General features: G+C 38.6%; 4 protein-coding genes and 2 long non-coding RNA genes across 6 annotated transcripts; 3 read left to right on the forward strand and 3 right to left on the reverse strand.

Moving 5' to 3' along the window:
• The first annotated feature begins 9244 nt into the window (after window positions 1-9244).
• On the forward strand, window positions 9245-12335 carry LOC104213251 (B-box zinc finger protein 19-like). Its single transcript, XM_009762711.2, has 5 exons — window positions 9245-9729; window positions 10741-10837; window positions 10976-11091; window positions 11182-11418; window positions 12115-12335. The coding sequence occupies exons 1-4, from the start codon at window positions 9637-9639 to the stop codon at window positions 11404-11406; spliced, it is 531 nt and encodes a 176-aa protein (XP_009761013.1). The 5' UTR covers window positions 9245-9636; the 3' UTR covers window positions 11407-11418; window positions 12115-12335.
• A 1284-nt stretch (window positions 12336-13619) lies between these two features.
• Window positions 13620-16268, reverse strand: LOC104213252 (fructose-bisphosphate aldolase 1, chloroplastic-like). The gene is made up of 6 exons (XM_009762713.2): window positions 16032-16268; window positions 14993-15262; window positions 14805-14914; window positions 14633-14723; window positions 14141-14410; window positions 13620-14045 (listed from the first exon to the last, which is right to left on the reverse strand). The coding sequence occupies exons 1-6, from the start codon at window positions 16200-16202 to the stop codon at window positions 13767-13769; spliced, it is 1191 nt and encodes a 396-aa protein (XP_009761015.1). The 5' UTR covers window positions 16203-16268; the 3' UTR covers window positions 13620-13766.
• A 5929-nt stretch (window positions 16269-22197) lies between these two features.
• On the reverse strand, window positions 22198-23135 carry LOC138885131 (uncharacterized). Its single transcript, XM_070166033.1, has 3 exons — window positions 22826-23135; window positions 22305-22370; window positions 22198-22235 (listed from the first exon to the last, which is right to left on the reverse strand). The coding sequence occupies exons 1-3, from the start codon at window positions 23133-23135 to the stop codon at window positions 22198-22200; spliced, it is 414 nt and encodes a 137-aa protein (XP_070022134.1).
• A 710-nt stretch (window positions 23136-23845) lies between these two features.
• Window positions 23846-39322, forward strand: LOC138886349 (uncharacterized). The gene is made up of 2 exons (XR_011405032.1): window positions 23846-23961; window positions 39132-39322. It is a non-coding gene; the product is annotated as an uncharacterized lncRNA (long non-coding RNA).
• A 611-nt stretch (window positions 39323-39933) lies between these two features.
• Window positions 39934-47002, forward strand: LOC104222742 (uncharacterized). Its single transcript, XR_011405031.1, has 3 exons — window positions 39934-39987; window positions 40101-40192; window positions 46913-47002. It is a non-coding gene; the product is annotated as an uncharacterized lncRNA (long non-coding RNA).
• Window positions 47003-88365: 41363 nt separating this feature from the next.
• Window positions 88366-89171, reverse strand: LOC138885132 (uncharacterized). The gene is made up of 3 exons (XM_070166034.1): window positions 88868-89171; window positions 88650-88771; window positions 88366-88602 (listed from the first exon to the last, which is right to left on the reverse strand). The coding sequence occupies exons 1-3, from the start codon at window positions 89169-89171 to the stop codon at window positions 88366-88368; spliced, it is 663 nt and encodes a 220-aa protein (XP_070022135.1).
• Window positions 89172-111374: the final 22203 nt, after the last annotated feature.

Consider the following 111374-nt stretch of genomic DNA (forward strand, 5'->3'; position numbering starts at 1 on the left):
TTCGGGGGTGACTATCGGAGGCAAAGATGAACTCGAAAGGCCTTCAACCATTCCCGAGGGAATTCCCGAGCTTGATGTTTCACTCGTCTTTGGCGAGATGAGCAGGTAGTTTTTGTTAATATTGTCTGTCGTTCTGACCTCTATCGTTCTGATCTTTATCTTTCTAACTTGTCTTTTTCATGGCTTCATGCCAAAGTGCTTTACAACCAGACTTTCAGCCGGTTTCAGGCTGAGGTAACCCGTTATGAGCGCGAGAGGGCTCATCTTGTTGAACAGGTTACCTAGTTTCCGTTTGCTATTGTCTGAATGTTTGCCAGATACTAGTATTTTAACATCTTGGATCTGATTCATGCAATTTGAGAAGGAAGGTGCCCTGCTGAGGGAGGAGCCAGAGATTCTAAACACTTCGGACTCAAATGACATGTGAGAGAGATAACCTCTAAGAGGGATGCCTTCCTGGAAAAGATGGTCTTAGTTGGGCGTCAACTTCGAGATACGAAGGCGGATAGTGACAATTATAGAGGTCTCCACTCTGAGTTAGTTATTGCACTATCCGGGATCAAAACTGAAGCTGAGGCGCTTATATCTGTGCACAAAAAGGGTGCCGTCATAATAAACGCTCAAATCGGGAAAGTGTCTAAGGAGACCGAATTGAAATTAACTCGATCCATAGAGCACGCTCGATTAGAATCTCGGAGGCAGACCCTTGAGGGCATACATGTCGAGGATATCAATTTGTCTGCCGAGCTCGATAAGGTGAAGACCCTAGAGAAGAAAGTTGCTGTCATGTTCGCTTCTGGAGGTGTGCCGGGTAGTGGCTTAGAAGATGATTATAACGAAGGCGGGACCTCCCGAGGAGAAGAGGTCGTTGAAGGCCCTAGGACTGTAGCCGGGACCATTGGGGCGCAACCTCCAGCGGAGCCGCCAAAGATGCAGGCTTAATGATAGACTAGGACTCCATTTGGCCCCTTCCTTGTGAGGGTTTTTCAAAAGCCTTGTAAGCGTACCTCTGCGAGCCATATGTATAATAGGCTTTTTGTTTTTTATCATTTCTTTTCTCCTTTTCCCTTTGAGAATAATATGTGATACTTTTGATAATCGATCTGAGATCTTAGATCTTGGGCTATACCCTCGGGTTGTTGCTATTGTTGAGCGGCCCATAACGTTCGAAACTCGGTCCCCGAGTGTTCTCGGATTAGACCTAACTTTTATATGTTGGGTCACTATGATCTTCGATTTTAGCGTTGGCGATAGTGGCTCTTATGCATTGGGTCGGTACGACCTTCAATTTTAGTACTGGCAATAGTGGCTCTTACGCGTTAGGTCGGTACGACCTTTTGTATGGGCTGGTGACAATAGGTCTTACGCTTTTGCTCATAGGCATGTTCAGTTAATTGTTTTGGGATCAGTCTTCGAATCGGGTTTCGACTCGAGCTTATTTGACCCTCAAGTTTTTGAATTTAAAGCTGGCCCTTAGGCTCTTACGCGTTGGGTCGATACGACCTTTTATGTGGGCTAGAAACAGTGGTTCTTATGCTTTGGATTGATGCGACCTTTTATGTGGGCTGGCGACAGTGGTTCATACGCTTTGGGTCGATGCGACCTTTTATGTAGACTTTATTTTTCCCTCGATAAGGATTTTTTGAAATTGTGTTTGCCTGACTCTTCGACGGTTTTATAAAAAACCTCGATTGTGAGTCGTTATATGGCGATGATCGAGCACCTCGGGAGGTTTGGCTCGGAGTCTGAGTATCTCAAAGCTAATGTTTAGGAGCTGACATGGTCAAAGATCTTTTGCCTATGTCGAGGCTAGCCATTTTAACCGGTTCTTTCCGAAGTATATTCGAAGTAATTGAAGGCCTGTGATTTGTAGCGATGGTCGGGCGTCCCCGAGTCGCGTTAGTTTGGCTGGTACAGCCTTGTGACCGTAGTCATTTGTGTTTTAACGGAGCCTTTCAGTCCCGAGTGAAGTAATTTTGGCGTCTATATCGAGGTTATGCCTTTTAGGGGTATTACAAGTTTGATATATAGCATTAACTTTGAGATCGGGTTTATGCCTTTAGTAAGGTCTAACAAGTTCTATATGCCTTTGAGGTCTTACAGTTTTGGATACTTGGTACAAGTATGGTTCATGCCTTGCTTGAGGTCTTATAGATATTATCACTTGGTATAAGTGTGGTTCATACCTTTCTTGAGGTCTTACAGATATTGATGTTGCCTTATATAGGTCTTATGAGACTGAGGCTTCCCACATGTGGTCTTATGGCCTCGGATTTTGATAAGTCGATGGAGATGGCGATAGACGGCAGTCCCTAAGTCATCGGGGATTTCTTGGCTCGGGAGCTATTATTTGTAAACATGATATTGCCTCATTGAGGGCTTACGATTTTGAAGTTTCCGACCTGGGGGTCATGTGGCCTTTTTGATGCCAGTCCCCGAGTGTTCGGGACGTTTTTGGCTCTGGAGCCACTTTGTGATCTTGATGTTGCCTCTTTGAGGGCTTATGAGTTAGGAGCTTCGACCTGGGGATCGCATAATTTCGAGTTGTTGACGCCAGTCCTTGAGTATTCGGGACATTTTCGGCTCTGGAGCCGTTTTGCAAAAAATATCAAGTTTCTTGAAACGCATAATGCTTTTGGGAAATATTCTTTGATTACTTGGTACAAGTATACTTGCCTTTGCTGTTAAGGGCTCGGTTGCTCTGTACGGACATAGTTCGTTCGACTGTTTGGCTCGGTACATTATTTTCCTATCGAGACCTCATTTGATGTATCTTGGCTTCTCCGAGTAGGTGACCTTTCGGGGGGATGTCCCCAGTATTCAAGGTTGATTGCAAAAGAAACCTTAAATACTTGTTGAGTCTTTCTTAGGCAGCATATGGATGTTACCTCGTTAAAAACCTTGTCGGTGAAACCTTTCCAGGGACAAAATTCGGTCGAAGGAAAAGAATGCAACACATGCTTTTAAGAGCCCGAGACCCTCGAGTTTGAGGGTGTTTCAGAATCTTTCATCGGACACTTTAGCAGTAGTATCGTTTTAGCATTGATATGTTCCAGTTGCTTGGAAGTTGGTCGCCTTCCATGTTACCGAGCTTGTAAGACCCTTTGCTAATTACTCCAAGGATGTGGTACGGTCCTTCCCAATTTTGGCCCAGATTTCCTTCATTAGGGTTTCGGGTGTTAAGGGTGACTTTCCTTAGGACCAAGTCCCCGACTCTGAAATGTCGGAGGTTTGTTCTCCTGTTATAATACCTTTCGATCGTTTGCTTTTGGGCAGCCATTCAGACCAGCGAGGCTTCTCGCTTTTCATTAAATATTTTGAGGGCCTTAGTCATAGCCTTGTTGTTCAAGCTCTCAATGGTGTGTCAGAATCTAGCGCTTGGCTCCCCGACCTCCACTGGTATCAAAGCCTCGACGCCATACAATAGAGAGAAATGTGTTTCCCCTGTGCTTGATTTTGAAGTTGTTTGGTATTCCCATAGCACTTCGGGTAATATTTCTCTCCATTTTCCCTTATCGCTTTCCAACTTCTTTTTTAAGTTTTGGATGATGGTATTGTTTGTGGACTTGCCCTGGCCGTTTGCACATGGGTGGTAAGGTATCGACAGAATTCTCTTAATTTTGTGATCCTCAAGGAACTGTGTTACTTTGCTTCTGATGTATTGCCTCCCATTATCGCATGTCATCTCGGATGGAATCCCGAATCGGCACATAATGTGGTCCCAAATAAAGTCAATGGCTTCTTTTTCTCTTATCTTCTTGAAGGCCTGCGCTTCCACCCATTTTGAGAAATAGTCAGTCATAAATAAAATGAATTTAGCTTTACCTGGCGCCGTTGGTAGAGGTCCGACGATGTCCATTCCCTATTTCATAAACGGCCATGGCGATAAGACCGAATGTAGCTGTTCGCCGGGTTGGTGAATCATAGCGACAAATCTCTGGTATTTGTCGCACTTTCGAACGAATTCCTTAGTGTCTTTTTCCATGTTGTCCCAGTAGTTGCCTGGCCTGATCACCTTTCGGACTAAAGAATCGGCACCGGAGTGGTTTGCGCAAGTACCCTCGTGAATTTTTCGGAGTACATAATCTATGTCTCCTGGCCCCATACATACTGTTAGGGGGCTATCGAAAGTTCTTCTATACACAGTCTCATTTTCATCGAGCGAGAACCGGGCTGCTTTGGTTCACATGTCCCTCGATTCCTTTGGATCCACGGGAGATTTTTCGTCTTTGAGATAGTCAATATATTTATTTCTCCAATTCAATGTTAGGCTAGTAGAATTAATCTCGGTATGACCTTCCTCGACCATTGATTTGGACAGTTGAATAACAGCCACATAGAGTAGGTCATCTTCTTCAACAGATGATCCAGGTTTGTGAGGGCATCGGCCTCGCTGTTCTGCTCCCAAGGTACGTGGACGAAGGTTCTTTGAAACGGCATAATGTGACTTGGATTTTTTCCAAATACCGTTGCATCCTGTCTTCTCGGACCTCGTAGCTCCCATTTTCCTCGTTTACTACCAGGAGTGAATCGCATTTTGCTTCGACGTTCTCAGCTCCCAGGCTTTTGGCCAATTCCAGACCTGCAATCATAGCCCCATACTCGGCTTCATTGTTAGTCAATCTTGCAGTTTTTATAGATTGCCTGATTATGCCACCCGTAGGTGGCTTCAGGAATATACCGAGTCTGGATTCTCTCACGTTTGTGTCACGTCAGTGAACAGGGTCCATACCCTAGAAGACGTTCCTGATTTTAGTAAAAGTTCCTTTTCTACCTCGGGCACGAGGGAAGGCAAGAAGTCGTCCACGAAGTCTGCCAGAATCTGGGACTTGATGGCCTTTCGGGGTTGATACTCGATATCATACCCCCCGAGTTCAACAGCTCATTTGGCCAATCGGCCTTATAGTTCGGGTTTATGCAATATGCTTCGGAGAGGGTATGTTGTTAGAACTCAAATACGGTGGCATTGAAAATAGGGTTTCAATTTTTGTGATGCGCTTATTAACGCAAAAGTTAATTTTTCTAGGTGCGGATACCTGGTTTCGGTGTCCCCTAGGGTTCGACCTACATAATAAACAGGGAATTGCGTACCTTGCTTTTCTCGAACTAGCACACCGCTTACTGCTATCTCGGATACGACCAGGTATAGATATAGCATTTCATCCTCTTTTGGCGTGTGGAGCAAAGGCGGACTAGTCAGATATCGTTTTAATTCCTCTAAGGTGTGTTGGCATTTTGGAGTCCACTCGAAGTTGTTCTTTTTAAGTAAAGAGAAGAAATGATGACTTCTGTCCGACGACCTTGGTATGGATCTGTTCAAAGCCACTATCCGCCCTGTCAGCCGTTGCACGACCTTTACATTATTTATCATCGTGTTTTCTTCGATGGCCTAGATTTTGCCGGGGTTAATCTCGATCCCCCTGTTTGATACCATAAAGCCTAAGAATTTGCCCGAACCCACTCCGAAGGCACATTTCTCGGGGTTAAGCTTCATGTTGTAACTTCTGAGGATGTCGAAGGTTTCCTGCAAATGAGTCAAATGATCCTCTGCGCGCAGGGACTTAACTAGCATGTCATTAATATAAACTTCCATGTATTTGCCTATTTGATGCTCGAACATATTATTAACTAGACGTTGGTATGTAGCCCCTGTGATTTTCAGCCCGAAGGGCATTATATTGTAACAGTATGTACCATACTTCATGATGAACAAAGTCTTTTCCCTATCCTCGGGGTTCATCTGAATTTGATTATAACTCGAGTAGGCATCGAGAAAGGTGAGGGTCTCGTGGCCGGTCGTAGCATCGATCAGACGATCAATGTTAGGCAATGGGAACGAATCCTTGGGGAACGCCTTATTTAAGTCTTTATAATCTACACACATTCTTAACTTATTTCCCTTTTTGGGTACTACCACTATGTTGGCCAGCCATTTGGGGTACTTCACCTCTCTAATAGACCCTATTTTAAGGAGTTTCGTTACCTCGTCCTTGATGAATGCGTGTTTTACTTCGGACTGGGGTCTTCTTTTTTGCTTCACCGGTTTAAACCTAGGGTCGACACTCAATCGGTGGGTGGTTATTTCCGGCGGGATTCCTGTCATATCTAAGTGGGACCAAGCGAAACAGTCGATGTTATTAATAAGAAATTGAATGAGTTCTTTCCTGAGTTCGGGAGTTAATCCCGTTCCCAGGTATACCTTCCGATCTGGGAGGTGCTCGATCAAAACAACTTGCTCCATTTCTTCAATTGTCAATTTCATTGTATTCAACTCTTCGGGGGCAACGAAAGTTCGAGGAGCAAGGAAATCTTCTTCATTATCCTCGGGGGACTGTACGCTCTTAGACTCATTCGAGGTGGAGTGTATGGGAGTCGGCGCCTCCTGGTAAACCGCGAACATTTCTTTCGCCACATGAGTCTAGGTTGTTATACCATCATTTATTGGAAATTTTATCATTTGGTGCAGAGTTGACAACACTGCCCTCATGTTGTGTATCCACGGCCTGCCAAGCAATGCGTTGTACCTCATGTCACCGCCGATGATGTGGAACTTGGTGTTCTGAACTGTACTGGACATGTCAACCGGGAGGGCGATCTCTCCTTTTGTTACTTCGCCGGCCATGTTGAAGCCGTGGAGGACCCGTGAGGCGGGTATGATCTTATCGGGCAACCCAAGTTGTTCTACTACCTTTGACCTGATTATGTTGGTCGAGCTTCCTGGATCCACGAGCACACGTTTAATTCGAATGTTGCTTAAAAGAAATAAAATTACTAGCGCATCGTTGTGTGGTTCTGCCAAGGTCTCGAGATCCTCCTCGCTGAATGCAAGGGTGTCTTCGGTCATGCGGTCTCGGATTGGACCTTCTATTGCAACGAATAATTTTATCCGTTTGATCACGGGTCCTCGAGGAATGTCGGTCCCCCCGATAATCATATGAACGACACGCCGAGGAATCTCTCTTTTTGCCCAGGTTGGATTTTTCCTAGTTTCCGCTGATTTTCTCAGCGCGCTCCCTGGTTAATGTGAGGACCGGCGCTAACGCATTGGGCGTCGCATGAGGTCGTACCCTTGGGAATCGGCTTCTGTGTGCTCTCAGGGTTTTGCGATGGCACACCAATACCTGGAATAACCATACCGCCCTTTCCATCGTTTTTAGACTGTTAGTTTTAGGTACATTTACTGGTTTAGGCATTTCGACCTGAAATCAAAGATCTTAAACAAGAAAAAGTGTGAAAGATAACTTGTGTTGTGTAGTAAAACCAGCAAAAAAATAATCACTATTATTTATAGCCTCACGGTGAGCGCCAAACTGTTTACCGTGAAAAAGGTAATAACAATTAAATTTGATTTAGTAGTTCTAAAAAACGTGATCTATTTTTATGCTAGTTGTTAAGAAGTTGGTGATATGTGAAAGATTTAGAAACGGAATAAGAGCTTGAGAGCAAGGTGATAACCAAACCGAATGGTTAGTAATCGGGGCCTCGAGCTTGCCTATTCGAGGGCCTCGGGGTCGAGTTTGAAGCTTGGCTAGGAACTATCGAGGGTAATCGATGGGTGACTAACAGTAGTAATAAATCAATGACTCATCTTTATGGACAATAACAAGCAATAATGAAGAACAATAAATAGAACACAATAAATATAGGCAATAAATGGAAGCAATAATATCAGGAGAATATGTTAGAGAGTAGAGAGAATGTTCTTGTGTATTTTGTATTGAGCAACCGATGTTTACATAATGACAAGGATCACCTTTATATAAGAGGGGGAATCCCAACATAGTACAAATACATTAATCACAAAGATATGGAGATGAGACAGCTAGTTAATGCCATGATGTGGGCTTAGACTAGCCTAACAGACTTTGTCGGCTCTAGCTGCATGCCTTGGGAACTCCCCACTTTTCCATCTTAGCCGTTGGTCTGCATCGCCCCGAGATCGAGCGTCAATAGCCCTCGAGGGTAAACCCCAACCCTAGTCTCGAACCTTGTGAAATATGCTTACGAGGCACCATAATAACAGAAGATTGGAACCTCCGATTTTACCGTATACAATACTATTAAACATTTGCACATATATTTTTTTCCTTCCTACTACAATAATTATAGCATGCATGTGCTTGGTCGACATTGTTACTTTATCTATATATCCACACGTTCATTCCGATCGAGCGCCCCAATAAGTTCAAATGGATGTGGAATCCTTGTATCAATGTATCCATTTCTTCTCAAAATTTACTTTAGTTTTCGTATATAATCCTATTTATTTATTAAATAAAATAGACACTAGTAGATATTTGTCCCCTTTCCCGGAGTATCCCAATGGAATAATATCTACAATTATCTTTTATGCTTCTGCAACTTTATTCGTAAGTCTTGATTTTACATGTCTATACCAACCTTAGTAAGTGGAGGAATTAGACAATTAAAGCCACGCCTCCAACAAATTTGTTTGTCAAAACTTTCTAAACCCGTTGTGTCAATCGAGGTCTTTTGGGTGAGGGCAAGGGGATTTGAAACCCAACAACAGACAATAACGCGTCAATTCGTAACATTGTGAGTTTTTGCCTCTTTTATACTGCTTTAGACTTGTACTTATGGGTTATCAATGCATATTATTATTCGATCAAAAGATATATAGACCAATAAGGTTTGTTTAGACTTGCCTATGGCTCAACTTGCTCCACAAGGATCCAAATTTTGATAGATGGAATTAGATGCATTTAACTTATATATACTTATAATATAAACAATTTTAATAATATATCAAATTACTTAAAAAAATAATTACTGTATAAGTAATTATTCATAATTAGTGAAACTAGTTCAAAAATAGTAGACAAATTGCTATGATGTTGCAAGTTATAATTATATATATCATCAATTTGTATAAAATTAAATTAAACTAAAATCGAGATTATCAACAACTAAGTAAATACACCGACAAGGCAACTAGGGAATGCGGAGTAGTAGCACGTGACAAAAAATGAAGCATTAGGGGACCAAATCGATTTAGGCAAGTCATTGGGATGCAATAACAAAATTTACGTACGGTTGTTGAAAACAAAAAGGCAAAGGGGGCACGTGGCGTAATCATAGACCTCACAAGGTGGCTTGCATTAAAGAATATCCAAAAATGATGAAAATGGAGAAGCATCGTTGAAAAGACAAGTACTCACTATTAAATTCGATGGGCCATGTCATGTCTAAGATATGTAATTGGTGGTTGAGAATTGGAATTTTCATGGCCACCCTCTTTAATCTTGTGGCTGTGGAGCATTCCCTCAGTTGACGCCACCATATATTTTTCTTTACGGTTCCTCTAATAGATCATGGTGCTATTTCTGGTCTGATATTCAAAACCCGAGCCAATCAGAAAAATAATCCTAGTCCCACCTTTTATCATTATCGTTTACTATCTTTTCAAACTGTAGTTTCCTTTAAAGAAATATGGTTTGTTAAACTTAAAATATATTTTGTGAGTTGTTTCCTGCATTTGTACCAAGTATTCAACTTGACGTAAAGATCCAGACTTTGGAGGTTATTTGACGAAATAGAAGTATATTGAAGAAGAGTTGAAAGTGATAAGTAATGTTTAAAATTGTGTTAGTATTGGGGGAGTCGTAGAAATGAATAATGCGGACACTTTGTGATGTTTGTGAAAGTGCTGCTGCCATTCTTTTCTGCGCTGCCGATGAGGCTGCACTTTGCCGTGCCTGTGACGACAAGGTCTAATTTTACTCTCACTCTAATACTATTTGTCCCTTTGTACTTGCATGAAACTTCTATTTCTTCTTTTGGGTTGTAATTAGTTTGTTGAATGTGTTCAGTTTAGCATTTTATTTGTTGATGGGGTGGAATAATTGTTCAAGTCAACTTATATCTGGAAAAGGGAACGGAAGAACAAAGAAATGACTATTTTTTGTGTACTGGATTGCAGATATCTTGTGTCGACCATAGTTATAAAATCAACAAGATAGGATGATGCTAATTTTAGAATTGAAATTATCTCTGTGTGTGTCTGTGTGTTTTTTCTTTTGATAAGTGTAATTATGTGCGTCTTTATGTTACTTAAAGAGGCTGCAATCAGTTGCTCCATCATCAACTTCTTTAAGGTCAAAAATCATGCTGACCTGTTATGCAAACGGGCATTTCTTCAGTATTTACAACCAGGGAATCATTGCTTCTTCTCTCTGGTTTTGGTTTCTTCTGTTCATCTACTTTAAGTTAGTAATAAAATTTTCTTAGTCCTTAAGGGTTGTTTTATATATCTATATGTTGGAATTTGTCTAGTGACTGTGATCTTCCCAGTTGTTGAATAAATGCAAACATCTTATCTAAAAGTTTATGCTATATTAGAGAGACACACTTCTATTTATATCTTTAATAACATGTCTGTTCACGTGTGAGCCTAATTCTTTCTTATGGGTCAAGCTAGCATGTGCAAAAATATATTGATAATGAATTGTGGTGAGATATGAACCAAGGACTCCTGCCTACTTCCATGCCATGTTGATTATCTAATCACCGCATGTAAAAGTTTAAGATGTTACAGCCTTTTATGTTCTTATTTATATCTTCAACACTACTCATTTCTGACCCAGAGGCATGAAAGGCCAAATCTACTGGAGTTCCATCTGAGTCAACAAGTTTAACCTACTAATATTGACAACGCCGCTAAGAGACTTGATGTTCTCCATTCTTGTGAACGTTTCTAATTGTATTCACATTTGTCCATAGGTTCATATGTGTAATAAGCTTGCTAGTAGGCATGTGAGGGTTGGACTAGCTAAGCCCAACGATGTTCCTCGTTGCGACATATGTGAAAATGCACCTGGTACATAGAGTTTAATCCTCTTCATTCTTCAGTTCTTAAGTTTTTTCTTCTGATTCCTGTGATGTTATTTTGTTGTTTTATCCTACTCAATAGGGCGTGCAAAACGAACTAACTATTGCTAACTTCCTTTGCTTGAAGCATTCTTTTACTGTGAGGTTGATGGAAGTTCTCTTTGTCTGCAATGCGACATGATCGTACACGTTGGAGGTAAACGAACACACAGTAGATATCTCCTGTTGAGGCAGAAAGTTGAGGTTGGTAACTCTGTCGTATGAGTTACATCCCACTCTTGATATGTGCAGTGTGATATGCTTTGGTTCATCTTTCTATACTTTCTCATGTAGTTTCCAGGAGACAAACCTGGGCCTATGGAGGAGTTAGCCGGGAAGACATTAGATCCTGGTGAAAACAAGAGGGAATATAGTCACTCACCAAAGCCAATGGTTGAAGACAATCAACAAAATCGCAGATCCTCTCCTGTCGTAGTTTCAGATGGGAGTGCACATGATCATGCCAAGAAGGACAAAATGATCGACTTAAATGTGAAGCCAAATCGCTATCATGGTTAGGCATCTAATCAGGTTAGGCACTCTACATCTCTCATAATCAATCCCAGAATAACTTTGCCATCTTTCATCAATAATATCTACTTAATAAAGTGTGAGTTCACTTTCTCCCTTTTCATTTTAATGCTAAAATCATGTGAACTGAACTGCTTGAAAACATACAAAAGAAGATGTTTCAAGAGGGAGAATTGACTGGTCTATAGAAGATAGATAATTTGTCAAGAATTCTGAAGTATCTCAAAATAGAAAAAGAAAAAGAAAAACCAAAACAAATTATTTACCACTTTGATTTCCAATCAGGGTAATCCAATTTGATCAGCATAAGTGCTTATAGAGATATCACCTTTCATTTATGGATAGTAAATATGGTAAACCGGATGACTTTTGGTTACTGGGGAAATGTAAATCCTTTCTGAACTACTGAAGGTTGCTGAAATATCTGCTGAAGAGATGTGCTTTTTTCATTTTCATGTTTTCTTGCTAATGTCTCTCTTGTAAGTCTCCTGGAATCCCATTCACAAATCGTTTTGTATAGAAGGACCTTGTTTTAAGTTGCAGTCGTCACTGTCCAGTCTTTGCTAAACCACCTAGGATGATTCTATCCAAAAAAGAAGAAAATAACTTGATAGATTGTTCATGAAAAGGTTGATCATAGTATTTCCTATCGTAAGGTTTTGAGCATTACTTTATGTTTCTTTTTTACCTCAACAGGATTAATACATCTTGAGGGCTGTTCCAGCCAAATCACATTTATGAAGAAATGTAAGTGAGGCGTCACGCTTATAACTCATATGGCGTGCATTTTCCACTTTTGCGCATGTGATAGAAGGTTCACCAATGTCATTGATGAAGCTCATTAGCCCAGATTAGTAGTCGAACAACATTCAGGCAGCTAGTTTATGATAAACTGCATGTTCTGATTGCTTTGAGGTCCTGCTGAAAAACATTGCTAGTAGTTTTTTGCTAGACTCTTAATCAAGTTTTGTCTTAGGATTTAGTTTAGCTGTTAAGACAGCATCATAGAACTGCCTGCTGAAAGTTGTTGATGTAATTGAAGTTTAAGGTGATTTTGGCAGAAGTTGCTGTTATCTTAAAATCTAAGGTCACTTCTGAGTGTAGAGATTATTTTCATTGTTTCTTGCAGTTGTATAGAGGTTCATTAAAATTTTCTTCCCGTAAGGACCTAGCCTGCAGGAAATGCTGCAGTTTCTAATTCGTCATCTCTCCTAGTTTGGAACAACTGGGAACCAGCACTTGTTTTATTTATGTTCTAATTCGTGTCTACTAGCAAACACATTTGACCTTCAACAAAATCTTAGCTAACGGGAATTAATGGACTTAACAGAATTATTTATAAAAAAGAATAGAAATTGAATACGTCACATCCCCGTAGGATGGTTTCTTTTCTAGCAAAAGGAATGGCAACAGAAACAACCAACTCTTCCTGCTTCGCCAGTAAGGAAGAAGAGGTGACTCCTACATTCGAAAAGAAACCAAATAATTAAAAGAATTACAGAAAGCAGCTATGGAGGAAGTTTCCTGCTGAAATACAGGATTCCATAAGCAACAGTGAGCAAGAAGAAGGAAAAAGAAAAGAAGAAATAGAGTGAAACATGAGTTCAACAGTGTAATATTCTACTAATGAGGATCCTAGTTGTAGGAAGAACTATTGATTGTCGGAGTGTGTTACAACTAGGTGAATCTTCTGAAGCTAACTCTTGGAGGTGTTGGTAATGGAAGATAATAGTTGGTGTGACGGCAGTTGTAGCTATAGCCTCAGCTGCAGTTTTTAAAGGCACAAAACTGTCGAGCAGATAGATTTGTGGATGTCTACCTGCCAGTATTCAGGATGGAGTTCAACTTAAAAGATTATGACACAGCTATAAACCTATACAAAAGGAAGATGTGCTTTTTGTCCTTCAACTACCACTGAATTGTGTATCTTGTAGTCAACACTCAACAGATGGGTAGTTGCTCATCCATGAATCATGCCATCTTTTTTATAGCAGTTATCCTGCCTATGCCGTTATGTTTCATTTCTATAGCATTCAGTTTTTCTATTGGTGTGCCTGCTCAACTATGCCTATGATCGTGCTTTTGGATGTATCTTAGAATTGGATTTTTTTTTCTTCCTTTCCGCTAAATTTGATTTTGATGGCATTTGCAACATGTTTGCACCTTTAACATTGTGAAGAAGTTGAACCCATAACATAAAATTGACCAAGCTTGATGAGTGTTATAAATTGCTAATTGCACAACGCTATATGAACAAAACAGTCTCCAGGAGCTATAAGCATTTATGCAGTTCGACTTAGCTACATTACATGCTTCATATTCAAACATCTATAGACATTGGTAAGCACCTAGTAAACGTATCCCTTCACGAACATTCCTTTCTTGGCCTCCTCGGACTCACCCTCACCAGCGTATTTCCCGAGCTGAGCCAGAGAGTTGGCCTTTGCTCTAACAAGCAAAGCTTCCTGAGCTGCCTGCACATTTTCTGGTCTTCCACCCCATGTCGTAAGGCATGTGTTCTGAAGGGCTCTTGCATATGAGAACGACACGTGCCATGGGTTGGGACCTTGGTTCATGGCGTTCAAGTTAAGAGTAGCCTCAACTTCAGATTGTCCACCAGACAAAAACTGTGTATAACAAATCATGGAAATGATTACTAGTCAAGTTCTTGGAATTATGGAAGAATGTTTGATATAATAACAGAAGAGTAGATAATACTTGCCATGATTCCTGGGACGGCAGGAGGGATTCTTTGGCGGAGGAGGTTGAGGGTGTAGTCAGCAACTTGCTGTGGGGTGGCCCTTTCCTTGCACTCTGCTCCAGGGGTGACCATACTAGGCTTCAAGAGGATACCTTCAAACATGACATTGTTCTCGGCGAGGTAGAAGAACACTTCAGCCCACACCTTCTTGGCGACTTCAAAGGTCCTGTCAATGTTGTGTTCACCATCAAGTAAGATCTCTGGCTCAACGATGGGTACCAACCCATTGTCCTACAAGAATGAACCAGAAACTTTAACCATTATTCGTGTTGAAAGCTTAGAATAACATAGAGATTTCTTAAAAGTATTTACAATATTAGTGCAATTTCATCTATTATAGCACGTTACCTACTATTGTAGATAAATTTAACCTGCACAAAACTTGAACTCTAACAGAAATTCTTTCAGATTTGTGTGTTTCTGCTTCCTATATATATACACATGCCAACTTACCTGAGAAATGGCAGCATAGCGAGCAAGACCCCAGGCTGCTTCCTTAACTGCAAGTGCAGAAGGACCATTGGGAATGCTCACAACAGTACGCCTGTAAGATTCACAAGGGAGAAGTAAGATGAGCTTCAAGTTAAGCAATTGTTGTATAACTTACAAAAGAAAAGTGCTTTACCATTTGGCGAAACGGGCACCTTGTTGGTAGTAAGCAGCAGAGCGGGAGGCAAGGCCATCTAGACCTTGACACCATGATTCATCGTTTGAGCCAGCCAAGGGAACAAGACCCTGTGAATTTTCAAACTTTTAGCAATTTATGACCAAAGAAACTTAGACCTTTTAAATCACTAAGGTTAGATCTTTTACCTTGTCAACCTTAATACCAGGAACAATGTTCTGCTCAACCAGCACATCAACAATTTTCTTTCCTTCGACGGTTGATTGATAAAGTGTCTCCTCAAAGAGGATGGCACCAGAGATATAGTCCCCAAGTCCAGGAACTGAAACAAGTAGTGTCCTGTACGCCTGGCGGTTAGCCTCAGTGTTCTCCAAACCGATTGAGGCTAAACGCTTCCCGCAGGTAGCATTGGACTCATCCATCGCCAAAATTCCACGTCCAGGGGATGCAATAGTTTTCTACACTCAATTCATTAGTTCAAATCAGCCACATATAGCTTCATTCATCTCAAAAAAGTTCTAAAGAACGCTTAACACTTATACTCTTAGACTATTCTTACAGAGATTAGGATAGCCCTTCTATATACATCACTTTATCTTGGTAGTAAATTTGAGCAAAAACAAACAATACCACTGTAAGAAAAATGATCAAGAACTGGTAATAATACATTCTTTCATCTTTTTATCAAGAAAAAGAAAGAAGAAAACACTAGCAAAACACTTCTCTATGGGAATGGCAAATAGACAGAGGCAGATGGAGTGTATTGTTTATGGATTCAGCTAGACTTAATATTTCAACACGGAACATAAATATACATGTGAAAGAAACCACTAAAAGTTCCGCAATATCAAATTTTGGACCCATATTTTTAGAAGTAGAATGAGTTCAATGCTAATTAATCTTAAGGTTAAACTTATCAAGTTTAAATCATACATCTGCCTCTCAAATAAGGCCCAAGGAAACAAGCTCATCTTTCGTAGTTGCATAATACCATGCTTTAAAATTTCTTACTCCAGAGGAGTAAGAGATAGCTAATCAGTTAAAAGAACATAAGACAGCTAACCTGCATGTTGTGACTAAGTAAAATAACTATCACATGAAATGTGAAGAGAATTAAAGTGTGTTATTCGCGATACATAAAATAGTTCAATCGGACCTGCTCCTTAAACTTAAGTCAAAGCAAATGAAGCACTAGTAGATAGGAAAATGTTATAAAAGAGCATGTACCGCAGTTTTAACGAGCTCATCGGCATAGGAGCTAGCACGGACAGTAAGAGCAGAGGGAGCAGCTGGCTGACAGCGGACGACGGAGACTGATGGCTGGCGGAGGGACTGCCCTTTTACAAACTCAGTCTTGTCAAGAACTGGAGATGTCTTGAGGAGAGATGCTGATGCCATTTTTTCTTTCTTTCCTTATCTTCTCTCCTCAGCTACGAGTTTTTCTTGTGTGTTCAGTACAAGCGGAGAGCCCCATGCTCACTTCATTTATAGTTCCAGGAAGATAATATCATTTGAGGCCATTATACTTTCACCAATCAGCACGTTCCAGTTGGCTTGATAACTTGCTGACTTGGCTCTACTTATGTAGGAATTTGCAAACTGATGGTTGGTTTTCATTGGTTTACTCTTTTTTCTTATTTTCCTTATCATTTAAACTTGTTGTGTCACAAATTTAGCTCCTTTTTGGAACTTTGTAAAACCATAAATATGGTTGCACTATTGGACTTCCAATTTTTGCCAGTTAACTAATCACTGGACCCATTAGATTTGAGGCTCTGATTGTTCTAAAACACAAGAATACAAAAATTCGTAATGTGGGTTCTGTTGAGTGGCCATAATGCAATGGCGTCAAGATTTATAAGAAACTCCACTTTTAATTAAAAGATCCACCACCCTAATTCAACTTCATTATTCGAAATAATTTTTCCATTTTAGCAAAAATACATGCTATTTTTCCATACGAAGTTCCAAAGAATCTCTTTCATAAAAAATGGTTGGTTAATAGCAAGTTCCTCTAGCTTTATTTCTTGCGAAGGAGGCAAGCAACAGCCTTTCAAAGAGTTAGATTAATGAGATTGATAGTTCCTATAAAATTGACTGCATTTGAACGATCAAGGAAGACGTATACTTCCTTTCCAACATGGGTCCTCATGAAAATCTCCACACAAATTGGCATTAAATTCACATATTTCTTCTCTTTTGCTTGTAATATATGAAGAATGTTCACAAGGTGACCATTACATTCGGGTCCATCATGCCCCAAAGATCTGCCAATAGGAGCCCAAGAGTAGATGTCAAGTTCAGGGATGGCCCATAAATTCAAGAAAACAATGTCATGACTCAGGAGCCACTCAACTGATTGGAACACATCTGTCCTTCTCTTTACTTCTGTATTGAGAAAAATTGAGTTTACATATTAAAGTAATTGAAAGAGACGTGTCATGACACGTAGGCTGGTCAAAGAATAATGATTGGTAAAGAGGCATAAGTTGCAACAGATACGAGCAGAGGCACAAGTAAAGGCACAAACAGTTATTCAAAAGACTCAACACTCGCATCTATTTAAATCCAAAAATCAAGGAGAATGAATCTGACAGCACAAGAGAGTACAAATACAGTATTTAATAAGCATTTAATACTGGAAACGTTAGAGAATCTGTATTAAACTACAATGATTATGTACGTAGCATTTAATATCCTTATTTGTTTATAATGGCCTTATTATGACAAAGGCAAAACATATATTTTTAAGATAGCTATAAAAAGGAGAGAACTAATCATTTGTAAGGATAGAAAATATTATCTGAATACACTGGTTTACTTTATTTTCTTCTGCTTATCTGATTGTTAGCAAAATCATTTCCTTTTACTCATTTTTGATTATCAGTAACCTGAGTTCTTCTAAATTAAAGCTTTGACCGAAATTTTACTTTTTGGTTAAACAAATTGGTTCCGTTACCGGGAATCTGGTAATCTATTCTTTCTTAGCCTAACCTTTTTTGTTGCATCAACCATGTCAAACATTAATGACAACACCCAAGGAAACCAACAATTCCAGGGATATCCACAGAATGATCACACCCCGATCCCTTCTCCACAAAGCTCCCCTCGGCGGTCTCGAGAAGGCACTCCTGATGGATCTCATGCAAATGGAAACGCTCAATTTGAAAATGATGAAGCTGTCAATGAAGCTTTGCAAAAACTAATCGCTCAACAGGTCAATAAAGCTCTTGAGGCCTTTGTTAGCCAGTTATCTGTCGCACCAACAACACCCACTCCAAATGACAACACTTTGGAGAACCCTCGTTCCGGGCTTGCCAATTCAGACAGTGGTGGAATCCCCACCGAGTCACGAGATGGAGAACCAGGTAACTTAGTCAATTCTAATTTACAAATTTTAGTACTAACATTGCAAAAACAGCTCAAGGAGCAAAGTGACCGCATAGAGCAAATACCTGGAGTACCGCCCGTAATCAAAGGGATAGATATGGATAAATATTCACAACAACCCTGGAAGCCAAGTGCTGCTCCCCTCTCAATTCCAAAGAAATTCAAAATGCCCGATATTCCAAAATACGATGGAACAACTGATCCACGAGACCACGTGACTGCATTCACGACAGGCGTAAAAGGCAACGACTTGACCAAACAGGAAATTGAATCAGTACTGGTCAAAAAATTCGATGAAACACTCACTAAGAGAGCTTATACTTCATTCCCAATTTCTGGTATCAAAGCACAATAAATAACTTGTCAATTACTATGACGATCTCAGGTCAAAGGAAACTTTTACATCACATTCTTCAAGAGAATATCCTATTGACAGTTTATGATAATTCTAACCATTAGAAATTATCCAATGAGTCGGTTCAATGATCATATCTTTATATGCATCATCTATCTATGTAATTTAGTTAATGAGATCAACTAATCTTTATCCCATAAAGACGATCACATAAATATTGATCTAACCGGATTACTAATGTCCAAATTAATAATCCTACGATCAAGAACAAATTTAGATTAAATTATAAGAAACTTTACCCTCATTATCATGATCTCCATCACAATGTCAAATCTTAAAATTTAATCAAGGATCTTATTAAATTAATCAAGCAATTAATAACAATGATAAAAGGATATCAAATGCCATATTTATTTTATATCAAATAATGTTCATAAAAACATGTTTAAATTATCAAATATGATATTAGATCTAGGGCATATCTACTATATCCCTAACAATCTCCCACTTGCACTAGAGCCAATTGCTCTTATACTTCATTCCCAATTTTCACTTGTGCTTGTCAAACTCCTTTGTACCAAGAGCTTTAGTTAATAGGTCTGCAACATTTTCTTTTCCATCAACCTTTTGAATCTCGACATCTCCACGTTCAATGATCTCTCTTATCAAGTGATACCTTCGTAGAACGTGTTTGGATTTTTGGTGTGATCTTAATTCTTTTGCTTGAGTAATGGCTCCAGTATTGTCACACAATAATGGACCCGCACCTTCTATTGAAGGAACCACACCAAGTTCAGTTAAGAACTTTTTCATCCATACAGCTTCCTTAGCAGCTTCACTAGCTGCTATATATTCTGCTTCAGTCACTAAATCAACTATTGTAGCTTGTTTGGAACTTTTCCAACTCACTGCACCACCATTTAAGGTGAATACATAACCAGAAATAGATTTGCTATCATCTCTATCTGAAGAAAAACTTGCATCAGTATAACCTTCAAGTTTCAACTCAGAATCTCCATAGATGAGAAATTGGTCTTTAGTCTTTCTTAAGTACTTAAGAATGGTCTTCACCGCCTTCCAATGGTCCTCACCAGGATTTGCCTGATATCGGCTAGTCACTCTAAGTGCATAAGCCACATAAGGACGTGTACATGTCATGGTATACATGATAGCTCCCACTGTACTAGCGTATGGGATCCTACTCATGTGTTCTCTCTCTTCAGGTATTTTAGGACAATTCCCCCTACTGAGAGTAATTCCAGTGCCTATCGGTAGATAGCCTCTTTTGGAATTATCCATATTATACCTCTTTAAGATGGTATCAATGTACAAAGATTGGGAAAGTCCAAGCAGTTTCCTAGATCTATCTCTATAGATCTTTATTCCTAATATATAAGTTTCTTCTCCCAAGTCTTTCATGGAGAACTGTTCAGATGGCCAAATATTGGTACTTTGCAATGCCGGTATGTCATTCCCTATGAGCAATATATCATCAACATACAACACTAAGAATATAATTATGCTCCCACTAACCTTTTTGTACACAAAAGGTTCTTCTTCGCATCTAACAAAATTGAACTTTTCAATTGTCTTGTTAAAGCGAATATTCCAACTTCGAGAAGCTTGCTTTAGTCCATAAATGGATCTTTGTAGCTTTCAAATTTTATTATGATCAGACGAAGATGTGAAACCTTCAGGTTGTATCATGTACACATCCTCTTCTAGCTCACCATTAAGGAAAGCTGTTTTCACATCCATTTGCCATATTTCATAATCATAGTATGCTGCTATAGCAAGCAAAATCTGAAAAGATTTGAGCATTGCCACGGGAGAGAAAGTCTTATCGTAGTCAACTCCTTCTTTCTGACGATATCCCTTGGCAACAAGACGAGCTTTGTAGGTCTCCACCTTTTCGTCTGCTCCAATCTTTTTCTTAAAACCCCATTTACAACCTATAGGTTTTATATCCTTTGAAGGTTCAATTAAAGTCCATACTTTATTTTCCTTCATAGATTCCATTTCGGATTCCATGGCCTTTGGCCATTTCTCATAATCAGAACTTTGTATAGCCTCTTTATAAGTCTTAGGGTCATCATCATTATGATCAACCTCATTTGATACATCATCTTGTACCATTAAATTTAATCTAGTTGGTACATGACGTTCTCGTGTAGACCTTCTAAGAGGTACTTGTACAGCCTGTTCACCTTGTACTGGATTTGGTTGTTGTTCAATTTGGTTTGGAACTGGTTCATTAACCTGTTCTTGAACTTCATTTAGTTCTTGAACTTCAACCGTTGAAGATGGCAACTTCAAAACATCCAATAAAAGTTCTTCAACTTGAGTCTCATGATCTTTATATTGTGTTGATTCATTAGTTTCTTGAACTTCATCAAGTTCTATTTCTCTATTATAATTTCCTTCTAAAAGAAATTCCCTTTCCAAAAAGGTTGCTCTTCTGGCCACAAATACTTTATGGTCAGAAGGGTAATAGAAATAATATCTCATTGTTTCCTTGGGATACCTAATAAAACTACACTTATCAGATCTTGAGTCAAGTTTATCAGACTGTAGTCTCTTAATATAAGCTGGACAACCCCAAACTTTGATATATTTAAGGTTAGGCTTACATCCTTTCCATATCTCATATGATGTTGTAGAGAATGACTTAGTGGGAACTTTATTAAGTAAGTATGTTGCTGCTTCCAAAACATATCTCCATAAATTTATTGGAAGATCAGTGAACCCCATCATAGATCTCACCATATCTAATAAGGTTCGGTTTCTCCTTTCAGACACACCATTGTGTTGTGGTGTTCTTGGAGGTGTCCACTGTGAGAGAATCTCATTCTCTTTGAGATATCTGGTAAAATCTTCACTAAGATATTCTCCACCTCTATCAGACCTTAGTACTTTGATACTTTTATCGGTTTGCTTCTCAACTTCACTACGGAACCTTTTGAACATTTCAAAAGATTTAGACCTGTGTTTCATAAGATACACAAATCCATATCTTGACATATCATCAGTGAAGGCGATGAAGTAAGAATATCCACCTCTAGCTTGAATTTTCATGGGCCCACAAACATCTACATGAATTAGTCCCAATAATTCAGAAGCTCTTTCTCCACTTCTTGTAAATGGAGATTTGGTCATGTTTTCTTTGAGACAAGATTCACAAGTTGGATATGATTCAAAATTATATTTGTCAAGGTACCCTTTCTTGTACAACTTGTTAATTTTTTTCTCTCCAATATGACCAAGCCTACAATGCCAAAGGTATGTATGATTTACTTGATCATCTTTTTTCCTCTTAAGACTTGAAACATGCATAATCGAATTAGCATTCACATTAGGTAAGACATAAACATCATGTTGGAGATAGCCATTCACATATAAATTATCACTATAATAAATAGAGCAAATACCATTGCCTATATTAATGCGAAAACCATGTTTGTCTAACATAGAAGCTGAAATTATGTTCGAAACAAATTTAGGAACGTAATAACAATCATCCAACATAAGTACTTTGCCCGTAGGCATTATTAAAGAAATTGATCCTACAGCTACGGCCGCAACTTTTGCACCATTTCCAACTTGTAGATTAATTTCTCCTTTCTTCAACTTTCTACTTATCTGGAACCCCTACAACATATTGCAGTTGTTATAACCACTGCCAGTATCTAATACCCACAATGAAGAATTAGCAGAAGTTAAAGAAACCTTGAAAATATTTTGCATTAAATTCTTACCTTGTTTCTTGTCCTTTAAAGTTGCAAGATATACTCCTGGCAGTTTCTCTTCCAATGTCCTATTTTCTTACAATGGAAACATACAACATCAAATTGGTCAGTTTTGCCTTTTTTGCGTTTGGGTTTGGTCACACCACCCTTGGGCGCAGTAGGCTTTTTCTTAGGTTTACTTTTACCCTTACCCTTCTTGTTAGAAGAGTTTCCAACCAACATGACAGTTCCTTTCTTCTTCTCAGATGCAAGTCAATTCTCATAATCAATCAGTATGTCAAGTATCTCATGAAGATCACAATCCATTTTATTCATATTAAAATTAATAACAAATTGTGAAAAGGATTCTGATAGTGATTGCAAGATCAAATCTTGAGAAAGCTCTTTACCCAGTTTGCACCCCAACTTCTCAAGTTCTTCAATAAGATCAATCATATGATTGATATAGGGTCCAACTGGAGAATTTCCAGTCAATTTGGATCCAAATAAAGCCTTAGATAGCTAGTATCTAGCTGTCCTGCTTTGTGTACCAAACATCTTCTTAAGATGTTCAATGATTACAGTTGAATCCATATCCTGATGTTTCCTCTGTAGTTTAGAATTCATAAAAGCGAGAATGATGCATTTGGTAGTAAGACATTCTTCCAAGTATTTCTGATAAATCTTGGTAGCATCATCATCATCCTCATCCTCATCTGGGACTTCCTTGACAGGCTTATCTATCACATCAATAAGCTTTTCATGCATGAGAACAATTCTCAAATTTCTGTACGAATCATCAAAGTTTGGTCCTACCAACTTGTTGGTCTCAAGTATTCCATGCAGTGATATAGCAGACATATTGAGAAATCTAAAATATAGAAAAGAAAAGGCAATAATATTAGAACATATTTGCATATATCATAAAGACATGGACTTTTATTTAAATGATATTTCCACTAATTATTTTAAACTATTTACCCTCATTATAGTTTACGAAATCTTTATTTCTGTTAGTGGAGTAAAGGAATCCTTTAACAATATGTATGAGCCCCTTGGAAGTCAAGTCGTTTCTCACATATATTTTAAAGGTAGATACTCTTACCAATTGTATCCTCATACAATTTCCTTAAATAGCTCTATGTCAAATAGTCCCCTGGTAGTCAGGTCGATCCTATTGGCATAGTTGAGTTCAACCATCATGATAGCAAAGAACTTATTAAATTTTCTTATTAAATTTTATACTCCCTGGGTAGTCTAGGCGTATAGTGTAAAATTGAATAATTCTTTCAATCCATACATCTAATGCAATAAATAATTTTAACATATTCTCGAACTATAAGTCTCCTGGTAGTCAGACCGCTCCTTATAAACAAGAGATAAGTCAAATTATTTACTTTGATGGACACTACAACAAAAAGGGGCTTTAGCGGTAATAAATTAATTGCCATTAATCTATTCACGGAAGGCAAATATTAGCGGCCAATAGATAATAATCGGTAAATATTTACTTTTGGTATTCCCTCCAATTTCTAAGTTTTCCTCTAAATCCTCTTCCGCTCAAACATTAATATACCCTCTCAAACCCTCTCATACCCAGAAATCAGGATTAAAGAAAAAATGTTATTATGGCAGGCTCTCCAAATCCCATGGGCAACCAAATTGCCGGCCACCATCAAACTTGTTGGTAAGTATCTTTATTTGTCTTTAAGTCTTACTATCATGTGGATTGACTATATTAGAGCCTGTGGATGGTACAAAAACAAAGTTTGAATATCATTATATTCCAAAAGCCAAGGAATATGATGACTTCATTTTTGTTTTTTTTTGGTTACTTTATTGATGATTTTCAATAATTTTTATCTCCCATCTCAATAACTACATGACCGCACCTTTGAGCGATAGCAATTACGTTCTCTGACAAAACAATTCAATAAATTTAACAAAATCCAAATCGGCCGGCTACACCTCGTACCCCAGATAACCATTACACTCAGTTCCCAAACCGTCGCCCTGAAACTTCTAATTTGGTTGATGAAAATTTGTAATTGCTGGTTGTTGGATTTTTATTGCCGCAGATTTAATTGTTGAATGAGAATTTTTTAGTATCTTTTCTAATTCGGTATCACGACCCGGATTTCCCACCCTCAGGAGTCGTGATGGCTCCTACTAATGGGAGCTAGGCAAGCCAAATCTTAACTACCTACTACACTTTCATATTGCTTCATTTTAACAAACACAAGGCGATAACATGATAACAGCGGAATTTTAAGTAAATAAGCGGAAATCAACAAATAAATATCTTAAGTCTACGTCTATTACAACTTTCAAAACCTCAAATACCCAAAACTTGGTATCACGGACTGTCTAAGAGTTACTACATACAAGGTCTGAAGAAATACAATACACTGTTTCTGGGCAAAAGAAAAAGAAACAGGAACTAGAGATAGAGGGAGACGCCAGGGCCTACAGACGCATGCAGGTCTACCTTAGGTCTCCGAGTGGATTGAAGGAAGCCCTCCAACTACTGACCAAAAGATGCTCTTGGATCTGCACATAGTGCAGAGTGTAGTATCACCACAACCGAACACATGTGCTGGTAAGTGTCTAGCCTAACCTTGGCGAAGTAGTGACGAGGCTAGGACCAGACTACCAAATAAACCTGTGCAGTTCATATATATATGCAGCGGAAAAGAAATACAGAAATAACCAGTCAATGTGGGAGGGGGAAACATGCTGTGGGGGAGATAATAGTTCCGAATAGAAAGGCATCAAGTACGGAAAGGAACAACCCTTCGTGCTTTTACTCTCAGCCTCACCAAAGCAATTATATAATGAAAATGTTCACGGCATCACCCTTCATGCTTTTACTCTCGTCCTCACCAAAACAATCATATAATGAAAATGTGCAAGGCACCACCCTTCGTGCTTTTACTCTCTTTCCTCACCATATAATCAATAAAATCGGCACAGAATGATATGTCGTGCGGTACTGCATCACCCTTCGTGCTTTAACACTTTTTTCTCACAATAACAAATAATGCACGATATCACCCTTCGTGCTTTAACACTCTTCCTCACCCAAACAACAATCACAAGAAAAGGGGCAAGGGAATAAACAAAATAGTAATAGAGGTCCCGGCAAGGGAACAACTGTTAAACAATTAAATCCCGGCAAGGGAACAACAAATAAATCAACAATAGCCTGACAAGGGTGACAATATAATGAGCTCTCCTCTTTCCCAGTTTCACTCACAATTCACTTCACAACTCGAGCCAATGCTCTAGAGGCTCGATTATCACTTATACTTTCACAACTCATTTCACAACTCGAGCCAATGCTCTAAAAGTTCAATTGTCACTTATACTTTCACAATTTCTCTATACAACTTGAGCCAATGCTCCTCAATGCTCATAGATCACAATTCTTTCCGCAAACCTTATAGAACAATTAGAAATCTTCACCAAGGCAAGAAAAATACAACGAAATCATGAAAATCACAATATAAGACCCACGGCCATGTTTGACACCATCGTATAGATACTCGTCACCATGCCTATACGTCGTACTCGACAAGAAGTAAATAGAAAATAGGACACAACCCCTAATCCCTCAAACTAAAGTTAGACCAAACACTTACCTCGATGCAATGAACACAGCTCAAGGTTCAATTATAGCTTTACCCCTTGATTCCATCACCAATGCTTGTATCTAGCCACAATTTACTTAACGATATCAATAAATGCTAAATGAATCAATTCTAATGCATGAAAATGAGTTTTCTAAAGTTTTACCTAAAAAGTCAAAATCGCCCCCGGGCCCACCTGGTCAAAACCCGAGGTTCGAACCAAAACCCGATTACCCATTCTCCCACGAACCCAAATATATGATTTGTTTTGAAATCGGACCTCAAATTGAGGTCCAAATCCCCAATTTTTGAAAAACCTAGGTTCTACCCAAAATACCCAATTTTCCCCATAAAAATCATTGATTTGAAGTTGAAATCATGTTAAAAGATGCTAATGATTGAAGAAAACTAGTTAAAAATGACTTAAAATTGATTTGGAGAAGAAAGGTTGTTTGAAAAATCGCCTCTTATGTTTTAGGGTTTTGAAAAGTGGAAAATAACTGAAAGGTCCGTTTAAATATACTCCTCTCAGACCCTCACCGCGGACCGCACAAAAAAGGCTGCGACCGCGGAGCTCCACCGCGGACTGCAAGAAACGGAGCGCGGCTGCGAAGGTTGGACTTGCTCATCGCGGACCGCACAAATCCCACCGCGATCGCGGAGTCCCCACCGCGGCTGCGAAGCTTCCACCGCGGACCGCGAGACCTGGCTTCAGAGACCTGCAACTTTTTCCTAATTTCAAAACTTTCCGAAACACACTTACTAACTCAACAACATCATACGAACTCATCCGTGCGATCAAATCTCCAAAATAACCTCAATAACAATGAATCAAACCTCAAAATCAATAACTTTTTCTTAAACTTCATCAAGTATCAAATTTAGCAATTTAGGTCTGAATCACATCAAACGACATCCGTTTTCAACCAAACTTTATAGAAATGACTTAAACCATATATAAGACCTGTACCGGGCACTGGAACCAAAATACAAGCCCGATACTATCGTTTTCTAATTAGATTTCATTTTAAATTTCCTTAAAAAATTTCAGAAAACAATTATCTTTAAAAATTCATTTCTCGGGTTTGGGACCTCGAAATTCGATTCCGGGCATACGCCCAAGTCCCATATTTTCCTACGGACCCTCCGGGACTGTCAAATTGTGGATCCGGGTTCGTTTACCCAAAATGTTGACCGAAGTCTAATTTATTCATTTTACAGTCAAAACTTATTTTTTTCACAAAAATTCGTATTTAAGCTTTCCGGCTACTAGCTCGGACTACGCACGCAAATTAAGGTAACTCTAAATGAGGTTTTCAAGGACTCGGAGACACCGAATTCTCCACCTCTAAAACAACCGTTCATCCTCGAAATGGACAGAAGAAGGAAGTACCTGAGTCGGCAAAAAGATGGGGATAACGGCTCCGCATATCAGACTCGGGCTCCCAGGTCGATGCCTTAGGGGGCTGAACTCTCCACTAAACACGAATAGAAGGGAAACTTTTTGACCTCAACTGATGAACCTGCCAGTCTAGAATGGCTACTGGCTCCTCCTCGTACGACAAGTCCTTGTCCAACTAGACAATGCTGAAATCTAACACGTGGGATGGATCTCCGTGATATTTCTGAAGCATGGACACATGAAACACTGGATGCACGGCTGATAAGCTTAGTGGCAATGCAAGTCTATAAGCCACCTCTCCCACTCGATCAAGAATCTCAAACGGACCAATGAACCTAGGACTAAGCTTGCCCTTCTTCCCAAATCTCATCACGCCCTTCATAGGCGACACTCGGATCAATACCCACTCTCCAACCATAAAAGCCACATCTCGAACCTTGCGGTCTGCATAACTCTTTTGCCTGAACTGAGCTGTACGAAACCTATCCTGAATAATCCTGACCTTATCCAAAGCCTCCTGAACTAGATCCGTACCCAACAATCGAGCCTCTCCCGGCTCAAACCATCCAACCGGAGACCGACACCGCCTACCATATAAAGCCTCATAAGGAGCCATCTGGATACTCGACTGGTAACTGTTGTTGTAGGTAAACTCTGCTAAAGGCAAAAACTGATCCCACGAGCCTCCAAAGTCAATAACACATGCCCGGGGCATATCTTCCAAAATCTGAATAGTCCGCTCGGAATGCCCGTCCGTCTAAGGATGAAATGCTATACTCAACTCAACCTGGGTGCCCAACTCTCGCTGAACTGCTCTCCAAAATGCAAGGTAAACTGCATACCTCGGTCCGAAATGATAGATATAGGCACACCATGAAGACGAACAATCTCCCGGATATAGATCTCAGTTAACCTCTCGGATGAATAGGAGACTGCCACTGGAATGAAATGTGTTGACTTGGTCAGCCTATCAATAATGACTCACACTGCGTCGAACTTCCTCCAAATCAGCGGGAGTCCAACAACGAAATCCGTAGTGATCCGCTCCCACTTCCACTCGGGAAGCTCAATCCTCTGAAATAAACCACCAGGCCTCTGATGCTCGTACTTAACCTGTTGACAATTCAAACACCGAGCTACATATGCAACGATTTCCTTCTTTATTCTCCGCCACCAATAATGTTGCCGCAAATCATGATACATCTTCGCGGCGCCCGGATGAATAGAGTACCGGGAGCTATGGGCCTCCTCTAAAATCAACTCTCGGAGCCCATCCACGTTTGGCACACACACTCGATCCTGCAATCTCAAAACTCCATCATCATCTAAGGTAACCTGCATGGCACCTCCGCGCTGCACCGTGTCTCTAAGGACACACAAATGGGGATCATCATACTGGCGATCACGAATATGCTCCAATAAAGAAGAACGAGCAACCGTGCAGGCCAATACACGACTAGGCTCAGAAATATCCAACCTCACGAACTGATTGGCAAGGGCCTGAACATCCAAATCAAGCGATCTCTCACCGACCGGGATATAAGCAAGACTGCCCATACTGGCTGACTTCCTATTCAACGCATCGGCCACCACATTGGCCTTCCCCAAGTGATACAAGATAGTGATATCATAATCTTTCAACAACTTCAACCACTTCCTCTGTCTCAAATTCAACTCCTTTTGCTTGAACAAATACTGAAGACTCTTGTGATCCGTGAACACCTCACATGTCACGCCATGAAGATAATGCCTCAAAATCTTCAATGCGTGAATAATGGCTGCCAACTCCAAATCATGAACCGGATAGTTCTTCTTATGAATCTTCAACTGTCGTGAAGCATAGACAATGACCTTGCCATCCTTCATCAACACTGCACCAAGCCCAATACGAGGCTGGGGACCGCACCGCGTAAATATACTCCTCTCAGACCTTCACCGCGAACCGCGCAAAAAAGGCTGCGACCGCGGAGCTCCACCGCAGACCGCAAGAAATCGAGCGCGGCAGCGAAGGTTGGCCTTGCTCACCGCGGACCGCACAAATCCCATCGCGGTTGCGAAGTCCCCATCGCGGCCGCGAAGCTTCCACCGCGGACCGCGAGACCTGGCTTCAGAGACCTGCAACTTTTTCTTAAGTTTAAAACTTCCCGAAACACACTCGAGCCCTCGGGGCTCCTAACCAAACACACGTACTAACTCAACAACATCATACGAACTTATCTGTGCGATCAAATCGCCAAAATAACCTCAATAACAATGAATCAAACCTCAAAATCAAGAACTTTTTCTCAAACTTCATCAAATATCAAATTTAGCAATTTAGGTCCGAATCACGTCAAATGACGTCCGTTTTCAACCAAACTTTACAGAAATGACTTAAACCATATATAAGACCTGTAACGGACACCGGAATCAAAATACGGGCCCGATACTATCGCTTTCTACTCAGATTTCATTTCAAATTTCCTTAAAAATTTTAAGAAAATAATTTCCTTTAAAAATTCAATTCTCAGGCTCGGGACCTCGAAATTCAGTTCTGGGCATATGCCCAAGTCCCATATTTTCCTACGAACCCTCCAGGACTGTCAAATCGTAGATTCGGGTCCGTTTACCCAAAATATTGAGAGAAGTCAAATTTATTCATTTTACAGTCAAAACTTATCATTTTTCACAAAATTTCATATTTAAGTTTTCTGTCTACGCGCCCGGACTGCGCACACAAATCAAGGTGACTCTAAATGAGGTTTTCAAGATCTCGGAGACACCGAATTCAATTAAAAGTATTGTTGGTATATGATTTTCTAGCTTCAAGAATTTATGAAACTGTTTTTCCAATAATCAAATCATACCACTTACTGATTGTTGCAACATAATTGATTGTATAGCATAGGTTTCTATATTGCATTATGAATTTAGTGATTCAACTTCACTATTTCTATATTATAGATCTCTATTTGTTGAGATTTTATAGAAAAGTTGGTGCAGTAGAATAAGTTTTTTTCTTCTTTTTTCTGTAATATATATTTTAGAAAAGCATTCATCTGCCAGAGCTTTTGTTATTGTATCAGGAGGAAGAGGTTGAATATGAACACGCTATTTATTTTAGTAAATCTAAAATTGAAAAAAAAATTATGTGTGTTTTAATATAAAAAAATCATGTGAGTTTTTATAAACCTAAGGACACCCACCTATATTGACTGCGATAAAACTAGTACTACTTGCGCATCTTCTTTGGTATTCCTTCTTCTCTAATTCAAATAATAAAGTTGATGTAATTCAAGTTTTGAGAAGTGTTTCTTGGATAATTTCTGATGATATTTCTTAAACTTGTGTGCAATGGATTTATGTATTAAGAAGATGATTTATTGAGTATTTGAGGTAATTTCTTAATGTAGTTATGTTTTTGGAGAAGACTATTTTTTAGTATTTGGTTAGGTGAGTATTTTGCCCCTGAGATTACCTAATTAACTATTTAAGAAAATTGATGTGAGCTCGCGGTAGATTTAAGTTATAAAACTCCAGCATCATAATGATATAAAAACTTTTGTGTTGCGTATGTTGTTTACTTCTTGATTTAAATTGATCAGGCAAATATTTTCACTCTTGCATTATTAGGTTGTTCTTAGGATTGTTATTTCTTATTAGATTAATAAGAAAACTATTATGTTTGATGTTCACGTTCTGTTGAATTTGTTGCGGAAGTCAAATGTATATAGTGTGAATAAGTCACAACTACTATACCAAAAATTATGACAGCCACCAAATAATAAATAAGACAATAAAGCAACAATAAAGGGAACACCAGAATTTACGAGGTTCGGCTAATTTTGCCTACTCCTCGGACACAACCAATATTTTATTTCACTCCAAAAATACAAGTGAAATAATACTAAAGAGAGAAATACAAATGCCTTAAACAGATGAGAAGGCAAATGAGAGGTGTATTTAAATCCTAAACATTAGGCCTTCTTTTATAGGGGGAAAATCCCCCCAAAATTCAAGAGCCCACCGATGTGGGACAAATTTGCCAAACTTCAACAAATCTCCACCTTGGCAAAATTCCACATCTTCAATTTTCTCTCAATAACAAATTTTGATTGTGTCTTCATCTTTAATCTTCAGTTTTCAACAATGTTGATCAAATCCAAACAATGTTGAAACTTGACCGCAGTCACCACCTTTGTCAGCATATCAGCAGGATTCTCTGTAGTATGAATTTTCTTCACCGTGACTCCACCTTCTTCTATGATTTCTCGTACGAAATGATACCGAACATCAATGTGCTTCGTCCTTGCATGATACACTTGGTTCTTCGCTAATTGTTGAAGTTTGGCAAATTTGTCCCACATCGGTGGGCTCTTGAATTTTGGGGGGATTTTCCCCCTATAAAAGAAGGCCTAATGTTTAGGATTTAAATACACCTCTCATTTGCCTTCTCATCTGTTTAAGGCATTTGTATTTCTCTCTTTAGTATTATTTCACTTGTATTTTTGGAGTGAAATAAAATATTGGTTGTGTCCGAGGAGTAGGCAAAATTAGCCGAACCTCGTAAATTCTGGTGTTCCCTTTATTGTTGCTTTATTGTCTTATTTATTATTTGGTGGCTGTCATAATTTTTGGTATAGTAGTTGTGACTTATTCACACTATATACATTTGGCTTCCGCAACAATTGGTATCAGAGCCAAGGTACTGTCTAAGTATGCTCTGTGGTTGCAGCATAGTCTGATCTTCCACATCAGAAAAGATTTATCTTGGTAACTGAGTCAAGGTTCTGTCTGAGTATGCTCTGTGGTTGCAGCTTAGTCTGATCTTCTACATCAGAAAGGAAATAATCTTGATTTGTGTCGTCAGCTATTAAATAATATTTGTGTCAAATATGGGAGACAATAAACAAGAAGAATCTACATCAAGTGTCAACAATACGTCATCATTGGCATCTTCGCTTATGACAAGAATTGTGTCAAATGCGAAATTTGCGGTAGAAATTTTTGACGGGTCCGGGCATTTTGGGATGTGGCAAGGCGAGGTTCTAGATGTCCTTTTTCAACAAGGGCTAGATCTGGCCATTGAAGAAAAGAAACCAGATGTTATTGGAGAAGAAGATTGGAAGATTCTCAACCGTGTTGCTTGCGGTACCATTCGATCCTACCTTGCTAGAGAGCAGAAATATCCATACACAAAGGAAACTTCTGCAAGTAAATTATGGAAAGCACTGGAGGATAAATTTTTGAAGAAAAATAGTCAAAATAAATTGTACATGAAGAAGAGACTGTTTCACTTCACCTATGTTCCTGGTACCACGATGAATGAACATATCACCAGTTTCAATAAGTTGGTCACAGATTTGCAAAATATGGATACAACTTATGATGATGGTGACTTGGCCTTGATGTTGTTGGCGTCACTTCCTGATGAGTACGAGCACCTTGAAACTACTCTACTCCATGGAAATGACGAAGTTTCTCTTAGAGAAGTTTGTTCGGCTTTGTACAGCTATGAACAAAGAAAGCGAGAAAAACAGAAGGGCGGAGAAGGAGAAACACTATTTGTGAGGGGTCGTCCTCAAAGTCAAACGAGGACAAAGAAGGGAAGATCCAAGTCAAGATCCAGACCCAGCAAAGATGAATGTGCCTTTTGTCGAGAAAAAGGGCACTGGAAGAAAGACTGTCCGAAGTTGAAGAATAAGGCCAAACATAACAATGGAAAGGCCATTATGGATTCAAATGTAGCTGATTGTGATGATTCAGACTTCTCATTAGTTACAACAGAGTCATCAACATCATCAGACATATGGTTGATGGACTCGGCTTGTAGCTATCATATGTGTCCCAACAGGGACTGGTTCGTGGAATTTCAAGAAGGAGAATATGGAGTCATCCACACACAGCCTCTGTAATAGCCATGTACTCTGCCTCTGTTGTAGACAAAGCAACTGTTGACTGCAAAGTAGACTTCCAACTAACTGGTGCCTTTGCAAAAGTAAACACATAACCAGTAGTTGATCTTCGTTTGTCCAGATCACCCGCAAAATCTGAGTCACAATATCCAACTACAGACTGATTGTCTTCCTGCTCAAAAACTAACCCGACATCTACAGTATTATGAATATACCGTAGAATCCACTTCACAGCTTGCCAATGCTCCTTCCCTGGATTGTGCATATATCTGCTAATAACTCCAACAGCTTGTGAAATGTCAGGCCTTGTGCAAACCATTGCATACATCAAGCTACCAACAACATTTGCGTATGGTACCTTTGACATATACTCTCGTTCAGCTTCATCCATTGGCGACATAGTAGTACTTAGCTTAAAATGGGGAGCAAGTGGAGTACTAACTGGCTTAGTCTTGTCATCTATGCCAAAACGTTGTAGTACTCTCTTCAAATATTCTTTCTGAGATAAACAGAGTTTCTTTGAACGTCTATCTCTAATTATCTCCATGCCAAGAATTTTCTTTGCCTCACCCAGATCCTTCATCTCGAACTCCTTCTTCAGTTGAATCTTCAACTTATCAATTTCTTCCAAATTCTTGGAAGCTATCAACATATCATCAACATATAGGAGAAAATATACAAAGGAACCATCTTTAAGCTTGTGCAAATACACACAATGATCGTATTTGCTTCTCTTGTACCCTTGCCGCAACATAAACTCGTCAAATCGCTTGTACCATTGTCTAGAAGATTGTTTCAATCCGTACAATGATTTTTCAAGTTTGCACACCATATTTTCTTTTCCAGCAACTTTGAATCCTTCTGGCTGAGTCATGTAGATTTCCTCCTCCAAGTTTCCATGTAAAAACGCAGTTTTTACATCCATCTGAACTAGTTCCAAATCCAATTGTGCTACCAAAGCCAACATAATTCTAATGGAGGAATGTTTTACAACTGGAGAAAACACTTCATTGTAATCAATTCCCTCCTTTTGAGCATATCCTTTGGCCACCAATCTTGCTTTGTAGCGAACATCTACTTGGTTAGGAAATCCTTCCTTCTTTGCAAATACTCATTTGCACCCAATTGCTTTCTTTCCCTTCGGGAGATTGGCCAATCTCCATGTATGATTCTGATGAAGGGACTGTATTTCATCATTCATGGCAATCCTCCACTTATCTTCTTCTGAACTTTGGACAACATCTTTATAAGTGGTAGGAACATCATCAGCTACAATTGAGGTTGCACAAGCAACCGTCTCTATGAGACGAACAGGTTTCGTTATTGTTCTTTTTGGCCTGCTGGTTGCTATTGATTCAAGTTGTTGTTGAGGTTCCTGAGTTGGAATCTCCTCTACTGGCTCTCCTTCCAGAGGGTAATCTTCATTTGTTTCCTCCTCTACTTCTTGTGTAGGAAAAATAAATTTTCCCTCAAACTCCACCTGCTTAGAAGCACCTTCATTTTGTTTGGTATCTTCTGTTACCTTATTTACCATAGCAGATTCATCAAAGGTAACATCCCTGCTGAATATTACTTTCTTTGTCATAGGACACCATAAGCGATATCCTTTGACTCCAGAAGTAATTCCCATAAAAATAGCCTTCTTTGCCCTTGGATCCAATTTTGACTCCGTCACATGATAATATGCAGTTGAGCCAAACACGTGCAAAGAGTTATAATCTACAGCAGGTTTTCCATACCATTTTTCAAATGGTGTCTTGCCATCAATAGCAGCAGATGGTAGACGATTAATGAGGTGGCATGCATATGTAATTGCCTCAGCCCAAAATTCTTTGCCCAAGCCAGCATTGGACAACATACACCGTACCTTCTCCAGCAAGGTCCGGTTCATACGTTCTGCCACTCCATTCTGTTGTGGTGTATGTCTAACAGTGAAGTGTCGGACGATGCCATCATTTTCACAGACCTTATTGAAATGATCATTTTTGTATTCACCTCCATTGTCTGTGCGAATACACTTGATCCTCCTGCCTGTCTGATTCTCCACCATCGTCTTCCATTTGAGAAAAATTCCCAACACTTCATCTTTGCTCTTCATTGTATACACCCATACTCTTCGGGAAAAATCATCAACAAAGGTTACAAAATAGTGCTTCCCACCCAATGAAGGTGTTTTGGAAGGACCCCAAACATCAGAGTGTACATAATCCAAAATGCCTTTAGTATTATGGATCGCTGTACCAAATTTAACCCTTGTCTGTTTCCCTTTAACACAATGCTCACAAAACTCCAAGTTGCAAGCCTTGACTCCTTTTAACAATCCTTGATCTGATAGAGTTTTCAAGGATTTTCCTCCAGCATGTCCCAAGCGCATGTGCCATAGCTTGGTTGCTTCTGCCTCTTTGTCGTCACTGGATGTCACTGTCGTTGTCCCAATAACTGTACTGCCACAATAGCGGTACATATTATTATTCTTCCGATTAGCCTTCATTACCACTAGTGCACCGGAACATACTCTCATCACTCCATTTTCTGCAATGATTTTAAACCCTTTTGATTCCAGGGCTCCCACAGAGATGAGATTCTTCTTCAAATCCGGTACATATCGAACATCTGTTAATGTTCTGATCATTCCATCATGGTTCCTTAATCGTATTGAACCAATGCCATATGAGGTAAGAGGGTTGTTATCCGCTGTGTGGACGACTCCATATTCTCCTTCTTGAAATTCCACGAACCAGTCCCTGTTGGGACACATATGATAGCTACAAGCCGAGTCCATCAACCATATGTCTGATGATGTTGATGACTCTGTTGTAACTAATGAGAAATCTGAATCATCACAATCAGCTACATTTGAATCCATAATGGCCTTTCCATTGTTATGTTTGGCCTTATTCTTCAACTTCGGACAGTCTTTCTTCCAGTGCTCTTTTTCTCGACAAAAGGCACATTCATCTTTGCTGGGTCTGGATCTTGACTTGGATCTTCCCTTCTTTGTCCTCGTTTGACTTTGAGGACGACCCCTCACAAATAGTGCTTCTCCTTCTCCGCCCTTCTGTTTTTCTCGCTTTCTTTGTTCATAGCTGTACAAAGCCGAACAAACTTCTCTAAGAGAAACTTCGTCATTTCCATGGAGTAGAGTAGTTTCAAGGTGCTCGTACTCATCAGGAAGTGACGCCAACAACATCAAGGCCAAGTCACCATCATCATAAGTTGTATCCATATTTTGCAAATCTGTGACCAACTTATTGAAACTGGTGATATGTTCATTCATCGTGGTACCAGGAACATAGGTGAAGTGAAACAGTCTCTTCTTCATGTACAATTTATTTTGACTATTTTTCTTCAAAAATTTATCCTCCAGTGCTTTCCATAATTTACTTGCAGAAGTTTCCTTTGTGTATGGATATTTCTGCTCTCTAGCAAGGTAGGATCGAATGGTACCGCAAGCAACACGGTTGATAATTCTCCAATCTTCTTCTCCAATAACATCTGGTTTCTTTTCTTCAATGGCCAGATCTAGCCCTTGTTGAAAAAGGACATCTAGAACCTCGCCTTGCCACATCCCAAAATGTCCGGACCCGTCAAAAATTTCTACCGCAAATTTCGCATTTGACACAATTCTTGTCATAAGCGAAGATGCCAATGATGACGTATTGTTGACACTTGATGTAGATTCTTCTTGTTTATTGTCTCCCATATTTGACACAAATATTATTTAATAGCTGACGACACAAATCAAGATTATTTCCTTTCTGATGTAGAAGATCAGACTAAGCTGCAACCACAGAGCATACTCAGACAGAACCTTGACTCAGTTACCAAGATAAATCTTTTCTGATGTGGAAGATCAGACTATGCTGCAACCACAGAGCATACTTAGACAGTACCTTGGCTCTGATACCAATTGTTGCGGAAGCCAAATGTATATAGTGTGAATAAGTCACAACTACTATACCAAAAATTATGACAGCCACCAAATAATAAATAAGACAATAAAGCAACAATAAAGGGAACACCAGAATTTACGAGGTTCGGCTAATTTTGCCTACTCCTCGGACACAACCAATATTTTATTTCACTCCAAAAATACAAGTGAAATAATACTAAAGAGAGAAGATACAAATGCCTTAAACAGATGAGAAGGCAAATGAGAGGTGTGTTTAAATCCTAAACATTAGGCCTTCTTTTATAGGGGGAAAATCCCCCCAAAATTCAAGAGCCCACCGATGTGGGACAAATTTGCCAAACTTCAACAAATCTCCACCTTGGCAAAATTCCACATCTTCAATTTTCTCTCAATAACAAATTTTGATTGTGTCTTCATCTTTAATCTTCAGTTTTCAACAATGTTGATCAAATCCAAACAATGTTGAAACTTGACCGCAGTCACCACCTTTGTCAGCATATCAGCAGGATTCTCTGTAGTATGAATTTTCTTCACCGTGACTCCACCTTCTTCTATGATTTCTCGTACGAAATGATACCGAATATCAGAATTGAGTTCAAAAGTTTATTTAAACTCAATTAAAATAGTTGTCTTTTCACATATATAGTTTGGTTTCTTTTCGATTTGTTGAAATCATCCAAGTGAGTGCTTGATATGGATTAGGGACATGTATCAGGGAATTTTTTCCGGTCTTGATAGTCCCTGCCGTCTGTTTGATGTGCGAAGTTTTCATATGCTTATTCACTTTAAGCATTTTTGAACTTTAAACATCTGATGTGCTTCTTATATAGCTCTTAGCATTTTTGTGCTGAGAAACAGGGATTGCAATTGCTTGAACTTTTAGATTTAGTTAATTACAAGTTAGAAACTTCTATGAGATATATTGCTAAATCCGTCTATAAGAGATTTCTGTATATATATATGCAGTGATCCTACCTTTAAATTTAGCAATGTTCGAATAGAAAAATATTGCATTCTACTAAAATAATATTTTGATTTTAGCTTTGCCATTTGAAGGAAAGGCTTATAGCGATATACTTTCCGTAAAATCTCGCAAATTTTTTTATTGGTGTAATCGATAACTGAATCGATAAGCCCCAAAAATCGATAAATTGAAATCAAAAAAATCGAATGCACACCCAGTCTGGCAGCTTGATTGATAAGTTTGTTTCTGTTAAGTTCACCTACCGTAAGTCATTAATGCCGATGCTAATTTAATTTCTGTTTTCTTATGTCTCACGTATCATGCTCATAGATTCTGTCGTTGTTTTTGAATTAAAAACTAGAATTCTGTTTCATGTCCAAAATGCCGAACCTAAGTTAGCAGCCTGAAGTGCCTCACTTTTTGAATTAGAAGTGATAATCTTGAAGAAAACTCTTATTTAACCGAATTACATGTGTAGCAAGAGAATCTAAGTTTATTTTTATAAATCCTTGTAATGCAAAGGTATCTACTATGCTTATCTGTCCCAATGAATCTTTTAAGAGTCCATGCTTGCTTGTTTCAATATACTTCCCAAACACCAAGCTATTTTTTCCCTGTAGTTTTAGTTATTAGATTCTCGTTACTAAAATCAGTTTGCTAAAGTTATTTTGTATAAAAGAATAAGGTAGGGATACCAACTAAAAGTATATTGTTGGTAAAGTTATTTTGTATACAAGAATAAGGCAGGGATACCTTCTTAAACATACCAGCAAGACTGTCCAAAGTAGTGCAGTGATCCAGTTTGATTCCTTGTAGACAACCTAGGACTTATATGTTAACACGATGCCAAAATATGAGAGCACATCTTTTGGAGATAAGAACAAAGAAATATAGCAATATGTGATGCATTCAGACCAATGTCTTGGAATCACAAATTGGTGTCAAATTAATTGAAAACTATAGGACCTCAAAGATGCACCCTAACAAAAATAAAGAGATACGAGAGGCACTACAGGTTATGTATTATCCTAAACAATATTTTGCTTAAACTGCAGGATGACATTCTACAGGAATATTTTCACAGTAGCTAGTTCTCATAATGAAGTGCAAAAGAAAACTGCAAATCTCAACCTATGGCTATGTCTAGAAAATGCAGACTGTAAGATGCTAGTTTTACTATAGCATTGGCACAAATGTCTGAGGCTCTTAATGAAGTGCAAATGAAATTTTCAGTTTTCAGTTTTCAGCTGATTCAGTTGACTGCAGCCCTTGTTTCTAATTATATCATATGATTCAAATCTTTTCCATTCTAGGTAATTTAGAAGCAAAAAAGGTTTGTGGACCTACTTTACTAAAAAATATTTGGAAACTTCCGTCGGGAAAGATAATTGATGTGCCGTTTGATAATTGTAACCAAGCTATTGGAAAAAAGGGCCGAAAACTTGCTAGCTTTCTAAAAATTATTGCCAGAATTCAAGAACTAACACCTCTATATGTAGATATTTGAAAAAAATTTGACAATGAGGAGAAGAAGAAATTGGTGGATTTTGTGAGGGTATGAAGTTGTTGTTGTTATTATTATTATTATTATTATTATTATTATTATTATTATTATTATTATTATTATTATTATTATTATTATTTTGTGAACATGGTCAATCTTTTATACATGATATTATCTTCTAAATGTTGGCTTTTATTTTTTCCAGAAGAAGTTCTCTATCCCAAAACGTGGAGAAGCGTGGATCTTAAAGTCACTAGGAAAGAAATGGAAAGATTACAAGTGCGATTTAAAAAATGAGCGTATGCGAAAATATAAAACTAAAGATTTTGCTAAAAAATAGATCAAGTTGCATACCGAGGGATCAATGGAGCGGTCTTGTCTCTTATTGGCTTTCTGATAAAGCTAAGGTATTAATTTTGAAAATTCACCTAGTCTGCTCATTTTCATAGCGTTTTCATTTTAATTATGCTCAAATTTTATTTAAAATTTATAAAATGTCGTTTTAATATTTCAATGATAGAGACGTACCCAAGCAAATAGAAATAATAGGGCCAAGCAAACGAGGCCTCACACAGGAGAATCCAAAGTGTTGCTACCTTGATGAATGAGCAGGTAAACCTGTGAAAATTATAAACTATAATATTTTAAATATTTTTTGTCATGTATGTCTGATATATAGTAGTGAATCATTTTGAATACACCATTTTTCTTGATTGTGATTATATGTGTAATATGATTTATTTTTTCAGTTAAATAGACATGATTGATCTGCTTGATTACTCTCCTTTCAACCTTTAATATGCTTTTTCACTATTTTTTTGTTTTGTTGGAGTGTAATGTTAAACTAAACAAAAGCCAACTTTTCTAGATTTAATGGAAATTAATTTGAACCTTGTAGTGAGTGAAGTGGAGAAGAATGCATGTTGTAATGGAGAATATGACAAAATGAGTGTTGGTGGTGGTTGTGTTAATTGCACTTTGTCCACTACTTCCAATGATAAATATAGTCTGTTGCCTGTGATCTTCATCTTATTTCTTGGTTGATTCCTTTTTAAGTGAGTGAAACCATCCTTACTAGCAGATGCGCTGCTCGATTATTCCATGCCTTATTACTTAAATTGAGGCTATTCACTCTCTTGTTATTGCTTTTATATTTGAATCTGTCTAAAGATTCATTCTGCTTGTTACCTTTCGAAAAATAATATTCATTCTGATTGAAGTTTGAGTTCTTTAGCAAAGGTTTGATTTGGTGGAGTGGTAAAAATCGGAGGTTTCAAATGCCGAAGGATAGTTTTAAGATCCTGTCTTGTCACTCATCTATGAGGATTTGGAAAGAATCCCACTTAAGATGGTCAATTACTTTTGATCTCTCTAATTAAAATATTTGTTCCTCACTCCAACATTTTTCCTCTAATACTATCTGATGAAAGATAAGTATTAAGCAATGGCTAGATCTTCTGTAGAGTGGAAGATATTCAGTTACTTGTAAGTGCTTGATTTTTACACCTTTTAGATTAGAAAGACAAATTTTGTGGGGACAGTGGCAAATTTGGTCATGAGTAATGGGATACTTTTTTCACATCTTTTCACGATGCTAAAATGACAAGTTTCTCCAAACATGAGCATAAAGTCTCCATAATTTTTGTTTCTGGTTTTGAGATAGATTTTCTTAGAAGATCAGCTAGTTGAGATTATTATTGATATAGAAGATTCACGTTGTAAGCACGTAATTTTTGACCCGCGCAAATTTTAAAGTTAGTTTTAGTATTTTAATATTTTTAAAATATTTACTTGACTTTATTTTAATATAATTTTAATTTTTTACTTTTAGTCCTAAGACATAAAAAAAAACAACATAAAATAGTTTTATTTATCGTATTTATCGCTTTTCTATATTTTTATCTTTAGTTTAAGATCAATTAGTATATTTTTATTCATGGTATCTTAATTTTATCCTGACTTTAACCTATTTTCTTTACTTTTTACTTTATTGTTATAACATTCGAAAATACAAAAAAAGTAGTTTCATTTTAAAATTTTGTTTATTTACTTAACTAAGTTTAATTAATATTTTGGTAGGATTTTTGAGTTTGTCTTTGTCCAACAAGAAAATTTGTAGGCCCAAGGGTGTGAGTCCATTTCTTTTACCTTAAACCCAATTGTTCTTAGCCCATTCTTCCCAACTCATTAGCCCATTTATGTGCAAGATTTAATCCTAGCCATCTATTTCCTTCTAATCCGATGGCCATCACCCCTTCCCACCTTCATATAAAATACCCAATTATAGAAACCCTAAAAAAACGTTTTCAATTCCTAGTCTTGAACTAGACAAGAGACAGCCGCCTCCATCCCATCCTTGAAACACCATCAGCTGTCAATCACCTTCTCCACAGCTGATAGTCGCGACACACATACACGCGCACAGTAAGAAGAAGAGGAACGATTTGCTCCATAGAAATCAATCCCCAAATACTCTTACCCTCTTCATTAATTTTTCACTAAATTACATCTCCATTAGCCAAAATCACACTATGTAGACCACTTGCAATCACTGTTCTTTCCCCGGAAAACTCCACTAATGTTGCTCACAACCCTTTTTTTTCCAAAAGCACTAATTAACACCCACAAAACAAGTCATTTATTTCTTGAGTTATAGTTTATCAGACGTCTTATTCGAGGTTGTCGTCCGGATTTCGGTCGCTGGCTCTATTTGTAATTCGAAGTTGCCGATCGAAGTTTTTGGTCGCGTGTCCAATTGCTCGTTCAAAGATTTGCTGATGATTCATTGTTGGGTGTTCTTTTGTTAATCCGGAATTGAAAGATTTCGACAGTAAGGTCCATTTCTCATCCTACTTGAATTTTGAGCGTGAATGGGATTCTGTTTCAAGCATGCTATTATCTTTCCCTTAATCTTCATGTTTATGTGCTTATATCATTGCTATTGCAAATTAATATGTTGAAAACAGATATTTGGTGTAAAATGTTGAAATTGGATAAAGTGGGTCTGGGATGTTGCGTTAAAACGAAGCAAAATTAGAATTGTAATATTTATCGCTTTTATTATTTGTCTATCGCTAGGAGCATGTTTTAGGCCGACCACACTTGGGTAGGTAAGCCTTAGAATTTTGGTTAGTTTTGAGGCGATAGGTCGTTCCCTTAGTTAAATTTATCCAGGGAATGCCCCGAAGGATTTGTATATATTTTATTCTGGGGAATGCCCCGAAGTATTTGTAATTGGAGGCTGTGGCGAACATCGTAGAAGAAATAGGCGTAGGATAATTTAGAACTTTAATTTTTCTTCTTTTAATTTTCTTTCATTTAGGTGGGGACGACCTCGAGCCTCTTTTGATTGTTTATTTTCTTTTTATGTGTCATTACCTCAACTTGAATATTTTAAAAGCCAACTTGATCGAGTATGCATCGTACTAGTTACGGGACTTGGGGAGTGCCTAACACCTTCTCCCCGAGTCAAACGAACCCCCTTACCCGAATCTCTGGTGTAGACTTAGTGTTGGAGTCTCAAGTGTTTTGAAAAGAAAAAATTATTTTTAGAATAAAAAGGTGACCTGACACACCGATATCAAATGTCAGGTGGCGACTCTGAGTTATTTCCTTTTAAACACAATGTTTTGTCACTTTTTTTTTAATTTTGATCTTTACAAATTTCTTTTATTTTTAAGAGGGTTTAGTGAAGGTTCTGTTAAAAAAGGGGTGTGACATCTCTGGCGACTCTGTTGTGGATCTGCAGGATTGAGCTAGTACTTAATCTTGTTGGCTTTTTAGGATATTCGGTTGAGGTTTTTATGTGTTTTGTTTGCTTTATTTAATTTTTATTTTGTTTATGTCATTTTATTATTTGCTAGTTGCTTATTTGTTTACAGTTTTTTCTTTATGTGTTACTGCTTTATAAACTGTCATCATATGCATTACCCAGTCAATTCTTTCTGCAACAAGTCTCGGAGCACGCGTCGCGTGCACGAACTCTTTGTTGAGTCACCCTTGATTTAGGAGGGGGGGCCGTCGGACGTATGGAGTGGGTGGAAAGCTTGAGCAGCCATCATCGACCATACGCTCCCCCGAATTGCCTTGTTAGTGAACCCCAAACTTAGGTCAGCCTTTAGGTCATTTTTATTTGCATCATGTCATTTAGACCTAACAGGGCTCGGTCCCAGGTACCGTGTCCCTTTGTAGGAAGCCTATCCAAATTTTGTCAAAATGGACCCGTGGCCCAAAAAGACATTCAATCATCCCTATGTGATACATGTTCCATCTTTGAGGGTAAAAAAGTCATTTGGCGGACCGATGCTTGGGAAAGAAGGGTGAAAGACAAAGCAAGTAGGGCCCAATTATATTTTTCTTTCACTACCTTTTTTATACAAAAAATAAAAATGAAAAATCTAAAAATAGATTTTACATTTTCCCATTATTTTCCAAAAAAAGAAAAAAAAGAAGAAAATCCAAAAGATTTTACATTTTCCATCATTTTCCGAAAATTCAAAAAAAGAGAAAAGAAAATCCAAAAAGAGTTTACATTTTCCATCATTTCTCAAAAAGACAAAAAATATGGTTTTTCCAAATTAGTTGCATTTTGTTTTAAAAAGGCTTTCTCCCATGACCAATCTTTCCGAACTACGCGAACCTGATTCTCGTCTTCTGGGCGGGATACGTGGGAAACCCACATAGGATCCGGTCTTCCTATTAGGTCCTAGGTTCTTGGCTTCCGGGGTCGTAGCCAAATCTTGCATATATAGCCATATTTGGCCACTTTGGCCGTTTTTGCAAAAATAGAAGTGTTTTCTCAAAGTAGTTTGTTATCTCTTGTCTTAGGATCTTAAGTCTACAATAAAGTGTCCTCTTAATTCTAAGGTTCATTCCTGTCAAATTTGCATGTCTAGCCACTTTTGGCCACATCGGCCATTCTTGCAAAATATGGTTATTTTTTCAAGAGTGGATCAATTACCCATGTATTAGGATCTTGAGTTTATAACTCGGTGTCATATCACTTTAAGGTCCATCCATGTCGTGTTTGCGTCCCTAGCCACATTTGGCCACATCGGCCATTTTTGCAAAAAGGGTCCATTTCTGCAAAGTAATTTTTAAGACCATGATTATCGGGATATTAGAGTCATGTAAGCTTTAAATGGAGTATTTCTCATGCATTAGGGGTCAACTTTGTCAAGTTTGCGCTAATAGCCACTTTCAGCCACTTAGGCCATTTTGCAAATATAGCCAAGTTGTGTCCTGCATTTGTCGACTAGGAAATGTGGTGGGGTCACATAGTTTCCCGAGCCTCTAACCATGTTTGCTTCATTCAGGTATGGACCTGCTGATTCGATCCAAAGTGTTGATGGTAGTAAAGATTCCTAGGAAGTTGATCAAGTGGTAGAAAATGTTTTCATCGTTAGAGCAGCATGAGTTAATGCAAAAATTGGGCACCCTAACTTCCCTTCTTGATATCACACCCCGCCCAGACTTAGTGGAGGTGATGCTGACTTATTGGGATCCACAAAATTTGATTTTCAGATTTGGAGAGTGTGAGATGACTCCTACCTTGGTGGAAATGTCTGGTCTCACTCGTTTAAGCTATATAGGCAAGGACATGATACTTCCCCGGGATCACTCTAGGACAATATTCCTCAGCGACCTGGGCCTGAAAGATAATAAGCATTTAAAATGTCTCGAGCAGTCCTGGATATCCTTGGATTATTTGTTTGCTAGATTTGAACCACATGATAGTTTTGATATCTTTTGGGATGAGTTCTGCACAACCAAGGCAAAGTGGCAAAGACGTCGCCTCGAAGCTTTCAGCCTTGCTCTGTTGGGATTATTGATTTTTTCATTAGACGAGAGGCACATTAGCACCCGTCTACAGTCAGTGGTAATGGCACTATTTCATGAGAAGCAACGCAAAACCGTTACCGTTGTGTCGATGATCTTAGCAGAGTTGTACCGAGCCCTGAGTGAGGTTAGGGTAGGTGTCAGATATTTTGAGGGAAGTAACCTTTTGCTACAACTGTGGATGATGGAGCATTTGCACACCGCTTCCTTACTTTGTCCCATCAACCGTGCCTTGAGGGATCGGGTGGTATGCATCGAACGTAGGATGAAATCTCCTAAGTTTACGTACCCAGTAGGCATCACGGCTTGGATTGAGTTCCTCAATTTGAGGACAAATGGGAATGCTTTGTGGGCTTACCTTTGGATGATATCTTGGTAGGGTGCCTCATGCAGCCTTTCCTGATGTTGATAGGACTCAAGTGTGTTAGACCGTACACTCCCGTTAGGGTAATGCGGCAATTGGGCAGAAGACAAGAGGAGCCTCCAACTTTGAATCTTCGGAGGCACATCATAAATTATAGCAAAAAAGCGGCTGATGAAATCAAGTATGTGCAATACTGGAACAATACAAAGAGGATGAAGAAAACTACATTAGTAGAGGACGTCGGTAGGCCCAAGTGTACTCAGGAGTACTTGATTTGGTTACAGTCCATCCCGCTAGGGGTCAGCACCCCATTGCCAGCACAACTTAGGGGTCGGGCAGTTCAGACAAATGATTTTGAGGAGGCATCGGACCAAGATCCCTGGGATAAGCTTGAGTTGATAAAGTCTCAGTTAGCGGGATTGGCAGCAAACGTGGAGCAGCATGGCCAGTATTTGTTTAGGGTCGGCCTTCAGGATGCGGGGCCACACGCCAAGGCCTTTATTCCCAGCATCAGTGTTTCTTTACGAGGCATGTTACAGAGTTTGAGCATGACGGACAGCCCAGGATCATCCCAGCTAGGACCGTCGCATTCAGGAGCCGCTTGAGGAGTCATTCTATTTAGGTGTTTTGAGATTGTCGTATGTTGTCTTTTACTTTCGTGTCTTGTCTAGAAGTACTGAGTCTTTTAGGTAGTGTCAGAGTCTGTCGTAGTGTAGTTGAGTCTGTCATGTCTTTCATTATCGTATTTCCCTTTGTATTTTAATGAAAATCCCAAAAAGATTTTGTTTTCAGTTTATTTTCCACCACTTCTTCAGAACTACGCTTGGTCTGATTCATGAGGGACATGATACGTAGGCAACCTACATCGGGTTCGATCAAATCATTTTTGGTTCAAAATAAAAAGAGAAAGAAAAAGAAAAGAGTGAAAAGAGGTGTTGGAAAATAAAGAGAAGAAAGGATTGAAATGAGCAAATTGGGATGTTGCCATATGACCCTGCGACCCTCAAAGCCATTTTAGAACCGTTAATCGTTGCTAGGTGCATTGCATGTAAGGTGATATTATTATTTGATAAATGCTCTAACGCTAACATGGTGGTTTTGTGTTGTTGTCCTCTGTTATCTCTATAAAGTTTCAGGAAGGTGGTTAGTTTGTTGGCATCCTGGCAAGTCATCCATACAATACCCGATCAAAGCGTCAAACAGTCATGGCTAGCAGGGAAACAAACACTGGAGTTGTAGACCCACCAAGGGAGATTGTTGAGTCGGAATCGGAACTGCAAGAGGAGGTCCGGAGGTTGAGGCATCAGATGGCAGAAATTTATCAAGCCTGGATTAAGGGACACCCTCCACCCTCGTTCCCTACCAACTACATAGAAAACCCTGCTTCCATTCCACCACTCTCTCAATCCCAGATGACCAATACCATTGATCTTTCCCCATAACACGCACCTGGCTTTACCCCTTACCATAACTACCCCGGCACTTCAGCCCAAATTGTTCATGCTCCGCTAGCCAAAATAACCTCATACCCCGCTCCGACATCTGCTCCTATTTTTGTACCCCCTCAACAAGCTACCCTCCACTGATCCTCTAGTGAGCCCGCATTCCCCGCTACAGATGCCCACTACTATGCACTGGAGCCCACCTTCAAAGTCCCAGATCCTTACTCTTACACTCCCTAATTTGAGCCTCATGTTGAAACTGACAAACCACCCAAGAACGCAGAGCAAGAAGAGATGTTTAGGAAGGTACAGAGTCTGGAGCAATTATTGAGAAATATGCAAGGGTTGGGAAACCAAGTGAGTGTGGCCTATAAGGATTTGTGTTTGTTCCCCGATGTCCAATTGCCTACCGGGTTCAAGATGCCCAAGTTTGACTTGTATGACGGACACGGGGATCCTGTATCTCATATGAGAGGTTATTGCAGTAAAATGAAAGGCGCCGGGGGAAAAGATGAATTACTGATGGCATACTTCAGCCAAAGTCTGAGTGGGGAAGCTTTAGAATGGTACACTCGCCAGGACGCCAGCAGGTGGTACACCTGGGACGATATGGCTCAGGCCTTTGCCTGGCACTTTCAGTACAATATAGACATTGTTCCAGACCGCCTATCTCTAACCAAGGTGGAAAAGAAACCCAGTGAAAGCTTTAGAGAATATGGGTTCCGATGGAGGGAGCAAGCTGCACGAGTCAATCCTCCGATGGAAGAGGACGAGAGGTTAAATACTTTCTTTAAGCCCTAGAGCCCACTTACTATGGCCACTTGATCTCAGCCATTGGTAAGTCTTTCAATGATGTGGTGAATATGGGAGAAATGGTGGAAGAGGGGCTCAAGTCGAGTAAGATCATGAGCTATTCTGCTATAAAAGCAACCACCTAGGTAGTCCAGAGTGGTACCGGAAGTTTGCTAGGCAAGAAGAATAAGGAAGATGTTGCTATGTTTGTCTCCGGATCATGGCATGGCCATAGGGGTTCACCTCATCAGTACATCCATCATCGACCCCGACCCCAAGCCTACGCCCAAGCTCCATATAATCCACCTCAACATTACTTTTCCCTGCAAAACCCCCAATACTCAGCCAGGCCATACCAATACCTTGTTTACCATGCATAGTCATATGCTCAACCCCCTCCTTACCCGCAATGGCGTGCTCCATCTCCGCAGAATATCTACCCAGCTCCACAAAATACTTATCCACCCCCACAACCCTATCAAAACCCCACTTGTTCAAATTTTTAATCAAGGCCAGAGTATAGGAGAGAGAGGCAGCAGTGGAAACAAACTTTTACCCCGCTTGGAGAGTCCTATGCTAGTCTGTTTCAAAGGTTAAGGAAGTTAGACGTCTTGAGGCCGATTGAGTCAAAGATACCAAACCCCCCTCCAAAGAACCTCGATTATTCCCTAAGATGCGCATATTGTACTGATGCTCCAGGGCATGACATAGAGAAGTGTTGGCATTTGAAACGGGCAATCCAGGAGCTCATTGATACAAACCAAATTGTAGTCCATAGCCCAGATGCGCCAAACATCAACCAAAACCCTTTGCCAGCCCATGCAGAGACGCACATAATTGAAATAGTTCACAAGGATGGGGAGCCCAAAAAGTCTTCTAAGTCCGTCATGATGATTCGGGCCAGTGAAAGCAATTTGGTTAAAGCTCCAGACTCTACCAAAGCAACGCCCTTGATAGTTTAAGGGATGACAGAAAAGCCGAGCGCACTCAATTCGAAACAACCAGTGTTGGTCGTGAAAGGGCTGTCGAAAGATATCGGGGCAAGGCCGGAAAGTTCAAAAGTGGTAGTACCAGGGATTTCAAGTAAGCCTGTGATAGTTGTGAAGGGGGCTCCTACTACCCTTATCATCATTAAACCAGTAACCCAGCTTCCAATGGTGGATGCCAAGGCTGTTCCGTGGAATTATAAACAAGTGATAGTGACATACAAAGGAAAAGAAATAGAGGAAGAAGTCAATGAAACTAGAGGATTGACTCGTTCTGGGAGATGTTTCACCCCCAGAAGAATTAAGAAAAGCCAAGCCATTCAAGGATAGCCCAATGCCAGTAAAGAAATCGGTCGCTGAGGAAGAGGCTGAGGAGTTCCTGAAAAAGATGAAAGTGCAGGATTATTCCATTGTGGAGCAGTTAAGGAAAATACCAGCCCAGATTTCTCTTTTCTCTTTGTTGATACATTCAGATGAACATCGCAGGGTCTTGATGAAGATTTTGAATGAGGCACATGTTCCTGATAAGATCACAGGGAACCACTTGGAAAAATAGTTGGCAGGATCTTCGAAGCAAATAGGATCACTTTCTCGGATGATGAACTTCCTATGGAGGGTACAGAACACAACCGAGCTCTCTATCTCACAGTGAAGTGTGAAGATTCTGTTGTCTCAAGGGTTTTGGTTGATAATGGCTCTAGTGTGAATATTTGTCCCCTGTCTACTCTGCAAAAACTGAAGATTGGCATCGAAAGAATCCACTTTAATAGTGTATGTGTTCGAGGCTTTGATGGGGGAGGTAAAGATTCTGTTGGAGATATAATGCGCGAATTATCGATAGGGCCTGTTGAGTTTACTATGGAATTCCAAGTGTTAGATGTGGTTGTCACTTACAATCTGTTGTTAGGCAGGCCCTGGATACATACTGCTAAGGCAGTCCCATCTTCTGTGCACCAAATGGTGAAGTTTGAATGGGACACACAAGAAATAGTTGTGCACGGTGATGAGGACTTGTCAGCCTGTAATGATACAATTATTCCGTTCATCGAAGCTGAAGATGATAAGGGACCTTGGGTCTATCAGACTTTCGAAACAATGTCTGTTGAGAAAATTCCTGAAGGAAAATACATTCTGTGTCCTAAGCTATCCTCCGCGTCCATCATGGTTGCGAATGAAATGTTGAAGAATGGTTTTGTACCGGGCAAGGGTCTGGGCTCATCTCTGCAGGGTATTGTGCATCCAGTGCGCCCCAGTGGGAATCTTGGTACATTTGGTTTGGGATTCATGCCCACAGAGAAGGACGTGAAAAGGGTTAAAAATCTGAAACAAAAGGTATGGTCGCTCCCCAAGCCCATCCCACACATCTCTAAGTCTTTTGTCAAGCCAGGGGCCGAAAAGCCTCCAACCTCCTCAATACCAAAACATGTGGTCGATGTTGATGAAGAGCTGATCAAGAGGTTCCAAAGTCTGTTCGAAGAGGTCAATATGGTAGAACTTGGTGAAAGCTCTAGTAAAGAAGATGTGCAGCTCGTTGGCCCAAACGTGAAGCTTAGCAATTGGGAAGCTACTCCTCTCCCCACCAGGAAGGAGTTTTGGTAGTTTGCTTTGTGTTCCTTTCTGTTATCTGGGTTATTCCAAGTTTGTAATCCAGATTTTTAGTTTTTGCTTGTTTTGATGTTCAAACCCTGCTATCCTTTTATTTTCAATGAAATGCAATTTTCCGTTTTCCATTATTTTTAATAGTGTTTTATTTTATTCTTTTTTCTTTTGTACAGTTCTTTTTATGTTGGTTGCAGTGACATGACATGCATGAAGAGTTTTAAGCCGAGTCTTAAAAGCCAATCCAATTCTGAAATAACAATCCAAGAAGTAGAAAATGATGATGAAATAGAATATGATGAAGAAGCAACATTTGAGGAAATCAGTAAAGATCTAAAACAATTTGAAGAAAAACCAAAGCCTAATTTGAGTGAGACTGAAGCAATCAATTTAGGGGACCAGGATGATGTTAGAGAAACCAAGATAAGTGTGCATTTAGAACCGCGAGTTAAGGAGGAAATAATCAAAACATTGTTTGAGTACAAAGATGTCTTTGCATGGTCATATGACGATATGTCGGGCCTGAGCACTGATCTGGTAGTTCAAAAATTGCCAACTGATCCAACATCCCCTCCTGTCAAGCAAAAGTTGTGAAAGTTCAAGACTGATATGAGTGTGAAGATCAAAGAAGAAATCACAAAGCAGCTTACTGCAAAGGTCATTCGGGTCACTCGATATCCCACTTGGTTAGCCAATGTTGTGCCAGTATCAAAGAAAGATGGTAAGACTAGGGTCTGTGTTGATTACCGTGATCTTAACAAAGCAAGCACAAAGGATGATTTTCCATTGCTGAACATTCACACTTTGATCGATAATTGTGCCAAGCATGAGATTGGGTCTTTTGTGGACTGTTACGCGGGATATCACCAGATCTTGATGGATGAGGAAGATGCAGAAAAGATAGCATTCATCACGCCATGGGGAACATACTATTATCGGGTAATGCCATTTGGTTTGAAGAATGTTGGGGCAACTTATATGAGGGCGATGGCCACCATATTTCATGACATGATACATAGGGAGATCGAGGTTTATGTAGATGATGTGATTATAAAGTCAAAGAAGCAGTCTGACCATTTTAAGGATTTGAAGAAGTTTTTCCAAAGACTCCGCAGGTATAACCTCAAGCTTAATCCAGCGAAATGTGCATTTGGTGTCCCGTCGGGGAAGCTGCTGGGATTCGTGGTTAGTAGACGCGGCATTGAGTTAGATCCATCGAAGATCAAAGTCATTCAAGAGTTACCACTGCCAAAGAACAAAACAGAGGTGATGAGTTTTCTTGGAAGGTTAAATTACATCAGTAGGTTCATTGCTCAGCTCACGACAACCTGTGAGCCCATCTTTAAGCTGCTGAAGAAGAATGCTACAGTCAAGTGGACTGACGAATGTCAAGAAGCATTTGATAAAATTAAGAGGTACTGGTCGAATCCACCTGTGCTGGTCCCACCAGAGCCTAGAAGACCTTTAATTCTCTATTTGACAGTCTTGGATAATTCTTTTGGCTGTATATTGGGTCAACATGACATCACAGGAAAGAAGAAGCAAGCAGTCTCTTATCTCAGTAAGAAGTTCACTCCCTATGAGGTTAAGTACACTCTGCTTGAGAGGACATGTTGCGCCCTGACTTGGGTTGCACAAAAGTTGAAGCATTATCTGTCGTCCTACACTACTTACCTCATTTCCCGCATGGATCCTCTAAAGTATATCTTTCAGAAGCCTATGCCTACGGGAAGACTGGCGAAGTGGCAGATTTTACTTACTGAGTCTGACATCATCTATGTGACTCAGATCGCGATGAAGGCTCAAGCCTTGGCTAACCACTTGGCCGAGAATCCGGTGGATGATGAATATGAGCCACTGAAGACTTATTTTCCTGATGAAGAGGTCATGTGTGTTGATGAGGTTGACTAAGATGAAAGCCAGGTTGGAAACTCTTCTTTGATGGAGCTGCTAACATGAAGGGGGTCGGAATAGGGGCTGTACTTATCTCTGAAATAGGGCAACACTACCCTGTAACAGCCCAGCTTCGATTTTATTGCACCAACAATATGGCCGAGTACGAAGCATGCATTCTAGGTTTGAGGTTAGCTATAGACATGGGAGTCCAGGAAATACTGGTTCTGGGAGATTCAGATTTGTTGGTTCATCAAATTCAAGGAGAATGGGAGACTCGAGATTTGAAGCTCATACCGTACCGACAGTGTCTGCATGATCTTTGTCAACGGTTCAGGTCGGTTGAATTTAGACATATTCCAAGGATTCATAATGAGATTGTTGATGCCTTGGCCACTCTGGCGTCAATGTTACATCATCCGGACAAGGCATATGTCGACCCCGTGCACATCCAAATCCATGATCAACATGCTTATTGTAATGTGGTGGTAGAGGAAATCAATGGCGAACCTTGGTTCCATGATGTCAAAGAATACGTCAGGTCGGGGGTATATCCAGTACATGCTACAGGTGACCAAAAGAGGACCATTCGACATCTGGCTAGTGGATTTTTCTTGAGTGGAGGAATCTTGTACAAGAGGACTCCAGATTTAGGACTGCTGAGGTACATAGATGCTAAAGAAGCTTCAACTATCATGGTAGAAGTGCATTCTGGAGTTTGTGGGCCGCACATGAACGAGTATGTCTTGGCAAAGAAGATACTTCGAGCAGGTTATTATTGGCTCACCATGGAACGGGACTGTATCAGTTTTGTTCGCAAGTGTCATCAATGCCAGGTACATGGTGATTTGATTCATTCTCCCCCATCTGAGTTACACACAATGTCTGCACCTTGGCCCTTTATTGCTTGGGCCATGGATGTCATTGGACCAGTTGAGCCGGCAACGTCAAATGGGCATAGGTTTATTCTGGTGGCCATTGATTACTTTACCAAGTGGTTCGAAGTTGTAAATTTCAAGTCCGTGACCAAGAAGGCGGTGGTGGATTTTGTTCATTCAAATATCATTTGTCGGTTCGGAATTCCCAAGATGATCATCACAGACAATGCTGCTAATCTCATCAGTCATTTGATGAAAGAGGTATGCCAACAATTCAAGATCATGCATCGGAACTCCACTCCGTATCGCCCCAAGGCAAATGGAGCTGTTGAGGCTGCTAACAAGAACATAAAGAAGATACTTCGTAAGATGGTTCCAGGTTCTAGGCAGTGGCATGAAAGGTTGTCTTTTGCCTTACTGGGTTATCGCACAACTGTTCGCACTTCAGTAGGTGCAACTCCTTATCTGTTGGTATATGGAACTGAGGCAGTTATACCTGCAGAAGTTGAGATCCCATCCCTTCGGATCGTTGTAGAAGCTGAAATTGATGATGATGAGTGGGTCAAAACCCGGCTAGAGCAATTGAGTTTGATTGATGAGAAAAGGTTGGTTGCAGTATGTCATGGTCAATTGTATCAGAAGAGAATGGCAAGAGCATACAACAAAAAGGTGCGTCCTCGGAAATTCGAAGTGGGCCAAATGGTATTGAAATGCATCCTTCCTCATCAGGCTGAAGCTAAAGGCAAGTTCGCCCCAAACTGGCAGGGACCATTCATAGTGACAAGAATGTTGCCCAATGGTGCTTTGTATTTAACAGACATAGAAGGCAAATGTGTAGTTATGGCTATTAATTCTGATGCAGTTAAGAGGTACTATGTATGATTTCTTTGTTTACCGTCAGTTGTATTTTGTACTTGGCATGTTCAAAGTTGAAATGACGAGGGCATTTTGTTCTGCTACCCGAACACTTTTATCCTTTGTTATCCTTTTTGAGCCTTATTTATTTTCTTTCATACCCCTCTTTTGGAATCAGTAGTAGAAGTAGAGAATGAAAAAATGATGATGAATGAGTGAAAATAAGAAAAAGGAAAAAGAAAAGAAAAAAAGAAAAAAAAAGAAGAAAAAAGAAAAAAGAAAAGAAAAGCAACAAAAACAAATAACTTCCTTTTGAACTACGTTCGACCTGATTCCTTTTAAGGATACGTAGGCAGCCTTACGGTTCGGTCCCATCAAAATAGAAATTAAAATTCCCCGGCCCAAAGAAACTGGGGCATAAGTTTGGGTTTTGAAAAGATCTGATTCCAAAAGTTGTAATTTTAACCCCTTTTTCATCTTAAATTAGTTTGAGCCTTCATACCACCCTTTCTTTCTAACCCTGTCCAAAAGTCTACATTACAGTCCAAAAAAAAGACCTTCTGATCAATCTTTGAGGATGCCAGGTCAAGCGAGACAGAGGAAGGATTTACATCATGGGTAACACTTTGATCATGGGCACAAAGGAAAATTGAATAAATGAGAGAGTCTTATTGGTGAAAACCCTCACGGGCACCGTAAGGCGATGGTGAGCTGAGAGAAAATTTAAAATGAGAGAGTCTTATTGGTGAAAACCCTCACAGGCACCATAAGGCGATGGTGAGTTGAGATATGAACAAATAAAAGAGGCTTGTTGGTGAAAAACCCTTTGGGGCACTACAAGTCGAATGAGGCTCATGACTTTACAGAGAATTTGGATCGGTGAAAGCCCGGTTTTGAAGTATGAAGACAGGACATAAGCTGAAAGTATGATTGGTTGGACGGATTAGGCTGATCAATCCTAAATGCATGTCATGATCATTGAAGTCGGCTGCTTCTCTCAAATAAGTCTTCTTTTCTCATTCTTCTTCGTATAGTCATCTGTGCTCAAAATTTTCCTTTGTTCCTTTTGTCAAAAATCATTTTACTTTGCTCTTTGAGCCTATCTTTATGGGTCTCTTTTGAGTCAGCCCTTATTGAACAAGCAGGAAAGGATTTCAAAGCCTACTACCAGCTTCTAAATTGCACAAAGCGGAGTCCGGCCAGGCACATCACAATTGACTTGATTTAGAGTAAGCAGTATGGTGATAACTGAGGTTCAAGCAATCAAGTGAATCTTGAATTTTGAGAAAATACAAGGGTTCAACAACTTTCAAAATGAAAACACAATGCAACGAGTGAGTGTGAGAGATTCAGGTCATGCAGAGATTTTGTGGTCCAGTTCTAATCAAAAGTTCAAACAACTTCTTGCTAGCCCGAAGCAGCTAATCAGAATGAAGCATGGCTGTGGCGGAAGCAGACACTCAGCAAGGATGCCACAAACTAACCAGCACATTTTCAAACTAACAAGATTCTATTTGTCTGAAACAGGGGCAAGAAATTTTTTAAATCCACAGGGACCTCCCATGGAAAATCATGGTTCAGGGAGCAAGAAATTCTATTCAGAATCCTCAAAGATGAGAGCATGACTCAGGTAAGTTCGTTTAAAATTTTCAGGACCCTCCTGGATAATGGGATTTAATTTAAAATTTTCAGGACCCTCCTGAATAATGAGATTTAGTTTTTAATTTTCAGGACCCTCCTAGATAATGGGATTTAGTTTCTAAAATTTTAAGGACCCTCTTGGATAATGGGATTTAATTTATAATTTTCAGGACCCTCCTAGATAATGGGATTTAATTTAAATCTTTTATGACCCTCCTGGATAATAGGATTTAATTTAAAATTTTCAGGACCCTCCTGGATAATGGGATTTAGTTTTTAAATTTTCAGGACCCTCCTGGATAATGGGATTTAGTTTTTAAATTCTCAGGACCTTCCTGGATAATGGGATTTAGTTTTTAAATTCTCAGGACCCTCCTGGATAATGGGATTTAGTTTTTAAATTCTCAGGGCCCTCCTGGATAATGGGATTTAATTTTTTTAAAAAAAGTTCTCAGAACCCTCCTGGATAATGAGATTTCGTTTTTAAATTTCAGGACCCTCCTGGATAATGGGATTTAATTTAAATTTTCAGGACCCTCCTGGATAATGGGATTTAGTTTTTAAAATTTTCAGGACCCTCCTAGATAATGGGATTTAATTTAAATTTTCAGGACCCTCCCGGATAATGGGATTTGGTTTTTAAATTTTCAGGACCCTCCTGGATAATGGGATTTAGTTTTTAAATTTTTCAGGACCCTCTTGGATAATGGGACTTAGTTTTAAAGCTTTCAGGACCCTCCTGGATATTGGAATTTAGTTTTAAGTTTTAGAGGAGGTTTAATTCGAAGTTTTCAGGGCCCTCCTGGATAATGAGATTTAGCTTTTGAATTCTTAGAGCTCTATAGGTAACATGATCCGATTAACACTCACAAATATGCCCAGATCCCAAATTGGGGCAGAATTTTTTTTTTTGTTTTGTCTGTTTTGTTGCAATATCAGGCACCCACCTGGATAACGAGGGAATACAATTTAAGTTGTTGGTGATCTGGCGCCCACCTGGATAACGAGGGAATACAATTCAAGTTTTTGGTAATCAGGCACCCACCTGGATAACGAGGGAATACAATTCAAGTTGTTGGTAATCAGGCACCCACCTGGATAACGAGGGAAAACAGTTTCAAGTTTTGGTAATCAGGCACCCACCTGGATAACAAGGGAATTCATTTCAGACTTACTTCAATTTGCAAATTTAAGAAGCATCAGGAGCCCGCCTGAAGAACAGGGTCCACTTTTCAGTCTCATGTTGAAGATCAAATAAAGATTCAAGGAAGATTCAATACAAGAAGCAGATAGGATCTTGTATTTTTCTTTCACTTTGCTGTAATTTTTTCTTTTATTTTGATGTAATGGCAGGAACCGCAGACCAGAACCTCGACGACACTTCACTAGACTCTCCACCTCGGTACTCCATCATCCTTCTCACTTCTGAACTACACGTGGCCTGATTCCTTTATAGCCAAGGATATGTAGGCAGCTCAGATACCAGGGTTCGGTCACAATCTTTTTAGCCATCTTTATTTTCTTTTGAATAAGTGTCGGGTAATAAATCAATTACGTTGCTTATTGTTCTTTGCTCCGGAAACTCTTCGTGTTTACGAGCAAAGAGGGGCAGTTGTATGCACGTAAATTTTGACCCGCGCAAATTTTAAAGTTAGTTTTAGTATTTTAATATTTTTAAAATATTTATTTGACTTTATTTTAATATAATTTTAATCATTTTGCTTTTAGTCCTAAGACATAAAAAAAACACGAAATAGTTTTATTTATCGTATTTATCACTTTTCTATATTTTTATCTTTAGTTTAAGATCAATTAGTATATTTTTATTCATGGTATCTTAATTTTATCCTGACTTTAACCTATTTTCTTTACTTTTTACTTTATTGTTATAACATTCGATAATACAAAAAAAGTAGTTTCATTTTAGAATTTGTTTATTTACTTAACTAAGTTTAATTAATATTTTGGTAGGATATTTGAGTTTGTCTTTGTCCAACAAGAAAATTTGTAGGTCCAAGGGTGTGAGTCCATTTCTTTTACCTTAAACCCAATTGTTCTTAGCTCATTCTTCCCAGTCCATTAGCCCATTTATGTGAAAGATTTAATCCTAACCATCTATTTCCTTCTAATCCGATGGCAATCACCCCTTCCTACCTTCATATAAAATACCCAATTATAGAAACCCTAAAAAAAAGTTTTCAATTCCTAGTCTTGAACTAGACAAGAGACAGCCGCCTCCATCCCATCCTTGAAACACCATCAGCTGCTAATCACCTTCTCCACAGCTGATAGTCGCGACACACATACACGCGCACAGTAAGAAGAAGAAGAACGGTTTGCTCCATAGAAATCAATCCCCAAATACTCTTACCCTCTTCATTAATTTTTCACTAAATTACATCTCCATTAGCCAAAATCACACTATATAGACCACTTGCAATCACTGTTCTTTCCCCGGAAAACTCCATTAATGCTGCTTACAAAACTTTTTTTTTCAAAAGCACTAATTAACACCCACAAAACAAGTCATTTATCTCTTGAGTTAGAGTTTAGCAGACGTCTTATTCGAGGTTGCCGTCCGGATTTCGGTCACTGGCTCTATTTGTAATTCGAAGTTGTCGATCGAAGTTTTTGGTCGCGTGTCCAATTGCTCGTTCAAGGATTTGCTGATGATTCATTGTTGGGTGTTCTTTTGTTAATCCGGAATTGAAAGATTTCGACAGTAAGGTCCATTTCTCATCCTACTTGAATTTTGAGCGTGAATGGGATTCTGTTTCAAGCATGTTATTGTCTTTCCCTTAATCTTCATGTTTATGTGCTTATATCATTGCTATTGCAAATTAATATGTTGAAAATAGATATTTAGTGTAAAATGTTGAAATTGGATAAAGTGGGTCGTGGGATGTTGCGTTAAAACGAAGCAAAATTAGAATTGTAATATTTATTGCTTTTATTACTTGTTTCTCGCTAGGAGCATGTTTTAGGCCGACCACACTTGGGTAGGCAAGCCTTAGAATTTTGGTTAGTTTTGAGGCGATAGGTCGTTCCCTTAGTTAAATTTATCCAGGGAATGCCCCGAAGGATTTGTATATATTTTATTCTGGGGAATGCCCCGAAGTATTTGTAATTGGAGGATGTGGCGAACATCGTAGAAGAAATAGGCGTAGGATAATTTAGAACTTTAATTATTCTTCTTTTAATTTTCTTTCATTTAGGTGGGGACAACCTCGAGCCTCTTTTGATTGTTTATTTTCTTTTTGTGTGTCATTACCTCAACTTGAATATTTTAAAAGCCAACTTGATCGAGTATGCAACCGTATTAGTTACGGGACTTGGGGAGTGCCTAACACCTTCTCCCCAAGTCAAACGAAACCCCTTACCCGAATCTCTGGTGTAGACTTAGTTTTGGAGTCTCAAGTGTTTTGAAAAGAAAAAAATATTTTTAGAATAAAACGGTGACCTGACACACTGTTAAACACAATGTTTTGTCACTTTTTTTAATTAAAACCCCTTTTGAGCTTTACAAATTTCTTTTATTTTTAAGAGGGTTTAGTGAAGGTTCTGTTAAAAAAGGGGTGTGACATCTCTGGCGACTTCGCTGGGGACCTGCAGGTTCGAGCTAGTACTTGATCTTGTTGGCTTTTTAGGATATTCGGTTGAGGTTTTTATGTGTTTTGTTTGCTTTATTTAATTTTTATTTTGTTTATGTCATTTTATTATTTGCTAGTTGCTTATTTGTTTACAGTTTTTCCTTTATGTGTTACTGCTTTATAAGTTGTCATCATATGCATTACCCAGTCAATTCTTTCTGCAACAAGTCTCGGAGCACGCATCGCGTGTACGAACTCTTTGTTGAGTCACCCTTGATTTAGGAGGGGGGCCGTCGGACGTATGGAGTGGGTGGAAAGCTTGAGCAGCCACCATCGACCATACGCTCCCCCGAATTGCCTTGTTAGTGAACCCCAAACTTAGGTCAGCCTTTAGGTCATTTTTATTTGCATCATGTCATTTAGACCTAACAGGGCTCGGTCCCAGGTACCGTGTCCCTTTGTAGGAAGCCTATCCAAATTTTGTCAAAATGCGCCCGTGGCCCAAAAAGACATTCAATCATCCCTATGTGATACATGTTGCATCTTTGAGGGTAAAAAGGTCATTTGGCGGACCGATGCTTGGGAAAGAAGGGTGAAAGACGAAGCAAGTAGGGCCCAGTAATATTTTTTTTTCACTACCTTTTTAAAAAAAATGAAAATGAAAAATGCAAAAAAAGATTTTACATTTTCCCATTATTTTCCAAAAAAGAAAAAAAAAAGAAAATCCAAAAGATTTTACATTTTCCATCATTTTCCAAAAATTCAAAAAATGAGAAAAGAAAATCCAAAAAGAGTTTACATTTTCCATCATTTCTCAAAAAGACAAAAAATATGGTTTTTCCAAATTGGTTGCATTTTTTTTAAAAATGCTTTCTCCCATGACCAATCTTCCCGAACTACGCGAACCTGATTCTCGTCTTCTGGGGCGGGATACGTAGGCAACCCACATAAGGTCCGGTCTTCCTATTAGGTCCTAGGTTCTTGGCTTCCGGGGTCGTAGTCAAATCTTGCATGTATAGCCATATTTGGCCATTTTGGCCATTTTTGTAAAAATAGAAGTGTTTTCTCAATGTAGTTTCTTATCTCTTGTCTTAGGATCTTGAGTCTACAATGAAGTGTCCTCTTAATTCTAAGTTTCATTCCTGTCAAATTTGCATGTCTAGCCACTTTTGGCCACATCGGCCATTCTTGCAAAATAAGGTTATTTTTGCAAGAGTGGATCAATTACCCATGTCTTAGGATCTTGAGTTTATAACTCGGTGTCATATCACTTTAAGGTCCATCCATGTCGTGTTTGCGTCCCTAGCCACATTTTGCCACATCGGCCATTTTTGCAAAAAGGGTCCATTTCTACAAAGTAATTTTTAAGACCATGATTGTCGGGATATTAGAGTCATGTAAGCTTTAAATGGAGTATTTCTCATGCATTAGGAGTCAACTTTGTCTAGTTTGCGCTAATAGCCACTATCAGCCACTTAGGCCATTTTGCAAATATAGCCAAGTTGTGTCCGGCATTTGTCGACTAGGAAATGTGGTGGGGTCATGTAGTGTCCCGAGCCGCTAACCATGTTTGCTTCATTCAGGTATGGACCCGTTGATTCGATCCAAAGTGCTGATGGTAGTAAAGATTCCTAGGAAGTTGATCAAGTGGTGGAAAATGTTTTCATCGTTAGAGCAGCATGAGTTAATGCAGAAATTGGGCACCCTAACTTCCTTTCTTGATATCACACCCCGCCCAGGCTTAGTGGAGGCAATGCTGACTTATTGGGATCTGCAAAATTTGATTTTCAGATTTCGAGAGTGTGAGATGACTCCTACCTTGGCGGAAATGTCTGGTCTCACTCGTTTAAGCTATATAGGCAGGGACATGATACTTCCCCGGGACCACTCTAGGAAAAGATTCCTCAACAACCTAGGCCTGAAAGATAATAAGCATTTAAAATATCTCGAGCAGTCCTGGATATCCTTGGATTATTTGTTTGCTAGATTTGGACCACAGGATAGTTTTGATATCGTTTGGGATGAGTTCTGCACAACCAAGGCAAAGTGGCAAAGACGTCGCCTCGAAGCTTTCAGCCTTACTCTGTTGGGATTATTGGTTTTTCCATTAGATGAGAGGCACATTAGCATCCGTCTACAGTCAGTGGTAATGGAACTATTTCATGAGAAGCAACGCAAAACCGTTACCGTTGTGCCGATGATCTTAGCAGAGTAGTACCGAGCCCTGAGTGAGGTTAGGGGAGGTGTCAGATATTTTGAGGGAAGTAACCTTTTGCTACAGCTGTGGATGATGTAGCATTTGCACACCGCTTCCTTACTTTGTCCCATCGACCGTGCCTTGAGGGATCGGGTGGTATGCATCGAACGTAGGATGAAATCTCCTAAGTTTACGTACCCAGTAGGTGTCACGGATTGGATTGAGTTCCTCGGTTTGAGGACAAATGGGAATATTTTGTGGGCTTACCTTTGGCTACCTTTGGATGATATCTTGGTAGGGTGCCTCATGCAGCCTTTCCTGATGTTGATAGGACTCAAGTGTGTCAGACCGTACACTCCCGTTAGGGTAATGCGGCAATTGGGCAGAAGACAAGAGGAGCCTCCAACTTTTAATCTTCGGAGGCACATCATAAATTTTAGCAAAAAAGCGGTTGATGAAATCAAGTATGTGCAATACTAGAACAATGCAAAGAGGATGAAGAAAACTACATTAGTAGAGGACGTCGGCAGGCCCAAATGTACTCAGGAGTACTTGATTTGGTTACAGTCCATCCCGCTAGGGGTCAGCACCCCATTGCCAGCACAACTTAGGGGTCGGGCAATTCAGACAGATGATTTTGAGGAGGCATCGGACCAAGATCCCTGGGATAAGCTTGAGTTGATAAAGTCTCAGTTAGCGGGATTGGCAGCAAACGTGGAGCAGCATGGCCAGTATTTGTTTAGGGTCGGCCTTCAGGATGCGGGGGCACACGCCAAGGCCTTTATTCCCAGCATCGGTGTTTCTTTACGAGGAATGTTACAGAGTTTGAGCATGACGGACAACCCAGGATCATCCCAGCTAGGACCGTCGCATTCTGGAGCCGCTTGAGGAGTCATCCTATTTAGGTGTTTTGAGATTGTCGTATGTTGTCTTTTACTTTCGTGTCTTGTCTAGAAGTACTGAGTCCTTTAGGTAGTGTCAGAGTCTATCGTAGTGTAGTTGAGTCTGTCATGTCTTTCATTATCGAATTTCCCTTTGTATTTTAATAAAAATCCCAAAAAGATTTTGTTTTCAATTTATTTTCCACCACTTCTTCAAAACTACGCTTGGTCTGATTCATGAGGGACATGATACGTAGGCAACCTACATCGGGTTCGATCAAATCATTTTTAGTTCAAAATAAAAAGAGAAAGAAAAAGAAAAGAGTGACAAGAGGTGTTGGAAAACAAAGAGAAGAAAGGATTGAAATGAGCAAATTGGGATGATGCCATATGACCCTGCGACCCTCAAAACCATTTTAGAACCGTTAATCATTGCTAGGTGCATTGCATGTAAGGTGATATTATTATTTGATAAATACTCTAATGCTAACATGGTGGTTTTGTGTTGTTGTCCTCTGTTATCTCTATTAAGTTTCAGGAAGATGGTTAGTTTGTTGGCATCCTGGCAAGTCATCCATACAATACCCGATCAAAGCGTCAAATAGTCATGGCTAGCAGGGAAACAGACACTGGAGTTATAGACCCACCAAGGGAGATTGTTGAGTCGGAATCGGAACTGCAAGAGGAGGTCCGGAGGTTAAGGCATCAGATGGCAGAAATGTATCAAGCCTGGATTAAGGGACACCCTCCACCCTCGTTCACTACCAACTACACAGAAAACCCTGCTTCCATTCCACCACTCTCTCAATCCCAGATGCCCAATACCATTGATCTTTCCCCACAACACGCTCCTGGCTTTACCCCTTACCACAACTACCTCGGCACTTCAGCCCAAACTGTTCATGCTCCGCCAGCCAAAACAACCTCATACCCCGCTCCGACATCTGCTCCTATTTTTGTACCCCTCCACAAGCTACCCTCCACCGATCCTCTAGTGAGCCCGCATTCCCTGCTACAGAAGCCCACTACTATGCACCGGAGCCCACCTTCAAAGTCCCAGATCCTTACTCTTACACTCCCCAATTTGAGCCTCATGTTGAAACTGACAAACCACCCAAGAACGCAGAGCAAGAAGAGATGTTTAGGAAGGTACAGAGTCTGGAGCAATCATTGAGAAATATTCAAGGGTTGGGAAACCAAGTGATTGTGGCCTATAAGGATTTGTGTTTGTTCCCTGATGTCCAATTGCCTACCGGGTTCAAGATGCCCAAGTTTGACTTGTATGATGGACATGGGGATCCTTTAGCTCATCTGAGAGGTTATTGTAGTAAAATGAGAGGCGCCGGGGGAAAAGATTAATTACTGATGGCATACTTCAGCCAAAGTCTGAGTGGGGCAGCTTTAGAATGGTACACCCGCCAGGACGCCAGCAGTTGGTACACCTGGGACGATATGGGTCAGGCCTTTGCCCGACACCTTTAGTACAATATAGACATTGTTCCAGAACGCCTATCTCTGACCAAGGTGGAAAAGAAACCCAGTGAAAGCTTTAGAGAATATGAGTTCCGATGGAGGGAGCAAGCTGCATGAGTCAATCCTCCGATGGAAGAGGACGAGAGGTTAAATACTTTCTTCAAGACCTAGAGCCCACTTACTATGGCCACTTGATCTCAGCCATTGGTAAGTCTTTCAATGATGTGGTGAAGATGGGAGAAATGGTGGAAGAAGGGCTCAAGTCGAGTAAGATCATGAGCTATTCTGCTATAAAAGCAACCACCCAGGTAGTCCAGAGTGGTACCGGAAGTTTTCTAGGCAAGAAGAAGAAGGAAGATGTTGCTATGTTTGTCTCCGGATCATGGCATGGCCATAGGGTTTCACCTCATCAGTACATCCATCCTCGACCCCGACCCCAAGCCTACGCCCAAGCTCCATATAATCCACCTCAACATTACTTTTCCCCGCAAAACCCCCAATACTCAGCCAGGCCATCCTAATACCTTGTTTACTACGCATAGTCATATGCTCAACCCCCTCCTTACCCGCAATGGTGTGCTCCAGCTCCGCAGAATATCTACCCAGCTCCACAAAATACTTATCCACCCCCACAACCCTATCAAAACCCCACTGGTTCAAATTTTCGATCAAGGCCAGAGTATATGAGAAAGAGGCAGCAGCGGAAACAAACTTTTACCCCGCTTGGAGAGTCCTATGCTAGTCTGTTTCAAAGGTTAAGGCAGTTGGACGTCTTGAGGCCGATTGAGTCAAAGATACCAAACCCCCCTCCAAAGAACCTCGATTATTCCCTAATATGCGCCTATTGTTCTAATGCTCCAGGGCATGACATAGAGAAGTGTTGGAATTTGAAACGGGCAATCCAGGAGCTCATTGATACAAACCAAATTGTAGTTCATAGCCCAGATGCGCCAAACATCAACCAAAACCCTTTGCCAGCCCATGCAGAGATGCACATGATTGAATAGTTCACAAGGATGGGGAGCCCAAAAAGTCTTCTAAGTTCGTCATGATGATTCGGGCCAGTGAAAGCAATTTGGTTAAAGCTCCAGACTCTACCAAAGCTACGCCCTTGACAGTTGAAGGGATGACAGAAAAGTCGAGCGCACTCAATTCGAAACCACCAGTGTTGGTCGTGAAAGGGCTGTCGAAAGATATCGGGGCAAAGCCGGAAAGTTCAAAAGTGGTAGTACCAGGGATTTCAAGTAAGCCTGTCATAGTTGTGAAGGGGGCTCCTACTACCCATATCATCATTAAACCAGTAACCCAGCTTCCAATGGTGGATGCCAAGGCTGTTCCGTGGAATTATAAACAAGTAATAGTGACATACAAAGGAAAAGAAATAGAGAAAGAAGTCAGTGAAACTGGAGGATTGACTCGTTCTGGGAGATGTTTCACCCCAGAAGAATTAAGAAAAGCCAAGACATTCAAGGATATCCCAATGCCAGTAAAGAAATCGGTCACTGAGGAAGAGGCTGAGGAGTTCCTGAAAAAGATGAAAGTGCAGGATTATTCCATTGTGGAGCAGTTAAGGAAAACACCAGCCCAGATTTCTCTTTTCTCTTTGTTGACACATTCAGATGAACATCGCAGGGTCTTGATGAAGATTTTGAATGAGGCACATGTTCCTGATAAGATCATAGTGAACCACTTGGAAAAGATAGCTGGCAGGATCTTCGAAGCAAATAGGATCACTTTCTCGGACGATGAGCTTCCTATGGAGGGTACAGAACACAACCGAGCTCTCTATCTCAAAGTGAAGTGTGAAGATTCTATTGTCTCAAGGGTTTTGGTTGATAATGGCTCTAGTGCGAATATTTGTCCCTTGTCTACTCTGCAAAAACTGAAGATTGGCACTGAAAGAATCCACTTGAATAGTGTGTGTATTCGAGGCTTTGATGGGGGAGGTAAAGATTCTGTTGAAGATATAATGCTCGAATTGTCGATAGGGCCTGTTGAGTTTACTATGGAATTCCAAGTGTTAGATATGGCTGTCACTTACAATTTGTTGTTAGGCAGGCCCTGGATATATACTGCTAAGGCAGTCCCCTCTTCTCTGCACCAAATGGTGAAGTTTGAATGGAACACGCAGGAAATAGTTGTGCACGGTGATGAGGACTTGTCAGCCTGTAATGATACAATTGTTCCGTTCATCGAAGCTGAAGATGATAAGGGACCTTGGGTCTATCAGACTTTCGAAACAGTGTCTGTTGAGAAAATTACAGTAGGAATCTTGGTACATTTGGTTTGGGATTCATGCCCACAGAGAAGGACGTGAGAAGGGTTAAAAATCTGAAACAGAAGGTATGGTCGCTCCCCAAGCCCATCCCACACATCTCTAAGTATTTTGTCAAGCCTGGAGCCGAAAAGCCTCCAACCTCCTCAATCCCAAAACCTGTGGTCGATGTTGATGAAGAGCTGATCAAGAGGTTCCAAAGTCTATTCGAAGAGGTCAATATGGTAGAAGTTGGTGAAAGATCTAGTAAAGCAGATGTGCAGCTCGTTGGCCCAAAGGTGAAGCTTAGCAATTGGGAAGTTACTCCTCTCCCCACCAGGAAGGAGTTTTGGTAGTTTGCTTTGTGTTCCTTTCTGTTATTTGGGTTATTCCAGGGTTGTAATCCAGATTTTTAGTTTTTGCTTGTTTTGATGTTCAAACCCTGCTATCCTTTTATTTTCAATGAAATGCAATTTCCCGTTTTCCATTAGTTTTAATAGTGTTTTATTTTGTTCTTTTTTCTTTTGTACAGTTCTTTTTATGCTGGTTGCAGTGACATGACATGCATGAAGAGTTTTCAGTCGAGTCTTAAAAGCCAATCTAATTCTGAAATAACAATCCAAGAAGTAGAATATGATGATGAAATAGAATATGATGAAGAAGCAGCATTTGAGGAAATCAGTAAAAAGCTAAAACAATTTGAAGAAAAACCAAAGCCTAATTTGAGTGAGACTGAAGCAATCAATTTAGGGGACCAGGATGATGTTAGGGAAACGAAGATAAGTGTGCATTTAGAACCGTGAGTTAAGGAGGAAATAATCAAAACATTGTTTGGGTACAAAGATGTCTTTCCATGGTCATATGACGATATGTCGGGCCTGAGCACTGATCTGGTAGTTCATAAATTGCCAAATGATCCAACATACCCTCCTGTCAAGCAAAAGTTGCGAAAGTTCAAGACTGATATGAGTGTGAAGATCAAAGAAGAAATCACAAAGCAGCTTACTGCAAAGGTCATTCGGGTCACTCGATATCCCACTTGGTTAGCCAATGTTGTGCCAGTACCAAAGAAAGATGGTAAGACTAGTGTCTGTGTTGATTACCGTGATCTTAACAAAGCAAGCCCAAAGGATGATTTTCCATTGGCGAACATTCATATTCTGATCGATAATTGTGCCAAGCATGAGATTGAGTCTTTTGTGGACTATTACGCGGGATATCACCAGATCTTGATGGATGAGGAAGATGCAGAAAAGACAGCATTCATCACGTTATGGGGAACATACTGTTATCGGGTAATGCCATTTGGTTTGAAGAATGCTGGGGCAACTTACATGAGGGCGATGACCACCATATTTCATGACATAATACATAGGGAGATCGAGGTTTATGTAGATGATGTGATTATAAAGTCAAAGAAGCAGTCTGACCATTTTAAGGATTTGAAGAAGTTTTTCCAAAGACTCTGCAGGTATAACCTCAAGCTCAATCCAGCGAAATGTGCATTTGGTGTCCCGTCGGGGAAGCTGCTGGGATTCGTGGTTAGTAGACGCGACATTAAGTTAGATCCATCGAAGATCAAAGCCATTCAAGAGTTACCACTGCCAAAGAACAAAACAGAGGTGATGAGTTTGCTTGTTGGTTAAATTACATCAGCAGGTTCATTGCTCAGCTCACGACAACCTGTGAGCCCATCTTTAAGCTGCTGAAAAAGAATGCTACAGTCAAGTGGACTGACGAATGTCAAGAAGCATTTGATAAAATTAAGAGGTACCTGTCGAATCCACCTGTGCTGGTCCCACCAGAGCCTAGAAGACCTTTACTCTATTTGACAGTCTTGGATAATTCTTTTAGCTGTATATTGGGTTAACATGACATCACGGGAAAGAAGGAGCAAGCAATCTATTATCTCAGTAAGAAGTTGGTTCATCAAATTCAAGGAGAATGGGAGACTCGAGATTTGAAGCTCATACCGTACCGATAGTGTCTGCATGATCTTTGTCAACGGTTCAGGTCGGTTGAATTTAGACATATTCCCAGGATTCATAATGAGATTGTTGATGCCTTGGCCACTCTGGCATCAATGTTACATCATCCGGACAAGGCTTATGTCGACCCCGTGCACATCCAAATCCATGATCAACATGCTTATTGTAATGTGGTGGAAGAGGAAATCGATGGCGAACCTTGGTTCCACGATGTCAAAGAATACATCAGGTCGGGGGTATATCCAGTACATGCTACAAGTGACCAAAAGAGGACCATTCGACGTCTGGATAGTGGATTTTTTTTGAGTGGAGGAATCTTGTACAAGAGGACTCCAGATTTAGGACTGTTGAGGTGCATAGATGCTAAAGAAGCTTCAACTATCATGGCCGAAGTGCATTCTGGAGTTGTTAGGCCGCACATGAACGAGTATGTCTTGGCAAAGAAGATACTTCGAGCAGGTTATTATTGGCTCACCATGGAACGGGACTGTATCAGTTTTGTTTGCAAGTGTCATCTATGCCAGGTACATGGTGATTTGATTCATTATCCCCCATCTGAGTTACACACAATGTCTGCACCTTGGCCCTTTGTTGCTTGGGGCATGGATGTCATTGGACCAGTTGAGCCGGCAGCGTCAAACGGGCATAGGTTTATTTTGGTGGCCATTGATTACTTTACCAAGTGGGTCGAAGCTGTAACTTTCAAGTCCGTGACCAAGAAGGCGGTGGTGGATTTTGTTCATTCAAATATCATTTGTCGGTTCGGAATTCCCAAGGTGATCATCACAGACAATGTTGCTAATCTCATTAATCATTTGATGAAAGAGGTATGCCAACAATTCAAGATCATGCATCGGAACTCCACTCCATATCGCCCCAAGGCAAATGGAGTTGTTGAGCCTGCTAACAAGAACATAAAGAAGATACTTCGTAAGATGGTTCAAGGTTCTAGGCAGTGGCATGAAGGGTTGCCTTTTGCCTTAATGGGTTATCGCACTACTGTTCGCACTTCAGTAGGTGCAACTCCTTATCTGTTGGTATATGGAACTGAGGCAGTTATACCTACAGAAGTTGAGATCCCATCCCTTCGGATCATTGCAGAAGCTGAAATTGATGATAATGAGTGGGTCAAAACCCGGCTAGAGCAGTTGAGTTTGATTGATGAGAAAAGGTTGGCTGCAGTATGTCATGGTCAATTGTATCAGAAGAGAATGGCAAGAGCATACAATAAAAAGGTGCGTCCTCGAAAATTCGAAGTGGGCCAGATGGTATTGAAACGCATCCTTCCTCAGCAGGCTGAAGCTAAGGCAAGTTCGCCCCAAAATGGCAGGGGTCGTTAATAGTGACAAGAGTGTTGCCCAATGATGATTTGTATTTAACAGACATAGAAGGCAAATGTGTAGATATGGCTATTAATTCTGATGCATTTAAGAGGTACTATGTATGATTTCTTTGCTTACTGTCAGTTGTATTTTGTACTTGGCTTGTTCAAAGTTGAAATGACGAGGGCATTTTGTTCTGCTACTCGAATACTTTTATCCTTTGTTATCCTTTTTGGGCCTTATTTATTTTCTTTCATACCCCTCTTTTGGAATCAGTAGTTGAAGTAGAGAATGAAAAAATGATGATGAATGAGTGAAAATAAGAAAAACGAAAAAGAAAAGAAAAAAAGAAAAAGAAAGAAAAAAGAAAAAAAAGAAGAAAAAATAAAAAAGAAAAGAAAAGCAACAAAAGCAAATAACTTCCTTTTGAACTACGTTCGACCTGATTCCTTTTAAGGATACGTAGGCAGCCTTACGGTTCGGTCCCATCAAAATAGAAATTAAAATTTCCCAACCCAAAGAAACTGGGGCATAAGTTTGGGTTTTGAAAAGATCTGATTCCAAAAGTTGTAATTTTAACCCCTTTTTCATCTTAAATTAGTTTGAGCCTTCATGCCACCCTTTCTTTCTAACCATGTCCAAAAGCCTACATTACGGTCCAAAAAAAACCTTCTGATCAATCTTTGAGGATGCCTGGTCAAGCGAGACAGAGGAATGATTTACATCATGGGTAACACTTTGATCATGGGGACAAAGGAAAATTGAATAAATGAGAGATTCTTATTGGTGAAAACCCTCACGGGCACAGTAAGGCGATGGTGAGCTGAGAGAAAATTTAAAATGAGAGTGTCTTATTGGTGAAAACCCTCACGGGCACCATAAGGCGATGGTGAGCTGAGAAAATTTAAAATGAGAGAGTCTTATTGGTGAAAACCCTTGCAGGCACCATAAGGAGATGGTGAGTTGAGAGATGAACAAATAAAAGAGGTTTGTTGGTGAAAACCCTTTGGGGCACTACAAGTCGAATGAGGCTCATGACTTTACATAGAATTTAGATCGGTGAAAGCCCGGTTTTGAAGTATGAAGACAGGACATGAACTGAAAGTATGATTGGTTGGACGGATTAGGCTGATCAATCCTAAATGCATGTCATGATCATTGAAGCCGGCTGCTTCCCTCATATAAGTCTTCTTTTCTCATTCTTCTTCGTATAGTCATCTGTGCTCAAAATTTTCCTTTGTTCCTTTTGTCAAAAATCATTTTACTTTGCTCTTTGAGTCTATATTTATGTTTATCTTTTGAGTCAGCCCTTGTTGAACAAGCAGGAAAGGATTTCAAAGCCTACTACCAGCTTCTAAATTGCACAAAGCGGAGTCCGGCCAGGCACATCACAATTGACTTGATTTAGAGTAAGCATTATGGTGATAACTGAGGTTCAAGCAATCAAGTGAATCTTGAATTTTGAGAAAATACAAAGGTTCAACAACTTTCAAAATAAAAACACAATGCAACAAGTGAGTGTGAGAGATTCAGGTCATGCAGAGGTTTTGTGGTCCAGTTCTAATCAAAAGGTCAAACAACTTCTTGTTAGCTCGAAGCAGCTAATCAGAATGAAGCATGGCAGTGGCGGAAGCAGACACTCAGCAAGGATGCCACAAACTAACCAGCACATTTTCAAACTAACAAGATTCTATTTGTCTGAAACAGGGGCAAGAAATTTTTTGAAATCCACAGGGACCTCCCATGGAAAAGCATGGTTCAGGGAGCAAGAAATTCTATTCAGAATCCTCAAAGATGAGAGCATGACTCAGGTAAGTTCGTTTTAAAATTTTCAGGACCCTCCTGGATAATGGGATTTAATTTAAAATTTTCAAGACCCTCCTGAATAATGGGATTTAGTTTTTAATTTTCAGGACCCTCCTGGATAATGAGATTTAGTTTCAAAAATTTTCAGGACCCTCCTGGATAATGGGATTTAATTTAAAATTTTCAGGACCCTCCTGAATAATGGGATTTAATTTAAAATTTTCAGGACCCTCCTGGATAATGGGATTTAGTTTTTAATTTTCAGGACCCTCCTGGATAATGGGATTTAGTTTTTAAATTCTCAGGACCCTCCTGGATAATGGGATTTAGTTTTTAAATTCTCAGGACCCTCCTGGATAATGGGATTTAGTTTTTAAATTCTCAGGGCCCTCCTGGATAATGGGATTTAATTTTTTAAAAAAAGTTCTCAGAACCCTCCTGGATAATGGGATTTAATTTTTAAATTTTCAGGACCCTCCTGGACAATGGGATTTAATTTAAATTTTCAGGACCCTCCTGGATAATGGGATTTAATTTAAATCTTTCAGGACCTTCCTGGATAATGGGATTTAATTTAAATTTTCAGGACCCTCCTGGATAATGGGATTTAGTTTTTAAATTTTTCAGGACCCTCTTGGATAATGGGACTTAGTTTTAAAGCTTTCAAGACCCTCCTGGATAATGGGATTTAGTTTTAAGTTTTAGAGGAGGTTTAATTCGAAGTTTTCAGGACCCTCCTGGATAATGGGATTTAGTCTTTGAATTCTTAGAGCTCTATAGGTAACATGATCCGATTAACACTCACAAATATGCCTAGATCCCAAACTGGGGCAAAAAAATTTCTTTTGTTTTGTCTGTTTTGTTGTAATATCAGGCGCCCACCTTGATAAGGAGGGAATACAATTTAAGTTGTTGGTGATCAGGCGCTCACCTGGATAACGAGGGAATACAATTCAAGTTGTTGGTAATCAGGCACCCACCTGGATAACGATGGAATACAATTCAAGTTGTTGGTAATCAGGCACCCACCTGGATAATGAGGGAAAATAGTTTCAAGTTTTGGTAATCAGGCACTCACCTGGATAACAAGGGAATTCATTTCAGACTTACTTCAATTCGCAAATTTAAGAAGCATCAGGAGCCCGCCTGAAGAACAGGGTCCACTTTTCAGTCTCATGTTGAAGATCAAATAGAGATTCAAGGAAGATTCAATACAAGAAGTAGATAGGATCTTGTATTTTTCTTTCACTTTGCTGTAATTTTTTCTTTTATTTTTGATGTCATGGAAGGAACCGCGGACCAGAACCTCGATGGCACTTCACTTGACTCTCCACCTCGGTACTCCATCATCCTTCTCACTTCTGAACTACACGTGGCCTGATTCCTTTATAGCCAAGGATATGTAGGCAGCTCAGATACCAGGGCTCGGTCACAATCTTTTTAGCCATCTTTATTTTCTTTTGTATAAGCGTCGGGTCATAAATCAATTATGTTGCTTATTGTTCTTTGCTCCGGAAACTCTTCGTGTTTACGAGCAAAGAGGAGCAGCTGTAAGTACGTAATTTTTGACCCGCGCAAATTTTAAAGTTTTTAGTATTTTAATATTTTTAAAATATTTACTTGACTTTATTTTAATATAATTTTAATCTTTTTGCTTTTAGTCCTAAGACATAAAAAAAAAAAAATTAAAAAACAACATAAAATAGTTTTATTTATCGTATTTATCGCTTTTCTATATTTTTATCTTTAGTTTAAGATCAATTAGTATATTTTTATTCATGGTATTTTAATTTTATCCTGACTTTAACCTATTTTCTTTACTTTTTACTTTATTGTTATAACATTCGAAAATACAAAAAAGTAGTTTCATTTTAAAATTTTGTTTATTTACTTAACTAAGTTTAATTAATATTTTGGTAGGATTTTTGAGTTTGTCTTTGTCCAACAAGAAAATTTGTAGGCCCAAGGGTGTGAGTCCATTTCTTTTACCTTAAATCCAATTGTTCTTAGCCCATTCTTCCCAACCCATTAGCCCGTTTATGTGCAAGATTTAATCCTAGCCATCTATTTCCTTCTAATCTGATGGTCATCACCCCTTCCCACCTTCATATAAAATACCCAATTATAGAAACCCTAAAAAAAGGTTTTCAATTCCTAGTCTTGAACTAGACAAGAGACCGCCGCCTCCATCCCATCCTTGAAACACCATCAGCTGCCAATCACCTTCTCCACAACTGATAGTCGCGACATACATACACGCGCACAGTAAGAAGAAGAGGAACGATTTGCTCCATAGAAATCAATCCCCAAATACTCTTACCCTCTTCATTAATTTTTCACTAAATTACATCTCCATTAGCCAAAATCACACTATGTAGACCACTTGCAATCACTGTTCTTTCCCCGGAAAACTCCATTAATGCTGCTCACAAACCTTTTTTTCCAAAAGCACGAATTAACACCCATAAAATAAGTCATTTATTTCTTGAGTTAGAGTTTAGCAGACGTCTTATTCGAGGTTGCTGTCCGGATTTCGGTCGCTGGCTCTATTTGTAATTTGAGTTGCTGATCGAAGTTTTTGGTCGCGTGTCCAATTGCTCGTTCAAAGATTTACTGATGATTCATTGTTGGGTGTTCTTTTGTTAATCCGGAATTGAAAGATTTTGACAGTAAGGTCCATTTCTCATCCTACTTGAATTTTGAGCGTGAATGATTCTGTTTCAAGCATGCTATTGTCTTTCCCTTAATCTTCATGTTTATGTGCTTATATCATTGCTATTGCAAATTAATATGTTGAAAACAGATATTTGGTGTAAAATGTTGAAATTGGATAAAGTAGGTCGTGGGATGTTGCGTTAAAACGAAGCAAAATTAGAATTGTAATATTTATCGCTTTTATTACTTGTCTATCGCTAGGAGCATGTTTTAGGCCGACCACACTTGGGTAGGCAAACCTTAGAATTTTGGTTAGTTTTGAGGCGATAGGTCGTTCCCTTAGTTAAATTTATCCAGGGAATGCCCCGAAAGATTTGTATATATTTTATTCTGGGGAATGCCCCGAAGTATTTGTAATTGGAGGTTGTGGCGAACATCGTAGAAGAAATAGGCGTAGGATAATTTAGAACTTTAATTTTTCTTCTTTTAATTTTCTTTCATTTAGGTGGGGACGACCTCGAGCCTCTTTTGATTGTTTATTTTCTTTTTGTGTGTCATTACCTCAACTTGAATATTTTAAAAACCAACTTGATCGAGTATGCAACCGTACTAGTTACGGGACTTGGGGAGTGCCTAACACCTTCTCCCCAAGTCAAACGAACCCCCTTACCCGAATCTCTGGTGTAGACTTAGTTTTGGAGTCTCAAGTGTTTTGAAAAGAAAAAATTATTTTTAGAATAAAACGGTGACCTGACACCGATATCAAATGTCAGGTGGCGACTCTGAATTATTTCCTTTTAAACACAATGTTTTGTCACTTTTTTTTTAATTAAAAACCCTTTTGAGCTTTACAAATTTCTTTTATTTTTAAGAGGGTTTAGTGAAAGTTCTGTTAAAAAAGGGGCGTGACACACGTAGCTCATCTCTACTCGCTAACAAATGTTACGTCATGTAGTAGATCTTATGTTTGAACTTAGCTTCATATTTGTCGTATGAAGGTTTCATGAGTATCATGTTGTATGGTCCATAGGACTTACTCTTGAAGTTATAGTTATTTTCTATTCTTAAGTTAGCTATAGTTTCTATTGAAATTTAATTTTAACTATTTGTGACACATACAATATGATTGTGCCTAATGTTTTGTCGAGGTTAATGTACATAATTTTCTGTCACCTATTTGGGAGATTCATTAATAGCATGTAAGCATAATCTAGTATCCATGTTTAAGGAAAAGAAGGTGTGCAACTTCTTTTTACTTCTCCAAGCTAATACTCTGCTTTTATATTTTTCTTCTCTATCATAATAAAGAAAGAAATTCTTTAATTGTTTGATGACTACATTTTTTTTGTTCGCATATTGATCTATAAAGTTGGTTCTGCTTATAGATGTTAGGTGAGGGAGTTGGCTGACAAAGAATCTGACAATGATGGAATATTCAAGATAATTTTTCATATTATATTTTATCTTTTTGACACTATTATTTTTGATAATTTCAGGTTATACAATATGATGTTCGATAATTTAGCGAGAGGAAGATTTCAAAATGATGAAAAGTTGCAAAATCATTCAAAGACTATCATTCGTCTGGATTACTTATATAATGATATTAGTTATTTAGTTCAAAAAATATAAGTTTATTTTTTAAGTTACTGTGACATTAATATTTTTGATTAGTACTTCTTTTTTGTTTGTTAAGATTTAATAAGATATATATTTTTTTGAATTGCTATTAATATATTTTCTTATTTGGGTCATATTCTAGATGAATGTAGTAACTATTATTAATGGTGGCAAAACTATTGTTGTTGCCTCTTGTGACTTTTACCGCTAATTTAGTTGGATATACCAGCTATAAAATGAACGATAAAAGGGTAAATTAAGATATTTTCACAAGGGTATTGCATCCATTATAATTGTTGGAAAATAATTGTCGTTAAAGATATTGACTTTTAGCAGCAATTTAGTTAGACATATTAGCCATTAAAATGGACGCTAAAAGGGCAAACTAAGATGTTTTCAGAAAAGATACTATGGCCATTTTAATTGCCATAAAATAATTGCCGTTAAAGATGTGAACTTTTAGCGGCAATTATTTTAAATTTAGCGGCTATAAAAATGGATGCTAAAGGAGTATACTTAACCATTTTGGATTGGATTTAGTAGCCATTATTATTGCGGCAAATAATTGCCGTTAAAGATAATAATTTTTAGCGGTAATAAACTGTACCTTTTACCAGCTTTTGTGAGAAAGGCCGCTAAAGGCTTTGTCGATCCCAGCTTCAGCGGCAAAATACCAATGGCCAGTAAAAGATATAGCGGTTATTGTTATTGCCGCTAAAGCCCTTTTATATTGCCGCTAAAGCCCCTTTTTGTTGTAGTGGGATAGCTTTATAATAAAATATCTTATACTTTATTATTTAAGAACTCAAAGTTTAGTAAGAGGGGGGTGTTACTAAAACATTTTTTAATAACATAAAGATCAAATCTTTTATAGCATGTGAATTTAGTTCAAGTTGTCTACATGCTTAGTCCTAAATTAATTTACATCACATGTAATAAATAATTCAAAATTATGTAACGATCAAGCACGTGACATAAAAACGAAATTCAACATTCTTCTAACATGTTTAATCTATATATCACATATATCACAAAAAAGTAATTCATGCCAGAATATCATTATTAATTAATATCTCATGAACTAATAACAATAGAATCATGTAACCATTGTAGATTCCCGTCGTATCTAATACAAATTTTCAAATTCAAGTTATGAACTATCTCAATAGTTATATGAATAAATATTTTATCCACAATAAAATAATATCAACATTCACGATTTGACTATTGCATAAGATACATGTATTATGGTTTGAACTCTTCAAATATAATAATAAAATATTACGTAAATAAATTTTAGATACAATAAACCACGGCTCTGATACCACTGAAGGATTGCGTATAGGTGTTCGTAACACGCAGCGGAAGACAATAACAATCCTAGGCAGATCTTTTAGTGTTTAAAATTTATTTACATGTCAAAGATCGGATCTAAGACGTACCTAGTGAAGCGAGTCTCGTTTCAAAATTTCTTCGATAGTGTGAAGACTCTATGTGTATCCACACCGAGACTGATCCTTACTATCAACTCTTTGATCAATGAAACTCACGAACAAATTGAACGAAAATATATAGTGCTGAAATTTTCTCAAAAACTTTCAGCCAAGTACGTAATAAAGAAAATAATTTGCTTTGTCAAAATATCTCTTGGTGCAGTTCTTCCGAAGAACTACTGTTGGTTACGTTATTTGGATGATCAATTCATATATATACACTAGTATGTAAATAATAATTGTTCTACAAGTCCTTCCGTATTTATGAATAAGTCATTCTCTAGAATATTCTACATAGCTAGAATCTTCGAAGGACTTTCCTAACAATTCTATAGGGTTCTAGGGTATTCCTAAGGAAACCTCTATATTTCTCTAGAACCTTCCTACAAGTGCATAAATATCTAGAACATTTCCAAGGAAATTCTCTATAGTTCTAGAATATTCCACCAAGATCTAATCTCTAACTTATATAACCATTCCATATGACAAAAATATATGTCAAGTATCACCTACGTGGCATGATGATGTGGTGGGTCATGACAACATGTACTAAAAGATAGTAGTACTTATAAGTTAGAGACACTTGTGAATTTATGAGAGCATGTGTCACTTTCATGTGACATCATCAATATTAATGCCTTTTTGGATGTTGAAACAAGGCTGTACTATTCGTTGGATTTACAAAAATGTACAAGTACATTTACTGTTAAAAAAAGCAAAGGTAGGGGGCAAAATGAAACTCAAAAAATTGCTGCAATTCAATCTATTACCCGTACAAGGATACAGTGAGAATTAGAAGAAATAATGCTGATATTTCAGCAAAAAGTCAAGTCTTTAGACCAGACATTGCAATACAGCTCAGCAAGGAAAGTCAGCAATTCCAAAAATACCCCTACGCCAGGCAGGCATATTGACGGAGAGCTCCTTGCTTTCCCTCTTATTAGATAGTAATATCAATAACCAACTGTTCCCATTAGGTCTAGGAAAAATAAATACGGTGATTTATCAGTCCAATTGTACAATTGGACCTTTCCATATTTTTAGTACAATCCCATACCTTATGGGTATAATAGCGGGCGAACAACTTTGACGTGAATCCTAATCCAATTGGATTTCACTTAACAAAGTTTCCATGATCTTTTTTTTTTCCTTAATATTTTATATAACATCTCTTATATAAATAAGTATTAATTATATATATCACATATATATACATATATTTTAACCAAGAGATATAGTTTAACATTCCTATTACAATAGAAAACTTTAATTTGTTCACAATATTAATTATATCCTCTGTGCTAGCAAAGAATATAATAATATTTCATTTGGACTAATAATTTAAATTATTTGACTAATCAAATTCTTTAATTTAATTACCAAACAATAAAATAATTAATCCTTTAGCAAAGATCAGGACACTCGTTAGTGTGCGACCCCATAGGTTCAATATTAAGCTGGTAGTAAATTGATCATATTAATATATTAATCAAGGGTGGCGTCTAGCAACACTCCTTAACGACTGGATAACATGAAGTATACAATTTACTCTCAAGAACCAGTAGAAGAATAAAGTAATATTTCCTTCTGTCCTTATAGCTCTGAGTCACCCTAGGATATGGTTCAACTGTCAAATCCTAATAGGCGACCAACTATGTGTTCATGTCAAATATAATCGACTATCAAATGACCTAAGAAACTCATTTCTTCTTTCATTCAATTGCCCTGGCCAATGTTAATTTGGTCGTTTATAATTCATGACAACATGGAGCTTAAACTCATTACCAAGAGTTGACAGATTCCATCTTGATCATTCACTAATTCTACAAGCATTTAATCGTATCCAATATCCTTTCAACTATCACACTAGGGCCATAGGTGTCTGTTATCAAAGCACAATAAATAACTTGTCAATTACTATGACGATCTCAGGTCAAAGGAAACTTTTACATCACATTCTTCAAGAGAATATTCTATTGACAGTTTATGGTAATTCTAACCATTAGGAATTATCCAATGAGTCGGTTCAATGATCATATCTCTATATGCATCATCTATCTATGTAATTTAGTTAATGAGATCAACTAATCTTTATCCCATAAAGACGATCACATAAATATTGATCTAATCGGATTACTAATGTCCAAATTAATAATCCTACGATCAAGAACAAATTTAGATTAAATTATAAGAAACTTCACTCTCATTATCATGATCTCCATCACAATGTCAAGTCTCAAAATTTAATCAAGGACCTTATCAAATTAATCAAGCAATTAATAACAATGATAAAAGAATATCAAATGCCATATATATTTTATAAAAATATGTTCAAAACATATGTTCAAATTATCAAATATGATATTGGATCTAGGGCATATCTACTATATCCCTAACAATCTCCCACTTGCACTAGAGCCAATCGCTCTTATACTTCATTCCCAATTTTCACTTGTGCTTGTCAAACTCCTTTGCACCAAGAGCTTTAGTGAATGGGTCTGCAACATTTTCTTTTCCATCAACCTTTTGAATCTTGACATCTCCACGTTCAATGATATCTCTTATCAAGTGATACCTTCGCAGAACGTGTTTGGATTTTTGGTGTGATCTTGGTTCTTTTGCTTGATCAATGGCTCCAGTATTGTCATACAATAGTGGAACCTTACCTTCTATTGAAGGAACTACACCAAGTTCAGTTAAGAACTTTTTCATCCATACAGCTTCCTTAGCAGCTTCACTGGCTGCTATATATTCTGCTTCAGTCACTGAATCAGCTATAGTAGCTTGTTTGGAACTTTCCCAACTCACTGCACCACCATTTAAGGTGAATACATAACCAGAAATAGATTTGCTATCATCTCTATCTGAAGAGAAACTTGCATCAGTATAACCTTCAAGTTTCAACTCAGAATCTCAATAGATGGGGAATTGGTCTTTAGTTCGTCTTAAGTACTTAAGAATGATCTTCACCACCTTCCAATGGTACTCACCAGGATTTGCCTGATATCGGCTAGTCACTCCAAATGCATAAGCCACATCAGGACGTGTACATGTCATGGTATACATGATAGTCCCACTGCACTAGCGTATGGGATCCTACTCATGTGTTCTTTCTCTTCAGGTGTTTTAGGACAATTCCCCCTACTGAGAGTAATTCCAGTGTCTATTGGAATTATCCATATTATACCTCTTTAAGATGGTATCAATATACAAAGACTAGGAAAGTCCAAGCAGCTTCCTAGATCTATCTCTATAGATCTTTATTCCTAATATATAAGCTGTTTCTCCCAAGTCTTTCATGGAGAACTGTTCAGATAGCCAAATATTGGTACTTTGCAATGTCGGTATGTCATTCCCTATGAGCAATATATCATCAACATACAACACTAAGAATATAGTGTGCTCTCACTAACCTTTTTGTACACACAAGGTTCTTGTTCGCATCTAACAAAATTGAACTTTTCAATTGTCTTGTTAAAGCGAATATTCCAACTTCGAGAAGCTTGCTTTAGTCCATAAATGGATCTTTGTAGCTTGCAAATTTTATTATGATCAGACGAAGATGTGAAACCTTCAGGCTGTGTCATGTACACATCCTCTTCTAGCTTAACATTAAGGAAAGCTGTTTTCACATCCATTTGCCATATTTCATAATCATAGTATGCTGCTATAGCAAGCAAAATCCGAATATATTTGAGCATTGCCACGGGAGAGAAACGTCTCGTCATAGTCAACTCCTTCTTTCTGATGATATCCCTTGGCAACAAGACGGGCTTTGTAGGTCTCCACCTTTCTGTCTGCTCCAATCTTTTTCTTAAAAACCCATTTACAACCTATAGGTTTTATATCCTTTGAAGGTTCAACTAAAGTCCATACTTTATTTTTCTTCATAGATTCCATTTCGGATTCCATGGCCTTCTGCCATTTCTCATAATCAGAACTTTGTATAGCCTCTTCATAGGTCTTAGGGTCATCATCATTATGATCAACCTCATTTGATACATCATCTTGTACCATTAAATTTAATCTAGTTGGTACATGACGTTCTTGTGTAGACCTTCATAACCTTTTCTAATGGTTAGGAACTCAGGTACTATCCTAACTAGGTAGAGATGATGAAACAATGCTTGAGTAAACCCATGAAAACACGTAGGTTCTGTAAGTTATTTTCCTACGTGTATGTGGCCCCAATAGATTAAGCCCATAACTAATGTTTAATTAATTATCAAATCTCATCCGTCTGATTGGTTACTTGATGGACGTACCAGATTAAGTGGGAACCTCTATAAATTGGGCCTCTCCCCACCCATTAGGTTTACCGTATTTTATTTTCTTTCTTCCATCACTAAAGGCGGCGGTAACGAAAGCTGGGGCAAGGGGCAAGAAACCAATTACCGATTAACGCTTCTACTTCAAGATAATGGATTCCGCTTCAGGTATGTTTTCTATGACGATTATATGTAAGATTATCATGTTCAAGATCCTAATATGAATTAAAGTTTATGCTTACATGTGGTATCAAGCCTGGAACTAGAACTGGTAATCTTCATAAAAATACATTGCAAAGCTTTACGTTCTTCTGCTTTTGTCTACTGAGGAAGTCTTCATGATAGAATTGCTCCAAGTGATTGGAAATTATTTGATCCCTTGAATTAAATATAAAAGTAAGCTTATTATCATGATGTGAATGACGGCTATAGAATAACCCTATTAATTCTATTTTGGTCCGTGACCAACTTTTAAGAGCGGTTCTTTAGTCCCGTAAACGTACCATATTATGTAAGTGAACTTCATGTTTTGAAATTCTGTGTTTTATCCCCATTAAATTCATTCCTCTGATGATGTAAGTCATGTGTTAATTTAAAAAATTTATGTGAACTCTACTTCTATATGAACTAAGTTGTTAAGTCAAATATTACGAACTTGAGTCATGAATTGTTTTAGCTTGTTCTGGAGTCGTGTATCTGCAATAACGAAAAGAGGCCTTCAACACATTATTGAATTTCATTGGGTGATTTTGTTAAGTTGAATTACTTATGTTCGTTAGAAGCCGTAATTTGTCCAATCAAATTGCCGTTATGTTTTAGCTTACTGTTAAGTTCTTCTTTGCCATAAAGTATTTCTTGTTTCGGGCCATATAATGTATTTTGGTTAGTAAATTGATAAACTCATTTATTATTTTTATTTTATGTATGTGATTAATGTGTATATAGTTTGTTAGTCACCAAAGTGATCAAACAAGATTGTTTAAAGTATTCACATGCATAAAATCTTATAATCTCTATTTTATATGTGCATTTATGTTTATATAGTTTGTTAGTCGTCAAAGTGGCCAAACTAGTATGTTAATCAAAAGTATGCATGCATAAAATTGTAGTTCCATGAAATTAATGAAATGCCTATAATTAAAAATTAGTGGATAAATTAATTTTCACTATTGCTAGAACTTAAGGATTTACCCAAAGGTGTATCAATTATTCTATGAATAGTGAATATAATGAGGTAAATTAATATTCTTAGTCAAATATATATTGTCTGTCCAAAGATGGCATATATATTTGGTTAAAAAATATTTAATTACCTATTAAAGACTAAATGACATTTAAATTATGATAGTGTGTCGTAGTATTTACCCAAAGGAGAATTGCGATATGCTTTAACTGTTTTGTTGAATCCATATTAATTGGTGAGCATGTATTATCTATTTTGCAGCTATTCCTTTTCATTCGCTTGCTTCGTCTGTTACTGTGTTCAACGGATTGAACTTCTCTGAATGGCGTGAACAAGTCCAGTTCCACTTAGGTGTCGTAGTTTAAATGTCATAATTTAAATGACATTTAAATTATGATAGTGTGTCGTAGTATTTACCCAAAGGAGAATTGCGATATGCTTTAACTGTTTTGTTGAATCCATATTAATTGGTGAGCATGTATTATCTATTTTGCAGCTATTCCTTTTCATTCGCTTGCTTCGTCTGTTACTGTGTTCAACGGATTGAACTTCTCTGAATGGCGTGAACAAGTCCAGTTCCACTTAGGTGTGATGGATCTTGACTTGGCTCTGCTAAATGATAAGCCCGCTGCCATTACTGATTCGAGCAGTGCGGATGAGAAGTCTTTCCATAAAGCATGGGAACGCTCTAACAGTCTAAGCCTTATGTTTATGCGAATGAATGTTGCCAACAACATTAAGAGTACTATTCCACAAATAGAAAGTGCCAGGGAATACCTGAAGTTTGTGGAAGAACGTTTTTGTTCTGCAGATAAGTCTCTCGCTGGTACACTAATGGCTGGACTCACGACCATAAAGTTTGATGGGTCGCGTAGTATGAAAAATCATATCATCGAGATGACTAACATTGCAGCAAGACTTCAGACCTTGGGGATGAAAGTGGATGATTCCTTCTTGGTTCAGTTTATTTTGAACCCGTTGCCTCCTGAGTATAAACCTTTCAAATTAACTATAATACTATTAAGGATAAGTAAAATGTTAGTGAATTGTCCAGTATGCTTACTCAGGAGGAGTCTAGACTTAAGAAACAAGGGAGTCATTCAATTAACCTCATGGGTCAAGGAGCTGGTAAAGGACTTAAAGTGAAGGCTAACAAGTTCAAGAAGAAGAAAGCACCTGCTAAAGCTCAACAGGATGCTAACAAGGGACATAAGGCAGATACATGTCGTTTTTATAACAATGAAGGACATTATCAGAAAGATTGCCTGAAACGTAAAATTTGGTTCGAAAAGAAAGGTACAATTAGTGTTTTTGTATGTTTCGAATCAAATTTAGTAGATGTTCCTAATAATACTTGGTGGCTTGATTCTGGTGCAACTGCTCATGTATCTACTACGTTGTAGGGATTCCTTACGATCCAAACTACAAATCCAAATAAGGATTTATTGTTCATGGGAAATTGTATGAAAGCTCCAATTGAAGGCATAGGGACTTATCGTTTGACCATAGAGACTGGACATCACCTTGATCTATTACAGACTCTTTATGTACCTTCAGTTTCTAGGAATTTGATTTCTCTTTCAAGACTTGATGTTTCTGGATTTGATTTAAAGTTTGGAAATGGATGTTTCAATTTATATAAGAATGCTATTTTTTATGGTTCTGGTTTTCTTAGTGATGGTTTATATAAATTGAAACTCGATATTGGTTTTTCTGAATCCCTTCTTACTGTTCAACATAATGTTGGAATTAAATGTAGTTTACTAGATGAAAGTTCTGCTTACTTGTGGCATACACATTTGGGTAAAACTCCAAAACTAGGGTTCCAAATACCTTATATTATAGAAAAGTTTGAGAAAGGGGCACCCCTACTATACCCCTAAACTACAAGCTAGCATATATCCAAAGAAAGGTTAGAGAAAGATTAGTAAAGAATGAGATTCTTCCGAATCGAAATTTTATTGATCTTACTATATGTTTGGATTGCATTAAGGGAAAGCAAACCAAGCATAGTAAGAAAGGGACAACAAGAAGCACCCAGCTTTTTGAAACTATACACACCGATATTTATGGACCCTTTGATGTTTCATATTTTGTGGACAAAAATACTTTATCACTATCGATGATTTTTCACGTTATGGATACATCTATTTGCTGAAAGAAAAATCTCAAACAGCAGATGCTCTCAAGGTGTTTGTTAATGAGATTGAAAGACAATTAGATAAAAAGGTGAAAATCATTAGGTTAGATAGAGGTGGTGAATATTATGGAAAATATAATGAGTCAGGATAATGTCCAGGTCCATTTGCAAAGTTCCTCGAGGAACGTGGCATATGTGCACAATATACTATGCCAGGAACACCTCAACAAAATGGTGTTGCAGAAAGGCATAATCGAACACTTATGGATATGGTTAGGAGCATGATAAGTAATTCCTCATTACCTAAATCATTGTGGATGTATACTCTTAAAACCGCTGTATATTTATTAAACAGGGTTCCTAGTAAGGCAGTTCCAAAGACCCCTTTTGAACTGTGGACAGGAAGGAAATCTAGTTTAAGGCACCTGCATGTTTGGGGTTGCCCAGCGGAAGCTAGAGTTTATAATCCACAAGAAAAGAAATTAGATTCTCGAATAGTAAGTAGTTACTTTATTGGTTACCCATAGAAATCTAAAGGGTATGTGTTTTACTGTCCAAACCATAGTTCGAGAATTGTTGAAACCGGTAATGCAAGATTCATTGAGAATGGTGAAGTTAGTAGGAGTGTTGAAAAGCAAAGTGTGGAAATTAAAGAGGTGAGGGTCAATACTCTATTACCCAGAAATGTGCCTACTTCCACACAAATACCAAATATTATTCCAGTTGTTGAAGAACACTTTGACAACACCGAGCAACATTTGGATGAAACACTTCATGAAGAAACTAACTCACAAATATCTGACACAAATGAACCAAGAGAAATGCCATTAAGAAAATCTCAAAGAGTTAAAAATTCGGCTATTTCGGATGATTACGTGGTTTATTTGCAAGAGTCAGATTTTGACATTGGTCTTAATAAGGATACGGTTTCATTTTCACAAGCCATAGAAAGTAATGAGTATGACAAATGGATTGATGTCATGAAGGAAGAGTTAAAATCCATAGAATACAATAAAGTCTGGGATCTTGTTGAATTATGATGTTCTAAACGTCAATACCACACAAGAGGGGGGTGATTTGTGTGGTACTCAATTTTTCAATCTAGAAGAACCTGGTTCTTCTAGGTGTTCTAACTACTACTGTTGCGGAATTAAAAGTACAGAAAATAAAGAACACAGAGATTTTTACGTGGAAAACACCTGGCTCAAAAGGTGAAAAAACCTAGACCTACTACTCAGTAGGATTTTCCCAAATATCCACTAAAATCACTGAGCCAAAATAGCATTTACAAAACCTCTTTGTAAACCTAAGGATTAACTCTAATCCCTATGTAGCACACAACCTCAACTGTTGTGACACCTTCAAGTTAGCCTATAACTTGAACACTCAAAGTACCTATTACAAATGCTTCTATGAAAGCTGAAAAGGTACAACTTTAAACCACCTACTACAATTGAACTAGAATAAGAATAAACACAATGAAACTGGTTCTTCTATCTCGTTCAAGTAGCTTCAGGTGTGCACACTTAAATCTCACATAAATTGCTCGCAAAATTGCCTTGCTCGTTTGCTCTCAATTTAGTTTAACTTCTGCGTATGTGCAACACCTGTAAAAGAGAACAATCACTGTTATTTAATGAGGTAGTAATCAGAGTTTGATTAAGACTCAATTGTTGATCTTCCATCGAAGTTGAGTCCTTGTACAATACAAACTCCAACCCTATCCTTTATCCGGATTGTGTCATCTTCCCAAAAGAAGACTTTCTCTCCTCATCCAATATGCAACCTTTTCGATCAGTTCAGGAGATATTGCTGCTTGATCACTGAGACTTATCTCCTTCACGTGTATCTCACATGTCTAGGTTGATAAATACCATGCCTCATATGATGGACCTGGTCCATGACTGTGCTCATTTGTCATTCTTCAAAACTTCACCTGAACTTGGGCCAACAAATTCCCCCTTTTTGATGATGACAAACTCTGTGCTTTTACTAATCAAAGAACCTGTAGGAACTTAGCTTGACCATCAACTAACTTAGAATTTTAACTTATCATCAAGGACCAGGTTTAATTAGGTTATAAATATCACATTATTCAGAATAAAGAGTAAAGCACAATATCTCTTCCCCCTTTTGGCATCATCGAAAAGTTGCATACATTGTGAATCCCAGATTTTAGTAATTACTCATGGCCACTTGGGCAACTGCAAGTGAAAACATGGATGAAATCATCAATAATCAACAAACATATTCAAACTATTAAGATCAGAATCTTCATAGAACAAGAGAAACAACAGTTGGCATTGATAAGATATGTTTCCACCAACAAACCGCAAAAAGAAAGAAAAACTTCCAAAACATGAGCAAAAGAAAACAGAAAACTTCCCTAATTTGGGACACTGGGGGTACTAGACTGGTTCAGAAGACAACAACTGGACATCCTAAAGCTTGGAGGAACTAGAGGGATGGGTTTGGAGAAGGTTGAGCATATTCTGAAGCATCCCATCACTCTTCTCATTTTTTTTGCTAGCTCAGTTCTAAGGCCATCTCTTTCAGTTTCCAGTTCAGCTACACAAGCCTGGAGCCTAGCAATTTGAGCATCCTTAGATCCACACTCTTGAACCAAAGCCCTAACCTTGTTGTTCACAGGTGTCTTCAGAGATGAACCAGGTTCAACTGGGGTGGTATTGACTGGATAGTCACAAGCCAGAAGAGTCTTGATGCCAAAGTGTTCCTTGCTTGTTGCCATCTCCCATTTTTTAAAGGCACATTCAGCTTGTCCAAAACAATAGTCAATATGAACCCATATGGGGTGGTATGAGCCTTGGAGCCATTTATGACCCTGTCCAGTAATTTGACAATAAAGGCAGGCCAATTTATCTGCATTCCTCTCACAAGGCACTCCATAAGAACTAGGTCCATGTAGTTGGCAGTGTGCCTCCTCTCCTGTCTGGGCAGCAGGCACTTGTTAACAAATTCAAACAAGACCTTGTGCTCAAGCCTCATCTCACTTTTCTGCACAAACATAGCTTCAGGCACATCTTCAGCAGTTGCGGCATCACAAAAATTTCTAGTGATTTGAAGAGCAGTAGGGAGAGAATCTAGACATGGCCACCTTTGCCTTGTATAATCATCATACTCCTCACTAGGTATGTCTAGAATCTTACCCAATTTGAGTGCATCAAACTGCACCCTTACTCCTTTCACCAGACTGGTGACTACCCCATTCTTCACTGTGGCATTGGCCATAAACTCAATCAATTCTTTCCTAGACAGCCTCCCATCCATTTCAAGGACCATGTCCTTCCAACCTTGTGCAGCTAGGGCATCCACCAATCTTCTCATTCCTGGCTCATCCAGGTCTCTCAACAGTCTTCCTTTCAAAAAGATTCTTCTGCCAAAGATGGCAAACCTATCTTGTTCCTTTTCAAATTCCTCTTCTTCTTCTTCTTCTTCTCCACTCCATTCTTCTTCTTCCTCAGTAATTTTTACCTTCTTACCTTTCACTGCAGATCTGGTTCTTTTGGCTAAAGAGGGTTCAGTAGATACAGGTTCAGAGGAAGACTTCTTGGAAGAAGCCTTGGCCCTTTTTGGTTTGGGTGTAGGAACTTCCATAGTTGTTCCCCTTTATTGATGAACCAGTTCCATCTCCTCTTCTTCTTCTTCTGCAACCTCAGAACTCTCCACAACCTTTGCTTTTCCCTTCTCCTTCTTTTTCTTCTTGCTTTCTTCCAGAGCTTTCTGTAACTCAGCTTCACTTTGTTTGACCCTGCTTCTAGTGGCTCTTCCCTTAGGTATTGAAGGTACAGTAGGTTTTGGGGATGATATTTTGCTTTTCTTTGTTGTCTTGGAAGCAGTTGGAGCCTTTTTGTGGAAGTTTTATGCTTCTTTGGATCATAACTGGCCCCAACCCTCTTCAGAAGATCAGCCAGTGTTTCCTCAGCAGATGAACCAAGTTCATCTTGTTGCTTGCTTAGATGTACAAGCCCTTCAGCCGCCTCCCCAGAACCACTTCCCTCTGACTTGTTGCCACCTTCTTCAACACCTCCACAGATAGCCTAAACTTTTTCTTTCCCATTTCCCCTCTCATCACCACTTGCTCCCTCTCTCTCTTTATCTTTCTTTTTACCTCCACTTCTACTAGATTCAACCCCCTTTACATATTTGACAGGACCAACCAAGACAAACTTGTTTTCTACATTTTGAACCACAGTAGAGAATACCATACAAGAACTTACCTCACCAGAGGTTTCTTGAATTTTGTCAATGTCAGAAGACCCGTGTTCTTCACCTTCACTAGCAGAAATAAAAGCTTCAGACTCAGAGCTTGAGTCAGATTCTTGAGTAGGACTTTCCTTCCTCTGGCTAGCCTTCAATTTCTCATTTAGAACTTTTCTTAGAGCTCCAGAAGCTACAGTTTTTCTGGCTAACATTTTCTGCCTACGAAAACCTAGGTTTTGGGGTTTCACTAGGGGGTGTAGATGAGGATGTATTAGAAGGGGATACTGGTGGGGGAGTGCTAGGATTATCTTGAGGGTTCGTCATGGTGAATTGTTTCTTGAGAAAAATTTGAAAATTTTTGGAGAGAGGAAGGGAGATCTGAACTTGAGAAAAGTTTTGACGGTTATGGACTAATGAAGAAGAGGTGTGGTGTATATTTGAAGATGATTAGAATTAAATGCAGTAACAGCAGCTTTTTCAGAGGTCAATTAGAAGTCTAATCAAGGTGTAATTCCGGTCTCTTAGTGATTACTAGGCATCGCTAGATTTTAGGCAAAAATCCCCGTTTTTAGAGTTCTAGGGGAACGAAACTAATTCAATGCTCAACAGATAGAATTTTTGGGAATTTGATGAATGTAGGACTTCTGCTCATGATTGGAAAAATAATCTTTCTAATTGTGCAGAGTATAGAAAACATACCTGAGCTTTTCATATGAACACATACTGATGAACCAGGTTCTTTATATAGAACTCTCTTGAACATGCCTCAAATGCCAAAATAGAAGAAACTTTGTAAGAGATTGGTGAGTCACAAGAGTATACTAACTAAAGTATGAAACTGAGTAAGAATTGATCTAGCTATTTACACAAAGTTAGAACTCCTAACCAAAAAAAATTATTTTTTATTTTTTATTTTTTAATATTGTGCATTCTAAACTGGACCTATTAGGTGATCTTAATCATCCTTAATTCCAACATGTTCCTCTCAAAGTTTTCTCTACTCAGTGCTTTAGTGAAAATGTCAACTATTTGTTTATCAGTAGCACAGAATTCTATTGAAATCAATCCTTTCTCATAGTTATCTCTTAAGAAGTGGTGTCTAACATCTATGTGCTTAGTCCTCTTATGATGAATAGGGTTCTTTGTCATACTTATAGTACTAGTGTTATCACAGAATATTGGAATACATCCTACTTCAATTCCAAAATCTACCAGTTGTTGTTTGATCCATAGCAATTGAGCACAACAAGAAGCATCAGCAACATACTCGGCTTAAGCAGTAGATAGGGCCACAGAATTTTGCTTTTTGGTAGCCCATGACACAAGATATGAACTAAGGAAGTGTGCCATACCTGAGGTGCTTTTCATGTCCACTAAGAAACCTGCATAATCAGCATCAGCATATCCTACTAGATCAAAATTACTACTTTTAGGATACTAAAGACACAGATCAGTCGTGCCTTTCAGATATCTCAGTATCATCTTTACAGCAGTCAAGTGGGATTCTTTTGGATTTTTTCCTGAAAACGAGCACAAAGCCCTACACTGAAAACAATGTCAGGTCTTCTTGCAGTAAGATACAAGAGTGATCCAATCATACCCCTATAGAACTTTTGATCAACTGATGAACCAGGTTCATCAATATCTAATTTAGTGGCAGTTGCAATGGGTGTGTCTATTTCTTTAGAATCCTCCATTTTAAACTTTTTGATTAGCTCTTTTGTATACTTCTTCTGATGGATCATGGTTCCATTTGGACTCTGTTTGATCTGCAAGCCTAAAAAGAAGTTAAGCTCACCCATCATGCTCATTTCAAACTCACTCCCCATTAGTTTTGCAAAGTCCTTACTCAGCCTATCAGTGGTAGCCCCAAATATGATGTCATCCACATATATTTGCACAACAAGGAGATCTTTACCTTTTTCCCTTAAAAATAAAGTATTGTCAATTTTACCTCTTTTGTAACCATGCTCCAGTAGAAATTTGGATAGTCGTTCATACCAAGCTCTTGGGGCTTGTTTGAGCCCATAGAGAGTCTTGTCTAACTTGTACACATGTTCAGGACATTCCTTACTCTCAAACCCTGGAGGTTGTTTCACAAACACTTCTTCCTTTAGGTAGCCATTCAGAAAGGCACTTTTGACATCCATCTGATGAAGAGTGAATTCCATGTATGTTGCAAAGGCTATGAGGAGTCTGATTGCCTCTAGTCTTGCAACTGGAGCAAATGTCTCATCATAGTCTATGCCCTCCTCTTGGATGTATCCTTGTACCACCAGTCTTGCTTTGTTTTTTGTAACTATTCCATCTTCATCAAGTTTGTTTCTGAAGTCCCATTTTGTATCAATGACTGAACTGTCCTTGGGTCTCGGAACTAGATGTCAAACTTGACTTTTTTCAAATTGGTTGAGTTCATCCTGCATTGCATTCACCCAATCTGCATCCTGCAAAGCCTCAACAACATTTTTAGGTTCAATAAGAGATAGGAAAGCATCAAAAACACAGAGATTCTTTAGCTGTGATCTAGTTTTGACTCCAGATGTTGGATCAGTAATAATGTTCTCAATGGGATGAGAACTTTGATACTTGTGAGGTTTCAAAACCAACTGGTTTCTGCTAGATGTCTCTCCCATGTTCTGTTGCTGAGGAACAGGTTCATGAACAGGTTCCTCTCGGGGGTTTGATTCAATTTCTCCTTGATTAGTTCCCCCTGTCAGGTTGCCCTGATTTGAAGGACTTGTTCCATCACCTGTTCCTTCTTTTGATGCCACTATGACTTGTGCTGGGGATTCAGTCAATTCCTTTTCCAATTTAATGGCTTCATCTTCATGTTCCTGTCTCTTAGAAAGAATATTAGTTTCATCAAATACAACATGTACACTTTCTTCTACACATAAAGTTCTTTTATTGAACACTTTATATGCTTTGTTATGTGAAGAATATCCCAAGAACACTCCCCCATCACTTCTGGGATCAATTACCTAGAGAGTCTTTTCCATTATTGTGCACATAGAATTTGCAACCAAATGCCCTAAGATGTGATATGTCTGGTTTTCTCCCTTTAAGTAACTCATAGGGAGTCTTCTCTACCAGAGTCTGGTCATGCATCTATTGATTATGTAACATGCAGTGTTTACAGCCTCTGCCCAGAAGCTGTAGGGCAATTTACTAGAAAGCAGCATGGTTCTAGCCATGTCCTCAAGAGTTCTATTCTTCCTTTAAACTAATACATTTTGTTGAGGAGTCCTAGGGCAGAGAAATTATGATCTATACCATTTTTATCACAGAATTCAGCAAACTTGGAATTTTCAAATTTAGTTCCATGATCAGACCTAATGGATGCAAGTTGATTTCCTAATTGTTTCTGAGTTTTATAACAAATGCAATAAACATGTCAAATGCTTCATCTTTTGAGGTTAGAAATAGAACCCGGGTAAATCTAGAATAATCATCGACAAGCACCATTACATATTTCTTTCCACCTCTGCTCATGGTTCTCATTAGACCACATAGATCCATATGGACTAGTTCCAACGACTTGGTTGTACTTACCATTTTCTTACTTTTGAAGGATGATCTTACCTGCTTCCCCCTTGCACATGCCTCACAAACTTTGTCTTCCTTGAACTTGATATTAGGTAACCCTATCACCAAGTCTTTGGAGACTAATATATTTAGCTGATTTAGACTTGCATGACCAAGTCTTTTGTGCCATAGGATGGGATCATTAACCAACACACTTAAGCAAGTGAGTTCATTTTCTAAGAGAGTAGACAAATCTACAATGTAAATATTGTTAACTCTTTTTCCCTGCAAAACAATCTTGTCAGTGGTAAGGTTAATCACAAAGCATTTGGTAGAGGTAAAAGCTACAAGATTACCTCTGTCACACAATTGTGACACACTTATTAGGCTATATTTCAAGCCATCTATCAGGTAGACATTCTCGATGGAATGAGAATCTGTTTTGCCTACCTTTCCAACCCCAATGATCTCACCTTTATTTCCATTACCAAAGGAGACATTAACTCCTTTTAAGTCCTCAAGTGAAAGGAACTGGTCCTTGTTCCCAGTCATATATTTTGAGCAGCCACTATCCATATACCATATTTGGCTTCTCCCTTTCACTTGGACCTACAAAAAGAAATTAGGGGTTAGTCTTAGGAATCCAAACTAGTTTGGGTCCCTTTCTATAGGCAAAAAGATGAATCCTATTCCTTCTTGCCCACCCAGGCAACTTGTTTTTCTCCTGAACAAAGACTTTGTTCTTTTGACGGGCCTTTTCTTTTGCATTACATTCATTTTTGTAATGGTCAGTCTTGCCATAGTGTGTGCAGATTTTATTTTCAGGAAGAGTGAGGTACTTGCTTTTAGGGTCCCACTTTGGAGCTTGAGTCCCATAATAAAGTACTCTTTTGTTGCTATTGTGATGCTCTTGCAGCCAAGAGAGTGCATCAGAAGCCTTGTTCCACTTGCAAGTTCTATCTAGTTCATGTTTTACCTTTCCTAGATCTTCCTTTAGGAATTTGATGAATTAATCTTTCATTTTTACCAATTTTTCTTCTAGAGTGAGATATGTGTGATCAGTTTTCTTCTTTCCTGTTCCTAATTTCAATTTTAAGTTTTCAGACCTAAGTTCTAGGACACTGTTATCAAGTTCAAGAACCTAGTTCTTCAACTCAGCATTTGTGTTATCACTCTCATTAGCCCTACACTCTAGACTTTTGCATTTTTCTTGTAGGATCACACATTCCCTAGACATAACTTTCTTCTCATTGTTAATTATCTAAGACTCATCAATGAAGTGTAGTAATAGCTCAGCCAACTTTTCTTCAGACAAAAATTTAATCTTGTCTTTGAGATGAAGGATACTTACCTCTTGTTCATCATCTGATTCTCTGATGGCCATCAGTGCTTGCTCTTATTCAGCTTCATCTTCTGAGTTCTCCCCAAGCAGCAACCATAGCCTTGGTTGAATCTTTGTTCCTTTTTGGTTGAACTTGTTCCTTCTTCCTGTTCCTTCGTTCAGCCCTTTCTTTCTTCCATTCGATTTCCCATTGAGGGCAGTTCTTGATCATGTGATCAGTCTTACCACACTTGTAGCAACCCTCATTGGTCTATTTCTCAGGAGCTCTTGACTTGTTGAAGGTTGTACCTCTTGAAGAACTCTTTCCTCTCATCAGGTACTTTTTGAAATCTCTAGTGATCATAGTCATCTCATCATCTTCCAGATCTGAACCTTCAACCATTCTGAGAGCTAGGCTTCTCTCCCTCTTGGGTGTATCCATCTTTATAGTTTGCCTTCTCAGTTCATAAGCAGTAAGATTTCCAATCAGTTCATCCAATCTGAGAGTAGCAATATTCTTGGATTCCTGAATGGCAGTGATTTTGCTTTCCCATGAGACTGGCAGAACCCTTGTCAGGATTTTCTCAACCTTGTCCTCTTCAAGAATAATCCTTCCAAGAGACTTAAGTTCATTTGTCAGTGTAGTGAACCTAGTATACATCTCTTGGATAGTTTCTCCTTCCTTCATAGTAAAATTCTCATATTGAGAATACATCAGTGTTCCTCTGGATCTTTTCACTTGAGGTATTCTTTCATGAGCCACTTGCAAAGTGTCCCATATATCCTTAGCAGTAGTACAACTTTGGATCCTACTGTACTCATCTGGACCTAGTCCACACACAAGCCATTTCTTGGCCTTAGAATTTTTCTCCCACTTCTTTAGGTCTTCAGCAGTGCTCAGCCCTTGTCTTTGGCACATCCACTCCTTCCTCATTTTTCATTGTAGTTGCCAAAGGACCATAAGTGACTATGTCCCAGAGTTCATAGTCTTCTCTTATGATGTGATCCTTCATCATGTTCTTCTACCAAGAGTAGTACTATCCATTGAACAGTGGAGGCCTGGCAGTGGATTGCCCTTCCCAGTTCCTAGGTGGTGCACTCATGTTAATGTTTTCCTAAGTTGTTAGCCTCTCTAAGAATAACCTGCTCTGATACCAATTGATATTCTAAACGTCAATATCACACAAGAGGGGGTGATTTGTGTGGTACCCAATTTTTCGATCTAGAAGAACTTGGTTTTTCTAGGTGTTCTAACTACTACTGTTGCGGAATTAAAAGTACAGAAAATAAAGAACACAGAGATTTTTACGTGGAAAACACCTGGCTCAAAAGGTGAAAAAACCACGACCTACTACTCAGTAGGATTTTTCCAAACATCCACTAAAATCATTGAGCCAAAACAGCATTTACAAAACCTCTTTGTAAACTGGATTAACTCTAATCCCTGTGTAGCACACAGCCTCAACTGTTGCGACACCTTCAAGTTAGCCTATAACTTGAACACTCAAAGTACCTATTACAAATGCTTCTATGAAAGCTGAAAAGGTACAACTTTAAATCACCTACTACAGTTGAAATAGAATAAGAATAAACACAACGAAACTGGTTCTTCTATATCGTTCAAGTAGCTTCAGGTGTGCACACTTAAATCTCACATAAATTGCTCGCAAAATTGCCTTGCTCATTTGCTCTCAATTTAGTTTAACTTCTGCGTATGTGCAACACCTGTAAAAGAGAACAATCACTGTTATTTAATGAGTTAGTAATCAGAGTTTGATTGAGACTCAATTATTGATCTTCCATCGAAGTTGAGTCCTTGTACAATACAAACTCCAACCCTATCCTTTATCCGGATTGTGTCCTCTTCCCATAAGGAGACTTTCTCTCCTCATCTAATATGCAACCTTTTCGATCAGTTCAGGAGATATTGCTTCTTGATCACTGAGACTTATCTCCTTCACGTGTATCTCACATGTCTAGGTTGATAAATACTGTGCCTCACATGATGGACCTGGTCCATGACTGAGTTCATTTGTCATTCTTCAAAACTTCACCTGAACTTGGGCCAACAAATTGCCAGAAAGTTCTAAAAGAATCCGGTGTAGATGGGTTTTTAAGACCAAACGCGATTCAAATGGCAATATTGAACGATACAAAGCCAGACCTATTACCAAGGGTTATACTCAGAAAGGAGGCATTGATTATAAAGAGACCTTTTCGCCGGTCTCAAAGAAAGACTCGTTAAGAATTATTATGGCTTTGGTGGCTCATTATGATTTAGAGTTACACCAAATGGATGTGAAAACTGTCTTTCTTAATAGAGATCTCGAGGAGGAGGTTTATATGGACCAACCAGAAGATTTCGAAACTAAAGTAAAAGGTCAAATGGTGTGTAAACTGAAGAAGTCAATATATGGACTTAAACAAGCCTCGCAACAATGGTATATAAAGTTTAATGATACCATAACATCTTTTGGATTTGTGGAAAATGTCGTTGATCGGTGTATATACCAAAAGATCAGTGGGAGCAAATTTATATTTTTAGTCCTATATGTTGATGATATTCTACTTGCTGCTAATGATTTAGGCATATTGCGCGAGACTAAAGATTTTCTCTTTAAAAATTTTGAAATGAAAGATATGGGTGAGGCATCCTATGTGATAGGAATAGAAATATTCCGTACTAGATCACAAGGATTATTGCGATTGTCTCAGAAAGGCTATATCGAAAGAATTCTAGAGAGATTTAATATGAACAATTGTTCAGCAGGAATTGTTCCAATTCAAAAAGGGGATAAATTTAGTCTCATGCAATTCCCTAAGAATGATGTAGAACGAAAGGAAATGGAATCAATTCCTTACTCTTCAATTGTTGGTAGTCTAATGTATGCTCAGACTTGCACAAGATCGAATATTAGTTTTGCGGTCGGAATGCTAGGAAGATGTCAGAGTAACCCAAGAATTGATCACTGGAAAGTTGTAAAGAAACTTTTGAGGTACCTGAAAGGAACGAAGGATTACATTCTCATGTATAGGAGATCCAAGCATTTGGAAGTTGTTGGATACTCGGATTCAGATTTCGCTGGATGTATTGACACTAGAAAATCCACGTTTAGTTATTTATTCCAATTAGCTGAAGAAGCAATATCGTGGAAGAGTGCCAAACAGTCTGTCATTGCTACATCCACGATGGAAGAAGAATTTGCGGCATGTTTTGAAGCCACAATTCATGCATTATGGCTGCGAAACTTTATTTCAGGACTTGGGGTTGTCGACACCATTACCAAGCCGCTGAAAATTTACTGTGATAATTCTGCAGCAATATTCTTCTCCAAGAACGATAAGTACTCCAAAGGTGCCAAGCATATGGAATTAAAGTACTTTACCGTCAAGGAGGAAGTTCAGAAATAAAGAGTGTCACTTGAGTATATTAGAACAGATCTCATGATTGCAGATCCGTTAACGAAAGGTTTAAAGACAAAGATATTTAAAGAACATGTACATAGAATGGGTCTTGGTTGTATTTATGACTGATGTATTTATGATATTTTGACACGCTGAGCTCATTTATATATATCTGATATACATTAATGATTTCATGTTTCTCATAATGGTGTACACATTATTGTTTTGAGATATTACATGATAAGTCTCAATGAGACATTATTGTGGACCATAATATTTTATAGCTTATGGACCTGGTACAAGGAGTTGCTAATGTTGTAGTATATGGAAGGGAGTATGTAGACAAATTATATATAACCGTCATAACTCACATTTAGTAATTTATCGTATTATGGTATTTATGATGGACATTATAGAAGAGATTTGTTTATTCGCAACTAATGTTCCTATATTAAATATTAATATTATGTGATTATTGGGTCAAGTGGGAGAATGTAAGTTATTTTCCTACGTGTATGTGGCCCAATAAGTTAAGGCCCATAATTAATGTTTAATTAATTATCAAATCTCATCCGTCTGATTGGTTACTTGATGAACGTACCAGATTAAGTGAAAACCTCTATAAATTGGTCCTCTCCCCATCCATTAGGGTTACCGTATTTTATTTTCTTTCTTCCATCACTAAAGGCGGCGGTAACGAATGCTAGGGCAAGGGGCGAGAAACCAATTTATCGATTAACGCTTTCGCTTCAAGATAATGGATTCCACTTCAGGTATGTTTTCTATGACGATTATATGTAAGATTATCATGTTCAAGATCCTGGTATGAATTAAAGTTTATGCTTAGCAGGTTCTCGTTGAAGTTGTCACCTCCAAATTCGATCCTTGGCCCTTTTAGGATAGGTGGAATCACGGACACCATCAACAATATTCCCAGAAGCCAGGAGAGAATAAAAATACCAACTATGTAACACAATAAAATCCAAAAACTATTCGGTAGGAAAGTTGAGAACATCTTGATTATCAAGTGGGATAGGTAACATATGGCGAAAGTCTTGGAATTTATGAACTAAAAAATATATCTCCATGATTAGCATTGGTGTAACTAAATAAATATTCAGCAGGCGCTGTACTAAGTCAGTAGTTGCTATAATCATATGATCATAATGTCAAAAAACAAAATAAAATAAGCTCGAGGACTTTGTCATATAGCATACTCATTGAGAAAAGCTCGATCGGGTTTGCTCTTTAGCTAGTCATAAATGAAATATGTAGTAGCAATCAGGGAAATAACAACTTGAAGTGTTGGACCTTCTTCAGTTGGAAAGAGAACCGTGAGAGATGCAAGGACTACGGTGTTAGAAAATAATAATCAAAATTGGCTTTGAGGCGTGAAAATCGACTGTCCTTAAAGAGTTATCGCCTGTATACTAATTTAGGGAAAATACAAAACGATTCTCTTCAGGATACAACAAAGCCTGCAATAACACTTGTGATTTTCTATATATCATTTCGTTGGAATTCTTGTGTATTTATAGGCAACCAACAGACCCTTTCAGAAAAGATGTCTTGTTTTACAAACAGACACGACTATTTATTTGAATTTTGAATTTAAAATTCAAATAAATTTGATTTTTCTGTTAAAAAATAATTAACTTTAGGATCTCGTGCCTATTGAGTCAATCTCGTGCCTGTTGAGTCAATCCCGTGCCTGTTGAGTCAATCTCGTGTCTGTTATGCACTATTTCATAATGATCAGTTCCGAGGCTAACAGGCACGGTACGAGAAAGAAACGTCCCACTTCCAACTTGCCAATAACAAACTATCTTACAATCCCCCACTAGTTTGTTATTTCACTTCATAACACTTGTGAATAATTGAAAGTATCTTTTACAGATTTGAACTTTCCTTTAGTGTAAGTATATTAAAGTTTTGACGAAGTTAATGGTATCTTAAGATTTGAACCACAAATCCTTGTGCCAAAACCGAAAGTACCACACATACAGTATTATCTAGTAGCTTAGAAAATCCAGTATTCGCTTTAGCACGTTTACGGCCATGTGCTCATCCTGAATTCATGAATATTTACAAGATCAACCCTTTAAATCTTGCTAGAAGCGGCACCACTTCAATATTCATATAGGTGGAATTAGTTACTATGTCCCTGTTACTCCAGACATTAATAATTCCATTAAGATTAATCAACCTCTTCATGTAACAGTATGCACTTTGGAGTTTGTCTTTATGCCCCTGTTATAACAAGCATTTAACAACTCCTTAACTCCTCATATAACAGTAAGTAGTACAATAGAATTAGGGCTCCTAAAGAGGAGATCAGTGCTTAAACAATACAAGTAACTTGTTATTACCCATTGAACTTATATTGTTAGAGTGTATACTAACTCAAAGTGGGGTTCCTATTCCTTGTATTTAATTTAAGGGTCTCAGCCCCATCCCTCCACAAGTTTGTTGTACTACATCTCTACCTAATGGCTTCGTAAGTGGATCAGCCAAATTCTTATTTGATCTCACATATATTATAGATATAGCTCCATTTGTAATTAATTCTCCTATATAAGCATGTCTCAAGCTTAAATGTCTCGATTTCCCATTATATATTTGTGACGACCCAAGGGGTCATCACTGTAATTCTTCCTTATTTCGTGCTCCCGATGCCTTGAGAACCTCGCTTTTAGTCGCCTCGATTTGCATGCGCAGTTCGGGCGCGTAGCCGGAAAGTTTTTATGTTAGAATATGTGGATTTTGTGAAAAGTTTGATGAATTTTGGTATTAATATGCATAATGTTGACTTCGGTCAACATTTTGAGTAAACGGACCCGGACCTGTGATTCGATGGTCCCGGAAGGTCCGTAGGAAAATATGGGACTTGGGCGTGTGCCCGGAATCAAATTCCGAGGTCCCAAGCCCGAGAAATGAATTTTTGAAAGAAATTATTTTCTGAAATTTGATATGAAAATTTGAAATGAAAAGGAGTTAGAAAATATAGGTATCGGGCTCGTATTTTGGGTTCCGACACCCGGTACAAGTCTTAAATATGTGTTAACCACTATCTGTAAAGTTTGGCTAAAAACGGACGTCATATGACGTGTTTCGGACTTAAAATGGAGAATTTGAGTTATGAAAGTTGAAGAAAGAAAATCATGTGTTTGAGGCTTGATCCTATGTATATGATGTTATTTTGGCGATTTGATCGCACGAGTAAGTCCGTAAGATGTTTTTAAGGTTGTGTGCATGTTTGGTTTGGAGCCCCGAGAGCTCGGGTGAGTTTTGAATGGGGCCCGGGAGGTCTTGGACTTAAGAAAATGCAGGTTCTGGTGTTGCAGACACTAGCGCAGCCGCGGTTATTTTGGTGCGGTCCGCGCTGGAGCCGCGTGGCCGCGATGCATTTTTGTGCGGTCCGCGTGGCTGAGTCTGAGGGCTAGGGTTTCAGGTTAACCAGCGCGGCCGCGCACCAAAACAGTGTGGTCCGCGCTAGAAGGGTTCAGAGAAGCCCCAATTTTTCTCCCACTCGGCACGGCCGCAACACATTTTTGTGCGGTCCGCGCCAGGTCCTCAGAAAGGTATACAAGTTCGGAAAATCTCAGTCATTTTTCACTTTTCAAAAACCCAAAACCTAAGAGGCGATTTTCCCAACAACTTTTCTTCCCCAAAATAATTGGTAAGTGATTTCTAACTTAATTTCTTTATTCCTTAACATCTTTTAACATAATTTCAACTTCAATTCAAAGATTTTCATGGGGAAAATTGGGTGTTTTGGGTAGAACCTAGGTTTTCTACAAATTGAGAAGTTGGACCTCAATTTGGGGTTCGATTTAAAAACAAATCATATATTTGGATTCATGGGGGAATAAGTAACAGGTTTTTGGTCCGAACCTCGAGTTTCAACAACGTGGGTCCGGGGGTATTTTTGACCTTTTTGGGAAAAACCTTGAAAAAATCTATTTTCATGCATTGGGGATGATTCATTTAGTAATTATTAATGTGATTAAGTAACTTATGACTAGATTCGAGCGGATTGGTGGTGGAATCAAGAGGTAAAGCTATACTAGAAGCGTGAGTTGAGTTTGGAGCATTCGAGGTAAGTGTTTGTTCTAACTTTGGCTTGAGGGAATAGGATTAGGATGATATTTGCTACTTGCTAATGTGGAGTACGGTGTATAGGCATGGTGACGGTTATCTATGCACCGGAGTCTAGCATGACCGTGAGTCTTGATTGCTTTTAATTCGAATAATGTGACACAAGCTCCTTGTTTATTTGATAAGTTTCATATAATGTGAACGGTTGAGGAAGAATGATTTAAAAGGAGAATGTGTTGTGAATACTCCCTTGCCGGGAAGTGTAGACTGATATATATATTCTCCCGTGTCGGGATATTTTGGGCTGTTAGCTTTACCCTTGCCGGATTAAAGGTATTGAGTTGTTATTCTCCCCTGAAGGGGTCTACTATATGAAGTCAGATATTATGGGATCGTGTGGCACGTCGTCCACTTATATATGATATTATGGGATCGTGTGGCACACCGTCCACTTATATATGATATTATGGGATCGTGTGGCACGCCGTCCACTTATATATGATATTATGGGATCGTGTGGCACGCCGTCCACTTATATATGATATTATGGGATCGTGTGGCACGTCGTCCACTTATATATGATATTATGGGATCGTGTGGCACGCCGTCCACTTATATATGATATGAATTGGGATCGTGTGGCACGCCATCCACTTATATACTATACTATGGGATCGTGTGGCACGTCGTCCACTTGTATATGATATTATGGGATCGTGTGGCACGCCGTCCACTATGTATGTATGTATGTATATATATATATATCATAGAAACCGGAGTTTCTTCTGTTTATTTCCGATATTTCATTTTTTATCTGTTACTCCCCAATAGCATGTCCCCTCCCAGTTTTACTTTGTATTATCTTGTTATTGTTTTCTTGCACTTGTTGTATATATATCTGTACAAGTTAATTGTGGTAGGTATTGTCTAGCCTCGTCACTACTTCGCCGGGGTTAGGCCAGACACTTACCAGCACATGGGGTCGGTTGTGCTGATACTACACTCTAAGCATTTTTGTGCACAGATCAGGGAGCAGCTTACGGATCGCAGCAGCAGGACTTCTGGGAGCTATCTTCAGTCTAGGGACTCTCGAGGTAGCCTAGCTAGCGTTCGCAGGCCGAAGTCCCTTTTCCATGTTTTTCGTTTGTTTATCTTGTATCAAACAAACATGATGTATTTTCCTTTCAGACATTGATTGTAGTATTCTGTAGTAGTCCGTGAGCTAGTGACACCAGACTCTGTGTAGCATTTTGGTTCAAACTTCCGCACTTTTGATTCTCAGTTGCTTTAGATTTAAAGTCTTCCGTTTAAATTTTGTCTCGTTTATTATATTGTTTGGAAGAAAGCAGGAAAAATGTTTTATATATTTGGCTTGCCTAGCTCCGATAGTAGGCGCCATCACGACACCCGATGGTAGGAAATTCGGGTCGTGACAATATTTTATTGTGAGCAACACACATTGTAGTCTCACTATCACAGAATATGGAAATGGCTGGCATAGGTTGTGGCCATAACTTTACATCAAGTAACATATTCCTCAGTCATTCTGCTTCTTTTCCAGCAGCTGCTAATGCAATAAATTCAGATTCCATAGTAGAATGGGAAATACATGTTTGTTTCTTGGATGCCCAACTAATGGCTCCACCGCCTAGAGTAAATATCCATCCTGATGTGGATTTATTATCATTAACACTTGTAATCCAACTTGCATCAGAATATCCCTCTAATACATTAGGAAAACCATTATAGCAAATGCCTAAGTGCTTTGTATATTTTAAATATCCAAGTACTCTACTTATTGCTTTCCAATGATCATTACCTGGATTACTGGTAAACCTTGAAAGTTTACAAACAGCAAATGCAATGTCGGGTCTAGTGCAATGCATTGCATACATCATACTACCTATCGCACTTGCATACTCCAACTGTGCTACTGCTCTTCCAGTATTTGCAGTTAGCTTAACACTAGAATCATAAGGAGTATTATACCCCTTTATTCCTAAATGACTGAATTTAGTAAGGATTTTATCTATATAATGTGCTTGTGACAAAGTCACTTGCTTGTTATCTCTTTTGACCTTGATTCCCAAAATAGTATCAACTTCATTTAAATCCTTCATTTTAAAAACTGAGGTTAGATACTTCTTGGCTCGGTAATTCCTTGTAGATTCGTACCAAAAATCAGCATGTCATCGACATATAAACAAATTATTACTCCATATTCTTTTGTAAATTTAGAGTAAATGCACTTGTCTGCATTATTATGTACGAATCTGGTTGATAGTATTACACTATCAAATCTTTCATGCCACTGTTTATGCGCTTGTTTAAGACCATAAAGAGACTTTATCAATTTACAAACTTTCTTCTCGTTTCCCGGAAGAACAAAACTTGCTAATGCAGTTTTGGATTGATAATGCAGAATAAGTACAAATAATGCAGAATAACTTACCAATATTCATGGGGAAAATTGGGTGTTTTGGGTAGAACCTAGGTTTTCTACAAATTGAGAAGTTGGACCTCAATTTGGGGTTCGATTTAAAAACAAATCATATATTTGGATTCATGGGGGAATGGGTAACCGGGTTTTGGTCCGAACCTCGAGTTTCGACCACGTGGGTCCGGGGGTATTTTTGACCTTTTTGGGAAAAACCTTGAAAAATCTATTTTCATGCATTGGGGATGATTCATTTAGTAATTATTAATGTGATTAAGTAACTTATGACTAGATTCGAGCGGATTGGTGGTGGAATCAAGAGGTAAAGCTATACTAGAAGCGTGAGTTGAGTTTGGAGCATTCGAGGTAAGTGTTTGTTCTAACTTTGGCTTGAGGGAATAGGATTAGGATGATATTTGCTACTTGCTAATGTGGAGTACGGTGTATAGGCATGGTGACGGTTATCTATGCACCGGAGTCTAGCATGACCGTGAGTCTTGATTGCTTTTAATTCGAATAATGTGACACAAGCTCCTTGTTTATTTGATAAGTTTCATATAATGTGAACGGTTGAGGAAGAATGATTTAAAAGGAGAATGTGTTGTGAATACTCCCTTGCCGGGATGTGTAGACTGATATATATATTCTCCCTTGTCGGGATATTTTGGGCTGTTAGCTGTACCCTTGCCGGGTTAAAGGTATTGAGTTGTTATTCTCCCCTGAAGGGGTCTACTATATGAAGTCAGATATTATGAACTATATTATGGGATCGTGTGGCACGCCGTCCACTTATATATGATATTATGGGATCGTGTGGCACGCCGTCCACTTATATATGATATTATGGGATCGTGTGGCACGCCGTCCACTTATATATAATATTATGGGATCGTGTGGCACGCCGTCCACTTATATACTATATGATGGGATCGTGTGGCACGCTGTCCACTTATATATGATATTATGGGATCGTGTGGCACGCCGTCCACTTATATACTATACTATGGGATCGTGTGGCACGCCGTCCACTTATATATGATATGAATTGGGATCGTGTGGCACGCCATCCACTTATATACTATACTATGGGATCGTGTGGCACGCCGTCCACTTGTATATGATATTATGGGATCGTGTGGCACGTCGTCCACTATGTATATATATATATATATATATATATCATGGAAATCGGAGTTTCTTCTATTTATTTCCGATATTTCATTTTTTATCTGTTACTCCCCGATAGCATGTCCCCTCCCAGTTTTACTTTGTATTATCTTGTTATTGTTTTCTTGCACTTGTTGTATATATATCTGTACAAGTTAATTGTGGTAGGTACTGTCTAGCCTCGTCACTACTTCGCCGGGGTTAGGCCAGACACTTACCAGCACATGGGGTCGGTTGTTCTGATACTACACTCTATGCATTTTTGTGCACAGATCTGGGAGCAGCTTACGGATCACAGCAGCAGGACTTCTGGGAGCTATCTTCAGTCTAGGGACTCTCGAGGTAGCCTAGCTAGCGTTCGCAGGCCGAAGTCCCTTTTCCATGTTTTTCGTTTGTTTATCTTGTATCAGACAAACATGATGTATTTTCTTTTCAGACATTGATTGTAGTATTCTGTAGTAGTCCGTGAGCTAGTGACACCAGACTCTGTGTAGCATTTTGGTTCAAACTTCCGCACTTTTGATTCTCAGTTGCTTTAGATTTAAAGTCTTCCGTTTAAATTTTGTCTCGTTTATTATATTGTTTGGAAGAAAGCAGGAAAAATGTTTTATATATTTGGCTTGCCTAGCTCCGATAGTAGGCGCCATCACGACACCCGATGGTAGGAAATTCGGGTCGTGACAATATTTTATTGTGAGCAACACACATTGTAGTCTCACTATCACAGAATATGGAAATGGCTGGCATAGGTTGTGGCCATAACTTTACATCAAGTAACATATTCCTCAGTCATTCTGCTTCTTTTCCAGCAGCTGCTAATGCAATAAATTCAGATTCCATAGTAGAATGGGAAATACATGTTTGTTTCTTGGATGCCCAACTAATGGCTCCACCGCCTAGAGTAAATATCCATCCTGATGTGGATTTATTATCATTAACACTTGTAATCCAACTTGCATCAGAATATCCCTCTAATACATTAGGAAAACCATTATAGCAAATGCCTAAGTGCTTTGTATATTTTAAATATCCAAGTACTCTACTTATTGCTTTCCAATGATCATTACCTGGATTACTGGTAAACCTTGAAAGTTTACAAACAGCAAATGCAATGTCGGGTCTAGTGCAATGCATTGCATACATCATACTACCTATCGCACTTGCATACTCCAACTGTGCTACTGCTCTTCCAGTATTTGCAGTTAGCTTAACACTAGAATCATAAGGAGTATTATACCCCTTTATTCCTAAATGACTGAATTTAGTAAGGATTTTATCTATATAATGTGCTTGTGACAAAGTCACTTGCTTGTTATCTCTTTTGACCTTGATTCCCAAAATAGTATCAACTTCATTTAAATCCTTCATTTTAAAAACTGAGGTTAGATACTTCTTGGCTCGGTAATTCCTTGTAGATTCGTACCAAAAATCAGCATGTCATCGACATATAAACAAATTATTACTCCATATTCTTTTGTAAATTTAGAGTAAATGCACTTGTCTGCATTATTATGTACGAATCTGGTTGATAGTATTACACTATCAAATCTTTCATGCCACTGTTTAGGCGCTTGTTTAAGACCATAAAGAGACTTTATCAATTTACAAACTTTCTTCTCGTTTCCCGGAAGAACAAAACCTTCAGGTTGTTGCATATATATTTCTTCACTAAGGTTCCCATTTAAAAAGGCTGTTTTAACATCCATTTGATGTACGTAAAGATCATAGATAGAGGCCAAGGATAAAAGGACTCTAATGGATGTTATTCTTGCAACAGGAGCATATGTATCAAAATAGTCTATGCCTTCCTTTTGAGTGAAACCTTTTGCAACTAATCTTGCTTTGAAGGTTTGGACAGAACCATCTGTATTGTACTTTCTCCTAAAGACCCACTTACAACCTATAGGTTTTGATCCAAGAGGAAGATCAACCAAAACCCAAGTGTTGTTGGATATAATTGAGTCTATTTCATCATTAATGGCCTCTTTCCAAAAAGCAGCGTCTCTAGAAGACATTGCTTCTTGAAACGTCTTTGGGTCTTCTTCAATATTTAATACAATTGGAATTTGATTACAAACGTTTGCCCTATCTCCTTCAACAAGAAATACTATAGATTGTGAAGAAATAAAATCAGAACCAAGATGTTTTTCTTTTCTTATTCTTTGGCTTTTCCTTGGTTCTATCTCCATATCATCACTTCTTTCCTTAGTTTTAATAATTTCAGAAAGCGACAATTTATTAGCATCAATACGTTTTCCATTTATTTCAGTCATTTCATCAACATTGTCATTTATAAATCTATTTTCAATAAATTCAACATGTATAGATTCTATAATGACATTAGATTCTAGATCTAGCAGTCTATAAGCTTTGGAGTGTTGTGCATATCCTACAAAAACACTTTTAATTCCTCTAGGACCCAATTTTGTTCTTTGATGGTCAGGTACTCTATAATAGGATATACACCCCCACACTTTAAAATAATTTAAATTTGGTTTTCCATTCCAAAGCTCATAAGGCGAAATATGCATACTTTTTGAAGGTACTCTATTTAAAATATAACATGCAGTTAGTAGTGCTTCACCCCATAAATTATGTGGCAGATGTGCATTAAGTAACATAGCATTAACCATATCCACCAAAGTTCTATTTTTTCTTTCCGCTAACCCATTTTGTTGAGGAGTATAAGGGGCACTCATTTGATGTATTAGGCCATGCTCTTCACAGAACTTATTAAATTCGTTAGGAAAATATTCTCCGCCTCTATCACTTCGAATAATTTTAATTTTCCTACTCCTTTGATTTTCCACAACAGACTTGTATTCTTTAAACTTTTGAAAAGCTTCGTCCTTAGTTCTAAGTAGGTAAACATATGTAAATCTAGAGAAGTCGTCTATAAAAGTAATAAAATATCTTTTGCCTCCTCTAGTTAATTCTCCATTTAATTCACACAAGTCTGAATGTATTAAATCTAATAGTTCTGTGGATCTTTCAACTTTACGAAATGGTTTCTTAGTCATCTTTGCTTGTATGCAAATTTCACATTTTATATGTTGAGTTTTACATGAGATATAACCATTTTTGGACATATAATTCAAGGAGCCAAAATTTAAATGTCCTAGTCTAGCATGCCATAAACAAGAATCAGACTCAACGATGTAAGCAGAAACATAATTTATTTCATTAATACTCAATTTGAACATGCTGTTACAGTTATAGCCTTTTCCAACAAAAACTCCATTCTTAGACACTATTACATGATCAGACTCAATAACTATCTTGAAGCCTTTCTTTGACAGCAAAGCAGCGGACATTAAGTTTTTCTTCATATCAGGAACATGATACACATTCAGTAACGTCAACTTCTGGCCAGATGTGAAGTTAATCTCAATACTTCCTTTTCCAGCAACATCTGCCGCAACATGGTTTCCCATCAAGACTTGTTCAGAATCCTGCACTTCTGCATATGTCTTGAACATCTTCTTGTCATAACAGACATGAATAGTAGCACCCGAATCTAGCCACCAGTCTTGTGTATTTGTAGCAGCGGTAGCCACATTCAACTCTGTGACCATACCAATTTGCATTGCCGAAACCATGGCAACCAATCCTTGGGCAGAATTTTCCACTACGTTTGCCTTTTCAGAATTTCCAGATTTTTTAATCTTTCCAGACTTTTCGGTATTGCCTGTATTGAAATTTATTCCTGTCTTTCTATATCTGCAGTCCTGAATCATATGGCCTTTCTTTCCACAATGATGACAACTAAAGTTCTTTCTCTTTTTAAAAAAGACTTTTTGGAAACTTTCAGATGTTTGTTCCCACTTCCTGAATCATTCTGACTGACAAAATTGACTGCGAAACTCGAAGGCTGACTAATAGCATCACGAGCACGAGTCTCACTTTCAATTTGAATGTGAGTACGAAATTGTTCCACAGTCATTTTATCCATAGAATGTAGGATTTTCTTTCTATAGTCATTCCAAGAGGAAGGCAATTTCGAAAGAATAGCACCTATTTGAAGTGCATCAGGAATTTTAACTTCAAGATCACTTAGTTTTGATACTAAGATTTGCAGTTCATGAATCTGATCCATTATAGGCCTAGTATCAAATATTTTAAATTCAAAGTACTGCAGAGCCAGGAATTTGTCAATACCTCGTTTTTCATTCTGGTATGCAGTTTGTAGAGCAGACCAAATCTCTCTTGGCGACTTCAGATTGCAATAAAGATCATAGAGTCGATCTGTCAAAGTATTCAGAATATGGTCGCGACACAACAGTTCATCATGTTCTCGTTTCTTCCTTTCTTCCTTGACTACGTCAGAATCTTCTGTTGTGGGATCAGGCATCGGAGGCAAGGCAGAATCAAGAACATAGTAGATATTGAGAGCGGACAACAAGAATATCATCTTGTATCTCCAATGGGTAAAGTTCGTTCCATCAAAGCGATCAAGTTTGATAAACTCCTTCGGATTCTCAACAACAGACATCAATTTCTCCATAGCAGAATAACTCTTTAAGATTGTTAGAAAATAATAATCAAAATTGGCTTTGAGGCGTGAAAATCGATTGTCCTTAAAGAGTTATCGTCTGTATACTAATTTAGGGAAAATACAAAACGATTCTCTTCAGGATACAACAAAGCCTGCAATAACACTTGTGATTTTCTATATATCATTTCGTTGGAATTCTTGTGTATTTATAGGCAACCAACAGACCCTTTCAGAAAAGATGTCTTGTTTCACAAACAGACACGACTATTTATTTGAATTTTGAATTTAAAATTCAAATAAATTTGATTTTTCTGTTAAAAAATAATTAACTTTAGGATCTCGTGCCTATTGAGTCAATCTCGTGCCTGTTGAGTCAATCTCGTGCCTGTTATGCGCTATTTCATAATGATCAGTTCCGAGGCTAACAGGCACGGTACGAGAAAGAAACGTCCCACTTCCAACTTGCCAATAACAAACTATCTTACATACGCCAAGGCAATGGAAGTTCTAGAACTGTTTGTGACAGCCTGCAGAGCACATGGTTGTTTTTACTTCCTTGATTTTCTTCTTAATGTCAACTCTTGGGTTCTTTCTCTTGTAGAACTTCTGCATGATTATTTTATCATGGTCTTATTCAATTGCATCCACACTTGGCTTATGACCAGCATGCATTTGTTCTAGGAAGTTTCTACCAGCATGTATCTCATCCTCTCAAGCTTCCCTGCATATTCCAAGTCGTTTGCACGGATCACATTGATTCTGGGAAAGATAACTGCAGTTGAAGAAACAAGACACATACAGAAGAAAATACATCAACAAGAGTAACTAGAAAGAAAAATAATGGAAACTTCAATTAGTGACCATTAAGAAATCAACGAGTAGGACATCACAACTCATGCAGAAGAGGTTATAATTGGGGGAAGCAGCTCATAAATGAATAGAAAGAAAATGAGTAATATCTGAATCAGGAAGTTGAGGACCAACTCACTGAAAGGAATGCAAACTATTTGAACTTCACACATAACACTCTTTGAAGGGGTCAGTATTCTATTCCAAGAATAATGTTAGTTTGGAAACTAAGCAAATTGTCATTTAGCAAGGAATCTACAATAACTAAGTATTTTCCTATACATCAATAGTATCCGAGTCCAAAAAGTGAAAATGTCTCAAAGAACTATCTAATATAATTCGAGTGTATTGAAGACCTTCATGCTCAGGTACCTTTGTAGAATAATATGCTCCAGCTGCACATGCCAAAACACTTGTGGCCAAAAATGTTGTTGAGGCAGCTAGTCCATGACAATCCCGACGGACAGGAGTTTCGATTTGCCCCGCTCTAACTCTTTAATCCACCTGTCTTGCCAAGTCCCTGAAGGCTCCCCTAGAGGCTTAGCCCTCTTACTCCACTCGAGTCTAAAGTTAAACAGCTTTTAGGGACTTGCCAGTGATCAAGAGTAGCAATTTGATATGCCATATATAAACCCGACAAACATTCTAAACCCACCCAAAGTAAAAGAAATACATGGTAACCAGATGTATGACACAGAAGACTTCCTCATCAACAATCTATGCTCTTCTGTTGCCTCTATCGATCAATCAACTATTCTCAATCCTAAATTAGTTGGGTTGCCATATGAATCTTCTGTAACCTCCGGCTCCATTTTGTCTATATTATTTCAATATTAAATAAATTATCTTTTTAGGCAAACTAGAGGTTCTTCAAATCTCACACTTATCCGGCACTGACACACAAGTTCCTGACCAAACTAGAAAAAAACTTGGTAAACAAACACCTGACCCAATGTAAGAGTGACAGAACAAATAAACCATAATTCTAATTAGTACTCCTTCAGTTCCAATTTATTGAACGTGTTTGACTGGGCATGGAATTAAAGAAAAATTGAAAACTTTAAGAAATTTGCGGTCATAAACAAGTCAAAAAGGAGCCCAGAGTATTTGTGTGGTTA

The sequence above is a fragment of the Nicotiana sylvestris genome, chromosome 2 (genome assembly GCF_000393655.2).
Source record: "Nicotiana sylvestris chromosome 2, ASM39365v2, whole genome shotgun sequence".
Lineage (NCBI taxonomy): Eukaryota > Viridiplantae > Streptophyta > Magnoliopsida > Solanales > Solanaceae > Nicotiana > Nicotiana sylvestris.

What these genes read in the sequence shown, in the direction of transcription:
- LOC104213251 (XM_009762711.2), top strand. Translation starts at nt 9,637, where the DNA reads ATGCGGACACTTTGTGATGTTTGTGAAAGTGCTGCTGCCATTCTTTTC. An exon ending in GCCGTGCCTGTGACGACAAG is followed by an intron (nt 9,730 to 10,740) that starts GTCTAATTTTAC and finishes ATTTGTCCATAG; the next exon opens with GTTCATATGTGTAATAAGCT. An exon ending in CATATGTGAAAATGCACCTG is followed by an intron (nt 10,838 to 10,975) that starts GTACATAGAGTT and finishes CTTTGCTTGAAG; the next exon opens with CATTCTTTTACTGTGAGGTT.
- LOC138885132 (XM_070166034.1), bottom strand. Translation starts at nt 89,171, where the DNA reads ATGTTAGCCAGAAAAACTGTAGCTTCTGGAGCTCTAAGAAAAGTTCTA. An exon ending in TGAATCTAGTAGAAGTGGAG is followed by an intron (nt 88,772 to 88,867) that starts GTAAAAAGAAAG and finishes GTGTTGAAGAAG; the next exon opens with GTGGCAACAAGTCAGAGGGA. An exon ending in TGGCTGATCTTCTGAAGAGG is followed by an intron (nt 88,603 to 88,649) that starts GTTGGGGCCAGT and finishes TTCCACAAAAAG; the next exon opens with GCTCCAACTGCTTCCAAGAC.
- LOC138885131 (XM_070166033.1), bottom strand. Translation starts at nt 23,135, where the DNA reads ATGTCTGCTATATCACTGCATGGAATACTTGAGACCAACAAGTTGGTA. An exon ending in ACATCTTAAGAAGATGTTTG is followed by an intron (nt 22,371 to 22,825) that starts GTACACAAAGCA and finishes TTCCATTGTAAG; the next exon opens with AAAATAGGACATTGGAAGAG. An exon ending in TTTAAAGGACAAGAAACAAG is followed by an intron (nt 22,236 to 22,304) that starts GTAAGAATTTAA and finishes TGTGGGTATTAG; the next exon opens with ATACTGGCAGTGGTTATAAC.
- LOC104213252 (XM_009762713.2), bottom strand. Translation starts at nt 16,202, where the DNA reads ATGGCATCAGCATCTCTCCTCAAGACATCTCCAGTTCTTGACAAGACT. An exon ending in CTGGTATTAAGGTTGACAAG is followed by an intron (nt 14,915 to 14,992) that starts GTAAAAGATCTA and finishes GAAAATTCACAG; the next exon opens with GGTCTTGTTCCCTTGGCTGG. An exon ending in GGTGCCCGTTTCGCCAAATG is followed by an intron (nt 14,724 to 14,804) that starts GTAAAGCACTTT and finishes TGAATCTTACAG; the next exon opens with GCGTACTGTTGTGAGCATTC.